The 121,896-nt window shown below is 38.2% G+C and overlaps 4 protein-coding genes across 4 annotated transcripts in view; 2 read left to right on the top strand and 2 right to left on the bottom strand.

Moving 5' to 3' along the window:
- rrp36 (ribosomal RNA processing 36) overlaps positions 1–6,717 on the top strand; it is a 9,043-nt gene extending 2,326 nt beyond the window's left edge. The window contains exons 3-8 of the mRNA XM_051693101.1: positions 2,376–2,514; positions 2,701–2,767; positions 2,897–3,001; positions 3,091–3,165; positions 4,880–4,997; positions 5,533–6,717. Coding sequence (XP_051549061.1) covers positions 2,376–2,514; positions 2,701–2,767; positions 2,897–3,001; positions 3,091–3,165; positions 4,880–4,997; positions 5,533–5,675 — 647 coding nt within the window. The 3' untranslated portion in view covers positions 5,676–6,717. The remainder of the gene's footprint in view (positions 1–2,375; positions 2,515–2,700; positions 2,768–2,896; positions 3,002–3,090; positions 3,166–4,879; positions 4,998–5,532) is intronic.
- Positions 6,718–24,963: 18,246 nt separating this feature from the next.
- On the bottom strand, positions 24,964–26,703 carry LOC127437933 (transmembrane protein 121-like). The gene has a single exon (XM_051693102.1). The coding sequence runs from the start codon at positions 26,099–26,101 to the stop codon at positions 25,115–25,117; it is 987 nt and encodes a 328-aa protein (XP_051549062.1). The 5' UTR covers positions 26,102–26,703; the 3' UTR covers positions 24,964–25,114.
- A 23,404-nt stretch (positions 26,704–50,107) lies between these two features.
- On the bottom strand, positions 50,108–54,587 carry LOC127437938 (ribonuclease P protein subunit p21-like). The gene is made up of 5 exons (XM_051693110.1): positions 54,374–54,587; positions 54,188–54,288; positions 53,953–54,035; positions 50,669–50,803; positions 50,108–50,462 (listed from the first exon to the last, which is right to left on the bottom strand). The coding sequence occupies exons 1-5, from the start codon at positions 54,428–54,430 to the stop codon at positions 50,341–50,343; spliced, it is 498 nt and encodes a 165-aa protein (XP_051549070.1). The 5' UTR covers positions 54,431–54,587; the 3' UTR covers positions 50,108–50,340.
- Positions 54,588–56,745: 2,158 nt separating this feature from the next.
- Positions 56,746–121,299, top strand: LOC127437927 (glypican-5-like). Its single transcript, XM_051693095.1, has 9 exons — positions 56,746–57,108; positions 58,736–58,897; positions 68,367–69,076; positions 73,547–73,725; positions 74,183–74,242; positions 75,729–75,851; positions 90,355–90,475; positions 100,976–101,114; positions 119,305–121,299. The coding sequence occupies exons 1-9, from the start codon at positions 56,937–56,939 to the stop codon at positions 119,475–119,477; spliced, it is 1,839 nt and encodes a 612-aa protein (XP_051549055.1). The 5' UTR covers positions 56,746–56,936; the 3' UTR covers positions 119,478–121,299.
- The last annotated feature ends 597 nt before the right edge of the window (positions 121,300–121,896 follow it).

Genomic DNA, 121,896 nt, shown 5'->3' on the forward strand with positions numbered 1-121,896 from the left:
ACCTAATAAAGTGGCCGGTGATTGTATATATATAAAACAAATTAAGTTTAATTTGCTGAAGTTTAAAATCTTTAAACTATTATTTTCTCTGGCTGCTGATCAGTCTGTATCGCGCACATGCTTGGTTTCGCTTTAAAAACTGGTTCAGGTGACAGCGAGTAAGTGTTTTCAGGTGATGTGCTTTTTCTCCCATACCTGGCCTGCCACTTGCGGGTGAAGTCTCCATTTTCTGCAAAGTAAATCCGCTCCCGTGTTTATTATGCCTGCCAACATGTGTTGTGCATAATGAATAAGCATGCGAGTGTGTACCTCATGGACATTTATATTTGCCAGTTTTAGCCACAGGAATTGGGGAAAAACATTAGTGAAATATCAGGAAGTAAAACAAAAAAGATACTGCATTAATTGCCTAATTTTTTTTAAACACGTTAAACAGTCAACTATTAATCGCAGAAATTAGCGCGTTAAATTTTCCAGCCCTAATTCTCAATAAGAGTTTTAAAAGTCTTCTAAAGCTAGTTCTGTTTGAAGAACTAACAGAAATTTAAGTTATTAATTAAAATTCTTTAAAAAAAATCATACAGGTTTTTAACCACATAATGGTTGTCGGGAAGTTTTGGAAATGCAATTTTTTTTAAGCTATTTTTTATTTTTATTTTTGCAGTTCCACTTTGTGACGTTAGTGGAGCAGAAATTATACATTTTGGGCCTTATTCGTGAAACACCAGCAGAAAGATTTTTTGTGTAAATCATTTGTAAAGCCATTCTAAAAATTCTCAGATTCATGAATGTTTTCGTATTTTTAAAATGTTAGTTGATAGGAACGAAATTTACACCTGCTCCCGACCACGTGTAAATCATGCGTAAGACATCCGAACATGTTGTTTTCTTTCAGGAAAACTGATATGACTACATTTTGATAAAAGTACAATTAAATAAGAAATTAAAAATTAATTAATAATTAAGTTAGTGAAATTAACCTTAAAAATTATCAAATTATAAAAAAAAAGAAAAGCTTAATTTTCTTTTTTCTTCCGATATTTTGGATAGGCAGATTAATTAGCCGATATTTGGCCATTTTGAGTTAATCAACATCGACCGATTAACAGATCTTATGGCAGCTTTGTCAATACATTTTATGTTTTGAAATATTTCTTTATGAATTTTTAGTAATTGTTTGTGTAAAATATATGTCCATCTAAATTAGGGCTGCAACTAACGATTATTAGACTATTTGGTGATTATTACAACGATTAATCATTCGCTCTTAACCGATTATTCAGCTTGTGTCCTGACTTAAGGTTGTATTAAATGTGCATACTAACAATAAAGATGACAAAATCATCTTTTAAAAATACCTCTAAATGACATTCACTGAATTAAAGGGAATTTTTTTTATATTAAGTTTAATTCAGTAAAGAAATTCACTGCAAAAAAATCATATCAAGTGTTTGTCTTGTTTTCCATTTAAAATTGTCTAAAAGCAACATATAAGACTTGCTTTAAGAGAAGTGTGTTTTGTATATGTGTATTTTTTCACTTGGTTATACTTCAAAACATATTTAACTAAAATTGCCAATTTTCTTCACGATAAAAAATGCACAGTGACATATATTATGATTCAATATCATTATATAATCTAGCTGCATTAAGCGTGCGTGCTCGAAGGATGAGCGTCCCTGCGACAGAGTGTGCCTTAGCCGGGTGCAATTTCAATCTTTCCCCCTTAGATCGGGACATTTCGCGCAACTCATAGAAGAGGCGCTGACCACACAGAGAAATGCCAGTTTCGGAGTTTGTAGTTATTTACATGATCTGCTTCCGTATTATTTTAACTTTAATAAAGCTATAACACATTAAATATAACTGCATTTAAGATGCAACGTCGGGATGTTTCCTTTAAAGATGCTCGACACTCAACTTTTGCTCCAGCTCCACTTATTTCACAACGAGAGTGCTTCTGTATTTACTTATTTTGTATTATTCCCTTACTTTGCGATCTACGTCACCTGAAGCTGTTTGGAAAGTTTAGAGTGCATCTGGATTGTGAGCTGTTTTTTCTTCCTCACCTCAATTAGGCACGAGCTGCAGTGCTGCTGAATTTCATATGATCTCATGTTACGTTAAATGAGATCAAACGACTATTCGACAACGAACATTTTTGTCTACAATTTTTTTATTGTCGACGTTGTCAATAACATCGACTAATAGTTTCAGCCCTAATCTAAATTCACCAATAATCTTTTTTGGCATGATTACATAAGATATCAATGTCGGCCACCCTGTTCGCTAGATATCGGCATCGGCCATAAAAAATTAAATAAAAACATATGGTGCGACCACTAATTTCCACTCATGTCTTTGTGTTTGTACAGAATTATCAACAATGTCATTTGAGGAAATAATGATGTTACAGAATAAATTTGGAACTAAAGCATACAATAAAATTGCGTATGGTGCCAAAAGACAGCAGCAGCAGAAAAATGAGCCAATGAAACGACTGAACAAACACAAGTAAGTTAACTTGCTTTAAACTGAAACTATGGTTTTATTGCTTGACACCTGTCACTCAGTCACCTTTGATCATTGTTTGTTGTGATGCATTTTACTAATGTGAAATATGATCAATGAGTTGTTTTGTCTAGCAGTATTTGTTTATTAAGTCTATTATTTGTCTAATCTGTGTTTGTTTTGTCTCAGACCTCAGGAGATTTCTGCAAAGAAACATGTGCCTTTCCTCAGAAAAGTGATTCCCGTCAAGAAAAGGGTAAGTTAATGTTTGTTTTCCAAATACAACATGTTTGGGGCTGGTTTCATCAAAGCCTCAAATGCATTTAAACATTCTCAGCATTGGATCTTGTGGGAAAACTTGAGACTTGATATTTTTGCTCTGCAGATTTCAAGGGACCCTCGATTCGATGATCTCTCTGGAGAATACAAGCCTGAAATATTTAACCAGACATACAAATTCATTAATAACCTCCGAGAAAAGGAAACACAGGTATTTGGAAACTCATAAAGTGTGTCGAATATATTGATTCCTCATTGCTTTCATTAAATACATTTTATGTCCATTGTTATTCATTTTAGATAGTGAGGAAAAAGCTCAAGAAAGCTAAATCGGAGAGTAAGAAGGAAGAAATGAAAGCCCTGCTTAAGAGACTGGTATGTAAATGTAATGTTTTTTTTTTTTAAACTTTAAGCTTTGTTAGCTTAAAAGTGAATTGGTGGATCACATTACAAACTTTGATTTGAGCAAAAAGTGTTTGAAAATCAGACAAAAAGACAAACACACAAGACTGTGTACTTAATGTAAATGAGGGAATGAACTATCATCCCATTAATCATTGTGAATGATCTAATTGAATTAAGAGCGATGGAAAAATATAAAACTATTGATTTAGAGTTGTTGATTACAAGTATAGAACCAGTATGTTTTAATTTTATTGCATAACATTCAGATATTTACAAATATATAAGTAGTTTAAGAGTGTTGGGAAATTGCGTTGTTTAAAGTGCGTCACGGTCGCTGTAGAGCTCTTTTGCTGCGATTTTTATTTATTTTTTATTTATTTTATTTTTTTTCTTCTCGCGATTCTCTTATTGGTGGATTTTCTTCCCCTCAGTATCATAAGTGTAGTACGTCACCAGAAGTTCTGCTATTTAACACTGTTTGGTGGTAGACTGGTGGCTTCAACAGAAGAATAAACTGTACCATCCATTAAAAACCTCTTGGTAGGTTTGTCCTTTACCTCCTGAGACCCGAGCATGACTGCATTTTCCATTTCCCTTTTCGATTTGTAACTAGTAGCACCTAATAAACATGCAAAATGCAAAAACATGCAAAAAAAACAACAACAAAAAAACAATTCTAGACCATATAGTTTTCTTAAATAAATTGGGACTAAGTTGTGAAATTTTAAATGATACCAAGCTATAGAAAGTCAGATTTTTTTATTTATTAACAAATTGCTTATTATTTTTCCAGGAGTGTTGGTTATTCACGTTATAGACATTACCAGATGTTGTTAAATGTTATCAGAAATGAGCAAAAATTCAAAGTATGGGCAGCATCATCCAATCACTGCCAACCATGTTAAAATAAAATTGTACATTATAAATTCTGAATCTATGTACTGATTACCATTGTCCCATGTCTGCCAACCATGATGAGTGGTTCAGATATCATCTGCAGCCTGAAACTGAACTTATGCTCTGATTTTAGGAGTAAATTGACTTGCATAGAGAGCTATATGATGCTCCCTTGCTCCCTATTTAGTGAATGACTCAACCTCCAGTGTGCTAAAGTACACAATAGTGTACATTGTGTTTAGCAGCTTGGCGTTTCACGCTAAATCGCTCAAATACTTAAAATGGCATATCAGATGAAACTAGACACACTAAAATTTTCACTCAAACAGTTTTCAATATAAAAACTTAATTCGGTTTTTTTACCAGTTGTAGTTTTGTTGCCATTTCTCCTAAAGACAAACTCTGCTGTGATCGGCACCATGTTGTTCTGTCACATGACTCGGTGCGTCAAAAGTTTAACCCTTTACTGAGAGCACAGATTCTTCTGAACTGAGATCAGTTGGTTTCAATTCATTTAAATTATGCATTGTGTATAGCGAAGTCAAAATACAATGCCCATGCATGTGTACGCAGGATCGCATGAGGTTAAATATTTATTAGTTATTGTTAAAAAAATAGTTCGCCTGTGGAAGAAATGAATGAGATTTTTACTACCAGAACCAGTTGTGCTCTGTTGGTTATGTCAATGTTAAAGTGTCCTATACAGCTCTGATATTGTCCTTTATACTTCTGCTTATGCTCTCATGTATATCTAATTATTTTTATTTTTTTGTGTGTGTACTAACAGGAGAACCAGCAAAGAGCTCGTCAAAGGCAAGAGCAGGAAAGAGAGAAGGAACTTCAGTTCAAGAGGAAACAGAGAGAGCTGGCTGGCCAGGGACACAAACCCTTCTACCTGAAAAAATGTAAATTTAGCCATCTTTTCGTTCTGCCTATTCATCTGTTCATCTTGTTTTTGTATCCCCTTGTTTCGTTGTATTTATAGTTTATAAAGAAGCAGTGTCAGAAATGACTTTTTCCATTAAAGGGCAATTTTTACCCCTGTATTTTATTTGATATGCTATGGACAATGGTTATTATTCAGAAATATCTCATGTTGAATTAATATATTGTTTAATAATCAGAATCAAGTATTCTAGAGAAGGTTAATAAGAAATATATCAGATGTTGCAAATAAAACATTGCAATTGTTTTGCATTTTTTTGCCACTTTTGGTGGCACTTTTTCCCCTACTGTTAATTTCTGACCCTGTGTAGAAGTTATTGAATCGTTTGGAGAAGATTCATAGGTGGCTTTAAGGCAAAGTTTCTGACTTTGAGTCTGTTTACGTCAGTGCTCGTAATGTTGCGACATTTAACAAACATTTTTCATATGGTAGTTTATCTACTTGTTCAGTATACTTTAATGTGATTTATTTTGTTTTAATAAACCTCTTTGCAGCTGATAAGAAGAAGCTGGAACTCGCGGATAAATACAGCGAGTTGAAAAAGAGCGGAAAACTGGAGAACTTCTTGAGTAAGAAGAGGAAACGTAACACCACCAAGGACCGCAAAAAGCTGCCCAATCAGCACAAGGCACGCTGAATACAGACCAATCACAGCTCATCTGCTGCACTTTGTGTGGTTTGTTATCTTAGTGTGATGATGATGCAGAAGCATGTCTGCTAAATATAAGAAGTCATTTTTACCGGAGGACTATGGTATGCCAAAAGAGGGATTTCAGTTTTACAGTTTTAAAATTTCAGTTGCACAGAACTGGATAAAGATTTATTTTGTGAACAAATTTTACGTTTTGGATGTTTTACCTTAATAGCCACAGCAACTCAAGTCATTTTTCCATTCTTTGTTGTTTAATTAAAATGTGATATAAAATGTGTTTAATATTTTGGGATTTTTCTTTAGATAAAATCAAATCGCTGGTCAGACAGCAGTGGATTCATTTATTCTTTTACACTTTTCCAGTTTTACCACTAGATGGAGCTAATAACTCTTTAAAAACATTTTGCACAAATCTAAATTCAAACCCATGGAACTTAATATGCAGAAAAATCTGAACTACCACTGAATGACGTTGATCCATTTTGCGACCTCAAGGGCACTAGACATAAACCCATTTCATACACAGACATCTGTCTGCTGGATGAGTCAACTCTTATTCTCATCTACCCTCTCAAAATCCCAAAATATTTTTTCATTTCGTCTAGATCATGACCCATTTAAACATGGTCTGTATAGGCCGACATTTTTTGAAGTTTTGCACTCCGTTGTATCATGAAATTGCCTTGATAATTAAAGGCATGGTTCTCCCAAAAATAATAATAAAATAATTATTTGCATCAGTTTGATATATTAAACCCCCTTTTTCAGTTTTATTCCTGGATTTACCCACTTTATTTATAGTAAACCTTGCTGTCTTGGCACAAACACCCCTCGATGGAAAAGGCCTCAATTAATCATTTAATGACATTCTTGTGTAAAGGATGGGACAAGCGCTGTTATAAATCTTCCTAACCTGATGTTCCTCGTGCAACTAGAGTCCATCACTTCCCCTACGGGAGTGGAATTAATGCTTCATGCTAATTTAAAGAAGGGCTTTTTTTTTTTTTTTTTAATAAACAGGGCACTCCAACTGAGTCTTTGTACACGTTTCATGTTTGGTACCACACTTGCTGAATACAGAATGATAGCCTTTGTTAACCTCAGGTTTTATGTTGGAGTCATTCCCCTGCAGTTAATCCCTCTCTTTGGGTCACCCAAGGCTTTTGCAATTCTTGGGTCTGAAATCTATAGCAAACAATCCCTTCTCTTTTATCCTGAATCTGCCCTGTTAAGATGTGGTTGTATTTTTCAGGATCAGTGACTCTAAAGCTTTGGCTAAAAGGAAAATTGTAACATTTGTCATACTCTACAGTATATGGCCATTGAGACAGGTGTGATTGATGCAGTGGAGAGGAGATGGCATCAGGGAATTATTAACCGCAAAGACTATTGCAATCATCATTTTCAATGAGCGCTAGTTTGAGTTGGCTATTGGTTAGCCTTCATGATGCACAGAAAAGTAATCCCAAGGCAATCTCACCATTTAAGTGAGATTTTTTTTGCAATTCGGTTAGATTTTTAATGCATTCGCTATCAAGAACTAACAATGAACAATGATTTTTAACATCATATATTAATTTTGGTTAATGTTCACTTATCAGAATACTATTGTTCATTGTTTGCAATGCATTTACATACATATAAAAAATTTCGGTTAATTTATTGGTATATATAGAAATTAACGAACAAATATTAACAAATGCCGTAAATGTATTGCTCTTTGTTAATTCTTGTTAACTATTGCATTAACCAATGTCAGGTTCTTGTAGTGAAGTGATTTCTAAAGCTTTGCGAATCAGTTCAGCCGGATCTTTAACATTTGTTTTTTTTTTAAATTGTCATAAATTTTATTTTTTATTTTATAGCTGATGATTTTATTGATGGGCATTAATCAATATCGATAATTGATAAAGGCTGGAGTACACTTTTACCAAGTTTTATCTGTGTGCTGTTCCGTGTCACGCAAGGTTGAGCGCTCAAGGCTCAAGTTTACTTCGTTTTTCTGCTTGCCGTTCTGTCTCGGACAAATATACTCTTTTGACCGCAAACTGCTTTGTGATACTCTAAGCACAATCAACGTCAGGCACATGCGCCACCAATGCTCAAAGCCACGTACTGTGCTGATGACAAAATCTATGGCACTTTGAGACATACCGGCACATGAAGAAACGGAAGTATACTTTGGTCTTCAGCCGCTCAAAGTATACTCTGTTGACCACGAGCCCATACAGATGCGTTTGAACTCATGCACATTATGACTGCTTTAAAATACTCTTTTAGCACAGTCAATGGCAGGTGCATGAGCTGACAACATACAAAGACATAGAAGTCTGTGTGGGTGCCTCGTGCCACCCCACAAGATGTCGCCCATGCCTAAATCCACTACTGCGTTATAGGCATTAATCAATATCGATAATTGATAAATTGAGTACACTTCATTTTGTCTACGTGCCATTCTGTATCACGCATGCTTTAGCGCTCAAGGCTAAAGTTTACTTCGGTTTTCCGTGTGCTGTTGGGTCTCACACACTGTCAAGCACTCAGCCTTTCAAAGTATACTCTTTTGACCGCAAACTGCTTTGAGATACTCTTAACACAGTCAATGTCAGACGCACGTGCCACTGACGCGCAAAAGTGTGTACTGTACACCTGTATGCCGTCTCAAACTCACATGGCCTAGGGGGTATTTACACTTGGCAACTTCATGCGTTTTTGCTGATCGGATTGCTATCTATTGCTGTGTTTGTTTTCTTAATTTTCTATGCTGCAATAGTGGGATTTATGTATATATTATTATGTATATATTATTATGTAAAACTATGGGATTCCCCCAATGTACGACCGCATATACGCGAACATGAGGGACAGTCAGTATTTTACAGTGGTGTGTATAAATGGGTATAGTTTATAGTAAACGTGCTTTTACCACTGTACTCCACGAAATGTTTAATTCTTTCTGCTCTGTTGACTTGTTGTTGGGCTCCATTCTATGACGTTAGTTATCCGGTCTGTTCACACACGTGCACTCCTCAAAAACCTGTAAAAACACTGCTTATGAATTTACATGGCCACATTAGGCCGCATTCTCCAGGAGAAACCTAGGTGTCTTAAACCGCTTTCTCTTAATTCCTTAAATGGCGTAGGGAAATCAGTGTTCTCGTTTACATGACATTTCAGAATGCCGCTTTATGCAAAAACCCTGGAATAAACCGTTTTCTTAAGTGCATGTAAATGTGGTCACTGACAATAAGTGCTGCTGAATTGCATGGACATATCTGAACTAAGAGAAGCCCGAAGCGGAAAAGTACACAGTGCGCAAACCCACACAGATACCCACGCAGGGCAAAGTCACTTGGAATCAAGTAATAAATCACATCTTTTAAATTCACTGCCCCGATTTTACCATAATCACAGAACAGAACACTATTTTATTTGCATGTACCATGGGAATTCAAGATCTGATTTATATCTGTTTGGCAGAGACACGTTGATGTGGCAAAGTGTAAATAGAACGTGCTTATTCAGGCCACGACCACACTAAAACTTTTTAGTTTCAAAACGCATCTTTTTCTTTACGTTTTGGCCTTTCGTCCGCACTGAGACTTTTTTTACAGCAAATATTGAGCTTTTCGAAAATGCTGTCCCAAGTGGATACATTTGAAAACGCTGTATTCGCATTGTACCATGGATGGGGAAGATGGAGGTATCTTAAAACAATGACATATTTGTTTTCATGTGACGCAGTCATGTGATCCATTTAACCCAAAACAGTCAAGATGGCAGCCCACAATGTAGCGGCGTTATTGTTCCTGTAATTCAATTTGAGAGCTTTATTAAAGATAAAAGGTACTTTGTTCAACCTTCACAGTGCATTCCTTCATAGGCAATGCAATGTTTACTTGGAATTTCTGTCCGGCGATGAAACACAAGGACAGTTGCGTTTCAGACCGTACATGGAACGGTGAATTTTCACATATGCAGTAAGGGGATTTAAGCATTTTCATAGGTTTTAGTGTGGACAAGCAACTTGAAAAATGCTTGAAAACAGCAGTGTGTATGGAGAGCATTACAAAAACACCATTTTTAAATGTATCCGGATTAATGTGAACATAGCTTCAATCAGATATCAATTCGATCAGTACAATCGCATGAAGTGAACAAATATAAATACCCCCTTTCTTCTGCGGGAAAAAACAAAGATATTTTGATGGCGATATGAGCTGTTTATATCCATTAAATGCAAGTCAATGGGGTCCAAACTTTCAAGTTCAAAATAGGCCATAAAGGCAGCATAGAGGTAATCTATACGACTCAAATGGTGTAATCCATAACTTCTGAAGTCATAAAATCAGTTTCTTGTGAGAAACAAACCAAAATGTAAGTCTTTTTTCACTATAAATCTTAACATCACGGTGTCCTTGGCGATGATAATTTGAAGCTCAATTACACTTCCTTGCACTTGACATACACCAATCAGCCACAACATTAAAACCACCTGCCTAATATTGTGTAGGTCCCCCTCGTGCCGCCAAAACAGTGCCAACCCGCATCTCAGAATAACATTCTGAGATGCTATTCTTCACACCACAATTGTACAGAGCGGTTATCTGAGTTACCGTAGACTTTGTCAGTTCGAAACAATCTGGCCATTTTCTGTTGACCTCTCTCATCAACAAGGCATTTCCGTCCACAGAACTGCCGCTCACTGGATGTCTTTTGTTTTTGGCACAATTCTGAGTAAATTCTAGAGACTGTTGTGTATGAAAATCCCAGGAGATCAGCAGTTACAGAAATACTCAAACCAGCCCATCTGGCACCAACAATCATCCATGGGATTATCTAATCAGCCAATCGTGTGGCAGCTGTGCAGTGCATAATATCATGCAGATACAGATCAGGAGCTTCAGTTAATGTTCACATCAACCATCAGAATGGGGGGAAAAATGTGATCTCAGTGGTTTGGACCTTGGCATGATTCTTGGTACCAGATGGGCTGGTTTGAGTATTTCTCCTTGGATTTTCACACTCAACTGTCTCTAGAATTTACTCAGAATGGCAAAAACTAAAAAGAATCCAGTGAGCGACAGTTCTATCAGGAAGACTCGCAGACTTGAGTAAAGATTTAGATGACATTTACAGTTGAAGTAAGAAGTTTACATACACTGTTAACTGTGCCTTTAAGCAGCTTGGAAAATTCCAGAAAATGATGTCAAGTCTTTAGACAATTAGCCAATTAGCTTCTGATAGGAGGTGTACTGAATTGGAGGTGTACCTGTGGATGTATTTTAAAGCCTACCTTCAAACTCGGTGCCTCTATGCTTGACATTGTGGGAAAATCAAAAGAAATCGACAAAGACCTCAGAAAAAATTGTGGATCTTCACAAGTCTGTTTCATCCTTGGGAGCAATTTCCAAATGCCTGAAGGTACCATGTTCATCTGTAAAAACAATAGTACGCAAGTATAAACACCATGGGACCACGCAGCCATCATACAGCTCAGGAAGGAGATGCATTCTGTCTCCTAGAGATGAATGTAGTTTGGTGCGAAAAGTGCAAATCAATCCCAGAACAACAGCAAAGGACCTTGTGAAGATGCTGGAGGAAACAGGTAGACAAGTATCTATATCCACAGTAAAACAAGTCACATATATCGACATAACCTGAAAGGCTGCTCAGCAAGGAAGAAGCCACTGCTCCAAAACTGCCATAAAAAAGCCAGACTACAGTTTGCAAGTGCACATGGGGGCAAAGATCTTACTTTTTGGAGAAATGTCCTTTGGTCTGATGAAACAAAACAATTTAACTGTTTGGCCATAATGACCATTGTTATGTTTGGAGGAAAAAGGGTGAGGCTTGCAAGCCGAAGAACACTATCCCAACCATGAAGCATGGGGGTGGAAGCATCATGTTGTAGGGGTTCTTTGATGCAGGAGGTATTGGTGCACTTCACAAAATAGATGGTATCATGAGGAAGGAAAATGATGTGGATATATTGAAGCAACATCTCAAGACATCAGCCAGGAAGTTAAAGCTCGGTCGCAAATGGGTTTTCCAAATGGACAATGACCCCAAGCATACCTGCAAAGTTGTGGCAAAATGGCTTAAGTACAACAAATTCAAGGTATTGGAATGGCCATCACAAAGCCGTGACCTCAATCCAATTTTGTGGGCAGAACTGAAAAAGTGTGTGCGAGCAAGGAGGCCTAAAAACCAGACTCAGTTACACCAGTTCTGTCTGAAGGAATGGGACAAAATTCCAGCAACTTATTGTGAGAAGTTTGTGGAAGGCTACCCAAAACATTTGACCCAAGTTAAACAATTTAAAGGCAATGCTACCAAATACTAATAAAGTGTATGTAAACTTCTGACCCACTGGGAATGTGATGAAAGAAATAAAAGCTGAAATAAATCATTCTCTCTACTATTATTCTGACATTTCACATTCTTAAAATAAAGTAGTGATCCTAACTGACCTAAGACAGGGAAAGTTTTCTACGATTAAATGTCAGGATTTGTGAAAAAGTGAGTTTAAATGTATTTGACTAAGGTGTATATTAACTTCTGACTTCAGCTGTATTTGAATATACGAATATGAAACAGGAATGTAATGTCTCTCTTTGGCGAAGTTGTACTCGGAACCATCAGATCCTGCCGTAGACTGGAGGCAGGGGCGAGGAGTCTACCCCCAAACAGGTCGAGACTCAGCTGGTGGCTGTGGGGTGGTGGAGGTTGCCGTGTTAGCACACTGAAACAGCACTGTGATAGATTGTGAGCAGACTTATAAAGCGATGGCTTACATGAGATTGGCTAGGAGTTACCTAGCTAATGGTGTGATGATGTACAGCTGCTAGTCTTCCTGTTAGAGCTATGCTGCACTTACATTTCTGTGGACAGAAATGCCTTGTTGATGAGAGAGGTCAACAGAGAATGGCCAGACTGGTCTACAGTAACTCAGATAAGTTACAATTGTGGTGAAAAGAATAGCATCTCAGAATGCTATTCTGAGATGTGGGTTGGTGCTGTTTTGGCGGCACAAGGGGGACCTACACAATATTAGGCAGGTGGTTTTAATGTTGTGGCTGATCGGTGTATGTGCAGAGCATGTGTAACTTTGCACATGTCAAGTGCAAGGAGCTTCAAATCATGATCGTATCTAGGAGACTCTCCACTTTTCTTCACTTAAATTACACAGTTATAAGTGATAGTCCCCCTGGATCAACCCCAAGGGCTTAATGTTGTTAGTTCATGGATTGACCCTTCCAGGATTAAAACCTACACCCTTTTTGTTACCAGCCTAGATCAAACACTTCATCAAATAGACAATCATGTTAAAACCTTAAGAATCACAAGAGTGCCAGAGAGTCCTCTAGAATTGCATTTTCTCCATTTTTAAGCTCTCCTCTGCAAGACTTAAGAAAACGTGTCTCGCCTTGCCAAAATCTAACAATCCATTTCAGGGTGGCCTGCTGGGAAATCTACTGCTAAATGAGGAGGGAGCTGTCTGCCTTACAGTCGCTGACTGTGTGACAGCTCTCTGATGTCCCCTGATACATAAAGACAGTCCTGTCCATAATGACGTTAGCTGACTGAGTGCTGAGAACTAAACTGCCATTTGAATTGAATTACAGCACCGCGCCGTTTCTATCTACCGTCAGATTATCCATCTGATGTGTCGAACCTGACCATGGACTGGAACGTGGATTTTCAAGATGCTGCACCCAAGTTTCACGTGTCTGCTCTCCAAGGCTGGGGATTTGTTTATGACCATGGATGTACAGATTTTACAAATGAGGTGGCAAAAGAGAATCAAGGACAAATTTAGGGATTGAACACGGTGCAGATGCGATTAATATAGTGCACCCTGTGTAGTGCAACTTGATTTTCCAAGCCTGTCTTTTGCAGAACACAAAAGGAGATGTTAGGAATAATATTGGGGACTAATAGCCTCAGTCAACATTCACTTACATTGCATCTTTTTGTCATACAATGAAAGTGAAAGGTGACTGATACTAAACATTCTGCCTAACAACTTTTGTATTCCACAGAAGAAGAAAAAATTGCATACGGGTTTTAAATAAATTACGTCAGAATTTCCATTTTTGTGTGAACTGTAACTGAATCAGTAACTGGGGATTTAGGCTCAGAGGTATGACAACACAAAAGAAAGTGTATAGGTTGCCATATAGGATGAGTAGAAAAGTTATTTCATACTGAAACACTTTAATGTTAAATTGCATTTGCTTTAATTAGCCAAATGCCATTTTTAATGGTCACTCAAAAGTCTATATTTGCATAGCATTTCTTTTGCTTAGACCATGCAACACAACACTAAGAATGGTTCCAGCAATTCAAGCTGGAGACCAAACTAACCTCACAAAGAAAGCACATAATTTAGGATAGCACATAAAAGCTTATTGAAACTTGAACCAAAATTGTTTTATGTTATTGTCAGGTTTTAAAATGTTCTCTGACATTTGTTTGATTAACACAATCAAAGGTGTGAAATTGAATTTAATAGTTCCAGCGTTTAAACAAACAAGTGTTTCCTGGTGTTCTTTGGGATATGACACATATTAATTTCCTCCATCAGTCAAACCACATGGAAAGTCATGGCAATGTTGGCATATTATGTGAATATTCAGATAAGATGACCAGATTTCTGAAATGAAAAACAGACACATTTCTAGTTCAGTGGTAAATATGTCATTGAAATTTCACGTTACTTATCTATGAATTAAAAAAAGGGGACAATTCGGATGTTATGTATTTTGACCGCATGGTGACTGTAGTAATGTGAACTATGGTATATCATACTCTGTTGAATATGTCTCAGTGAAATTCTGATATGGAGGTAAAGTTGATCATTTTTAATTGTCTTCTGTTACATATGAGTTCATTCTTTTCTACACTGTATACAGTAGATGACACTGTGGCATAAAAAATAACTAAACAAACATATAAACAATGATTGAATATAGAAACTGTTGCAGCTGACTCCACAGTACAGGGATACCTGCCCATGGTCACACTCTTTACATCACTCTTCTTACTCTCTTCTAAAATTCTCCTTTTTTCCTTCACCTTTACCTGGCAATTTCCTAAAAGTAAGATGGTAGGCTGCTAACTTGCTCGCTGGCAAACTGACAGAGGAATTTCAAAAGAAATGATCTCACTTGACTACCATTTCCCTCAGTATTACAACTGAAATCATATGAAACACTTACACTATGTATTATATTAGGGCCTGAAATTCATTTCTGAAGGGCTGATTGCACCCCCCCCCCCCCCCCCCCAGATGCCTCATATCGTTGGGGATTTGTCCACTTTGTAGTCATGATGACACACAGATATTCAATTACACTATTTCACCTAACTGTTTCTATCAGTTATCTCATATGGTATATCCTATGGACCTGTTTTTCTTAATTATACCTTTTATTTTGATCAACTCTTATGCATTATGATGCTTCTTTTCGTTCACTTGTTTCCCAGCAAAGCGCAATGTAATCTATGCTGTAATGTGCTGATTTAGTTATTGTTGTTCTTTGCAGATACTTTATTATACATTTAATTTATTTTTCCATATTATTAATGTCGTATTCTTATTTTAAATGCATTAATTTTATATAATACATAACAATATAACTTCTTTATAACATAGCTAAAATGTGCCTCACCTCCAAGCTGATAAGGATGATGATGATTCTTTTCAATTGCGCATGCTCCCTTGTCCATTTCTTAATGGCAAAACTGACGCGAACAAGTAATCAGTAAAGGAAGACGAATTACTTATAGCTGCTATAGCGAGCAGCGCCCTCTGTTGGTCAAAATAAACAGCACACGATTAACATTGTTGCCGGTAGGCTTCAATAGCGGCTTTCTTGTCATGTATTTTCACTTTGCGGACTGTTTTGAACATGCAGTAAAAACGGGTACAGACCAAAATATAACTCCTTTTTCACTGTACATCTTGCCATTGCAGTCTCTAGGCACAGTCATGATTTCAAGCTCGATTACACTTCCTTGCGCTTGGCGCATGCGCAAAGGATATGGATTAAAATTGTATTATACTTTTATGCTTTATTTGCTTTCTAGAATTTCAAAGTTTTGGACCTTATTCACTTGCATTGAATGGACCTACAGATCTGAGATATTCTTCTCAAAATCTTTGTTTGTGTTCTGCAGAAGAAAGAAAGAACATACATATCTGTGATGGTATGAGGGTGAGTAAATGATGAGAGAATTTTCATTTTTTTGGTTGAACTATCCCTTAAAGAGCCTAAGTTATTGTACACAGCCTGATCTCATGAAATTTACGTGACAACGGCAACATTTTAGCAAAGCAAAATTATGTGCTTCATTACATGTTTGGCTGCAGTTTCCCAGTGAAATGTCCAGCAGAGGGTGCCAAAAGTGAGAGAAATTGTGTTGTAATCCGACAAGGTTTTTAAGGTGAATATTAGATGGATGTTTTAATGAGTAAAATGTACCTCCCTAACTTAAAACTTTAACCTACGTAAACCTAACCAATAGTGTTCAAAAAGATAAATGACAGGTGAACAAAACAGACATCCTTACCCTAAACAAACACTTAAGCCTAACCGATAGTGTTTTAAAAGCAAATTTGACTTGAAAAGCACATTTACTGAAGCAACACATCATTTAGTGTCCCTTCTACTTCACTTTCACTCCAAGCATCCTTGGTTGGGTTTGAGGCTCGGTCTCTGAGTCCAAAGTCCACTACTCTATCAGGTGAGCTACCTTGGAAGCAAATTATATTGGAATAAATGTGTAAATGTACAGTGGTGTGAAAAAGTGTTTGCCCCCCCTCCTGATTTCTTATTTTTTTGCATGTTTGTCACACTTAAATGTTTCAGATCATCAAACAAGTTTAAATATTAGTCAAAGATAACACAAGTAAACACAAAATGCAGTTTTTAAATGAAGGTTGTTATTATTAAGGGAAAACAAAATCCAAACCTACATGGCCCTGTGTGAAAAAGTGATTGCCCCCTAAACCTAATAACTGGTTGGGCCACCCTTAGCAGCAACAACTGCAATCAAGCGTTTGCGATAACTTGCAATGAGTCTTTTACAGCGCTGTGGAGGAATTTTGGCCAACTCATCTTTGCAGAATTGTTGTAATTCAGCCACATTGGAGGGTTTTCGAGCATGAACTGGCTTTTTAGGGTCATGCCACAGCATCTCAATAGGATTCAGGTCAGGACTTTGACTAGGCCACTCCAAAGTCTTCATTTTGTTTTTCTTCAGCCATTCAGAGGTGGACTTGCTGGTGTGTTTTGGATCATTGTCCTGATGCAGAACCCAAGTTCGCTTCAGCTTGAGGTCACGAACAGATGGCCAGACATTCTCCTTCAGGATTTTTTGGTAGACAGCAGAGTTCATGGTTCCATTTATCACAGCAAGTCTTCCAGGTCCTGAAGCAGCAAAAAAGCCCCAGACCATCACACTACCACCACCATATTTTACTGTTGGTATGATGTTCTTTTTCTGAAATGCGGTGTTACTTTTACGCTAGATGTAATGGGACACACACCTTCCAAAAAGTTCAACTTTTGTCTCGTCAGTCCACAGAGTATTTTCCCAAAAGTCTTGGGGATCATCAAGTTGTTTTCTGGCAAAAATGAGACAAGCCTTAATGTTCTTTTTGCTCAGCAGTGGTTTTCGTCTTGGAACTCTGCCATGCAGGCCATTTTTGCCCAGTCTCTTTCTTATGGTGGAGTCATGAACACTGACCTTAACTGAGGCAAGTGAGGCCTGCAGTTCTTTGGATGTTGTTGTGGGGTCTTTTGTGACCTCTTGGATGAGTCGTCGCTGCGCTCTTGGGGTAATTTTGGTCGGCCAGCCACTCCTGGGAAGGTTCACCACTGTTAAATTTTTTTCGCCATTTGTGTATAATGGCTCTCACTGTGGTTCTCTGGAGTCCCAAAGCTTTAGAAATGGCTTTATAACCTTTTCCAGGCTGTTAGATCTCAATTAATTTCTTTCTCATTTGTTCCTGAATTTCTTTGGATCTCGGCATGATGTCTAGCTTTTGAAGATCTTCTGGTCTACTTCACTTTGTCAGGCAGGTCCTATTTAAGTGATTTCTTGATTGAGAACAGGTGTGGCAGTAATCAGGCCTGGGTGTGGCTAGAGAAACTGAACTCAGGTGTGATAAACCACAGTTAAGTTATGTTTTAACAGGTGGGGCAAACACTTTTTCACACAGGGCCATGTAGGTTTGGATTTTGTTTTCCCTTAATAATAACAACTTTCATTTAAAAACTGCATTTTGTGTTTACTTGTGTTATCTTTGACTAATATTTAAACTTGTTTGATGATCTGAAACATTTAAGTGTGACAAACATGCAAAAAAATAAGAAATCAGGAAGGGGGCAAACACTTTTTCACACCACTGTAGGTGGTCTGTAATACAAGTGTTAAAATGTATAGTTTTTCAAATGATGCATTAGAGTAAAAGTGTTTGAGTGTGTGAGTAACAGAGCGAAAAATACGTGTTAATAAAGTCATAATGAGCCATTGTAGTCGTGATTTGTGTGAAAGTGAATCAAATGCACAGTTGTTGTAGCGCCTCTAGTGTTAATTACACCAGGAAACTCCAGCAAAATGTAGAAAGTGGCAAGTTAAACTCGCTTTGTAAAATTTAGCTATAGGAATGTTCATTCTATGAGACTAGGTTGCTTTTTGTTGTAATTAACATTTTGCAACGAATGGTGCCGAAAGAAATTAACTTTCGGCTATTTTTGGCTATTGGGACCTGGAATGTTTTTAGATTAAAAATGACATAAGCATAACACAAAAAATGATATAACAAACATGCAGTTTGTAGAACCTGAAAAGTACTGACAGTACTGAGAGCTGATTTTTGTAAAAGCATTGACTATAATGGTGTCTGTCTGCTTATATAAACAAATGTTAAAGAAAAGATCTCACACAATAAATCATACTTGTTTTATTTGGATCAGGCAGTGATTAATCAGGGTTTAATGTGACAGAAATGTGTAAAACAAATCTCATGCACAAAGACAAAGAATGAGGTTTAAAGACTTCTCAAGAGAACTAGTTCTGACAAAAACAACTCTGCAACAGACTTCTGACTTTATTTCCCCCTCAGCTGCTCTGAAACTGGATTTCTCACATCTTATCTAGGATTGAAAAGACGACAAAATCTTTGCTCACAGGTTGTTGAATAGAATGATTTTAATTGAAAGTATCACACCATTATGGAAAGTTTATTCCGCCTTTTGTGCCAAGAAGAAAGTAATTATTTCTCTAAAACAGCCTTTTGAATATACACTCAAAAGAGTGAAATGAATTTTTAGGGTTTAACGTTCAAAGATAGATTGCTTTGTATCTTCACTTTAATGCAAGAATTTTATAGCCTGCATAAAACATACCAAGTAGTTATTTAATTATGGGATGTGTATGAATCTTGAAAATTAAGATGCTTAAATATATTCAAAATTACTTTTAATAATGAAAGGACAAAGCCAAAAACTGATTGAGCAAACATATTCATGTGTCATAATTACAATTTAAGGGCAGCTAAAACATACTGATGAAAAATTGTGGAATAAATGGCCTTAGTACAGGGAAAAATGCTGTCACTGACAAATGGGATTATATTGCAAAAATTGCTGGAGGTCAATGCCAAAATGGTATCATGACATCACTCAGTTAACCTGCTACCAACCTTATACTAACATAATTTTCACAAATGTAATGCACACTTAAGAATAATTATCTTGCAATCTATATGGTAACAATACTAGATGGCTACTTGTTTAGGCTTCATTTCTAATGAAAAATGAGATATAGAAAGTTAGAAGTAAAATGACTGGTCATTAATCGCAGCATCTGGTACAGTCTTTGAAGTCTTTGAATATAGACAATGCCCTCATTAAGTATAATTTATTGTTGACTCTGCCTTAGGACTTCTTTAGATTTCTTTTTTGAGCATGAGATATCAATAGTATCACATGAGGCACATGTTGCCATAGGAACCCCCTCAGGTATGAGGTAGTTATCACAACTGTGTCTCATTGTTGAGATGGTGATGCCTCTTTAACATCCAACAAATAGTTTCTTTGGTTACAGTGTAAGATACCACATACTTTATACATGTCATTTACGTCAAATAAGCTGATTGTTTCTCATCTTTTCCTTGATAAGACCCCCCTCAAACATAGAATAGTTTAAAATGATGTAGGCTACACTCACATGACTCTAGTCATATAAGCCATAGCAACCCAATCCCATCAACAAGTCGTAACCTAATAATAGTACGAGATGGTGAAATCGTACGAGTTGGCTCGTACAGAATATATGACTTTTACTTCCATAGAGAAACATTAACAAACCAAGGAATGATGTTATTTGGATTTTTCCTAACCCAAATCTGAACCTTACCATACAGTCTAACCCCTTACCAGAACCCTTAACCTAACCATGATTTTATTGCATAAAAAAATATGGAATGAGAAACCGAATTTGTACACAGACGTTACCTTTCTTAAAATAAAGTGTTGGATAGGAGGCTATCAAAAATGTGATGCTTGTATTGTATCCATTTGAAATTCTGTTCAGTTAGTCTCTATGGAAATAAAAGCCATACCTTTTTGCACCACGATCCAAGTTGTACGATATCTTACAATTTCACCATCTCGTACTAATTATTGTTAAGGGTCATGAGTATATTTTCTACTTGCAGAAAAATATACTTTTTTCTACATATGGTGCTGAGAGCACACTCATGAACGCTGCCACTTTGGGATCACATGACGTGCGGAATATAAAATAAAAACGAAACATATTCTACGCAAGTACGTGAACGCAAATATGGCCATCACATTGACAATGCACAGTCCGGTTGAACATTATTAATGTGTGTTCTTGTGATACCGTGGCGGGAATAATCCTGAGAACTCAAGGTGGCGATAGAGTTACCCTCAAAAGTGTGGGCCATTTAAATGTATATGTTATTATTTAGGTAAGTTGCTATAAATATATTAAATTTAACTTACTTGCTCAACAGTATTCTCTTCAAACCATTGCTCCGGCATGACTGTTGTTGAGATGAAAAAAAAATATATCTCACAGTAGAAGTGGACAGTTTACACTAATCTTGCTATAGCTCCCCTTGTGGCAACGTTGAGTATGCAACACATAGTTGTGTTGAGTTATGAATTGCGGTCTGACACATTTCAGAACGTGACGACACTTTGCGTTGCAAGATGCGTCTGCATCTGTATTTGCGTAGAGTTTGTTTCAGCCCTTACTCGCTTTATTTCAATAATCCAAAGAAATTGAATGCTTTCACTTGTGGAGCAAATTAATCATGGCTGACTGTTAATAGCGGCAAGAACAGTAACCGAGAACTTCTGTTTTTCACAAAATGCTGCATCTGCTCAGCTAGGTGTCTGCGCAACAAACGGTTTGAGATCATACTTGTTTTTTTTTTTGTTTTTTTTTTTTTGTGCAGTTCCATATTAACCAGCTTTCTATATAAATCACCATGACAACAAGGAATTTTGCTGGAATAAATCTCAGTCAAGAATAGCTGATGAAAAAACTGTTCCAATTAAACTAATGTTTATGTTATTACCAAATAAAGATTCTGAGCCAAGTTTGTCTAAATGAACCAGAGTAACAGATTGGTGGTATCCTTGAGTAAGCTGGCAGTCTAGATAACACATTGTGTTTCAGTCTTGTTTGGAGGTCTGGCACTGAGGTGGCACAGAGCTTAGCTGAAATACATTGTTAGTCTAATTGAAGTGGAGACAAGAGGAGCTGAGACCCCTGTTGTTTCTGTGCTGGGAACACAAATACATATCCATATAATTCAAGAATCTAACTGCAGGGCCAACAGATAATGATGTGTCCAATTAAACACAGCTGAGACAGTTGTGTTCTGACAGCAGAAGCAATGTGTAGAAATGCCATGTTCTTTCAAATGTAGTTTAATTGCCACACACTGCTTCTGTCAACAGGTGCCAAACGCTCTGAATCATAACGGGGGAAGCGTTTTAAAGCTTTTCTATGCTTCCATGTTGGATTCTGCTTGAATTCTCATCAGCCTGGTAAATAAACCTTACACTGTGTTTCAAATCTAGATAAATCCTGGTTACGGTTCTTTCGAAATAGAAGTAAACAGAAGTAAAAGTGAAGTGAATTCGGCAGTTGGTTGAAAGTTTTGCAGCAGAAATCGGTCTGTGCTTACCAAAATTTGAGTCACTGCCTCCAGTGGCTGGGGCTGGAAGTGTTGTTGAATGTATGGGCATTTCCAGGTGAAATGTTCACAGAGTCAGGCACCAAAAGCCGGTTGTAATGCGAGTTGTTTTTAGTTGTAAATGATGTAATACGTTAAACAGGAATGCATATTGTATTAAACATACACATCTAATGGGACCATATTTGATTTGAGAGCTGGAGAAAAGGAAAACTTTCCAGTCTGTTCTTCACAGAAAGCTATTGTATGGCTTCAACAGACTTTGAATATAGTGCCATATAGACTCAATTTTTTGTACTTCCATGGCATTTGGTACACAGTAATGCATAAATATGTGCATATCCAGAATAACCAGAGAGAGCAATATATTTTATGCTGTCCTCTATTTCTGATTTGACTTTCATGGCTCCCACAGGATGCATTTATCAGCAGTGGTTTAGTAGTTAGCATCACTAGAGCACTGCCGGCAGCCACCCCATGTCTTTACAGACCTTTTTTTTTTTTTTTTACCCCACATTAGGACTGACTGACAAATAATCCCTAGCTGCATGAGTGGCCTCCATTTTCTTGGCAAATAGTAGCATGCTAATACCACCCTCTGTCCAAAACAACAACTCACAATTTTGTTCCTGTAATTGGACTATTATTGCCACGGTGTGAGGGCTGTATTTTTGAGCCTGATTCTCAGGCAGTAGGACCTAGTGGTTATTTTAGAGGTTTTTCAATGGTCAGTCAACAACAATTGCTTGTAGAGCAATTTAGCCAAGGCTACTCTAAAATATCTGCTTAACTCACATAAGAAAAGCAGCCAGACTTATGAAAACACCCAGAGGTTTGGAGTGGCCGACTGGCGGCTAATAATCTGAGAATTGGAAACAAAACTTTGTGAACTTTGTGTTTGATTTTGACAACTATATTCAAATGAGCTGTCTCCATTCAAGATCTGTTGAAGAAAGAGACAAGTTGTCTTTTATATTCATGTCACACCAATGAGATAATGAGAAGTTCATTACAGACTTCAGAGTCTTAACATTCAAAGAATGATCAGACAGAATAACACAATCGGGATTTGTGCCATGCTTTGGGGAAGTCTTTGCTTTAATACTTTTCTTAAAAATGTGAGTATTTGAAAGAGTATATTTTATTCCATATTCCATATTTTCATTCATTTAATCAGATTTTAGCTTTTTTATTTTTTATTTTATTATTATAATTTTTTTTTTATCAGTTTATATGATGTCATGAAATTGCATGTATAGTAAAAATACAAGCTGTCACTGTTTGAAGTTTCATACACATTTTAACTAAATATTCACGAGGTTGGAACCTAATAATGAAAATATAATTTCACACCTAACAATTAAGTGCTACTATTTCAAAACTTTACTATGTAAAAAAAAAAACTTTTTCCAATGTTTACAGTGTTTGTTAAAGTTAAAATATTTCATAATATGTGATTGCCCCTTTTAATGAATATCGACTGTGAGTTTTCACTGATATGCTTAACAAGCACTAAAATGGTACTTGTAATGGTGAGAGTGACACAGTCACACAGTTGTTGTTTTTTTTACCACATCTGTGCATGTATGTTTAGAATAAATGTTTTTTTTTTTTTACTTTTAGATCAACAACTGACTGCAAGTAGGCTAACTAAAAGGGTATTAAAAAACATTATTCAATGAAAATGGATTGTGTGAATCTCATCTTCGTTTTACACAGAATGATTCAAACCAAATTTTTACTTGCCTAATGTGTATTGACTTAGATGTACACATATTAATTGGACAAGTTTTAAAATTCTAATTTTGCAACACATTTTCTTCCCAACAGGTGTTCAATAGGCGCTTTACACTGGTCTGTAGCCGGGCTGTAAAACGGAGAAAGTTGTGAAAATAGTCGGTGAAAAGGTTTAACCAAAATCAGAGTTGACCTTGTTAAATGCAGTGTAAATGTATCGCATATTACCACAGCTCAACTAAAGCGATGACGACACCGTAACATCTCCGGACCCACTGCAGCAATATAAGTGAAATTTCCTTTCGAGTGCATGCTTATGTGATGCAAGCAACATGCAATGAAAGGATTTTGATCAAAATCAGTCAACTCGGCCATCTCGGGCAAAATAGTCTATGTCTTGGTGCTAAAGTTCTTTTTCACCACTACACAACAAAATAACTGGTGAGTGAAATCTGAACATTTACTAGCCAGTGGCTAATAACTAACATTTTTTGTCACATAGCGCAAAATTTGTTTGCATATGTGAGGTATTTACTTGGAATGTAGAGGGCTGAAATGATGACAACGTTGTAGAAAAATCATGATTTTTACCATTTCTGAAGAAAATGTGAGTGGTGCTTGCCCGTAAAAAACATGCTGCCAAGTCATTATTATTCTCTGCTCCCTAAATATATGGGCACCCTTTTTAATTTAAGTATATATCATTTTTTTACACCCATTTTTTTGTCCAAATGTCAAGAAATCTATTAGCACACCTCTTCTCAATAGGCTTTATGATACAATTTGTGGTATCATTTATGTTGCTAGTTATGCACCGAAGCTTAATACTTAGAGTTAGATGTTTTGAAAAATAACCCCAGCCCTAAGTATGAGCAGTAGTGATACTAATGCTTACCTCAGCAAACATCACTAATGTGTAAGAAAAATAAAAAATAAAGATCAGCAAGAAAGAGAGATAAAAAACTGAGATGAACATAAACATAATGTTTTAATATCAAAATATAATTCTCATAAAATATGAGTCTCATAAAATATCAAAGCAACGAATATATGAGGCATAATTCCAAGTATAAAACATTCACTTTTTAATGAGTTGAGGAAATTAATGTTTTTTCTGCCTATGTCAAACACCACCATAATTACAAAAAAAATAAAAAATGAAATAAATACAGGACATAATGATATAACACATTGCTTAACACCTACGGCAAAAATAGGTGATTTATTCACAGCTGTCTACGACTGTACAATCATAGGGTCATTGAGTTCTTTCAAGTGTGAATTTATTGACGGCATTTAACAATTAATGATATTTAATTAGCTTTGAGTCGACTACTTTTGAACACATATTAGGACACGTAACTCAAAGCAATTTAAGCTGTACGGTAACTACATTTCTTTAGTGCACATCCAAGTCTTCCAATTCTGCCTTTTGTCATGTTTCCTCAAGTTCGGTTTCTTCTGGAAGTGTCGTGAGATCTTGTATGACCACCTGCGGAGTTGGCATGGTAACAGACAAGGGCATTGCCAGTGGTACTGCACCTCTAGAACTGTGTGGTACTGCATCCCTCTGTAGTTCTGGTGCGAGAGCAGGCGCTGGCCCCTCCTGCAGGTGCCTCCGGTACTGCACGAAGCTGCACGTCTTCATGACAATGGCGATGACGTTCTTACCCATGAGTATACCAGACACTCGAACATCCCTATAAAACACCATATTCCCTCCGCGTATAAAAATCGTAATAACGTTGATAGCAACCAAACTCAGTATGGGATAAAGCAACATCTTGTGTGGCACAATATTGACACCTTGCATGCTAATTTCACTCAACGAAACACACGGCAGTATCAGAAGTAGAATGTAGCAGTAGAAAAAAGTAAGGCCTTCCACCCATAGGGGAAGCCATTTCCTTTGAGGCTCCCACAAACTGGCCTGAATGTCCAAAATGTCCAGTAGATCCACCACAACCCAGAATAGTCGACTTCTAAGCTCCTCCCTCTTCTTGATTGGCCGAACATATTCCATATGGTCAATGGCTGCTAGCGTAACATAAAGTCCCGGTATGAAAATGGAGAGTAGCACCGTCAGACCCTTGCAGGTAAGTGCATCAACATTGTCGCCTTCCGCCTTGTAGTTTTGGTAGACGAAGTAGACCTTGATCTCCAATACAAAGACATAGAAGAACCAAAGGATCATGGCATAGCCACGCTTCGCAGTTCGTACCTCGGAACCCACCCAGACTGCTATGTACCTCAGGACAATGAGGAAGCAAATGTCCCCGACCATCACCATGATGCAGATGCCCACCTTCCGCGGACCTTGATTCTGCTCCACCAGGTAGGTGTCCAGTAGAGCCATGCTACTCATGATGAGCACACACGAAAGGCAAACGTGTGGCTTGTTAGAAGGGGGAGGTGGGACCATACTGATTAGCAGGGACAAGGTAAGAAAGATGGAAGGTGCAGTGGAATATTCGATCAAGCTGGGCAGGTTTGTGCCAAGGATTTGGCAGAGATTGGAGACCAAAAAAGCTGTTAGAGAATGCCTTTCTAATTCTAAATTGTTCTTTCTAGATAGCGTGACCCCACAGGTATAACACTAAATTTGTCACCCTAGGGTAGCAGATAATGATGCAACATTTAGTGTGTTATCTATTTAATTCTGTTAAATTTACAGTAAAAAAAGTCAAACTTGATATTAACCTTCTATAAGTTATTGTTAATCACCATACAAATGGCAGAAGAGCACATGATGACATGAAGTTCACTCACACAAACACTAAACACCATCAGGGTAACACATGTGAAATTAAAATTATGCAGTAAACATTAACTAAACTACACCAAATATAAAACAGAACACCCCAATATACGTAACTGATATTAAAAATAAGAAGAAACATAACTGTTCCCATTAAATATAATGAAATATGATGGGTCATGCAGGGAATTGTGGGAACGCCTGATTATTGTTTTTTACTGTAATTTTAACAATAATTTACTGTAAAAAGTACATGTACTCGCTTGTTAAACATCATTTAAAATTTTTACCATAATTATACAGGAAATCATACTTTTTACATCTAAAAAATTTAATTTTTACAACATTTTATTGTAAAAACTACTGTATTGTCTTTTAACATATTAACATATAATAAAAAATTACTGTATATTTTACAGTTAATATTCGTTAATCAATTAACGTTTTATTTTTTGTAGCATTTTTCCAGTCTTTTACCATTAAAATTACAGACATTTTTTTACAGTGTAGGCAACCTATGCATATTGATCACAGCTGCTTCATTTTTCATTAATCGTTAATTGCATCTTTCACAGCCAGAGTCTTGAATATTTCAGATCCCACAGTCTGTAAGCAGAACCATCGGCTGGTATTTTCTACATAGAAGCCTCACGGCATAAAAAAACAGAGAAGGAAGATGGAATAAACCACATATTCTCCAGCAGAGTGGGTTAGAAATGACTGGCTGTATTAAATTTCTCATTTGATGCCAGGAGTGAAATTGCAGGTCCCAGCACTATTCCTCAGAGTGGTAGAGACAAAACTACAAATGGCATGGCTCTCCTATGAGGTCTGTCATTCCAAATCGAAGACATCAGATTGCGTTGTGACTGAATTCCTTATAAAGTATTTGGTTTGCGTTTTGTTACTATTATTTACTGAAAAATTGCTGCAAAAATGTCTTGAATGCCCCAAGTCTTAAACCCAATCCAGTCCTTAGAAGGCCCCCTAAGAATAAACGAAAGGAACATGGATTAAAATGGTACATATTTGGGGGAAAATGGGAGAACTCTTTAGAAGTAATTTTAGTAAGTTTATGCAGAAGAAAATGACCTCTTTTCCGAAGGATTAGAAGCTCCGCACTCCTCCACAGTAGCACATAAACCAAGTAACAGTCTGCAGCATCTTTTGAATAAAATCACTTTCCTCTCATCTTGTCCTTAGTATCGACATATAAGAAGTCAATAAGTTCCCACTTCCCCTCACCTCCAAAATCTTCACAGCAATAATCTTGGCTGGGGACAACCCTCTGGTCTTTCTCGTTTCATCCTGGTTTCCTCATTCATTCGTAAACTCCAGAGCAATGTGCTGTGCACAGCCTATGGCTCCTCAACATAGTCTGGTCAGATTGTACCCTCCTCCTGCTGTTTTTCTCTCACTCCTCCCTCTCTCTGCTCCTCTCCACTTAGATGCAGTCAAGCGTTGGGTGTCAAAGTAGGACGCTCAGCAACAGCTACAGATAAAGAGCTTGTCAAGCTTGCATCTGATCAGCTCTGCGCCGTCACAACTTATTGTCATCTGCTATTCGGTTCCTCAGAACTTTTGCTTTGAGTCAGAAGAAAACTTTAACTGAAACAAGGATGAAGGGGAGTATACCACTGGGGTACCGCAACGTTGAGAAGGACAAAGATGGTAATGTCTAGATGGTAACCCTCTTTCTGTGGTAACACCTCGCGAGATTCACATGCGACATTTATATACTGTGCTTATTTGGAGCAATTCTGACATTTGTGGGGGTGATGCAAGTTTATGTCTGTTTGATTGTTTGTTTGTTTAGCACCATGACAATAAAAACAATACAGGAATACACAACAAAAGAGAAATATGTGCAGGAGAGATCTAAAACCAAATTGGGCTTATTGGAATACCTCTCCTTGTTAAAAACAAAATCTGGAATGTTAGAATATTTATAGATAAAAATGTATAATACAAGTTTTTTTTAATATTATATATAGTTTAACTAGGCAGATGGTACAAGGTTTAGAAAAGGTGGCTAGCCTTCCCTTTATTTTCCCAAATAAAAAAAAGATGATAATTCAATGTTTCTATACAAAATTATACTTAAAATGGAGCATGTTGCTTTGCAGGTGATGCACTCTTTCACAAACATCTCAGCAACATATGTGTGCGTACTTGTTAGGTTTTCCACAGTGAAGAGGAAACAGTGCGAGCTAGTGCAAGTATCTGGGAAGGAATGAAAACGAAAAAAAAAAAAAAAAAAAAAAAATATATATATATATATATATATATATATATATATATATATATTTTTTTTTTTTAAATGTTTGGTTCTAGGGCTTAGGGCACAGCTTTCATTTATGAACTGATGAGGAAAGAACAAAGGATTCTGATACAGAGAGATTTGAGAGTGAAATCAGAGAAACAGAGATCATTTACATAGTTTCCGTAGGGGCTGTACACATCCCACGAATGCAGTTCTTTTTAACTGATACAGCCTCTAAAAACATGGTGCTCATTTTTGAAATGCTGAAAAACTGTGAGACGTGGCACAATGGTCAAATACGTGCATCTAGCGCATGTTTACAAAGAAAAAAATGTAAAAACAGTGCAGACGGATGCAAAAATGCGTTTCGAAGTTAACGCCCACCTTTTGCATAAGATGCTTTACATTACCTTTGAGGCCATCTATATGCTAGTGTACTCATAATAGTTAACTTAAAACTTTTAGCAAATTTACATGCTTACTCATCCAGGAAAATGGACCAAACATTGGGAATTTGCAAGAGAATTGCGTTTGTCAAACCACACACATGCTGGGTATGTCTATGATTTTATGAATGGCAAGACACAAATCTTCAGATTAAATTTCCATGATGATCGATAACGCATTGAAAATGCATAGAGCCTTTGTCGTTAATTATGAATCCTCTTATAAATGCCCTCCCATCTTAGATTACCCACAGTGTTAGACAGTCATGAATATTTGACAAGAATCCAGACCATTAGTTCTAACAATGAGATTGGTCTCAGGGCAATCTCGCGCCTTTGTTAATTGGATGTGTTTGATCACTTTCCCAGCCCCCTTCTGAAAAGCGTATGGCATCAATCTAAATGTGCCACTGAGAGGAGTTACAGTATGATGAATCGTCTGATGGATGTTAGTTTGTACCGTCAATGTGTCAAAAAGCACATCCATCCACAAAGTCATCCGACAGTGATTCAGATGAGCACATGGCCATAAATGACCATTAATAAATGATTCAACAGATAGTGATGGTAAGGAATTGTACACTGGTAAAGCAGCATAGTTGGGTGCAAAGAAATCCGGAGTTTCTATATAATTATTGACTCTTATAAGGCACTAAGTAAACAATGGCCATATTTAGAATAGAATGCTAGTATCCTGCTTACTACATACGTGGTTTTATATATGCTATTTTTACCATGTAAAACAGTAAGCCATATGTAATGATTCATTTTAAACTGTAGTATGCTACAAAGTAGCTCATGCATCCTGCATGCTGCATATATGGGCAGTGGTGGCTCAGTGGTTAAGGCTCTGGGTTACTGATCAGAAAGTCAGGGGTTCCAGCCCCAGCACCACCAAGATGCCACTGTTAGGCCCTTGAGCAAGGCCCTTGACCCTATCTGCTCCAGGGGTGCTGTAACATGGCTGACCCTGCACTCTGACCCCAGCTTGGCTGGGATATGTGAAAAAAAAAAGAATTTCACTGTATATGTGCAAATGTGTGATAAATAAATAAAATTATAATTAATTATAATTACTACTGCAAAAAATAGTACAAGTGGTATGGTACTATGCCATTCTGAAAATACCAAATGTAGCTGGGTGTTTCTCTAACTGTGGACTTCTAGAAAGTAAAGTCTTACCATACCAAAAATTTAAAATGTTTCTAAGTCAGTTCTGTGACCATACAACAAAAAGGAAAAAAGTTGTTTTTAATAAAAATCAGATTTGAAGTCACATCCTAAAGCGGCCTCTCTTATATAAAATCAAATCAACTGCGTCCAAGCTTTTCATTTCGAAAACACATTTGACTCAATTAATGAAGCACTTGAACACAAACTCAGCAAGGAGTACAAAATTACCCTTTGCTTAACTTAAGCGATTACAAGTCCCGAACTTCTGCAAAATTTACTGAACCCCATATCGTCAGAGTAGAGCAATGAAACATACACTTTATGTCTCTTAATTAAATCTTCTAGCTGTAAATGTAAGTGACACTCAGCTTGTTCCATGTAGTGAAGAGAGAGGCATAATTCCATTACTGCACTATACTGGGAGATGCAAACTAGAAGCATCTGCAATCGTTCTCGATCAAAGAAGCAATAAACTGTGAAAGCAATATAACAAGTCTTCCAAGCTCAGCAACATGCATTATACATGGGACCGGAATGCTTTAGATGAAATACAGAAATCTGTCTTCTGCTGATGTGTTAATGTAAGCTGTGTAAATCTCTCAATGAGTCTGCTTACCGTGAGTCACTAGCAAATGCATGTTTCACATGAGGACTTTAAACTCTTAATAAGAAGTGGTACCGCATTTAGTATACAGTCCACACCTACAACGCCTGGGCTATTCTTCCTACTATGCAGTACAGAAATCACTATGTCTATATACTGTATACTGTATATAATAGATCAAATATTCTTACAATTTTTAACAATGGAAAACTAGAGTTGGGGTACTCGAGTTCGGACTCAAGTCCGAGTCACGAGTCCAATTCTTGGATGCATTTTTACTTAGACTTGACTCGGACTCGAGCCTTTAGGACTTTGGATTTTTTTCCAAGTCCAGCCGAGTCCATGGCATTGGTGATGCAATGACAAACAAACAAGCAAACAAATAACGTAACATAGGGTGACCATACATCCTCTTTTTCCCGGAAATGACCTCTTTTTCAGACCTGAAAAAACATCCGGACAGGATTTTAAAATTGCCTCTAAATGTCCAAGCTTTGGCTTTGTCTTCATAATGATGTGCTCCCTACAGTTAGTACTATCATACATTCTGCGTATTTGATCCTGCACATCAGTTTTCACACGTATATGTCCTTACGCGTGATTATTCTGGCTGAGAGCAGCAGTGCGCACTCTTTCAAAGTACTTTCTCTCTCGTCCGTGTGCCCTTGCTGTATGTGTGTGCGGTAAAGAGATCGCCATTTGCCAGACGTGCTCTGCCGCTCTCATCCAGAAATATCAATAATGTATGTACACTTTTGAAAGTACGTTGCCCAACTCTGCAAATTATTAATAGAACAAATGATTTAGCAGACTCACGTTACTACGCAATGCAATTTCTAACTGAAAATGTTGACTATATCAAGACAAAATCAAATATGCTATGTATTAGGGACATTTAAACTAATATGATGGATGAAATAGACCATGGAAATTGTACAACTCAGTCCATTACATGTTTGTAGTGCAACTTCTGTGTGTTACCTGTAAAGCTGGCACTTGCGTTTCAATGGCAAAAAAGTCAGAAAATACAACGAAGAACACAAGTGAGGGGAGAATTCTCAATTCACCTATTATCCATACTAAATATAATGTGAAAAGAACAACATGTCAGCTCAAGGAGAGTTTGTCATAAAAAAATGTATCTTAACTTTAGGGAAGTAGGCTACACCTGGACACAGCAGGAGGACTGAAAAGTGTGAAGTGTAATAGAATAAAAATACATTTCTAATGGTATCTGATCTTTTCTGTTTTTATTTTCTGTTTAATTTTATAGGCATTATTAAATGTTTTAATATTACCATTTATTAAATGTATTAAACACATTAAATGTATTTAATAAATTACATTACATGTATTTCACCCATAATTTTAGATAAAACTAAACTAAATTGAATGGACAAATTGAAAATGAAGTAGAAATTTAAACCTAAATAAAAATGTGAAATAATAATAACTAAATAACTTTAATAAATAATAACTTTCACTTTCTTTAGTCTATGTTTGAGTGGATGGGAAAAAGCAACAAATAACTGAAATGTCAACAGAATGCAATAAGAATTGTGTTGAAGGACATTTTTGTGTTCATACACCTAAAGCATTTGCTTTCATTCTGAAACCACTTTGAAGTTTGTTCAGCAGGATACTAATCATAAAATATATTTATGAAATGCAACATTTTTTGTTACATTTATATTGACAAACTGTTTCTCTTAGTTGTGAAGTTTAAAATAAGCTTAAAATATTGATGTTGAGTTTACGGTTTCAATTTTAATTCAGATTCTTGAACAGATTCATTTGGACTCGACTCGGACTCTGCCTGTTATGGACTCGGTCTTGAGTCCGACTCGGCCCCTTTTGGACTCGGACTCGATTGTTTAAAGACTCGGACTTGACTAAGGTGGACTCGAACCCAACACTATGCACACATATTAGTTTTCTTTTATTGCAATATCACAGTTAAAGGAATATTCAGAGTTCAATAGAAGTTAAGCTCAATCAACAGCATTTGTGACATAATGTTGATTACCACAAAAATAATTTAGACTTGTCCCTCCTTCTTTAAAAAAGCAAAAAATCTGGGTTACAGTGAGGCACTTGGAATGGAAGTGAATTGGGCCAATCCGTAAATGTTAAAATACTTTTTCAAAAGTAGAACTACAAGACGTAAACAATATGCATGTTAACATGATTTTAGTGATAAAATCTTATACAAACCTTTTCTGTGTAAAATGATAGCCAATTTTACACTTTGTGGCCATGGCAACATAACGGTGTAAACCCTAAAACCCTAATATGATGTAATATACTATTACAGCTCAAACAATACACAAGTTTTAACAGAAGAAGTCATTTAAGTGCTTTTAGATATATTTTATTTTATAAAATGATAATCAGCATTATACCACAAATGCTGTCGATTGAGCTTAACTTGTAATGAACCCGGAAAATTCCTTTAAGTGAACATGGATTAAAATTTTAATAGTTTCTCTTTGGTTTGAGCAGATGTTTACCATTTTTGCCATGCCCCCGGGAACTATGCATTTACTTCTAAAATTAAAGATGGCAATTTATAAAAATAAGTGTAAGAACGTGCAGGTAAACGCGCTCATTGTCATTGTTGGACTAAACCAACAATTTGTTTTTTAAAATGTCATAAAAACGCTTTTATTTGAATCAAGTCACACCAATCCGATTTTCATTTGGGAAAAAGTTGTTTCTGCTAAAAGTAATTGTTTTTTCCCTTTATGCACAGAGGGAGCACTTATTTTCTTCAATGTTTTTTTCCCCGAAATCCGTGTGTAAGAGAGATTGTGCTCCGAGTGTTCATTTTTAGCAGTGACCTACTTCTCTGTGACCGTGAAGAATTGTCCCCGGGCATAAGACCTGTTCCTTGCACCTCTCACCCTCTGTCTTTCCGCTTTACTGTTTTTCTCCTTCCCTCCTTCCACGTGGCTTGATTTTTGCCCAAATCCACAGACATATTCACCAGCTGCTTGTTAAAGCAAAACATTCTACAAGGCAAAAAATGTGTAAAAGGGATAGTATTGTATGACTTTCTTTTGTCTGGAAAACAATTCTGAAAAGAATTTTCATTTTTGGGTGAACAAAGTTAAGCAACATGGTGCAAAAGACTTATGTACATGAGTTAAAAATAATCCATTATGTAAACATGCGACCCTAATGCATAACCCCTTTATGCATTTGTTTCTGCATTATTTAACATATATAACTTGATTTTATGTGTATGTTTATGCTGTGTAGGAGTTTGAGGTCTCTCGTTTTTTTGCCTGGGCAACTGCTGCTGGAGACTGCAGATTTTGTCGCCCTCAGGCAAATTGACTTTCATTTGAAACGGTTCACTCATGGTGTCAGCATACTGTACCTCTCCCCGATAATAACTCACAAACACATTCTGTAAGATTTATGGGTAGCGACTGCAAGTAAACATGTTAGTTCCACTCGTAATATTTTTTGCATATTTATGGAGACATTGTTAGTTTATATTTTTTAACAGATCCATTTGCTGATGAGCATCAAAAACCACCTGAATATCAAGGGGGAATTTATTAAGAACGAATTGGGCCCACCAATAACGTTTTTCATTTGCGCACGTTGCTTTTATTATGCTTTTATTTTGCATGTTGTTTTTACACACAATCAACAAAGCAATTGCATTTATGAATTGGCTCTTCAAAATGCTGAAGGTGCACTTGACTACAACAGAGCGCTTTTAAAATAACTTATAAACCTTTAAAGACTGACCTACCGCAAGCTCTGGGCTTGTTAAACGATGGTATGTGCTTCTGCTGAAGCCATCATTCCACGTTAGTTCACTTTCATTTTCAAATTGTGTTTAATAGCGGAATTCCTTGTGAAGAACTACACTACCCATGATCCTGAGGGGGAAGATTTACCAATCAGAGAATCGTTGCAAACAAACCACTGCAAAAGAATGCTGCAGCAGGGGGCTTGGGTAGCTCAGCGAGTAAAGACACTGACTACCACTCCTGGAGTACGCAAGCTTGAATCCCAGGGCGTGCTGAGTGACTCCAGCCAGGTCTCCTAAGCAGCCAAATTGGCCCGGTTACTAGGGAGGGTAGAGTCACATGGGGTAACCTCCTCATGGTCGCTATAATGTGGTTCACTCTCAGTGGGGCACGTGGTGAGTTGTGCGTGGATGCCGCGGTGGATGGTGTGAAGCCTCCACTCACGCTATGTCTCCACGGTAACGCGCTCAACAAGTGATAAGATTGGTTTGACGGTCTCAGACATGGAGGCAACTGAGATTCGTCCTCTGCCACCCAGATTGAGGCGAGTCACTATGCCACCACAAGGACCTAGAGTGCATTGGGCATTCCAAATTGGGGTGAAAAAGGTGAGAAAATCACCAAAACAAAACAAACAAAAAAACTCTGCAGCGACTGCCCACTCCCATGACACACTACGAATGACGCAATCGAGTAAGTATATCTGAATATTTTGCAATAGACTTTAAATATATAGAGTCTATACTTATAATCAACAACTTTATATCTAAAGATTTTATTTGATTACATCATTCACAATTTTATACAGTATGTGATTGTAGTTCATTCCCTCATTAAAGATGCTAAGTACACAGACTTGTACCTTTGTCTTTTAGTCCAAAATACTTTTTTCTTCAAAACAAAGTTTGTAATGATGTGATTCACCTCAGAGCTGTTTGGTTTGGCTCATAGCTTAAAACTCTTTTATGAAGTACTTTACGAAATCCCTATGGAAAAAATGAACAGGAAAAATACTTCTGGAAACAAGATGGCTGAAAAAGTTGCACGACTTTTCCGTCATTTAATCATCATCATTTGATGAATTACTGCTACCATGATTACTAGAAAATATAAACAAACATCCTTTTGAATGAAATTCTGTTTATATTAAGTGAAATGTTAATTATCCTAGGCAAACAACGCCGAGTTTTGTGAATAAAACACAATCAAGCCAAATTAACATAGAAAGGTGTCAGGTTTGCACTGATAAGAATGACAATTACTTTATTTAAATATTTAGAGCGATATCAGCACCTGGTTAAACTGGATTATGGGCGATTAGTGAGAAAGGCCTTTTTTATTTTTTAAATAACATGCGCAAAACTTGCGCAACTGTATAGTGAATTTGTCCATGAATATCACACTGTAGATAGAATATTACACTACTACCTAACAAATTAAGCAATATGGCAAGCCACCCTAAAATTTGCATTAATAGCATAAACACAACCTCAGAATTCCAGCAGAAATATCAGTGTTTAATGATATGAATATTTCTGCACAATTAAAAGTAAAGCAATCACGTGGGTGTTTAGAACCATCACATCACAGGCAGTTTATTTTTAATGAGCCTACTTGATTAATCGCAGTAAGATTCTTTAGTAAGGCTGCTTCTGACCCACAAAAGTAATTCCAACCCCCATCTTTTCCTGAGTTTTATGGTGCTCGTATTAAAAAGTCATGAGAAGACGTGCTAAAAATGCATTCGGCCGCATCAAATTAGCCCAATTAATGCTGGAAGTTTAGGAGCATGCACATATCCAAGTATGTATTGAGACATTCTGCTTTGCTTGTGTTCTCCCTTCCTCTGGACCCTGATCTCATTCGCTGTTCTGAACCATCCAGTGCAGTCTACATGTTAGTATTTGGGAACATCAACCCTTGGGCAAAAAAAAGTATTTCAATCTGCTGTCGAATACTTCCATGAGCGTGACATCATTGTTCATGACATATTTTTTTTATTAAATCGTGCTTACCCAGCAGAACAGAAAACTTTGAAAGGCTTTGATCAATATTTCCTGTCTTTTTCGTCTTCCACTGACATTTTGATAGACAGGGTAAGCTACAATGTTTTGCTCAGTATCATGTGTTATTCAGCTATGATCTGCTGTGTTGCAGGCAGCACAGGAAATGTGATTTGAAAGTTGACATCAAAAATGTATAATGATCAGTGTTGGGGAGTGCAAATAAAAGTAGAAATGCTTACAACTTAAATGAACAGTTCACCCAAAAATATATATTCTGTAATAATTAGCTCACCCTCAAGTCATTCCAAACCCGTATAACTTTTTTCTTTTGCAGAACGCGAAAGGAGATTTTTTTATTGAATATCGCAGTCCGTCTTTTCAATAATGGCAATGGACTCACTTTAAAATTTAAAAAGAGTATTATAAATGTAGCCTATGGGACCTGTGTGTCATATTCCAAGTCTTCTGAAAGCATACAATATGTTTTATTGTGAAACAACCAGAAATGTAAGTAATATTTCAGTGTAAATATTGACTTTGTTGCGTGTTCATGAGTGCTATGAGAGAAGCTTGTTCATTGTGGCTTGCGTGTTCACATGAGACCTTGGCGTTATTTAGCACTAAAAACAATGCAAGTTCTTGCATAATTCGAAATTATATAATCGGATTGTATATATTTACCATTGCGCATTCACAAGCACTATGTGAGAAGAGCGTTCACAGTGGCTTGCATGTTCATGCGAGAACTTGCGTTGTTTAGCACTAAAAACAATTAAAGTTCTTGCAGAATTATAAATGATATCATCGTATGGTACAGTATATATTTACCGTTGCACATTCACAGGCGCTATGAAAGAAGCTCGTTCACAGTGGCTGGCATGTTCACGCAAGAACTTGCGTTGTTTAGCGTTAAAAGCAATGCACATACTCGCATAATTATAAATTATATCACCGTATGGTATATATTTACCGTTGCACGTTCATAAGTGCTATAAGAGAAGAATGTTCACAATGGCTCACAAGTTCTCATGTAATTAAAAATGTTATCATCTGATGGTTTATATTAAAAAATGTATTGCCCCCTTAAGCCGCTTTAATTAAGTTAGCTACTTTTTGTTAGTAGCTTGTGGTGAAGCAAACAACTTTTAAAATGAGTACCTTGACTGTAGTTAAGCAACTGTAAATTATAAGTAGCTTTTAGCTTGGCAACCTACATTTTTGAAGTAGCCTGAACCAACAACAGAATCTGTCAATGGAATCAAAAACAAAAAACAATTCCATACAGAAATATGATATATGGCACTATATGCAAAACACATATATGCTCATATATGGTTTTCACAGATATAAAAAAGTCATAGACACTTGTGCATTTATGTAACACATTTCAAGATACTAAAAATGGCAGTTTTCATACAAGTAACATATATGTTCCCAAATATAAGTGGAATTTATATGTTCATATTTGGCCATATTTCATATTTCTGTATATTCTAGATACAATAGTTTTTATTTATTCTCCAGTAGTAATCAATTCAAACTAAGTCTCATAACAGTTTAAACACATTTCTAAGTGGTATGTTTGTAAAACGGTGTAATATGTGAAAATATACAATATATCTAAAACTTAATAAACAAATTACATGTATGGGGGGGTACTTATATCATTAATCACATATATGTAATCATTGGTTAAATTTGCTCTATATGTATCTGGCACACTATACAAACTCTTTTTTTCCCCGTACTCTGACTTCAAAGCTTAGTGGGGGCAATCACCCACACATTTGCATATATTTGCATACCCGAAGAAGCACGTTAATTTGAGGCAGCTGTTGGCACAAGTGGGTCAAATTAAGGAGAGGAAGGAGTTTAGGACCTGCTGCGATAGACTAATGAATGTCAGTCCCCCTGTTGAGGGACAAGAGATCACTTTGGTCAAAATGTTTTAGAATTTTTGGCCAAAATTTAGTCACAGCTCGTAGAAGTGCTGTAAGTAACAGGCACTTTTTATGAATAGGCCATACTTTGGTGGACTGTTATAAAACAGTTCATATTTATATAATGTAAAATAATAAAATATAAAACAAAATAATGTGGACAATTTCTACAGTATGGCAGGAAGACAAGTAAAAAATTTCATAAAATGTTCAAAATTTTTGCACAAATTGTAGTTTTGACTGCATTTGGCTCAACCATTCATCCCTGTTAGCGAAGCTATTGTTAGAAAAAACGCTCAAACAAATATTTTCCGTTAATATATGGGAAATTTACGTTTATCAATAACTTCTAACCAACATTTGGTTCCAAACCAGCCTTAATTTAGGCTAAATTTCAACCCTGTTTTTCAAATCTATTCTGCTGTTTATTTATTTATTTTAATTTTACGAATTTTGTTTATTAAATTATGAAGTTTATTTAATGGTTATTGCTAGAAACTGACAAAATGACACAAATCAATGTTCCAAATTTTGGTTGCAAACCCCACATAAAATAAAAGTAAAATAAAACAGCTCATATTTATATCAAGTAAAATAATATAATATAAAATAAAATCATTTAGATACTTTCTACAGTATGGCAGGAAGACAAGTAAATAATGTTATAAAAGTTTCAAAATTTTTGCACAAATTGTAGTTTTGACTGCATTTGGTTCAAGCATTCAAACCTGTTACTGAATCTTTTGTTAGAAAAGCGCTCAAACAAATATTTTTCATAAATATATGGGAAATGTAAGTTTATCAATAACTTCTAACCAACATTTTAGTTTCAAACCAGCCTTAATTTAGGCTAAATTTCAACCCTGCTTTTCAAACCCTTTTTGCAGCCTGCTTACCTATTCTGATATTTTTTTTATTATTATTATTTTAATAATTTTATATATACATATACAGTGTACAGTATCAGAAGCGCCAGCTTTATAAATTATTTATATCATTTGGATACAAATAATTTCTAAAACATGAATTTCTCCCTTTTTTATACTATTTGTAGTAATGTTGACTGCATTCATCAAGCTTAACCATTTAACAAAGTAAGAAAAATTATCAAATAATATTATTCATATTGATCAAATAATATTATTCAATTGGATTTTAGGCCTTGTTTTGTACACAATGTGTCCCAACAAATGACAAAATTATATTTTGTGGTCGTTATTAAACAGACAAAGAAAATAGTACTCCATAAACACGTCTAGAACAGCTTGCTCTTCTTTTTATTGTGCCTCATAAACTAAAAATTCTTTAAAACGGCTGTGTAGTCCATCTCGTAAAAAAGCCATAATTACGCTTATGAAAATTGCAGTTTTCCTGCAAACCCTTCCTTACTGTCCAGTGCCCATCTTTAGGCAATATAAATGATTTTCCTCACTTCTATATTTAAAGGGTATTAAACATAAAGAGATTAGCGTCTGATGCTGTCGCATCTGCCGTTTCTCCAATACATTCTTGCCACATTTTCCTATCTCATTTTTCTTGTGACTAATACAGCTTGCCTAAGAGTGCTTATGGATAATCACAGTTGGCAGCCTCGGCCGTGTAGTAGCTAATCTTTTTTAGCTCTTCTCTTGTTCTTGTTCATTTTGTAGGAGTGCTGTGTATCCAAACCACAGTCAATAAGCCGGCCGATGGTGCTATACATTTGCAGGCATTTTTTATTAGGTCTGGTGAAGCTTGGGTGAGTCGTTTTATAATTTATCAAGTAAAATCATCAAAATGTTTATGGACCATTGACATTTGGCACAATACGCAAACACCCAAAAAATTATGCAGAATGCCATTTACAGTGTGATTCCTAAACATTTAAACTGTTTAGTGAATTTGGCCCAAGAAATTTGGCCGGCATGCATGATCGGCGTTTCAATGGGAACACTGATTGTTCCCGGGGGAACGCTGATCATGCCACTGATTAGCGTGCCGAGCAACACCTCTCCCCTATTCACTCCTAGATTGTTGCTTGATGTTGAGTACTGACCTCACTCTCTCTGTCTAGTTGGTCCTGTCTCATGTATCTGTTGGTTGCCCGCATGTCGGGTGTGTGGTTGCCTTCCAGTATTGCTGCATGTCAGCTGGTCTTCCACGGAGGATACCTTGTCTCTATTCGTGTGTCGGGTGTTAAGTTTGTTTATCTCTGCTGGGCGTTGTTCTGCATCTCACTAAGCTTCAATTGAGGATTCTATGAATCTGTTCATGACTTCCACAACGCACACACTCATCCTACAAACACTCTCCACATGGATTGCCTCTTGCGCAACTACGATGCGCACGCCACTGGAGATCGCTTCCCGCTGCTGCAGCCGGTGTCAGGATTTTCTACATTCCCCAACCCAGTGATTGCTCATTATTACTGTTAATAAATCCTTTGAATTGTTCCTCTGCTCTTGGGTCTGTTTGTCTCACTATCATTCGTTCAGAACAATCTAGACAAGTATGGACCCAGCAGAGGAATCCATTCTTCGCTCTGCACTCTCTCAGCAGGGAGTTTTGCTGGGACATCAGCAGGATCAAATCGCTGCCTCAAACCGGGCTTTGAAGACGATGGCTTTGCAGCTTGCCAAGCTCACCTCCTTTGTTCAGCAGCTCTGCTTATCTCCTGATGCTGGCCCATCTCAGGAAGCTTCCTTACCAGCCCCGGCAGTTCCTCTGGCTTCCGGACGCTTTGAAGCCTGCATTCCCCCTTCAGCCCCGTATTCAGGTGAGGCTGAATCCTGCAGCGCATTCCTTTCGCAATGTTCTGTATCCTTCACATTACAGCCCTCCACTTTCACTTCAGATACGATGAAGGTGACCTGTGTTATTACGCTCCTCACCAGAAGGGCTGGCGAATGGGGCACTGCCATGTGGGACAACAGACATTCATGCTGCGCTTCCTAACATTCCTTTACTACCAAGCTCCACAGAGTGTTTGATTGCTTAGCTCAAGGTCGGGAGGCGGCGAGGGTTTTATCTGGACTGTCTCAAGAAGATCAACGAGTATCAGATTATGCAATTGAATTTCACACACTAGCTGCTTCTTGTGAGTGGAATGACCACGCTATGTGGGTTCGATTTCTGCATGGTCTTTCCGCCAACATTCTTGACGAAATTTATTCTTTGGATTTGCCTCCGCGCTTTGATGACTTGATGGATTGGGCTATCCGAGTCGATCAACGCCTGACCCTACGCCGTCGCCACCGTCGACGCCACTTTCCACCTACCTTGGCGGCTGATCCTTCTACCCGTTCTGCCTCTCCAGCCAACTCTCCAGTATCACGGCCCAACAGTGAGCCTATGCAAGTCGCTAGAACTTAAATCTCACGCAGGGACAAACAGCGACGTCTCTTTAATGGACTGTGTTTTTACTGTGCTGTTTCTGATCATCTCTCTGCTTCCTGTCCGGTAAAAGACATCGCTCCTCAGTAGGAGAGGGGTTACTGGTGAGCGCAACACCTTTGGACAAAACCCCTGGACTTCGGACATTTCTCACAGCTGCCTGTCAGACGGTTTCCGCCTTGGTTGATTCCGGAGCTGATGGGAACTTTATGGATTTCGAATTGGCTTCTAAGTGGTGACTTCCTATGGTCCAGCTGGAAAGACCCATCACTGCCCACTTCCTAAGTGGCACGCCGCTGTCCGTCATCACTCAATCCACAAAGCCGGTCACCTTCGTCTCTGGGAATCATTTGGAGCAGTTGTCCTTCTACCTTATCCAATCTCCATCGGCACCGGTAGTGTTGGGGCATCCTTGGTTGGTAACGCACAACCCACACAACTCTGCTGTTTCCCCTGTCCAGTCTTGTGTTTCGTTGCAACATAAACCGGCGGACTTATCCGGAGTACCGTTGACATACCATGACTTGAAGGCGGTGTTCAGCCGATCCAGTGCTGTGACCCTTCCTCCTCATCGCCCGTACGACTGTGTGATTGAACTGCTTCCTGGCACTTCTCCGCCTCGGGGACAGCTATATTCGCTCTTGGCTCCCAAGAGGGAGGCCATGAACAGGTATATCAGTGATTCTATGGCAGCCAGTTTCATTCGCCCTTCACTGTCACCAGCACGGGCAGGGTTCTTCATGGAGAAAAAGGATGGCTCACTTAGACCCTATATAGATTATCGGGGGCTGAATGACATCACGGTGAACAATCGCTATTCTTTGCCATTGATGTCCTCAGCCATCGAACTCTTGCAGGGAGCGTCCGTCTTTACGAAGTTGGACTTATGCAACACTTATCACCTTGTCCAGATTAGGAAGGGGGATGTGTGGAAGATGGCTTTTAACACCCATAGGGGCACTTTGAATATTTGGTTATGCTTTTCAGATTGGTCAGCGCCCCTGCTGTCTTCCAGGGGCTCGTGAATGACATGCTTAGAGGCATGGTCGATCATTTTGTGTATGTCTATCTTGATGATATTCTGATCTTCTCCCAGAATATCCAGGACCATCTGCAGCACGTCAGGCAGGTGCTTCAGCAAATGTTAGAAAATCGGCTGTTTGTCAAGGTGGAGAAGTGCGCTTTTCATGCACAGTCTGTTCCATTCCTGGGGTCCATCGTTTTGTCCGAGGGAGCACGCATGGACCCGACTAAGGTTAAAGCCATCTCCGATTGGCCAACCCCAGATTCTCGCAAGGCATTGCAGAGGTTCCTGGGGTTCGCTAATTTTTATCTGAGGTTTATAAGGAACTACAGTCAGCTCGTCTCACCTCTAATGGACCTCACCTCCACACACACTGACATTTGTTGGTCCTCACGAGCTCTGGCCATGTTTTCTTTTTTCTCTCTCTCTCTCTCCTTTTCTCCACAATTTGGAATGCCCAATTCTCAATGCGCTCTAAGTCCTCATGGTGGTGTAGTGACTCGCCTCAATCCGGGTGGTGGAGGACAAATCAAATTTTCCTCCAGCCATCATTAGCGCAGGACATACATTGATTCGTAGCCGCTTGCCCCATTTGTGTGACTAATAAGATGTCCTGTGAACCCCCAGCTGGGCTCCTCCAACCGCTGCCTGTCCCTTCGAGACCCTGGTCGCACATAGCCATGGATTTCATAAGTAGTCTCCCCCCCTCCCATGTAGCTCAACATGGCTACAGTCGTTTTGACTGTAGTGGACCAGTTCTCGAAGGCAGCTCATTTTATTCCGCTCCCCAAATTACCTTCAGCGTGGGAGACAGCAGTAGCAGTCATTAACCATGTCTTCCACATCCATGGCCTCTCGGTCGATGTGGTTTCTGACAGAGGCCCCCAATTTGTGTCATGTTTTTGGGCAGAATTCTGTCGACAGCTGGGGGCCACAGTGAGTTTGTCCTCTGGGTTTCATCCTCAGACTAATGGGCAAGCTGAGCGGGCAAATCAGGAGCTGGAAAAGGCCCTGCACTGTGTGGCCTCCCGTAATCAGTCTTCTTGGAGCGATCATTTAGTCTGGGTCGAGTACGCCGACAACTCCTTGCAGTTGTCATCTACGGGGTTATCACCCTTCCAGTGCAGTCTCAGTTATCAGCCCCTTTTGTTCCCTGCACAAGAATCCGACATACAAGTTCCATCCACCCACGCCTTTATGCAGAGTTGCCGATGCACCTGGAAAGCCACTAGAGAAGGCCTGATATGGACTGCCGCTCGCTCCAAAATCAAACCTGTTTTACGTTCAGAATTACACCCCGCCACACCCATCCCACCTCCTCTGCGTCTTGTTGATGGCTCTCCGGTATACACAGTCAGGAGACTGATCAGTGTCAGGCGGAGGGTTAGAGGATTCCAAAACCTGGTTGACTGGGAGGGTTATGGACCAGAGGAGAGATGCTGGGTCCCGGCTCAGGACATCCTGGACCACACCCTCATAGGTCAGTTTCATCTCTGGCAAGGTAATTCTGCCAGGGACACCAGGAGGTACTAACCTTACTCCCTCTGCCTAGTTGGTCCTGTCTCATGTATCTGTTGGTTGTCCGCGTGTCGGTTGTGTGTGGTTGCCTTCCAGTATTGCTGCGTGTCAGCTGGTCTTCCACGGAGGATACCTCATCTCTGCCCACTTGTCGGGAGTGAAGTTCACTCATCTCTGCTGGTCGTTGTTCTGCATCTCACAAAGCTTCAACGGAGGATTCTACAAATCTGTTCCTGACTTCCACAATGCACACACTCATCCTACAAACACATTTTTGATGGATTGCCTCTTGCACGACTATGATGTGCACGCCACTGGAGATCGCGTTCCGCTGCTGCAGCCGGTGCCAGGATTTTCTACATTTCCCAACCCAGTGACTGCTCATTATTACTGTTAATAAATCCTTTGAACTGTTCCTCTGCTCTTGGGTCTGTTTGTCTCACTATCGTTCATTGCAAATACACTTGTTTATTTATTTATTTTCAGACATGGACTGTGATAACCCCATGTTTTTGACACGTGGTATTTTTTAAAGTACCTTGGAGTACCATGATAGTATCATGAAATATGAACATGATCAATCATTCAGTACCATGGCATTACCCTGGTAACGTGGTGCATGGTGCGAAGGCGCGATGAGAAAGTGTGAGTGCAGGGCGATCGACTGTGTACCGCGAATACTACAAGGTCCTTGAATAACGTATAACATGCAAGAAAGGGCAGCTGGTGGAGTTTCTGTTGCCCCCTAGGGTATGATGGTGCCCCCTAGGGAGCTGGTGCTCTACTTAGACTGTGTAATATACATATAGGGAGTGGTGGTACTGTGGTAGCCTAATGGTATTTTTCTGAAAGTGATGGCTTATTAGTTTCAACAAAACCAAACCGGCTTTGGCTGAACCAGACAGCTCCTTCAGTTTATGTCAATATTTTATAAAAGACTAATTTAATGTCTATCACTGAAAGCAACCACTCCCATTATAATTAATAAATCTGTGTAAACTGCAGGTGCACGATGACAGAAATGTTGTAGCAGTTGAGTATTATTCGTTTGATGAACTTTGCCAAAAGCGAGTGAAATTATGTTGTAATCAGACTATGTTTTTAAGGTGAATGTTAGGTGGATGTTTTAATGAGTAAAATGTACCACCCTAACCTAAAACTTGAACCTAAACCTAACCAATAGTATGGAGAAGGCAAATGCGACAGGAAATGCAGATTTTCTGAAGCAACCACATAATATCGTGTTGCTTCCACGACATTTTTGGCTCACGTGTTTGACTGGTCTCGAAGCTCGGCCCTCCGAGTCCAAAGTCCAACACTCTATCAGGTGTGCTATGTGCAAGCTAATCACATTGGAATAAAGTCCAGAATATACTTCGGTCAGACCTGAACACTGGGCATCCGCGTACAGGACGTGTGATGCAAATCTCATCATCAGCAGAGAGCACGAGCATTAAAAGCACGCAGTCCGGTTTTCAATGCACAGAATGCGTATGCACCTGGAGTTATTTGTACTAATTAGTGGGTCCACAAGGTGGCAACACTTACATTTTGAGCTGTTGCTGTCACAAAGAAGCACTAGAAGAAGATAATCGTCGCTAAACATCAGGAGACGAAGGTAAAAACAACAACATTGGATGTGCAAGTGTAGAGCACGTGTGTGAGGAGGTCTGGAGATACCTGCATTTGTATAACTCAAGTCTGAAGGAATATAAAGACATCATTATTGGTCTAAACTCCTGAAGAGAAAGTCTGGTGTCTCGTAGCACGCATGCGCCAACCACCTGTGTATGTGCGCGCAGTTATATGGAGTATACTTTGACAGGCTCGCGTTCGAATGTACACAGACACTGAGCATTCATGTCAAAATAGAAGTATACCTAGGGCATAAGTGCATAAATCTAGGTGGGTCTGTAATATAAGCCTTAAAATGTATCTTTTTTAAAACGATGTGTTATAGTAAAAGTGTTTCGATATCATAACGTAGCAGTGTGTGAGTAATAGTGTGAAAAATACATGTTTATAAAGTCATAATCAGCCATTGTAGATGTGATTTGTGTGAAAGTGAATAAAACGCACAGTTGTTGTTGTGCCTCTGCAGTTTCCTGGTGAAATTAACCAGTGAAATGTAGAACGCGGCACTTAAAAGCAAGTTTGCAATAATGTGGTTATTATAACGTTTATTCTATGAGACCAGGTTAGACTCTCACAATCCTGCGGTTAGACGGTTTGTGGAAAGAATAAAAATGGACGTCTGATGGTTGAAAGAATAAATTAATTTCTAAATTTAAATTTAATTATGTCTTTCAACTTCTGATTCCATTTTTTTATTTTAGGTAGCAAGGTAGCTTTTCTTCATGTTTCATGCATGAGGCCCAATGAGTCCTTCTGAGGAAGTACTAGTTACTAAATTTGGAAGTTCGCAAGATTTGTGGCATTGAATCTTTGAAAAATAATCATGAGTTTTGTTAACAGCACATATTAGCAATTAAATTGAATGTCCTATCGAGCACAAAATATCTGTCTCTGGACGGACAGAAAGTTTGACCGCAAAGTCGCGTTTTTCCTCCAAATGGTTGTCTGTAGAACCGTACATGTAGACCGCACACTTTGATAACTTTGTTGCAATGCAGTATATTATTGTGTTTGCAGTGATTTCAGATTAACTCATCTTTTTATGACACAGAAAAGCAAAATATTACTTATTTTACAAAACAACCCCTTCATGCCTAACTGGGTAGTTCTTAGCCAGAATAAACTGCAATATGGAGACATCCTACTAGTAAAAATGGAGGTAAACGGATGGATGAAAGTAAACCTGATATTTGTGGACTAATATTTTGTGGTCCGATCTTCCTTCCTTTCCTCAAATTTCATACACTGCCAAAAACAATATCAAGAAAAGAGCTATTGGGCATGCAAAATATTTCTGACAATGCAGAAGTGGTTTTGTTCTCTCACATGGAACAGGGCAGACTAAAATTCAACTACAGAAATGTCATAGCACTGAGGAATAGCGGGCATGGTATAGGTAATTTCATGGGGAACATTTTTCACAGCATATCAAAAATTCATGCATCAACAGTATATATTGGCAATATGCACCCTGCAGAGCCTACAGTGACTTCCTACTGGTTTTGATATAAATACACCAGTTACAGTATTTGCAGTGAACACAGTATCTCTAGGGTCACACAAAAGCCTGCATATCAAAGCATTCTGCAGTATACATTTTGTTTAAGGTGTTTATTAATATTAGCCTAGCATTAATACATTTCCCCTTTGGGATTAGTGAAAATACTTTGTAAAACAGATTTTAAAATCGGATTGGATGAGCTATGCAAAGTCAATATGGAAGCAATAAGGATTCTATACTAATGTGCCAAGTTGCTACAAACCACCACCCCTTGGGTAAATCTAACGAAAATGCATACAGGTCATATATTTAACCCCAAAATCAAAAGTTAAAAAAATAAAAATAAAAAAAATTTGAAATTTTACATATTGTTACATATTACATATTTAAAAACATTTATTTATTCATTTTACATATTTTTCTACTTATTTTTATAGTATATTTATTTTAAAATCTTTGCTACTTTGTAATTTTTACATTTTACTGTATATTTTATGCATTTTTAAGGTAATATTTAACTTTCCATTCAATGTGTTATTTTTTCTGTTATATTAAAAAAAACTGAATAAATAATAAAAGCATAAAATCAAATAAAGATAAATAAATAAAATGCATAAATTTAATTCGAGGAAGTGGAATGGGGTTTACTGTATTACATTAAAACATTACTGTAATATATATATATTTTTTAAGTCAGTTACTACTATAAATTACATAGACTTTACAATTTAAATAAGATATCATTATGTATTATACAAATGTGTTTATTTTTAACCTATGTTAATTGGGGGGGGGGGTAGATCATATGTAGCTTACTTTAATTCGGGGATATGGGATGAGTTTTAATGTACTAGATTAAAACATTGTTTTAATAACGTTATTTCTTTTGTCAGCATAAATTATAGTCAGTACAACAAATACTACTATGAACAAATACTCTACAATTTCAATTAAATATGATTATTTATTTATTTTTATATTTCTGTCTTAACCTATGTTATTGTTATTTTATAAAAACGTATAATAGTACATTAATAATTAAAGTAAATAAAAATAAAAAGAGAAAACAACAAGTATATTTTGCTTTCTTTGGGTTTTACTGTATTAAAGTAAAACATTGATTTTAGACATATTACAGACAGTACAACAAACACGTCTATGATGTATAAATACTTAATTTAAATAAGATACCATTATTTATTCATTTATTTTTTACAAAACAGTAATGGGAATTTTGAGCAAAAATCTTGAAGGTCCTAAAATAGGCTTCATTTTCTTAAAACAAAATTATATATATATATATATATATATTCTTTCTTTCTTGACAAGTGATTTGAAATTCAACCCCTTAATCTTGGTAAATAACTGTAATGCACACCATATCTGTTTACCAATCATCCCAAAGTCAAAATAAATTAGCATCTGCAGTTGTTGCTTCTTTCTCCAATACAGTATATCAATAAATGCACTGGGCTCATGTAGTCCTGTACTTCTACCTTCACCTCTAGGAAATATCCATTTAGCACAAATTCCTACTACAGAAATTTAAATTTCTAATGTACTCCCACCGACATTATGCGATGCAAACTGAATTAAATCCTGTCTTCCTTTGCATCTCATTCTGGGCTTCAGGGCAATTGATTCAGTTTAAATTTAAGGAAGTGGGAGGGGATCTTTGACTTAAATGAGGCCTCTAGATACTTCCTGTGTTTGCCATATTGACAGCCCATAGATGCATATCCCTGGGACCACAGTGTTGTAATGTGCTTAAACAAGATCCATATCCCATCCAATTAACAACTTCAGCTCTGGGTGAATTACACACATTACACATACACGTGCAAATGTCTTAATATCACTTATAAATTATTGCCAAGGTACATATCATAAATATGCAAATGCATTGAGCACACAAGATTTTATGTGTGAAACGCACCACAAGTTGTACAGTGGTGGTGCATGCTAATTTGAATAATTCATGAAACTGCATTGATATGCAGAGAGACTTTTAGTTATCACAAACATCAAATGTAAGAATATCAAAACCTTTACGCCCACCATATAGGGAAGCATTTACTGAATAACCCCTCAATTAAAGACACAATATTAATTGATCACCACTTAATTCATTGAAATAAAAAATTAGCACTCAAAATCCTACACAGATCGCTTCTGGAAAAACTTTACTAAAGTTACTGAATAAGGCAAAATTTCCAAATGATAGTTTGGATAATGTGTAATTTAGCAACAGATCAATTAATATGGCTGGCACTGGGATCCCGACACGTTTCGTTTTGCCTCGGGTGATAAAAGCGAAAGGCCTCTTCAAAGCCATGAGTTCAAACTTAATAAAACATGCATAAATGTACAGTCTTTAAAATAATAAAAGTCATCATCAATGTAAAACAACCACTCACTGTATGACTGTTTTAGCAGTGACTAAAATAAATATCACTTTATTGCAATTCAAAACACCTACTCAAATCATGTACAGAGTAAAACAATATTTCACAAAATTTCAGGCAAATAAAAATGGGAGTTGAATTAAACAACAAAGGCTTTTAAATGGTTAAATTGTCCATGTTAAAGTGTTGAATATCTCTCTCTGTAACAACAAATAAATGTGCATGAAAGAGGAACCGCAACCAATGGCCTCAGTTTTCACAAGTCTGATTTTTCTGATCTGAAGACAAAGTCTTCTGTGATGTGGGAGCTGGACCACTTGAAATATCAGATTTCTTCTTTTGGATTGTGGATTTAGATGAAGGACCAGCATCTGTAAACATCAGAATCAAGACATATAAACAATAGTTTCATTATAGCTAGAGTGGACAACTGCATCAACAGTGTAAATTATAATAAAAGTAAAAAAGAAAATTCAAAGTGGTTTGAAACCCAACAAATGTTACTGACAGCTGAGGTTTATTGGGAAAAAAAATTTACATGAGAGTTTATAGATAAATATTTTGCATTGATCTGTACCAGGTGGAGTTTGGTTTTCTAGTTGAGCCTCTGGTTGGTCCACCCACAGTTTATGCTTTGGGTTGTTTGGGAACCGTTTGGTCAGTCCACAACTTAAACATCTCACAATGGTCCTACGTTGTGGCCTGGGTCCCCCTTAAATATATGGTTTAATATATAATATACTGGGATGGATGGATGGATAGATAGACAGATCAGATAGACAGATAAGAAAGATATGTGGATAGATAGATTAGATATATATAGATAGATAGATAGGCAGATAGACATGTGGACAGACGGATAGAGCAAAAACATTATGACCACCTGCATAATATGCTATTTGTCCTCCGTGTACTGCCAAAATAGCATCGAACCGCCGAGGCATGAACTCTACAAGACCCCTGAAGTTGTCCTGTAGTATCTGGCACCAAGACATTAGCAGCAGTTCCTTCAAGTCCTGTAAGTTGCAAGGTGGAGCCACCATGGATCGGACTTGTTGGTCCAGCACATCTCACAGATGCTCAATCGGATAGAGATCTGGTGAATCTGGAGGCCAGGGCAACACCTTGAACTCTTCATCATGTTCCTCAAACCATTCCCAAACAATATGTGCAGTGTGGCAGGGCGCATTATCTTGCTGAAAGAGGCCACTGCCATCAGGGAATACCATTGCCATGAAGGGGTGTACCTGGTCTGCAATGATGTTTAGGTGGACAGGGGTCATCATGGGCACTCTGACTGGTCTGTGGCTACGTAGCCACATACGCTTCAGGGTGCGATGCACTGTGTGCTGTAACACATTCCTCCAGTAACCATCATTAAAATGTTCTGTGACTTGTGCACCAGTAGACCTTCTGTCAGTTCAGACCAGATGGGATAGCCTTCGTTGCCCTAGTGCATCGATGTGCCTTGGGCGCCCAACACCCTGTCGTCGGTTTGTGGTTTGTCCCTCCTCGGACCACTGTCGGTAGGTATTCACCACTGCTGACCGGTAGCACTCCACAAGCCTTGCTGTTTCAGAGATGCTTTGATCCAGTCATCTGGCCATAACACTTTGGCCCTTGTCAAAGTCGATCAGGTCTTTACTCCTGCCCATTTCCCCTGCATTCAACACGTTGACTATGAGAACTGATTGTTCACTAAAGAACTAATCTACCCAGACCTTATAATGTGGCCTTGTTAGGAGATGATCAACGTTATTCGATTCACCTGTGAGTGGTCATAATGTTTAGGCTCATCTTGTATTAGACAGACAGACAGATAGATGTGGATAGATAGATATATAAATATATTAGATAGATATATTCATAGACAGACAGATATACAGTTGAATTCAGGTTTACATACACCTTAGCCAAATACATTTAAACCCAGTTTTTCACAATTCCTGACATTTAATAGTAGAAAACATTCCCTGTCTTAGGTCAGTTAGGATCACTATTTTAAGAATGTAAAATATCAGAATAATAGTAGAGAGAATGATTTCATCTTTTCTTTCTTTCATCACATTCCCAGTGGGTCAGAAGTTTACATACACTTTGTTAGTATTTGGTAGCATTGCCTTTAAATTGTTTAACTTGGGTCAAACTTCCACAAGCTTTTGGAAGAATTTTGGCCCATTCCTCCTGACAGAACTGGTGTAACTGAGTCAGGTTTGTAGGCCTCCTTGCTCGCACACGCTTTTTCATTTCTGCCCACAAATTCTCTAGCGGACTGAGGTCAGGACTTTTTGATGGCCACTCCAATACCTTGACTTTGTTGTCCTTAAGCCATTTTACCACAACTTTGGAGGTATGCTTTGGGTCATTGCCCATTTGGAAGACCCATTTGTGACAGAGCTTTAACTTCCTGGCTGATGTCTTGAGATGTTGCTTCAATATATCCACATAATTTTCCTTACTCATGATGCCACCTATTTTGTGAAGTGCACCAGTCCCTCCTGCAGCAAAGCACCCCCACAACATGATGCTGCCACCCCCATGCTTCACAGTTGGGATGGTGTTCTTCAGCTTGCAAGCCTCACCCATTTTCCTCCAAACATAACGATGGTCATTATGGCCAAAACAAAACTGATTTGTTTCATCAGTCCAGAGGACATAAAGGTCTTTGTCCCCATGTGCACTTGCAAACTGTAGTCTGGCTTTTTACGGCAGTTTTGGAGCAGTGGCTTCTACCTTGCTGAGCAGCTTTTCAGGTTATGCCGATATAGGACTCATTTTACTGTGGATATAGATACTTGTCTACCTGTTTCCTCCAGCATCTTCACAAGGTCCTTTGCTGTTGTTCTGGAAATTATTTGCACTTTTCACACCAAACTACGTTAATCTCTAGGAGACAGAATGCGTGTCCTTCCTGAGCAGTATGATGGCTGCGTGATCCCATGGTTTTTATACTTGCGTACTATTGTTTGTACAGATGAAACTACAGGCATTTGGAAATTGCTCCCAAGGATGAACCAGACTTGTGGAGGTCCCCAATATCTTTTCTGAGGTCTTGGCTGACTTCTTTTTATTTACCCATGATGTCAGGCAAAGAGGCACTGAGTTTGAAGGTAGGTCTTAAAATACATCCACAAGTACACCTCCAATTGACTCCAATTAGCCTATCAGAAGCTAATTGGCTAATTGTCTAAAGGCATGACATCATTTTCTGGAATTTTCCAAGCTGCTTAAAGGCACAGTTAACTTAGTGTATGTAAACTTAGGACCCACTGGAATTGTGATATAGTCAATTTAAAGTGAAACAATCTGTCTGTAAACAATTGCTGGAAAAATTACTCATGTCAAGCACAAAGCAGATGTCCTAAACGACTTGCCAAAACTATAGTTTGCTAATATTAAATCTGTGGAGTGGTTAAAAAATGAGTTTTAATGACTAAGTGTATGTAAACTTCTGACTTTAACTGTAGCTAAACAGACAGACAGATATATTAGATAGATATATAGATAGACAGACAGATATGTGGACAGACAGACAGCCAGACAGACATGTGGAGAGACAGACAGACAGATAGATATATTAGACAGACAGATAGACAGACAGATATGTGGACAGACAGAGATAGATATATTAGATAGACAGACAAGCAGACAGACAGATAGGCAGATAGACATGTGGAGAGATAGACAGATGATATTATATATATATATATATATATATATATATATATATATATATATATATATATATATATTATTACACAGACATGTGGAAAGACAGACAGACAGAGAGACAATAGATAGACAGATAGACAGCCATGTGGACAGACAGACAGACAAACAAACACTAGACTAGAATCTCACTTTTTTGTCGAACACTTGATGTGACACCTGGTACCAACAAAGTGCAACATTTCTTGCAAATGGTTCTTTTCACTGAATGATCTCTGTAGAGAGAAACAATCATGTTTTAATGAAGCACAAATGTGTGTGTAATAAAACAATCCTAACCATAATTACAACAATCACTTATCGTCATAACAACTAATGACAAACTGATTTACCTGAGAATGACACAAAAAAAAGTGAAAGCACTCACTGTCGGAGCACCAGTCGTTTAGAGATGGTCTTTTGAGTGAAGCAGTAAAATCTGGCCAGTTCAATATTTTCTGGATTTTGGGCCAAAACACAATGAGCCGCCTGAGATCCATGCAAACATCATGAGAAGTTTTGAGGATATTAAAATGAATGGATCTGACACGAAAACACATATCCCCAGACTTACTTGATAGAGGAAGTTCAAGCGTTGAAATGCTTCTTTATCTTTTACATTCCCCGCCATGTGTCTTTATGAAAGCTTTGGGTGTCTGGTTTTGACACCCAGTCTTAAAACAAAAATATTAACGATGCTGTAAAACTACCAATATGAAACTCAAGCGACAAAAACGTGTTTGCTTGTTTTTATCCTCTTCCTCTCAGCAGCGGGTTAAATCACTATATCTGCCGCATCCCGCCTTCTAGTGGAACAGCGGTGTAATGAGAGAAATAATAGCCTACTTCAGATATTCGTAGCTGCAAATAAATTTTCAAATGTAAATAGTCTAAAAATGACCGTATTGCGTCTCAAAGTGACGAGAAGAGGTTTGTTTTAGTAGTCTAGAAATAATAATTCGTTCAGACTATTTGTTTTTGTTGGCTTGCTGTTTGTGGCTGCTGTATAACTGTATTATAAATTACAGCATTTTTCAGCATTTTTCAATACAAGTTCAACTTGTATTCAAGAGTAAAGTGAATTTAAATTCGTTTCAGACTTCTGTTTCCTTGTTCACCAAAAAGATTTGTTCACTGATTGGTTCAGTCACTATTTCCGCAAGATGGCGTCTTTCATATTGTGAGTGATTCATTGAATCATTGATTCGTTAGTCAGAAACGATCGACCGAAACGCGATAATGATTCATTCACTAAGAAGATACTTTCAAAAACACTGATTCGTTCATGTATGAAAAAACAATGTTTATTTACACTCGCGTCAAGTCAAAAGATTGGACAAAATAACAGGAATATGACGAACAGCACAGAAAATTCGGAATTTATGTGCATCATCGTAAATAACGAACCGCGTCCACAGTGTGTTATGTCCTCGTGAGGTGATTTAAAACCTGTGAAACTAATTACACACTTTCAAACCAAACACCCGACATTATGCCGTTAAAAGTCATGGTTGACAAACCAAACATTAACAGTGACCAAAGCCATATTTTACATGTTTTTAAAACGTCTGTCTGTCTGTCTATCTAATATATCTGCCTAAAAACACATGTCTGTCCACATCTATGTCTGTCTGCCTGTCTGTCAGTCAGTCTGTATGTCTGTCCATATGTCTGCCTGTCTGTCTATCTAATATATTTGTCTGTCTGTCTAATATATCTATCCATCTATCTGTCTGTCTGTCCACATGTCTTTCTGTCTATCTATCTAATATATCTGTCTGTCTGTCCATATGTCTGTCTGTCCACATGTCTGTCCATATGTCTTGCCTGTCTGTCTATCTAATATATCTATTTGTCTGTCTGTCTGTCTAATATATCTATCAATCCATCTGTCTGTCTGTCCACATGTCTGTCTGTCTATCTAATATATCTGTCTGTCTGTCCATATATCTGTCTGTCTATCTATCTATCTATCTATCTATCTATCTATCTATAATGTCTGTCTGTCCATATGTCTGTCTGTCCACATATCTGTCTGTCTATCTATCTAAAATGTCTGTCTGTCTGTCCATATATCTGTCTGTCTGTCAACATATCTGCCTATCTGTCAACATGTCTATCTATCTAATATGTCTGTCTGTCTGTCCACATGTCTGCCTGTCTGTCTGTCTATCTATCTAATATATCTATTTGTCTGTCTGTCTAATATATCCATCCATCTGTCTGTCCACATGTCTGTCTGTACATATATCTGTCTGTCTGTCTGTCTGTCAACATATCTGCCTGTCTGTCAACATGTCTATCAATCTAATATGTCTGTCTGTCCACATGTCTGCCTGTCTGTCTATCTAATATATCTATTTGTCTGTCTGTCTAATATATCCATCCATCTGTCTGTCCACATGTCTGTCTGTCTATATATCTGTCTGTCTGTCCATATGTCTGCCTGTCTGTCTATCTAATATATCTATTTATCTGTCTGTCTAATATATCCATCCATCTGTCTGTCCACATGTCTGTCTGTCTATATATCTGTCTGTCTGTCCATATGTCTGCCTGTCTGTCTATCTAATATATCTATTTATCTGTCTGTCTAATATATCCATCCATCTGTCTGTCCACATGTCTGTCTGTCTATATATCTAATATATCTGTCTGTCTGTCCATATGTCTGCCTATCTAATATATCTGTCTGTCTGTCCATATGTCTGCCTATCTAATATATCTGTTTGTTTGTCTGTCTGTCTAATATATCTATCTATCCATTTGTCAGTCTGTCCACATGTCTGTCTGTCTATCTAATCTATCTATCTATCTATCTATCTTGGAAACATGAGCAGATAAAGTTTTGTTCCTGTGTATCTTGGGCTAAGGGAAGGGGTGTAACTGGAGTAGGCATTCAAAACTGGAAGCCAGCAGTCTCTCTCTCTCTCTCACAGTGGACACGCTCTCACAGGGTCCTTTCTCACCTCTCTAAACCAGTCTGTCAAATCACGGCAGCATGTGAAACCCCCTGCAAAACTTTTTTTCAGGATACTTCAATAACCGGCTTTTAAATGTGCATCTCTTCTGGATGATATTTTGTACTCTTTCCAATACTTTGGCTGACAGGGCTTTATATGGACTGAAATGGTGCAATGCTCCATAGGACAGTGCCGCGTATATTTTGGATGTGTTGGATACTGCTTTTCTGTCTGTTAATATGCGGTGTTGAGTGTGCCCGTGCACAGAGCTGTCATGAAGTTAAAACTGCTTTCCAGCTGCGCCAAGTTGGTCCATTGAAATGGGTTCCAGAGACAGCAGAAACAGGTTTGTTCACATGGGCTTATTAGGCTATTATCATTATCATATTGTTCACATTCTGACAACAACTTTGAATACTTGCAATATTTCCAAAGATCTTTTTATTCAGCCATTTGATTAAAAATTAAAAGTTTGTAGTTTAAAGTGCAACTTAACTCCACTTACATCCCTATAAACAAATAATAAATACAGTAAATAAAATTACAAATTTCTATCAAACTGAATTGATTAATCTATAAATGGTGTAAATATAATCAATTATCAGTGTAAGACTGGTCATATAAGGCAGGGTGAATGAGCAGATATAATCTGTCTTGATCTATGTAACGTATCTCACACACTTTTGCCCACGTCTGCTCTCTTTTACATGCACCTTATCTTCTTACCTACATTAACTTATGAAGGTGCATCAGAATTAATGTGAAATATTTCTTTGAAATTAATGCAGAGTATGAACTTAAATCAATTCATAAGTTTTAAGCAGCTACAGTTGATTTTGCTTTAATTGAACTAATTTTATACTTGCAAAGTTAAGCATATTTAAAATCAATTTAAAATCTAATTAAAGTCTAATTTAAACTTTATAAATAAATCTTAAATCTTGCTTTTGCCAGGAATATGTACTGTATATATATAGAGAGACAGAGAGAGAGTAGTAATAGCGATGTATATGATGTATAGATGTTATGAAAAGTGTATGTTTTATATTATGTAACTGGTCATTTCTTTTAAGATTTTCACCGTTTTCAGTCCCCTTTTTGCATTTCACTTTCACTGTATTTGTCTTTCAATGTGACAAATACATTTTTCTAAGTACAAATATTCCATATAATTAGTTATGTATATGATTAAAAAAAAAAAAAACCTCAATGTGTAATAATTATGCAAGAATTCGAAAAATTTTAAAATAGTTTAAGTATGTCATACTGCTGTTGTCGCTTGACCTGTCAAGTAACCAATAACATGGTGATCTTGAATGTGTACTTATTTATGCAAACTGTAATCTAAAATGTAACTGAAAAAGTTGTCTAACCACAAGTCATTTTGATGACAGGCCATACATCAGAAATGTCAATGCCGTTGATTTATTGTATCACCATATATGTTGACTGTCAAATGCCTTTCATGTTCTACATTTAGCATGAAATAAAAAAGACATTTCTGAATATAAACCAGCTCAAAAATGTTTGGAATATGTTTGAAATTGTAACAAAATGTTGCTGGGCATAAGCAGTTTGTCTCAAATTGTTATTTACGGAAAGGTTAGACAGGAAAGCATAACACAACTAAGTTTTATTATTAGTTTTTAAAGACATAGCGCACTCAAATTTCCCCTCAATCTGCAACCCCTCCAATGTTCAAGCCAAATCTATGCACTTGGGTGAGAGAGGTCAGGAGTATCGCTGTGATTACAATTAGCTGTTCTAATGCACCGCTTATGGGGTGCCATCAGTGTAAGACTGGTCATATAAGGCAGGGTGAATGAGCAGATATAATCTGTCTTGATCTATGTAACGTATCTCACACACTTTTGCCCACGTCTGCTCTCTTTTACATGCACCTTATCTTCTTACCTACATTAACTTATGAAGGTGCATCAGCTTGTAATAAATAACATGTTATCCCTCCATAGATGCAGATCTACTCATCTGCAAGCACCAGGGTCCCACCTGCTGCACTCGCAAGATGGAAGAGAGCTACTATGCAGCCGCCAAGAGAGACACACTCCAAGACATTTTCTCCTATAGCTTAGAACTCAAATTTCTCATCCTGGGCCATGCCTCTTCCCTCCAGGGTATGTATGCGGTATCAAGTGAAGCTTATTGGGAAGGCTGTCTTGGTCAAATAAACACTGGGCCATGTGATTTTTGCATTTGTACAGGTGCTAGAGATCACGGGGTCGAGTCCTTGCAACAGCAGGTGGTTGACTGGATGATACCACTTTGTATACATGTATGGGAGGCTCTTACAGTTGTGTTGGTGCCCTTATTTCTCTAGTTAGTAGTGTTTGCTAAGGCAAGCATTACTATTACCATTGCTACTACTATTTGCTCGCCTTCACAATTAAAAATTGTTAAATGCAAAAACAAATTTAACCCATTTGCATGTGTGTGATAAGTGTCATTTCTGTGTACAAGGAGCTTTGCAACACAGAACATGTACAATGACTCTGATTTCTGGGTGCTTTTTTTATTGCCAACTCTGGAGCGCTTGAACTTTAGCAGGTTGCAATGGACGTGTTGACAGGGTAGCGTACTAGTTGCACATCGCCATGCGCGAATTTCCAAAACTTAGTAATTTACTGTATATTCATGAGGAAAGTGATACATGCTTGGACTATTCAGTAATATTCATCAGGAAGGCGCTACGTGACTGCTTAGAGTATCTATAGCCCAACCCTAACTCTTCCTCTAAACCTTATCCTAACAAATCAGGTATCACTTTACTCATTACAAAAATGAGCTAACCAGAAATGTTCTATTTCTGGGCAGGTCCAAAACATGTGATAGATGGTAGCTGGGGTCTGTTTGCACCTGTCACATACAGGACTTAGATTTGGAAACATTCTTGCAAGTTTAGCTTTAGAAAAATGCAGCTGGTGTAGCACTTTAAACTGTATTAAGGCATGCCTTGAGCATATGGAGGAGGAATGAACATTTGAAAGAGCTATGCTCCACTCTTCATTTGAATTCCTAAATCCTGTTCCCACTGCTCTTTAATATGGGATACAGAGGGATTACACCTACTCATAATCGCTAGATAAATCTTTGAGATTGAATTGCTCAAAACTAGCAAAAGTGTTGTCACTAAATACATTTTCAACACATCATATTCCCCTGTCATACCAAATTTGAAAGCCTTTTCTAGTAAAGATGGTTGAAAAAGGTTATTTTTAACTATAGGTGATTGAATTGAAATATTTGGAATACCCAAGCATTTCCTAAACTGTTTCACAATACGTAATGACTGATTTAAAATTACAGTACCAGGAATACTATTAATTAGAAATGGCAAAGATGAGCAGAGCAAAGCAGGCAATGAATGCGGATTACTTGTTATTTTTTTCAATATGAAGCCATTCTGGAGTTACGCCTTTCCAGTAAAGGGAAATAGCATTGAAATTCGCAGCCCAATAATATGAACGTAAATTTGGAAGGACAAGCCACCTACATCCTATGGTCTCTCCATAAATTCTTTCCTTATTCGAGCCGATTTATTATTCCATATAAAGGAAGAAATCATCTGTTTAAATATCTTAAAAAATGATTGCGGTATAAACACAGGTATGGCTTGAAACAGATATAACAATTTGGGTACAATATTCATATTTACAGAATTTACTCTTCCAATAAGAGATAGTGGTAAAATAGACCGTTGTTTAATATTCTTTTGGCACTGTTCTAATAGAGGGGTAAAATTGACTTTGAATAAACTGTAATAAGATTTAGTGACTTTAATGCCCAAGTATGTAAACGATTTGACTGATCATTTAAATGGCAAGTTGAGATCAACTTCAGCATTCCTAGTGATAGGGAAATACCCACTTTTGCTAAGATTGAGTTTATACTCAGAAATTTCCCCAAATTCAGAAAGAACATTAAGGACTTCAGGTACTGTTGTAATGGGGTTAGAAACATAAAACAATAAATCATCAGCATACAGCGTGATCTGTACCTTGTATTTTATTGTTACATTTAAGAGCAATTGAAAGCAGTTTTATAGCTAGAACAAAGAGTAGTGGACTTAATGGATCTCCCTGTTTGGTCCCTCTGTGGATAGGAAAATAATCAGATGATATATGATTGGTATAAACTGAGGCAGTTGGATTAACATATATAAGCTTGACAAGTTTAACAGAATTATGTCCAAAGCCAAACTTACTAAGTGTATAAAAAAGATACTGCCACTCTACTCTATCGAAAGCCTTTTCGGCATCAAGTGATTACTGTCTCCGGGGATGGAGTGTCAGACTGTGTATAGATTAATTAGACAACCTTCTCAAGTTGAAATAAGACTGTCTGCCCTGGATAAATCCAGTCTGATCATCTGAGGTTATTTGAGGAAGAATTTTTTCGAGGCGAAGAGCTATGTCTTTGGAGACCACTTTACCATTACAGTTTGTCAAACTGATTGGTCTACATGGTGAACAGTCAAGTGGATCCTTATTTTTCTTTAATAATAATGTAATAGATGCTTGGCGGAGTGTAGGTGGGAGAACATTATTTTCTAATGCTTCTGTATAAACTAAAAGTAAAAGAGGGGCTAATTTATCTTTGAACTCACTTGGAACCCATCTGGACCAGGGGCTTTACCACTCTGAAGAGACCTAATTGCAGTGTCAATACCATCCAATGTGATATCTTGTTCTAATTCTTTCTTAGAGTTGAAGTCAATTGTTGGAATGCTCAGATCCGAGAAAAAAGCATCAAAATAATTAACATCTACTATTGAATCTAATGAATATAATTTAGAATAAAACTCTCTGAATTGGTTATTTATAGTTTGATTATCATCTGTTAAAGAACCATTTTGATGGAGTTGTTGTGCTAACAATTTGGATGGTTTATCCCCCTCTTCATAAAATCTGCAACGGGACTACTGCTTGAGTAGTAGTTAAGAGATCAAATTCAGTTTGTAAACCCACTATTTCTTTCATCAGGTTAGGGGTTGGAGAAACTGCTATACGTCTATCTAAACTATTAAATTTAGAAGATATGTCCTCAATCCTCATATATGCATTGCGAGAAATAACCTATCCTCTAAGATACGCATTAAGCGTCTCCCAAAGAGTTGAGGCTGCGATGCCCTCAGTCCTGTTTGTAGCCAAAAATATATCTATTTCTTCTGCAATAAACTGCACAAAGTTAGAGTCAACAAGCAAGAGTGAGTCTAGCCACCATGCCCGTTTTGTCTTCTGTTTTGGAAGTGTTATGTTGATACCTACAGGGGCATGGCCAGAAATCACAACTGGATTATTATGTTATTATGCTCAATAAATAAGGATCCACAAGAAAAAAATCTATTCTAGAAAATATTTGTGTACATTAGGAAAAAAAAAAGAATACTCTTTTTTTTGTTTGTTTGTTTTTTTGTGGGATTTTAAAATCTCCATGGGTCCATAAATTTATTTAATCCATAAATGCTTGAAATGTTTGCACCCATTTTTTTGGATTCTGAAGTGGTCTTTATTGCAAAGATGAGTTTCTTGTAAGAATGCTATGCCTACCCCAAGGTGCTGTAGTTGGGAAAGTACCCTTTTCCTTTTAATCACATGGTTTAGACCTTTTACATTCCAGATTATTATGTTCACATTGCTATTACCTGGGATTACTTGCGAATTACCATGTGACATTACCATAACTTTCAATATAAAAGTGACTGCCCATTTGAAGTGATAAAGAGCACAAAGTGATGCACAAAAACAATTAAAAAAAAGATAACACCCCTGAAACAGCATTTAACAACCAATGAACAGGACGCATATTATCCAAAAAATGACAAAATGACATAAATCCCCTGTGATGCATGTACTGTACATACACTGTTGGACAGTATACAAATAAAAAAATACTAGTGAGAGTGTAAAAATGTTTTATCAAGACTACTTTAGAAGTTTACTGTAAGGTTGACTGATATATCGGTTTTACCGATTAAACGTTGCAAATAGTTGCTTTTTGGAACAATCGGTTATCGGCAAAAATCTATGGCGATAGTTGCCAATAGTTGGTTTTCCCCATCCGTGTTCCTCTGTGGCCGGCACAATTTTTATTTGATAATAAAGTAATCTAAATTGAAGCAAGGGCATGCAAAAAAAAAAAAAAAAAAAAAAAATGCTTTTCCACCACTTTAGTTATCGGTATCGGCAAAATCCACTAGCGGTCGACCTCCAGTTATTGTGCTAAAAGAGTTTAAGAAACACCCACATACAAATCCCTTCAAGTTGCCTTTGATTAGGGTGTTTGCCAGATTTAGAAACGTATTGAGATTTTTCATTACTTTATCTAAGCGATCAGACTTATTTTCATCTGGTGGATGATAAATGGGCAGAAAAAATCTCATAGCTTTTATAGCAGAGACCTGGGTCATATCTAGAGATCAGAATATCACTTGCGTGGTGGGATTTTTTTACTTGGGCCAACAAGCAACCACCTAGCAACGCCCCAGAACACCCTAACAACAACCAATGCTATGCCTTGTAAACCAAACCACCAGAACACCTTATCAACTGCATAGCAATGTTCTTCCAACCAACCTGAACACTTTAGCATTGTGGTAAGGACTGCATGGCCAAGAACCACTCACATGTTCTTCAGAAAATGTAGAAATCTAGTCTCTCTTTGGCTTGTTCCATTATTTGGGATTATATTATTAGCTGTGTCCCTTATTTATGTCACAAGAATGCCAACCCAAGATACTGGGGTGCAGCCTGCATGACTCCGACAAGGAGTTGTACACCGTGACTGTTATTTCGAGATTTAAAAAAAAAAAATTTTGTCTGCTGTTTTTCATACTCACAAAATGATCCTTTATCTGACTGCGCTTTCCTTTGAAACAGTACATGTGCCTCTTATGGGTTGATTGGCACTTGAGGATTAGGAGAAGTCCTTTTAGAATCAGTGTTTGAATAAAACAAAGAGAACCAATCAGATTCTCTCACACAACACACAGGCTCTGTGCATGTCATTATCTCACTCCAGTGTGTTTTATGTTTAACATATGAACTTGTTAAACCATGTTAGCTTTAAATATACAACATTAAAACCCTCGTCCAACCAAATATTTAAGTTCCCCCAATATGTCCGCCCGAACTTCTCAAAAAACATTTCAGGTTCACAGGAAAAGGGCACTGTCACAGTTCTCTCTGTCTTTTCTGCCAGCTGAGTGAATATTTAACGAGTTTAAAGCAAACCAAGAGAGAAATGTTGAAATGCCTTGGGTATCCTTGGCGATCCATCTCAGTGAACCTCAATGTATTGCTCTATAATGAGAGCTTCTGAAAAGATCAGTTGTCTTTTTCGGCTACTTTCCACATGGTTGTAGCTGGTGTCCTGTTTAAAAGACAGAAGGTTCGTAAAGTGTTTTTCATTCCCATGTGAAAGTGGATTTTTATGCAGACAGCTTTAGTTGATATCCCTGTGTGTTTAAGGGTAAAGTAATAATTCAAAAAAATAAAAAAAAACCTTGTTGACTCTATTTAGAATGTGTCTGTTAAAGGGTTTGTTCACCTTGAATGAAAAATTCTATCATTATTTACTTGTTCCTAACCAATATGAAAAAGTCATACAGGTTTGTAATAACATTAGTTTAAAAAAAAAAAGAAAAATACATTTTTGGGTGAACTATCCCTTTAAATATTTTTGTGTCAGTATCATTACTTCCATTGTATTTGTTCATACCAGGCTTTGTTTAGTCTGAGATTTCTCATCCCTTCTTACCAGAGCAATTTCACTTCAAAGCAAACCCAACATATGTTATTCACATACTCGCTATCCAACAAAGCTCAACTATCATCATTAACCTAAAAGGTACTAAAAATACTGTGTGCTACCTCACCTTCTCTTGATCTAAATTCAGTCCTGGATTTTATACAACATGTGAGCGATGGTTTTCTGACACAGTTCTGCTTTAAAGAACGTCCCAGACCAAATCCAACAGGCACTGATCATTGTAGAGTTAATAGAGTGATCTGAGGCACAGTCATCCATGTTAACCCTTCAATCCTGCTGTCACAGAGGTTAGTTGTGGTGACTCCCAGACAACCTTGATCTGCGTGACCTCACATGCCTGCATGGCCCAGACCCATATGAGAAAAGGGCCTGTTATCCGATCCAGATGTAACCCCCAGCAATTTTACCCAATAGTGAGGTGTTTGGGTGTAGTTGCCTGGATACACTGTAGAAAGAATTTTTAGACATTTAGTGGTTTAAATTTTTAAAAATATATATATAATTTGCATAAATAGCTCATTTAAAATGGCTGATGAACTGAAAAGGCCACCTCAGAATAACAACTTAAATTTTGGTCTGTTCCTCAATACTATGGTATGGCTTGGAATAAACTTGGAATATAATTTAAAAGTCATATGGGCTTATTTTATGGTAGTTCTATTCTATTTTATTAATATTCTCTGGTCACTATATGCTTTTTGTTGTATTAACAAAAGCAACAATAAAAATATATCCTTTTGTGTTCCACAGAAGAAAGTAATATAGGGATTAAAATTATATAAGTGTGAGTAAATGATGACGGGATATTCAAGTTTGTGCAAACTATAGTAATTTGGGGAAGTCCAATGATTTTCCAATTAGTTCACATTTGCAGCCAGTACAACTTTCCAGTGACTCACTCATATATCTCAGAGTGTCATTCTACATCCAATACTTTAATATGTTCTCCACTAGGTAGCACCACCCACCTGACATGCTTCCTAAACACATTCATCTGAGCCCCCCACCTCAGTTATGTGGTTTTGGGTTTAAAATGTAGTTGGAATTACGGGGTGGCTTGAATGCCATTGGAAGATCAGTGAAAGTAGGAATGCTAACTTTGTTTGCAAGACCAGTGATGCTGCAATTCAGAAACCCTGCTGGTTTTCTTGCAGAACCTTCAAGGCTTGTTACAGATAGACTCTTTCCTGTTGAAAAATCCCCTGACTGGTCTTATCTGGTCTCCCAGCCTGGTCAGGCTCGTCAGTTTGCTGGTTTTGGGCACTTACCAATGGTCAGGATCAAACTGGCTGAGGACCAGCTTGGCTAAGCTGGGAGACAATCTTAAACCAGCCAAGACCATTTTCAATAAGGTAAAACCAGCTGAGGACCAGACTAAGATGAGAGACCAGCTTAAAACAGCAAAGACCACCTTAAACCAGCAAAAACAAGCTGAGGACCAGCTTGGTTAAGCTAGGAGACCATCTTATACCAGCTTGGACCAGCTTGGCTAAGCTGGGAGACCATTTTAAACCAGCCAAGACCATCTTCAATAAGGTAAAACCAGCTGGGGACCAGAATAAGATGGGAGATCATCTTAAACCAGCTAAGACCATCTTAAACCAGCTAAAGACTGCCTTGGCCTCTTAAAGAAGATAAAACCAGCTGAAGGTTGGCTTGGCTAAGATGGGAGACCAGTTAAACCAGGTACTATTATATTGGCTAAGATGGAAAACCAGCTGAAACCAGCAAAGAGCATCTTAGAGAAGCTAAAACCAGCTGAGGATTGGCTTGTCTAAGCTAGAAGACCAACTTGAACCAGCAAAGACCATATCAAACCAGTTGAAACCAACTGAGAACCGGGTTGGCTAAGCTAGGAGACCAGCTTAAACCATCTATTGCAATCTTGGCTAAGATGGGAATCCAGCTGAAAACAGCAAAGACCATCTTAAAGAAGCTAAAACCAGCTGAGGATTGGCTTGGCTGAGATGGGAAACCAGCATGAACCAGCAAAGACCATATCAAAACAGTTAAAACCAGCTGAGGACAGGGTTGGCTAAGCTAGGAGACCAGCTTAAACCATCTTTGACAATCTTGGCTAAAATGGGAAACCAGCTGAAACCAGCTAAATCCATCTTAAAGAAGCTAAAACCAGCTGAAGTTTGGCTTGGTTAAGCTAGGAGACCCGCTTGAACCAGCAAAGACCATATCAAACAAGTTAGAACCATCTTAGGACCAGACTAAGTTGGGAGACCAGCTTAAACCAGCTATAACCATATTAAGCTAGCTAAAACCAGCTGAGGTTGGCTAAGATGGGAGACCATGTTAAATGATCTAAAACCAGTTTATGCCAGCTAAAACCATCTGAGGAAACCATCTTAAACCAGCAAAGACCATCTTAAACCAGCTAGAACCAGACTCAGGTCCAGCTTGACTAAGCTGGGAGACCAGCTTAAATCAGCTAAGACCAAAATAAACTAGCCAAGACCAGCAAACAAACAGGTGTTCTTTTGTCCTTCCATCAGTAAAGAGCAATCATGTTTGGCTTCTTAGCATGCTAATCATTCATTCAGAAACAAGACAGAGCTTTGGTTGTTATGAATAAGATGACACTAAAACAAACTGCACTTAGAAGGGTTTTACCTGCTGACTACCTAAATACTGTCTGTCATGTCACACAAAAGTTAATATGCCATTGTTAATAATGTGTATGGTACTATTCTCAACTTCCATTTGCAACACCAAAGCATAGGTTATAAGATAGTCGCATGTGTCACGTCTCTCCAAACTAACCTTCAACCCAACAGCGCCAGCCCAGAAAATCCATGGATTAAACGTTGTCAGCTCCCATTAGCCCATTGGAAAAAGAGATTAGATGTGTACGAAAGAGTCGTAAGCAATGTGAAACCAGGCCGAGGTATACAGAGACTGGCTGGTATGTTTGACCCTTCCGTAAATGTCAAACAAAATTACCACAATTGTTGCTCCTCTCATGTTACAAATGTTTATACGTATGTATAAACAAAATGGCTGCTCATGGATGCAAGCACATGGTATCTTTTTATGGACCCCACTAGCTTGCGTTTAGGGCCATTCATTCTGTGGGTAAAGTTTGTACAGTTGCAGAAACTTTCAGTTACTGTGTTTAGTTTCAACGTCTAAAAGAAAAAATTATTAAGTCTGCAAATGCATTAACTGGAGTGAAGAAGACACTGTTTTATTTGTTTTTGCTTTTGTACATTTCAGGTGTCTTAAAACAACAAAAGCAGACTTACTGTATATGCCGACATTTTCAGAGATGGACATGTTAGGGGCTGCTCACAACGAACACATTGTTGCGTTCCGTCTGTGCAGTTTTTCAATAGTATTCTATGTAAAGGTGCTAGAGATGTTTATAAACGTTGCTCCACGTCTCGCTATTATTTCAGCGTCTTTCACGTGAGCATCGCATTTTTTAATACAGCATGTGAAGTTAAAAAAATGCATCATTTAGAACCTTTTAAAATGCATCTTGAGACATCTGCGTTCTGGTCCATTTGTAAAGAACATGTTCTGTCTTCACAACTTTGCAAAGATCTGACTGATTCGTTTTCATTCTGACTAAATGTGTTTAAATGACATTTAATTAAAAAAAATATTGTTCTAGTCTGACTGAAATCAAACTTTTAAAGTGCATGTAAATGTACTGAGTGTGAAACATGTAACAAGATAAAAAAGGTTTATGTTCTTCCAGGGTTAAGAATTACCCTGGTTTAACAATTTCAAGTGAAAAGCCCAATTGAATTTTTTTAGTTGTTGTTCAGTCTTGCATTTATATTTGTATTCCTCTTCCCACAGATACCTTCCAGTCCCTACTCTCCTTTACTTTAAATCAGACATATTCCCTCTTCGACAGCACCTACCAGCCAATCTCCCAGGATGCGAGACCTATAGTGTCTACCCTATTCTCTGAGCTTGGCTTCTACCTCCGTGGCGACGCCAACATCTCTGTGGAACGCTCTGTCGATATTTTCTTTGACAAACTCTTCCCGTTGGTCTATCAAAACCTGGTCAATCCTGGCTTGGGTTCCCCTGTATCTATCTGGTCTGCCGAAGGAAGCGAGTGCTTGCGTGCTACTCGGCACGACATCAACCCCTTCGGCTCTCATCCACAAGCCCTTTTCCAGGAGCTGTCTAGGGCACTATCTACAGGCCGTGCCCTCAGTTGGGCACTGGTGGTGGGCGGGGAGGTGCTCAACACCACCGAGATGATGGTGTTGGCGCACCAATGTGGACGTGCACTGGTGCGGATGCATTTTTGCCCACATTGCCGTGGGTTGACGCTGATCCGACCATGTAGAGGACTGTGTCTCAACGTAATGCGGGGTTGCCTAGCAGGTCTTGCTGAGTTAGATGGACCTTGGCAACGCTATGTAGCATTTCTGGAGGGGCTTAGCAGGACGCAAGCAGGAGGTTACGAGCTAGAGCTGGCGCTTCTACACATCCGGGAGAGGATAAATGATGCCATCATTACAGCACAACTACAGGGGCCACATCTCAGTGCTGTGGTGAGTCATGCTACGCTCTGATTCATAGAACAAATTTATTTTTATAGGCTATAGGAGGTGTAACGTGCTGGGCTGGCATGCATGCAATTGCAGCAACTTGCCTAGTGACTGGTGCATTTTTCATGGCCAATCAAAGGCTATGCAGTTGCAAAGGTGTGGCATTGTTTCAGTCGTGTCTAGAAGGGAAACATCAAGCTGGGAAAGTCTTATGAGAGTCACATTTGCTTTTACTAAGGCTAGAATAAGGGTTAGGCATAGGGTTAGGGTTGGGGTTAGGGGTAGGTGTAGGGTTTCTGTGGGACTCCAAATACAGTCTCCTTTCATTATTTATTTTTATTTTTATTTTTATTTTTTTATTTTTTTATGTTCTGATTAAAAGTATGAAAAAAGGAAATTGCTTTATCGATTTGGAGTTATACAACAGTTATTTATGGTATACACAACAGTCATTTTATGGTATGTCCTTAAATCTTAAAATCACCCAAATATATGTTGTTCCAAACCCGCATGACTTTCTTCCATGGATCACAAAATATATTTTTTAGAATGTTAGTCTCAGTCACCATTCATTTTCATTGCATCTTTTTCTGTACAATGTAAGTGAATGGTGTCACATCTTTTGTCATACAGGTTCGAAACATGAGTGAGTAAATTATGACAGAATTTTTGGGTAATTATAATTTTTATAGTAAAGCTCTTATCCTTTAAAAGATCGACCTGCTCTCAATGCCATTATGAAACCCTGCAATTATTACATCTGCAGAGGTTTTATTATTAGCACAGTGATTAGAAGCGTGATTATGTGGTAATATGACAAGTAGTGTGAAAAATCTGTCAGTAATGACAGCATGACTATGGCTGTCTGTAAATGAATACCAAACCATCCACCCTGTGGCTATTCATACCATCAACGCCAGAGTCTGTGTGCATGCCTCAGGACGGCTGTCTGCCAGTCTCTATCACTCAAATGTTTCACTGGAAATGTGGCTGTAAGATCCACACAGGTCAGGGCTTTCATGTCAGCATGGCTTTCCACCCATCAAGACATGGTGCTGACAGTTAGGTCAAGTTTAAGAGGCATTCCCACAAACCTGTCTGAAAGAGTGTAAACTTGCCATCCATAATGGGAGATATTACTTAAAGGAATAAAATACCTATAAAATGAAATTTCTGTAATTTACTCACCCTCGTGAAGGTGTAAATTCTGGTGGTAACAAACCTCAGTACTAAAGGGGGCAACAGAGTTTCCTTCCAATGTCTGTGCTAGCTATAAACATTTTGACTTCAACTAACTTGCTCTGCAAAATTCTCTTGAAACTGTTGCTTTGACAAGACAGTAGTAGACCTGAAAAAGAAAACTGACCATAAAAGAGGACAGCTTACACTAATGCTCGTAATAGTGCCCTTTGTGGCAACACAGTGAATGTAACACGTACATGGGTTGTGCTATGAATTACATTCATTTCAGAATGCAAAAAACATGAAGTTGAGCTTGTGTAGCTAAGCTTTGCGTTTATGTATTTGCGTAGAACATGCTTTGGGCTTTAGGTGTACGCTTTATTGGTTGATTGGCTACTAAAGGAAATCAGTTTGTTTAACATACTTGCTAACTGTAATAGACAGAGCAGAATATTTCATGTTATTTTCAGAAGACCGCATACGCTAATACCAGCTATAGTGGCCATTGTGGCAACACTGAGAATGTAACGCACAATTACGTTGTGTTATTTATTACTTTCAGACACATTTCAGTACATTCAAGTACATCTTGTTTAGCTAAGTTTTGCATTCACGTATTTGTGTAGAAATATGTTTCGGGCTTAAGACGCATGCATTATTGGTTAATGCACTACAAATGGGAACCAATTCACTATTATGTACTTGCTGATAATAGAAAATAAACTAATAATAAACTAACTTACTCAGCAAGATTCTCTTCAAACTGTTGCTTTGTCAGTACAGTTGTTGACCTGACAATAAAAAACTGACTGTAGAAGAAGACAGTTTACCTTAATGTCTGCTATAGCGCCACTTGTGGCGACACTGAGAATGTAATGAGCATTTGCGTCATTTGTTTTGAATTGTGTTCAGACACATTTCAGAGCCGCAAAAAAAAACATTTGAAGTTGAGCTTGTGTAGTTAATCTTTGCGTTCACATATTTGCGTAGAAAAATTTTGGGGCTTTAGATGTATGCTTTATTAGTTGATTAGCTACAAAAGGGAATCAGATTGTTTATCGTACGTGCTAGTTGTACTGCCATACTTCGAATAAACAGTGCAGAATATATAATTAAATTTCAGAAGACTATAGTGTCCTTTATGACAACGCTTATGATGACAGTTTACCTTGATGTTGCTATAGCGGCCCTTATGGCAACACTGAGAAAGCAACGTGTCCTTGCGTTGGGTTATGAATTCCATTCAAACACATTTCAGAATGCAAAAAAAAAAAAAAACATTTTTTTTTTTTTGAGATTGTGTAGCTAAGCTTTGCGTTCACATATTTGCGTAGAGTATGTTTCAGGTCTTAGACATACGCTTTATTGGTTGATGCACTATAAACGGGAACCGAATCACTGTCATTTTAATGCTAATTGTAATGCTATTCTTGGATTAGACAGTGCAGAATATCTCATGACATCTTATTCATTGTTTATAAGATGTCTATTTGTGGCACCCAACATTGGCATGGACATGGGGGACTATGGGGCCTCATGCTGCATCTGGTCTGACACTATCTTGGTGCTTCTTGAGTTGTTTGGGTGTTGTCTGGACCCAATCAGCCTGATGTCCTGCATGCAAATTCACCTCTGGACAAAGACGGCTCCCGTGAACCGGACAGCCCCTTCCCTATATGCAATGCAGCTAACGAGGGGCCAGAGCAGGGGAATGAGAAAGTTCTACTAATTCTTAGATAAACAAGGCTCTGTAGAAGATAAATACAAATACAAACACGTTTACACACTCTCACATAGACAGCTCTCTCAGCTCATTTAATCCTTATTCGGTATTATAATTTGCGCAAAATAGTGGAAAATGTGATTTTTTTTTTTTGTTTTTTGGTAAAACTATATGATTCAAGATTCATGAACTAACAATGAACAATGATTTTTTTTTATATATATAGAGAGAGAGAGAGAGAGAGAATTTATTAATCTGGGTTAATATTAATTTATCAAAATACAACTGTTCATTGTTTGTTCATGTTAGTTCATATTGTATTAACTAATAGTAAAAATTTGTATTCCTATTAAAGGAATAGTTCACCCTCAAGCCCAGATGTGTATGACTTTCTTTCTTCTGCTGAACACAAATGAAGATTTTTAGAAGAATATTTCAGCTCTGTAGGACCATACAATGCAAGTGAATTGGTACCAAAATTTTGAAGCTCCAAAATGCACATAAAGGCGGCATAAAAGTAATCCATAAGACTCCAGTGGTTCAATCTATATCTTCAGAAGTGATATGATAGGTGTGGGTAAGAAACAGATCAATATTTAAGTAATTGTTTAATAATAATTCTCCTCCCTGCCCAGTAGGTGGTGATATTCACAAAGAATGTGAATCGCCAAAAGCAAAAGAAGAAGAATGTCAAAGTGAATGTAGAGATTTTTAGTAAAAAAGGACTTAAATATTGATCTGTTTCTCACCCACATTTTTTACATTAAAAGTTCTGGCCAACATTCACTTGCATTGTATGGACCTACAGAGCGGAAATATTCTTCTAAAAATCTTTGTTTGTGTTCAGCAGAAGAAAGAAAATCATACACATCTGGGATGGCATGAGGGTGAGTAAATGATGAGAGAATTTACATTTTGGGGTGAATTATCCCTTTAAAGCACAATTAAAATCAAGGACAGTTGACCAGTGTGCTGATTAAAAAATATAAAGTACATAATATAAAAATAGCTATTTAAAACAAAATGCATTAAACATCATAATATAAATAAGGTTGATTATAAGCTAGAGAAAAGATTTGAAATTGTGTACTGAATTACAAGAGTCTAGACTAAATAAAGCCATGAATCACCCTTTCAAAATCCTTGAAAGAGAGAAAAGCCTTGACTTTAGCCAAAACCCGTAATTGGAATCTCAACTTAATATGCAGAGACAACTGTAAGTAAACCATATGCAGGTGGGTATTCCCAAAAAGTGTAAACTTTTGGCTCTGTGGTGTTATCAAAACATTGTTCTGTTTGAGAGGCCCGTCCAGCCCGACACAGCTACATTGACTCAACAAGTGGCTTGAGTTTGGGGTGGGACTATCTGTTTGACTGACATGGAAATTACACACTTCAGCTTTAAAAATAAAATTGTAAATATTACTTGAGGTTATTGTACTGTTTAGCAGTGGCCACCAGATGGAGCAATAATATTGCTGTGTACTATTAGTTCCCTTCTGTGGACTTCCTTTTCAGTGCAAACCACAAATAAGGATCTATATGCCTTCTCTTTCTCTTTCTTTCAGGTGGGTAAAGTTTGTGGTTCTTTGACTGAGTCGGTTTCCTCCACTCCAATCATTTCCACCTTAAGGAGTCCGGGTCATTTAGTGAACCAAACTGTAGAACTCCAAACCTCAGTCACGTCATCCAGTCCTACAACACTTGATACAGGCAACCTACGTGAGCACATTACACTCAAAAGAAGGTTAGAAAATTACATGTATCCACCGCATATTTAAAGAGGTAGTTCACCCAAAAATGAAAATTCTGTCTGTAAATTCAACATGAGGGTAATTTATTTACCCAGATGTTGTTCCAAACCTGTATCACTTTCTTCTTTGGAACACAAAAGGAGACATTAGGCGGAATGTTACAGCCGTAGTCACCATTCACTTTCATTGTATGGAATGTATTAGGTTTATTTTGGGGTGAATTATCCCTTTATTTGAGCCTTTAAGAATGAAAGTTCTTAGCCATGAGCCCGAAATCTGAAATGTATCTACAAAAAGTTGGCTTGATTGTTTCAGATGTAAACATTGCTTCAGATTATATACAGTATTATGTACTAAAAAAGTGTCATGTTTCACATAATAACCTCCCTGTTGTCTTTCTTTCATCATTTGTCTTTTTCTCTCTTCTCTGCATCTGTTTGACAACCCCAGGTCTTTGCCTCTGAAGCCATCCAAAAATGGCAAACATAGAAGCCTGAAAAATATTTCAAAGTAAGTGTTTATTGGTGGATACCTAAAATTGAAAGGCATAGTTCACCCAAAAATTCTGTCATAATTTACTCACCGTATGACTTTCTGTCTTCAATGGAACACAAAAAGAGGTGTAAGGCAGAACAACAGTCTCAGTCACCATTCCCTTTCAGTATATGGGAAAAATAGCAATGAAAGTGGATGGCGACTGAGGCTGCCGTTCCTTAACATTCTGCCTTTTGTTTTACACAGAAGAAAGAAAGTCATACGAGTTTGGAACAACATGTCCATAACATTTGGAACAACATTGGAACAACGTAAGTAAATGATGACAGAATTTTCGAACTATACTTTTAATGGTGAAATCCAGTTTTAGTAGAGTTTTTAATTAATTTTATTTACTATTAATCAATTAATTGCAACTAATAGGCTTCTTTAGTCAGTACATCAACATATTTGAATAAGAACAATAAATATTGTTAACTTTTACAAAAAAGTCCATATAAGTGTTAAATTAAAGGAATATTCCGGGTTCATAAAAGTTAAGCTCAATCAAACACCATTTGTGGCATAATGTTGATTACCACAAAAGATCATTTTGACTTGTTCCTCCTTAAAAAAAAAAGCAAAAATCTAGGTTACAGTGAAGCATGTACAATGAAAGTGAATGGGGCCAATTTTTGGAGGGTTTTATGACAGAAATGTGAAGCTTATATTTTTTAAAAAGCACTTATATTAATTCTTGTGTTAAAACTCATGTATTATTTGAGCTATTAAGTTGTTTAAATTGTCTTTTTTTGCAGGCATTTTAGGGTTTGTTGACATTACATAGTCATGGCAATGAAGTTGTAAAATTGTCTAAAACTTTACACAGAAAAAGTTAGTAAGCAATTTTATCACACTAAAATCATGTTAACATGCATATTATTTATGTCTTGTGGCTATACTTCTGAAACAGTGAGTATTTTAACGTTTACCGATTAGCCCCATTCACTTCCATTGTAAGTGCCTCAGTGGAACCCAGATTATTATTATTATTATTGATTTAATTTTTTAAGAAAAGGAGGAAAATTTTGTTTTGTGGTAAATAACATTATGACACAAATGCTGTCGACTGAGCTTACCCTGTATTGAACCTTTAATGATGCTACCAGGTTATGCTGTTTCAGCAATTTCCAAACTGTACCTGTAAGTTTTTTTTATTTTTTTTTATTTTTTTTTTTATGATCTCTAATTATTTTGCCATAATAACATTGACTGTCAGCCTGAGAATGTTCCAGCAATTAAATCACATGCCAAATGAACAAGAACAAACACTGTCGGCATTAATAACTGTCACAAACAAGTATGGGAGATCAATCCAGCTTTTGCATCTATCAGTGTTTGGGCATGTTTGTTTAAAATACTGTGAACTTTTATTCACGGATGTCTGAACAGGTTGTACTGTATAATTAAGCCTGGTTTGATGTCTTTTGATGACTTCCTGAATAGCCTGTGCTTCCTACAGGGAGTTTATGGGCTACATCCAGCGGTACAAAACATTCTTCTCCAACCTGCCAGAGATGCTGTGCGATGGAGAAGTGGTGATGGATGAAAACACCTGCTGGAGCGGAGAAGACGTGGTTGAGAGGTTGGTGTCTCAACTCATGTTATCTCATGGATCATTGGTTAAATTCTATGGTGGTGCAATGCTGCCACGTACTTATTATTTTTTCTCTCAGTTATGTTGTGAAAACAACATCTTTTCTCGTAATAACGAGATAGTTATGTCATAAAACAACATCTTTTCTCATAATAACAAGATAGTTGTGTCATAAAACAACATCTTTTCTCATAATAACAAGTCAGTTGTGTCATAAAACAACATCTTTTCTCTTAATAACAAGATTTCCCTGTCTGTCACTCACTCGACCTTGTGTCGATGTAGTGACACTAGGAGTTTGATCTTGAGAGCCCTAATCACCTTTCCTTAAAATAGAAAAGGCCAATGAGAATTGGCGAGTGGAATTTGAATGCCACACTCCGCCCCCGGACATACGGGTATAAAAGGAGATGGCGTGCACCACTCATTCAGATTTTTTCTTTGGAGTTGAATGCATGCTTGTGTCCGTCCTCTCACCTTTCGCTTACGTTGTCTGGATTTTACAGCGCATATCAGCGGTCACCCTCGTTTGGTCAAGTGTTGTGCTTCCCCTGGGCGCTTCGGCGGCTGAGTCCGCGGGTGCTAAAAGAGTATATTCAAAAGAGTATATTTCCTTCTAAAAGAGCCCGCGCAAACGCTTGCACTACTGGATTTGGCCGTTATCTCTCCCCTCCGGACAGCCATGAAATCTGTCTCGAGTGCTTGGGGTGCCAGCACGCTGAGGCAGCTTTCGTGGAAGGGACGAACTTTGCGGTCGTGGCTCACTTCCTTCTTCATGAAGCAAGGAGCCAACCCCCTCCGTCCTGGGATGATGCTCAGCCGGCCGGGTCGGCAAGCACCGCAGGCGATCTGGATGTGGATATGGGAGTGTTTCGCCGGCTCAACCCCCGTGGACCTCCCACCCCCCTCGTTCTATCTGGAACGCCTCAGGGCGGATTTAATGTGTCATTCGCGGCTCGCGATGAGGCTGAGCTTTCGGTCGCAGCATCGGAGGGTGGGCTTCAGCTATCGGAAGCGGACGAATCTTCTGAGCTCCCGCCCATGGGGGGTAGAGCACAGGATGAGGTGGACACTGGGATGGCAGCCGTGCTTGCCCGGGTGACTGCAAACATCGGGCTGAAGTGGAACCCTCCACCCTACCCTGAGTGTTCGTGGCTGGATGATTGGTTTCTGGGCTCGGAGCGCGACTCACGGCCGCACCCCGCCCCGGTTCCTTTCTTCCTGGAAGTGCACGAGGAGCTAACGAAGTTGTGGAAGGCACCTTTTTCTGATGTGAGGAGACTCGCACCTCATTTGAAGGTGGTAGACAGACCACTCCATCGCCCAGTGGAAGGCCAGAGGGAGAATCCTTGGTTCCCTTTTTTGTTGAGTTCACCACACGCCTGAAGGGTGTCAGTATGCCCGACCCTCGAAGGCAAACCGAAGGAACGGTCTGTGATGAGGCAGGATCAAGACATGAAAGTACGCATCTTTCAGGTATACCACCGCGAACCAATCTCAGTGCCGGACGCACGATAGAATGTGCTTCTGCATTCAGTGCCCGCAGGTCCAAGATCGGTCACAACCCGCCGCCTTTCTTGGGCACGATGAAGTAGGGGCTGTAGAAGCCACTCTTCATCTCAGCTGGAGGGACAGGCTCTATCGCATCCTTCTGCAGAAGGACCGTGACTTCCGCACGTAGGGCAGTGGTGCCCTCGCCACCTACCGAGATGAAACTGACGCCGCTGAACCTGGGTGGGTGCCTGGCGAACTGAATCATGTAGCCAAGTCAGATCGTCCTGAGCAGCCATCGCGACAGTTTGGAGAGCGTTAACCATGCCTCCAAACTCCGGGCGAGGGGCACCAAGGGGACGACTGCTGCTGATGTACCCGCGGAATGGGCGCGGCGGGGCGGGAAGTGCTACGTCGGGGGGACTCGTGTCCCGATCTTGCTGTACAGGGAGAGACATTGAAGCACTTACCTTGCTCCGCGTACCTAACGTAGGACTGGTCAGCGATGGGGGAGGAGGCTGAGCATCCTCGTAGCCTGCCGCAACCGCCTGCGCGTGGGTGTGTGTGTGTCGCGGCTGGGTGCGCAGAGGCGGGAAACCCACACCTGCAACGCACTGTGCGCTGTGAGGTTACTGTGGAAACAGTGTGTGTGTGTGTGTGTTTTTATTTTTTATTATTATTTTAGGCGAGTGCCATCCACGGTTACGGTCTTGGGTTGTTTGAAGTTTCTTTCTCCTTTTCTCTCTCCTCTTGTCCTTTAATGACTGTAATGCCAAACTTTAATCAACATCAAATGAAAACGGATTGGAAAAGTGTGGCCACTGCTGACTCACTGTCAGCTATCATCAACCGATACAATCTCGTTCTCAGTGTGGCGTCCATGATTAATTTGCCCTCTCCAGCAATACTTCAACTCTCACTGCGTTTTTTGTGTTTTCTTTTCCTCTGCGGTCTTGGGCTGACCCTGCCCTCCTTTACAGTTCTATTACATTATGTGTTTCCAATGAGGACTCGCCCTTGTGCTCAAAGAGTCGCAATAAAACTCTTTTAGGTCTTTAAGAGTGCAGCTTAAGACTGAATATGCTATTTTCTTGCTGATCTTAAACCAGCCTAAAGTGTTTCCTGGTCTTAGCTGGTTTAAGATGGTTCCCCTGCTAAAAAAAAAAAAAAAAAGAAGAAGAAGAAAAGAAAATGAAAAAGAAAAACACAGCCTAAGGTGGTTTGCTGGTCATAGCTGGTCTCCCATCCTGGTGAGGCTGGTCTGTTGGTTGGTTTTAGAGCTATACCAGCTAAGATCTGCAAATAAAGAAATTTAATTTGTTTTTTCTTTTTTTAGTTTGGTTTGATTTGTTTGCTTTTTTTTTGCCTTGTTCTGTTTTTGCTTTGTTCTATTTTCATTTCTTCCTTTTTTCTTCTTCTTTTTTTCCATGCTGGGAGACATTCTAAGACCAGCAAACCAGCATAGGTTGGATTAAGTTTTGTTTTACTTTGCTTTACTTTGCTTTGCTTTGTCTTGCTTTGTTTTATTTTTATTTTATTTATTTTTTTATTATTCTTTTTTTCTTTGCTTTGTTTTTTGCTTTGTACAGCATGGTAAGCTAGTTTGTAGTTTACAAAACCCCTGTAAAACCATTTAACTAGACCAGTCTGACCAGTGGAAACCAGCTTAGTGGCCAGTTAAGACCAGCAAACCAACTTAGACTGGTTTAAGCTATTTATTTTCCCCAACAGGGTTTGTGTAGCTAAAACATCATCTTGGCTCAGGGCTAAAAAGTCTACCTTTGACAAATCAGAGATACAAATTACATAGTTTATTTATCTGTTTATCATTTAAATTTGAACCTGGGCACATTAAATTCTAATTCTGTGTAGCATATTCAATTGAACTTCACTGTAAGTAGAGGATGCACTGTAATAAGGCTAATACTAAGACACTGTGGCTGGGTGCTCAAAACATATTGAGCTGCCTAGCTACACAGCATTTTTGGGCTTTATTGGTGGGCTAAAAATGCTATGTAGGCAGCTCACTAGATTATAACACAGCCTACAAATGCTACATGATACATGAATATTTGCAGTATTTATAGTGTCTGTTTGACCTGAAAAGCTGTAACAGATAAGGTAAAGTGTAACTGAATACAGGATATCCAGTGCTTGTATTACAACTTATTATTCAAGTCCTCTGTAATTCCAAACAGCTGCTTTAATTTGCTTTAAATCGGGACTGCTTTGTGCAGTTCAAAGCTGACTAGATATATTACAGCTGTCCTACATAAGCATGGGCCCTTCCCTACATCATAGACCACAGACAATAAATAGGATGGAAAACTAGCAACCAAAAAGTCTCTTGTAACTGGTTATTACACACATGAGAAGGCACACATCTGAATTCACGTAAAATAGGATAGCATCAAAGTGCAATCTGAAACACATTTTTTAATTTGTTTTTTTTTGTGTATTTTAAACATTTCTGTAGAATAAAATTACCAGAAATATTCAAGGCAAATATAGTGGTATACTAAATATAGTGACAAGGTTCTTTAACCCTCTGAAGGAGGAAGCGGGAGCCGGGTGAACAATCCAACGTGAGTCTTTTTATTTTCAGCACTCTTTCAGTGTAACACACAAATGAATGGCTTTTTAGCCCACCCAGAATCACACGTAGTCAGTATTGTGCATCTCTCTCTCTCTCCCCTCCGGCAGTCTGGACACCTTTTTTATCCCTCTCCAGCTCTCACTGAAACACAGAATAGCTGTTAGAGATAATTTACCACAGGTGTCAATCCTTACCGTTCTTCCTCTCCCGGCCTTGCTCTCCACAGACGTCGCTCGGCCATGCCCACATCACCACATACCCCCATCGCCCGACTCAGGCCGGGGAGCCATCCAGTCTGTGATTTACCCCCCCCCCCCCACCTCCATTTCTAGAGAAGAAATCCGCCACAGCCATCTGCGCACCCGGCCTGTGGACCACCTCAAACTTGAAAGGCTGGAGAGCCAGATACCAATGGGTGATCTGCGCATTGGCATCCTTCATGTGATGGAGCCATTGGAGCGGGGCGTGGTCCGAACAGAGGGCGAAGACCCTCCCAAGCAGGTAGTACCGGAGGGTGAGGAACGTCCATTTGATGGCCAGGCACTCATTCTCTATCATGCTGTACTTCGTCTCTCACACCGAGAGCTTCCGAATAATGTACAGCATGGGATGCTCCTCCCCCTCCACTACCTGGGATACAAACCTACGATAATAGCCAGCCAGCCCCAGGAACTGTCTCACCTCCTTTTTGGTCTTAGGTCTTGGGCAGGCTAAAATCGCTGTGGTTTTATCAATTTGGGGCCACACCTGCCCATGACCCAAATGGAATTCCATATACCGTATTCACCCGCCCAATTGTGCACTTCTTTGTGTTTGCCATGAGTCTCGCTCATCTCAACGAACTCAGGACAGCCCTTAGATGCTGCTGGTGCCACTGCCAATCATTCCTGTAAATAATTATATAATTCAGATAGGCAGAGGCGTATGCAGCGTGTGGTCTTAGGATTTGATCCATGAGCCACTGAAACGTAGCCCGAGCCCCGAACAAACTGAACGGAAGCATCATAAATTGGTGTAATCCGAATGGTGTGGAAAATACCGTCTTTTCACGGGACATGGGAGTTAAGTGCCAAATTAAAGCGAGCCATGCCTAACCGATCAAGCAGTTCATCAATCTGAGGCATTGGGTATGCATCAAATTTAGACACTGCGTTGAATTTTCTATAATCCACACAGAACCGGACCGAGCCATCACTCTTTGGAACCAGCACCACCCTTCTGGCCCAGTCACTGTGGGATTCTTCTATTACCCCCATATCTAGCATGGCCTTTAATTCTTCCCAAACCACTACTTTTTTGTGCTCTGGTAATTGGTAGGGATGACTACATACCACTACCCCTGGAGAAATTTCAATATGGTTCTCTATGAGATTCGTACAAAGAGGCGAGGACATGTCTGAGAATTCTCCATGCAACCTGACTTGTGATGCTGAGAGGTGGTCTCCACAAGTGGAGTGACTCGATCGATGGCTTTTAAGTTCACCTCGGGTCCGAGCTCCTCCCTTTCCGGAACCACTGTCGCCAAAGTCACGGAGACCACCTATCTCCATGGTTTTAGGAGATGGAGGTGGTAAATCTGACGTGCTCCGCCTCTATCCATTCGTCTAACCTCATAATCGATTTGACTGGCTGTGTGACCTCAAAGGGCCCTTGCCACTTGGTGAGTAATTGAGAGCTCGATGTGGGGAGTAATACAAGAACTTTATCTCCCGATGTAAATTCCCGTAGCTGAGTACCCCTATTATGCAACCGGCTTTGACGTCCTTGAGCCTGGAGCAAATTCTCCTGTGTTAATTGCCCCCATGTGTAGAGTTTTGCTCTCAGGACAAGAACGTATTGAATTTCGTTTTTGCTGTTTGAAGGTCGAGTCGAGCCGCACGGTCGAGGCCCGTACAATAATTCAGATGGGGAGAACCCTGTCGAGGCTTGTGGAACTTCTCAGACTGCAAATAATAGGGGCTCGAGCCACTTGTACAATTTCGAGCGTCTTCGTGCACAAACTTACGAATCATATTCTTTAGTGTCTGATTAAATCGTTTGACCAAGCCGTCCGTTTGGGGGTGGTAAATGCTAGTCCAAATCAATTTAATCCCCAATAATTCATACAGTTCATGTAGTGTACGTGACATAAACATCATGCCCTGATCAGTAAGGATTTATTTCGGAATCTCCACTCGGGAGGTTATTCTGAAGAGTGCCTCCACAACACTACATGATGAGATGTTGCGCAGAGGCACTACTTCCGGATATGGTGTTGCATAGTCCACAAGAACCAACACAAAGCGATGCCCGTGTGCCGTCTGCTCTAATGGCCTGATGAGGTCCATTCCCATTCTTTTGAAGGGGATCTTGATCAATGGAAGGGGCCAGTGGATTCACCAGCTGACATTCACGGCATGCCGCACACCACCTGCGAACATCCTGTGAATGTCCGGCCAATAGGAATGGGCCATTAGACAGGACCCATCCACACACATTCCTCTTAATAAGGTAGTAAATGCCAGCCAATTCGTTCCCAAGATGAGTGGATGGGTGAGGCGGGAATTAACCGCAGCCTTGACACTATGTTTTTGTCCCCAAAATTGAATAGTTACTGTCACTACAGAGTAACTTTGGATATCCCCATGCACACACCTTACCTTCACCCACCGGCTTGTATTCAAAGCCTCGGATTGAACCAAACTTTGGTGAATGGAGGTTTGATTACAACCTGAATCCACCAAGGCTTGATATATACCCCCCTTAATACTCACAGGTATCCTGCTTGATCCTGTGGTGCATTGGGTACCCGGACCAATGTCTCAATGTCTGTGGGAGAGAGCAGAGAGGGTTAGGGGAAAGTGGTGAGATGAATGGCCCACAGGACCAGGGAACCGGTTTTGAGTTAGGAATGCCCTGTTTCCGGGGAACAGGATGAGGGGAGGGAGAGCGAGAGGGGGAGGGAAGAGAGAGAAGGAGAGAGAGAGAGAGAGAAGAAGGGGGCTCGCTGGACCCCAAATACGCCACTATATGGTCCTCAGCCAGCTGGACCGCCCCATCCAGTGACGCCGGTCAGTGGCATTGGACATATTCCGCTGTCCCTTTCGGTAACCGAGCCATGAACTGTTCCAATACCACCAGATCGAGTACCTTCTCGGCGCCATGAACTTCAGCCAGCAGCCACCTTCGGCAAGTGTCACGGAGCTGTCGAGCGAATGCGAACGGGTGACCGAACTTGCCGAGCGTCAGCGAGCAGAAGTGTTGCTGTTGTTTCTCTGGGCTTTGGCAGACCCCTTGCAAGATGGCTTTCTTCAGACCTTCGTACACCAGGAGGTTAGATGCAGGTAGTTGGTTGGCCACAAGTTGGGCTTCCCCGTACAACAGCAGCACGAGGGGGAACACCCACTAAGCGCTGGGCCAGTTCCATGCTCCAGCCGTCTGCTTGAAGAGCTCAAGGAATGCCTCCGGGTCATCTTGAGGTCACATCTTCATCTGCGTGACATGCAGTACAACCGTAGGCGGTTCTGGGGTCATGGCTGAAGACCCCTCATGGGTCCTCCGCTTGAGCCTGAAAGAGCGCCTGGAATCCTGCTCCTGTTCCAAACGCAGCTCAAGCAGAGACTGATGTTGGGCTTGGTGGATGCTGGTGGATACTTCGGCAAGTGGTGAGGACTCCATGACGGCATTTTCTTCCTCCTAATCCTGTATTTCGGCACCACTGTGACAGGTTCTTAGCTCTCTTGTAAAGGAGGAAGCAGGAGCCGGATAAACAATCCACGTGAGTCTTTAGTTCTACATACTTTTCATCACTGTTTGCTTTTCAGCACAACATACGCACACACACAGCTTTGTGGGTCTCTCTCCCTCTCCTCCGGCGGACTGGACTGCTCTTTTATATCCCTCTCAGCTCTCACTGCAAACACAAACAGCAGTTAGAGATAATTTCCCACAGGTGTCAATCCTTACCGTTCTTCCTCTTGTGACCTTGCTCTCCACAGACTTCGCTCGGCCATGCCCCCATCACCACATTTTTATTTTCGTTTTTCTTTTTCTTCAAATATATATTTTTGGCCTTTTTGTGTATTTTATAATCAAAATATATTTAAATAATTTTCCAAAATATGTCTAAAATATATTTTAAAACATATAATATAAAACCGTATAATAGAATATTTGTCAGATACTAAAGCAACTTAGTGTTTTCAAGCTATGCATTTTATTAGTATGATTTATCCCTGGGAATTGAGCCCATAATCTTTTGTGTTGCTAATTTTGCCCATGAACGGATATTGCTTGCCCATTAGGTGCAGAGTTTCATAACCTTCTCAGCAAACGAATGAGCTTATCCAATATAGCAGATGAATTTAATTGGAGCTCTGTTCCTTACCAGGGGATGTGTGTGAGAGTGTGTGTGTGTGTGTGTGTGTGTGTGGTTTCCATGGGAAAATCAGCAGTGTCTTGTCAAAGGGGAACTCTAAACTCTTTGGTCTTGAGCTGGGTAAATATTTTTCTCCTACATTTTTTTTCTTTTTTTTTTTTTTTCTCGGGTTTGGATTTATTTGGCCATTAATTATTGTGAGAAATGTGTGTGAAAGCAGTGACAAGCCCACCACACTGAACTGTAAGACCCCTGTTCTCTCTGGTGTATTCGTTTAAAGAGCCTGACACATACTTTGTAGCTTATTTGAAACAGTTTGACAATGTCTTAATCAAAATACTTTATAAGGTGGCTTGTTTGTTGTGGTGTTTCTTTACTTATGTGTAAGCCTATTCTGTTGCAGCTGACAGCCATGAAAGCTAAAATTTTGGAACAGTCAGATCAGTGTAGAATGTTAGTTAGTTTGTTAGTTAGTTAAGCTATAAATTGGTTTGTTTGTTCATTAGTTAGTTTGTTAATTTGTTCATTTATTCATTATTTAGTTTGTTTGTTAGTTAGCTTGTTCCTTTGTTAGTTAGTTAGTAATTTTGTTATTTCGTAAGTTGGTTCATTAGTTTGTTAGTTTATTAGTTAGTTTGTTAGTTTATTCATGTATTCATGAATTAGTTTGTTAGTTATTTAGTTTGTTAGTTAGTTAGGTTGTTCGTTTGTTAGTTAGTAGGTTTGTTAGATTGTTCGTTCATTCATTCAGTAGTTAGTTTGTTAGTTTTTTAGTTTGTTCATTTGTTAGTTATTTAGCTAATTCCTTAGTTTGTTTGTTTGTTTGTTAGTATGTTTGCTTATTCATTCATTTGTTTGCAGTTATATAGTTAGTTAGTTAGTTAGTTAATTCATTCATTAGTTAGTTTGTTATTTACTATAGTTAGTTTGTTTGTTAGTTATTTAGTATGTTAGTTGGTTAATTTGTTAGTGTTTTAGTTAGTTCCTTAGTTTGTTTGTTTGTTAGTTAGTTTGTTTCTTTATTCAGTAGTTAGTTTGTATGTCGTTTATTAGTTTGTTTGTTCGTAAGTTTGTTCATTCATTCATTCATTCGTTAGTTTGTTAGTTATTTAGTTATTCAGTAAGTTAGTAAGTTGGTTAGTAATTAAGTTGGTTTGTTAGTTTGTTTGTTCATTCATTAGTTAGTTTGTTAATTTATTCATTAGTTAGTTAGTTAGTCAGCTTGGTTGTTTGTTTCCTAATAACTTAATAAGTTTATTAGTTCGTAAATTGTTTCGTTAGTTAGTTAGCTTGTTCGTTGGTTAGTTTGTTCATACATTCATTTGTTCATTTGTTAGTTATTTAGCTAGGTCCTTAGTTTGTTTCTTCGTTAGTATGTTTGTTTATTCATTAATTAGTTTGTGGTTAATTAGTTAGCTCGTTACTTCACTCATTACTTAGTTCGTTAGTTTTTTTTTTTTTTTTTGCTAGTTATTTAGTATGTTACTTTGATCATTTGTTAGGTATTTAGTTAGTTCCTTAGTTTGTTTATTTGTTTGTTTGTTAATTTATTCATTAGTTAGTTAGTTAGTTAGTTTGTTTGTTCATTTGTTCGTCCGTTCATTTGTCCTTTCGTTCATTTATTACTTAATTAGTTTATATGTTCGGTTGTTCATTCATTTTTATTAGTTATTTAGTATGTCAGCTTGTTCATTTGTTAACTATTCAGTTACGTCTTTGGTTTATTCATTTATTTGTTTGTTTGTTTATTAATTACAGAAGTTAGTTCGTAGGTAGTTTGATAATTAGTTTGTTAGTTCGTTAGTTGTTTTGTTTGTTACTTAATTAGTTAGATTATTTGTTAGTTAGGATGCTGTGTTCTTGTCACTTGACCTCACTATGTTAGACGTTTATGTCAGAGAGTGGCGTCTAGTTATTTTAGAAATAAAGATGCTTGTTGAATTTTTTATGTTGTTGTGTACAAATGTCTTAACATTTATCAGTCTGATCAAATAATGAATCAAGAAAGAGTTCAATATCAATTCCACTTCACTCTCGTAATAGAAGTTGAAGTCAGGTGCACAGACTCTGTTACATGTCTTTACAGTGCTTAGTATATGGGAAATTTTTGTTTGTTTTGCGCCTCATAAATTCAAGCAACAGCCCTGAGGAAACAATATTTTACACTTTTTACCAAACATAGTAGGTCATCCAGGTATTCCATGCATAAAGAAAATGTACATGCTGTGCACAGCATGCATACTGCAGTCTTTAAAAATAGCATACCCTCTTGCGGTTAGCATTGTCTAGCTCAGGATCAGCATGATTTTTAGATGCTGTGTTAGGTTAAAAAGAACGGCAACTTTTACGTGACTCGAGACACCTGCGTTCATTTCTATTTATTGCGCTGCATCTAGTTTTTTTTTTTCCGCGCAAGAACGCATTTAGTTTGAAAGGCCCCTTAATCCCCATTCATTTTCATAGTATCAACAAAAAGGATAGCATCAGCATTTTTTTTTTTCTCTTGTGTTCCACTGAAGAAAGAAAGTCATATGGGTTTGAAACAACGTAATGTTGAGTAAATGACAACAGAATTTTTTCATTTTTGCGTAAAGTAGTCCTTTAAGGTGGACTATACGGTTATTAAAGCATATTGAGCAGATTGCTCCCTCTTTAGTTATGCGCATCTGGATAAAACCATTGGCTTCCCAAAGAAAGAATGAGCCAGTAAAATGACAGTATCCACAGATAGCTCATTCTTTATTTAAATAAGCCAAATAAGGCACCACTTGCAAATATTGAATACTCACATATCTCTACCATACCTGCCATCTTTGCTATGTGACCAGCTGAGCTGCCAAAATACATTTACATATGGCAGCCAAAAAGCACAAACCAACAAATAAATAAGTCCAGTGCATATCGGTTCCTGACAAAGTGCTCCCATCTTGCAAAATGAGCTGTGTATTCTGATGCTGTACGGATGCAGAATGCAGAATGAAGGTGTCTGGGGTCATTATTTATTCACTCAGATTAACTGTGGTGAAAACAGCGGGCGATTTCTCTCACAAGCATTCATTTATTGATGCACAGGCACACAGTTATGTTATTCTGCTCCCCTGCCGAGCTTTATATTCCCCACCCCCCCATTGCTCACCCTTTGATCCGTCTGTCTGTCTGTCTGTCTCAAGGACATCAACTGGAAATATCTTCTGCATGATAACTTATCAATTTCATAGACAAATGGCTTTGAACAATTGTGTGTTTTATGTTTTATCATGATATGGAAATTTGTAACAAAGAAAGAAAGGTTGCTCCTTTTTTACTGTATGATTTATAATTAGTGGTCTTGCTTAGTTAAGCATCACTACAGAGCACAACAGTCTGGTCCTGGAAGTTAAAATCCCATTGATTTTTTTCCATAGGGGAATTTATTATTAACGATAACTTTAAGAATTACTGTGAGCTCCGAGGTTGTTTATCAATTGTATATTATTCTGTTGAAGGCATTAGTCCCTGTTTTTCAACGTAAATTTTTTTAAATCATGTTTAATAGTAGAATTCTTATTGAACAACTACATCACCCATGATCCTGAAGGGAAACGAGCATCCAATCAGAGAATTGCGGCTAACAAAGTGCAGCAAAAGAGCTCTGCAGCGAACGCCCACTTCCATGGCGCATTGCGAATGACGCAATTGTGTCGGCCTCCCTACACTCTCAAACTACTTCTATGTTTGTTTATATCTGTATTTTTTGCAGTGGATTTAAAATATATTGATTCTATACTTATAATCAATTTTAAATCAATCGTTTTATATTACTCCATTGTTTTTAATTCAATTACATCATTTGCAATGCTTCATGGGATTGTAGTTCATTCCCTCATTAAAGACGTTAAGTAAACAGTCTTTGTCTTTTTGTCAGATTTTCAAAAAATGTTTTGCGTCAAAACAAGGTTTGTAATGTTGTGATTCACCTCAGAGCTGGTTGGTTTTGTTTATGGCTTAGAACGCTTTTATAAAGTTATTTACAAAATCCCAATAGAAATAAATAAATGGGAAAAATACTTCTGTAACCAAGATGGCTGAAAAAGTGGGTGGGCAATGTTGCGCTCTATTGCTATTGCTGATAGATAGGGTAAGGGTTCTTCAAAACCCCTAACCCTAAGTAATAAATTAGTGCATAACTCTTTCTACTTAGCAACATGTTAATTTTTTTAAATGACTGTTTATTATTTGCTCGATAAGTTATTGTCAGTTTACATATATACAATGATATTTCAAGTAAAAATGCTTATTTGTTTCAATATTCTTCTTTTAACATTTGTATTAATGACACTGAACATGGATTATGGCACTTTGTTATATTACTAAGTGTTATTTAATGATGGTAAACAATATAGAAATAATAGTAAAAAAACATTTCATCCAACCCAGCCATCTGATCATGTCTGTATTTAAAGCTCACTCTCTATGCTTAATCAAAGTCTTAACCTATCTGACTTGCCTGTGCTTGACCCATTGATCTCAAAGGCTGATGCTTATGGCACTCTGAATGTCGCCATGGTGACCAATATTGAGACTAGATAATAAGATCAGATAACACAAATATTAAGACTACATTTTTAGATTTTCTCAAGAAAATATAAGTGGTGCTTGTTCATGCAAAATTGACAATTTCTATGCTAGGACATTGTGGGTGGTTGCCAGGGCATTGCTATGTGGTTGCTAAGGTGGTTGCTTACTGGCCCAAGTCATACCAGCCAACTACAAAGACTTTATGATATATTTGTCCCTAGAAATGGCTTGACCCCCTATTTAAATGTAAGTCTACAGGATTTATTTACTAATTTTATCATCCACAAATCATCTGATTTTTTGACCACACAGAAAAAAGCACAGACATCTCCTTTGCTGTTCCATGGAAGAAAGAAAGTTTTGCATCCCTCTTCACTGTCTTTCAATTGTTTTTCTATTAGGGATGTGCACAAGTAATCGACTAATCAAGTACTCGTTCTGCACTAGCTAGTCAACTATTAAAAACACTACTCGAACATCGCACATTTATTTTCCTTTGCGCATTTGACTGCCGTGGACCACGTTGAATTATCCTGTACTTTCCCTCTGGATCTCTCCCCAAATCTTGCAGTTGCAACTGACTCCACTGAGGGGCGCTATGGATGTGTGTTGTCGAGGTGTTGGATGAGAGAAGGAGGCATAATGACGTCTTTGTGTGTTTTCAAGCAAAGTCAAATGTGGCAATACTCATAGTATTTGCATTCTTATTGAATTCTATTATATTGGTATTTGGTTCTTGTTGGAGTCATGCATACCCACGGACAAGGATCTGTTTTTATGGTGGAAAGGAACTGTGAAGCGGCACAAGAAACTCGGATGCTTATCAGCTTCCATTTAAAAGCTTGCATTACTTGTTTTTTTTTTTTTTTGTTTGTTTTTTTTTTGTGTGGATTAGAATACTTGACTACAGAGTTACTCGAAAATGGCCATCTCTATTTTGTATATATATATGCACTAGATGGACGTCAGTTGACAGTTGCGCAGAGTCTTGCATAAATGCCGTATTTGTAGACATTGTGTCAAATTTCAACTTTTCAAAACATGTCTTGAGACAGCTATGTTCTGTTCAGTTTGTTGCACTGTGACTAGACTCCTTTTGGTGCAAGAAAGTTTACTCATACAAAGTGTCCTGAAAAAGCAGGAGATGTGTTAGAATATATTGTCTGTGTTTCACCAGCTTGGCCTTTTCTGAACGCCCTCTTATCACCTTCTTGACCAACATCTGTAATAAAGGGCGCAGGGTCAATACCTAGATTTGCAGCACAGTTGTGTCTTCAGGCTTCTCTGCGGGTTTCGTAATGAATCATTTATGTGAGTAAAAGGCTGTCTGAGCATCTGATCAATCGCTGGACCTGTTTCTGATAGACGAGATTTGAGCATTCTTTGCATATTTAGGCATTGGAAAAGATTAAATTAGGAGATCATTATCAGCCCAAAGAGAGCTCGATTTCCGTAATAGTAACTTATCTTTTGTTCTGTTTCCACTGCAGCTATACAGGCCACGTGGTGGGGAATGGACTGCAAGCCCAGAGACATAATCCAGAGATAAAAGTCAAAATTGCTGATCCAGTTCTGGTAGTAGTGAAGAAAAGGCTAGAGCACTTTAACCAGGTAGGTCCATCAAAATCTCAGTTTGGAACATCAGTAATGCAACATATCTGATCCATCCTGTATGATAACAATGAACTGCACATTTGACTCAAAAGATATTTGTTTGGATGTATAGTTCTAGTGTGGTCCAGAATTGGATGTACAGCATATAGAAATTTGATGTTGTTTTTTAATTTGTTACAATCACAATTTAACAGTTAGCCCCCTCTACATTAATTAATTGGAATTTGAATTAAATTGGCCACGACCCACAAGAAGGTGAATTGAAATATGAATTGGAATAAGACAAGGAATTTACTGACTGCAATACAAAGGAAATGTTTCACGACAAAACAGAATTACATCATTAATAAATTAAAGACTAATTATACATTATATTCCATGATAAATTTTTCGCAAAACATTAGACATATTTCTCTGAACTAAGTCAAATTAATTAGGTGGCATTAGTCTGTGCTGTTTTCTAATTGGTTTTCTATGTAAACATGATGGACATCTTTGAACGCTGCATGGCGTGTTGATGTTTCTTCAATATTTCAAGTTAAAATAAACATACAGCACCACAACAATCACGTTGTTCGCAGATAACGCTTTAAAAATGAATATTGACATCAACATTTGGGGTAAATTAGAGTATTCTGGGAAGTTAAGAGTTCTTTCATGGTTATTTGTTATGAACATGGGAGCAGATTCTAACATTCTAGGCATTATTTACTTTTATCTCATCCGTTTTTGTCAAGTGCATCAATTTAATAAATTCACTGATACATTGAGAATTTATTACCTCTTATAATAATTAAATCAACATCAATTTGATGCCAAACTATGTGTAACTAGGACCATAATAGAATATTAAGAACTATAGCAGAAAACAAAATAATTCATTGAGAGGGCACATTTTGCCCCCACATTCTGAATTTTTGGGGCATTTTTGGTGGCATTTCTGCCTCAAGCCCACCTTCATTTCTGACCCTGGTTCCAGTATAAAAGAATACAAAAATACACTGACTGCATTTACTGTACATGCCTTTTTACTGTACATGCATCTTTTTTATAATGTTGCATCTTGTTTGCTACCTAAATTCAAATGTAAGAATATGAAAGGCATTCTAAACTCAGTTCTGAATGGCACACAACCCTTCTATTCAGATATTCTCTAACCCTAAGCTCAACAAAATCTGAATGTTTGCTTTGTGAGCCAAGAAGAAGACATTAAGAACCACAAGAAATGCATAATTTCAAGTTTGCCCACCAAACAAAAATAGTCTAGGCCTACTAAAAGGGGTCCGCCGAGCCAGCGCACATGATGAGAGTGGTGAGGCAGTATCATTAGTCCTGGGTTTGCTCTGTGATCAGTCTTCAGCAACATCAGACCAATCATCCCCAATGGTGCATTGAAGACCTCCTTGGCATGATGACAAAGTCAGTCGCTGCTGCAGCTGCATTTGGGAGGGGATGGAGGGCAGTTCAGTTGGCCCTCTGGAAGCCATTTTGTAATGTCTTTCATTGCTCCATTAAAGCCAGACTGTCTGTTTCCACATTATGTACTAAACCTGACCCAACCCTGGCTTAAAGCACTGCCGAGTTTGTATGGAGAACTTGCGTCATTGGCAGGCAACAAGTTGGGAAAGTACAGTAGAGTTGTGTCAGGGGTTGAGAAGTCCACGGTGAGGCTCAGCTAAAGTTCTCACACAATTTTTCACTGACCAGTAACCTGTTAATTTTTAGGAGCCAACTAGAATTTAATTCACCAATCCTAAAGTAAAATTTGAACAACTAAATGGTACAGAAATTTTTCGGTACCCTGATATTGACCTCGTTCTGCCAAATTACTGACAAGCTCCTATCAGATATGTTTGCATCAGTTCAAATGTGTTTACCTTTTCCTGTGGCATTACTAGTGCATTGTGCAAGCAGCTTTAGAGACACGGGTTCTTGTCCAATGGAAACCAGGAAGTAATTGCATTCACATAATCAATGATGAACGCAATTCAGGGGTTGCGTTTTCCCACAAAAATTTTATTTTTACTCCATTGACGGTTAGATTTAGGGTTGGGGTTAGGGTTAGGGGATAGAGTTAATAAAATCTGCATTCCTGTTGACTGTTTTACATCATTTATCACTAGGCTTGGCATCGATACCATTTTTTACATATCGATAATCTGAAGATTTTCTTGAAGATTATCGATATATTTCGGGATTTTTTTCAGATATAAATTGGTCTGTTCGTTGCACAGTTGTCTTTGTCTTTTCAAACATATTTCTCAACACAACTTTGGAAAAGTGTGAGTGGCAAGATTAATGAAGTGGGTGCATTCTAAAATGGCGCGTTCTAAAATTCGAAAATTATTTTCTACGAAGGAACATACACACACACTGCGGGCTCACCGTCTCCGGAGGCTGTTAAAAATTCTGTAGTGCCATGGAGCTCAACTTGCATAGTTTCACATTAAATTTGACCCAAATTATTATGAAAGGACATAGATTATTTACTCCTGTCATTATTTACTCCTGGATGAAATATTGTGTATAAGTATCTTTCAGTCTACACAATGTATTTTCAGTTACAAGTATATAGTTTTGTGGTTTGTCAGCTTGAATGAAAGTCCTCTTCAATGCTACATACAGAGAAATTGCAAAATAAATGATTAACCATTTCTAATCATTCAGTTTGCAGTTACACCAGTTTCATACACTAACCTGCAAACTCATCAATGTCACTTTGTTCATTCTTGAAGAAGTACAAAAACCTTTGTAACTTTGGACTGCCATCAGCTCATATTGTGTGTGTGATCTGTCTCTTGTCCATGCCGCAACCACTTCTAATTTAAATGTCGGCTGATGTTAATATATCGATGCCTCAAAAATGTATAGAAAATAATATGCCGAGCAATAACCGATATATCGATGTTTTATGACATCACGGTTTACCACTTAAAATTCAACTCGATTTTGGCGACACTCTGTGGACATTTCACTGAGACTTACTTATGCCCATATGTTTAACGACAAATCCAGCTTCGACCACTGGGGGCAGTGATTCTTATTTCGGTAAGCACAGACCAATATCAGCTGAAGAACTTTCAACCTACTGTCGCCGAATTCACAGTGAGATCAGTCTGCACAACCATATAGAAAATATTTTAAGCAAATATCTACATTGGGAACCTGATTATAATGGTGTACAGATCCATTTCAGAATTCTTTGTTTCTGATGTATATTAAGTGTCCTGAAAAGGTAGGACATGCGTTAGACACTGAACAGTACAGAAAGAGTGACAAAGGATATTATGACATTGTACCTGATGTCTTAAGTTACACAAATGTCCTCAGAGCTGTATTTGAACTTTAACATAATGAGCTCTGATGCCTTTTAAAGTAAAAACCAGAGATGTGGGGCTTTATGATAAATCTTAAACAGAGAATGAAAAGACATACAAAATATTTAAGCAAATAAAAGAGTGATTAGCTGGCCCATACAAAATCTGTGCCCGAAGAACTCAGTAGAAACTCATCATTCAGCTTACAAAGAATGTAGTACACCATTTAACATATTTTACCATGTTTGCAGGAAAAACATCGCACAGAATTCCATAGATTGTCCAAAAAAAATGCAAAAAAGGCACTATTTTTACATATCGCAAAAACTTCCTGGTGAAATGAACACTAGAGGCGCTATAACAATGACTTGTATTCTCTTTCACACAGATCACTGGAAAAACGGCAGATTATCTGTTCATAAATACTTACTGTTTGCCCTGTTCCTCACGCAATGCTATCTTATGACATCAAAACACTTTTATTATAGTGCATGGCTTGTAAGGTGATACATTTTAACGTTTGCATTACATAACCAACAACATATTCAAGCTTGTTCAAGTGCGATTAAATTGCGTGGTAGCTCAACTGGTAACTTGCACTTCCGATGCAAAGGACCGGTGTACGAGTCCTGAATAGTACACGACTTGACGCGTGAGCCGAAAGTGTCATGGAAGCACCACAAAATGACATGGTTGCTTCATCATTTGCATTTTTCATCTCACATTTGCTTTTATATGACACTATCGATTAGGTTTAGGTTTCAGGTTTGGGGTTGGGAGGTCGGTTTTTTTGATTTAAAAATCTATTGAGCATTAACCTTAAAGGTGCAATATGTAAAATATTTACTTTACTAAAGCATAAAATTATCATAATATGTTATCAGAGATTTAGGAAACATGCTAAGTTGAAACACTGGCTTCTCCGAAAACAATGCTACAGCCAGTATATTCTACTTTGAAATGTCCATTCCAGGCCGGAATTTCTGTTTGTGTTTTGGCCTGTGTGATCCCGCCCACTGCCCATTTCTCAATAGTATTTCGACACCCCAGGTTGCTAGATTTAAAACAAGTTAGAGGGCAAACACAGCGCGCTGCAGCCATGGAAGCCAGCAATACATTTAGCTAAGACAAAAGAACGACAAAAGAACAAATGACTTGGACAAGAAGACTCGAGAGGTGAACTAATCATTTCTGTTTCCTGTACAGCGCCAGTGCGGTTTTCACCTAACAAACGAACGGAGGTTGCGCAATGCGCATGCTCGGCCAACACAAAATTAATGAATCACTTTCTGAGATTACTCGTTCTTCTGAGTCACATAAAAGATACGTTCAAAATGAATCGTTCATGAACGACCCATCACTAGTACCCATTTTAAATGCTTGATGTCAGTGTTACATATTGCTCCTTTAAAAGGCTCATCTGTTTGGATAACAATATAATTCGCTTTTAGCACCACACCACCACAGTGGACTTTTCACCTTGGAACTGCCGTGTGTAAGGAACCACGTAATATAATTTCACAAAAATGTCAAAACGAAAGTCAGCAGATTCTGTCTGGGCCTTGGGATGAGCAAAAGACATTCCAAGCACAGCTTGATTCAATGTGTATTAATAGTTTTCGATAAAACAATATTGCAGCACTATGCCCCAAGAGTGAGTCATCTTGCCCTATGGGGAAGATTTACACCTTTCAAGGATGAGTTTACATCAGAGGTCCTTATTGTTAGTTTTTTTTTTCTAAATCTTCTGTGCATCCTTTAGCTTTAAGTTTACAGTGTGATGTAATACTCTTTTGCATAAAGATAAGTTATTTATGAGCCCTATGAGCAAAAACGGCGAATGAAGAAAACCGTGGGCTCAACTTATGAGCCAAGATGTGTCACGAAGCGATTCTAATGAGTATGAATGCTTTCATAACCTGCTATCTAATGTATACATATATCACGCAAACTCATATGCATACGTATAACACATGCAAGTGGTTGTGCATGTCATATTTCAATGCAAAGTCCAGGTTGTTTAGTAATTGTTAAATTGATAATTCACCCAAAAACAAAAATTCTGTCATTATTTATTCACTGTATGACTTCTGAAGTCATATGTGCTACTTTTATGGACTACTTTGTATTTTGAAGACTTATACAGTGTTCTGTCATCCTGTTTGAAGCTTAACAAAGATATTCACTAGGAGTTGTTGTTTTGTCAGAGCCTTTTGTTTACCATGGTAAAAAAAAAAAAAAAAAAAAACAGCATATGGGTTTGAAAAGACATGAGGGTAAATATTCACAGAATTTTCATTCTTTAGGTAAATTATTCCTTTAAAAGGCAGCAAGGCAGCGAATGCTCTGTTTTATTGCAAGGCAGTTTGTTTGTATGCAAAATGTGGATGAATGATGCATCTGTCTAACTGACCCCTGCCAAACTTGCCTCTGTATTGCTTTCCTTTGATCATTAGAGTCATCTCGGTCAAGTTGATTAGGTTATGGCACTGGATGAGGCTTGTTGTCAAGGAGATGCAGTTAGACAACAAAGACCCCCCTCAACCAAATTATCTTATTGATCCAAATACATGAATAGTGTCCTAAAGCTCTTGCGCTCGCACATCTGAGCCCTGCCACAGGTGTAAGGGAATTTGTTTTCCAATTGGCTTGCATTTGTGGAAAATATTTAAGCAGAAAAGCAATCACAGGCCAAGCTTTTTGAGATAAGATAGATGCTGTTTCAGACACTATGTTTGATCTACCACATAGAGATTTTAGTATGTGGCAAATTTTGCAGAGCAGTTGATTGCGTAAAGAGTGTATGTTCTTTTCACTGCAAATAATACAATAAAAAAATCAATATATAAATATTAATATAAAATAGAAATAAATATAAAACAACTATAAAAAATATTACAGTAAAAAAAAAAAATATATATATATATATATATATATATATATATATATATATATATATATATATATATATATTATTATTATTATTAATAAAAATAAATACATATTTAAAAAACAATAAAAACAATAAAAAATTAAATTTTATGTGAACAGTTTTTATGATACAGTATCTGCTGGAAAATTTTTAACTGCTTTACACTGCTTTAAAGTCAACATGAAATCGAAATTTATCCCATTTACTTTCTCACGTAATATTCATTTCATTTCATTGTGTACAGTTCATCAGTGCACAACATTCCAAAGAAAAACAATAACATGTTCTTCAAGTTTTGAGACTTGAAGAACAGTGTCACTGTCATGTTCATGAAACCAGTTTGAGACGACTTTTGCCTTGTTACATGGTTCATTATCATGTTGGATGTAGCCATTAGAAGATGGGTAAATTGTGGCCATGAAGGGATGAACATGGTCAACAAAAATACTCAAATAGGCTGTGATATTCAAGCAATGATTGATTGGTATTAATGGGCTCAAAGTGTGCCAAGAAAACATTCCACACACCATTACATCACCACCAACAGCCTGGACTTGTCATGGTCCTGTCACTCTGTCAGTCTGGGTTTTTGTCTGACAGGACCGTGGCATCATTGTCCCATGTGTTTCGTTGTCTGTCTTTATGTGAGCGCACGGTTTTGGTTGCATTCCCTGCCATGTGCTCTTCGGTCTGTCTTGTTTCATGTTTCTGGATCCTTACTTCCTGTCTGGTTCAGGTTCGGTCTGTGTCGGGATCCGGACACTCATGCTTCATGTCTGTCTGTTAAGGATGTGTGGGCATCGTGCTTGTGTCATCTTGGCAGCATGCCCTCACGTCAATAGTTTATGTCTGTCTCTTGCGAACACGGGTGCGCCTCGCATCGTGCTCGCATTGTGCTGCGCACCCGGGTCGCGAGCTGTCTTCATGTTGTGCTGAGGTTCGGTCACTTCAGTCTAAGGTGTCGGGTGTGTGTGTGGCCGAACTCTCGCACAGGTGTCCTGTCTTGTTTTTGTTGCCTGTTGCGTGCATCGTGTGGTGTTTGCCTCGTGATGTACACTCAGGTTTCGTTTAGTGTGAGAATGCCTGGCATCACTTATTTTGGAGTTGCTACACATTCTCTCATCTTGTTTGTCAGTTGGCATGGATATATATTGCCTTATTGTCTTGGCGATGTGCGCTCATGCCATTCGGGTGTTTTGTTGTCTTGTGAGAGCACGTTGGTTTGTTTTGTTTTTGTATCGCCATGTGTCTCTCTGTCTTACGTCATATCCCGCCTCCTTGTTTGCCCATTATTAGTTTATTTGTTACACCTGCCCTGCATTAACCTGTTTGATTTCCTTCCCTATTTTAGTCTCCCCGTGTGTGCTGTCCAGTGCCAGTTCGTCTTGTGTATTCGATCTGTCTCATCCAGTCGGTCTTGTCTGTGGTCAGTCCCTGTTGGTTGGTTCGTGTTTATGTTTATTCCCTATCCTTACCCAGTCCGGTCGGTCCTGCAACCAGTTTCCCCTGCCAACAGCCTGGATTGCCTTTTTCCTCTTCGGGATTGTTTATGTGCTTTTCCCCTCGTGGGAGTTTGTTTATATTTGCTTTTATTTTCTGTACAAATAAATTCCTGTTTTTTGTGAACTCTGTGCTTGGGTCCAGAGCCTCTCTCATTCCCTACATCCTGACAGAACTGTTGACACAAGGCAGGTTGGGCCCATGGATTCATGCTGTGGGCGCCAAATTCTAACCCAACCATCTGTGTGCCTCAGCAGAAATCAAGATTAATCACACCAGGCTAAGTTTTTCCAGTCTTCAACTGTCCAGTTTTGGTGAGCATGTGCCCACTGCCTGACAGAAGTGGCTGACTGAAGTGGAACCTGATGTAGTCTTCTGCTGTTGTAGCCGATCCGCCTCAAGGTTCGATGTGTTGTGCATTCTGAGATGATATTCTGCTCACTAAAATTGTAAAGAGTGGTTATCTGAGTTACTATAGCCTTTCGTCAGCTTGAACCATTCTGGCCATTCTCCGTTGATCTCTCTCATCAACAAGGCGTTGCCGTCCACAGTACTGCCACTGGATGTTTTTTATTTTTGGCACCATTCTGAGAAAACTCTAGAGACTGTTGTGCGTTAAAATCCCAGGAGATCAGCAGTTACAGAAATATTCAAACCAGCCCGTCTGGCACCAACAATCATGCCACGGTCCAAATCACTGAGATCACATTTTGTCCCCATTCTGATGGTTGATGTGAACATTAACTGAAGCTCCTGACCCATATCTGCATGATTTTATGCATTGCACTGCTGCCACACAATTGGCTGATTAGATAATTGCATGAATAAGTAGATGTACAGGTGTTCCCAATAAGTGAGTGTATGACTTTAATATTGATAATATTGACTCAGTGTGTTTATGAGCACTATGACTCAGCAAAGAGGATGAGAGGTCCTTTAATTGTTTCTTCTCTTATCACAAACAGAACAATTAAAATGTAATGTGTAGCTAAATTGAATAATGAAGCAGGCAGGGGAAAAAATTTATAATAAGTATGTCCCTGTTATTTTATCTTAATAGAGAGGAGGGGTGACTGCTCTAGCTAAGAGGACAATCTGTTCCAGCTGTGTTGCCATGGCTTTTGCCTGATGTGTGGCATAATATAATTGTCAATGTGGAATTCAGTCTGTGCTTGAATGTAGTGCAACACAACAAAAGAAATCTGGCCATCAGTTTAATACTGTGTACTTACGAGCTGCGACATGATAAATCGATCGTGACAAATGTCATTCTCGGGTCTTTAGTGACCTGGCACGTACTGTATATTTATTACAAATTGATCTATAAAGTGCCCAGACAGTGTTCAATTTTCAAAACATTTTCAAGACAATAATAAAATAATAGAATAGAATATATTATGATATATTTTAATGTTTTACTTTTCATAGAGATGATGCAACAAATCATTACTTCCACACTGAAATTTCATGAGACGCAACTGGCTGTCAAACACATATTGAGCTAAATACAGTATAACACATAAGCTATACATACAGTATGTATTTTCTCAGGCACTTTTTGAGTCTAAATAGATGCACAACTTACATAATTTCAGGGGTACACCCAAATGACAATAGTCATATCATACTGTTCATGTGTTACACTTGCTATAGTTTACTTCCACGTTGCTTTTTCATCAATAGCAATGCCAGATGTAATTAAGTCAGTCGCTGACAGATCAGCGCCACCTTGAGTTAGAAAATGATTTTTTGTTCTTGCCAGCTGCGATCGCGAAAAACATCAGTTGTTTGGTTTCTATTTTTGTTGCGTCATGCTCTGTAGTCCTGCCCATTGTGAAATCTCACTGGTCCAGAATTCTGTCCACATACAGTAGCTGTATATTAAACATCAAATATGTTCTAGTTGGCTGTGATTGTGTGGCGTAGTGCAGCATTTTTGCTTTTTAGTGTGGACAGACAAATTCCTTTAAAAGCATCAAGCTTTTTTTTTTAACTGACTGCGAGTTTGCGACAAACAACAGTAAATATTTTATTTTTGCTTGTTTTTTCATTTTTGTAATGACGCACTGGGTAGTTTCCGGCCTTAATCACCAGGCAGCTGTGTAGACAGCTTTGTTGATTTTTCTGTATTAATGTAAATTAGAAAGCTATACTGAATCTGAAAATAGAAACACTATGAAGCCAGAAAAATAACCCAGTTAAGATGTTTTGAATTATGCACTTGTACAATCCCTGAGCTGTTTCACCATTCTGAAATGTCCCGCAACTGCACATGTTTAATATTCTCTCGCTGAGAAAATGGAATTTGCACTTGAGCGAGTTTAGTGTCCTGGAATACTGTGCTCATGAGCCCTGACGTCATGCCTGGAAGCCTTTGTTGAAACACGTGGGGCTATTTGGATGTAATGGGTGATCTCTACTCACTCACTTGCTTCAGAGGGACTAATTTCAATAAAATTTCCCTCCAAGTACAGCTTGTGAATTTGAGAGCAAAGATGCAGTAGTCGTTACAGTGCACTAACTGCAGTCTCAGTCAGATTGTGAATAAAGACTAGTTTGTTTGGTCATAATTTAGAAAGAATGATGAAGATGGAGTAATATAGCAATACTATTTTACTTTGTACAATTTAACTTTGTAATATCTTTAATCAAAGCTGAAGTGTGTCATCATAAATAAAAATGTGTTTCTGATGTCAAAGCGCTCTTCTGCCTCAGCAGACAGGTGCTGAGATTTATGTTGCATTGCAGGAGCTGTGGGGTGAGACGGGTGTGTCAACAGATGGCCACGAAGAAGCTGAGATGGGCAGCGGCAACACAGCAGAAGGCAGTGGCGAGTGCGACGATGAAGATGGCTGTCAAGGATCAGGATACCGCGAAGGCGAAACAGGTGAGTTTGCTCCTATTCGCCCTCTGTGTCAGCCGCTCAAAGCGAACTCTATCTCTGCATTTACTTGATATAGAGCTCCCAGGAGACATTGTTCCCATGCTACTTAGAAACCATTTCTTTATATTGTTTTAGGAGGTCAGTCTCTTCCCGATATGTACAGTGTCGACATGGCCTTTTAGACTGATATTGTTCGTTGGAATGATCTATACTAGTTCTTTTGTATATAAATATCCAGCGCCTTATTTAAATCAGTAAATCATTTTATGTGACTTGCGACTTTGCTTTGTCCTTGTTCAAACATTGCTAACCAAACATTATGTTACTTGATACTTTTAATCACTTGCTCCATTTTATGCAATATTTAAGTTATATTACACAAGCAAGAATGTTTTTGTGTTTTTATGGATATTTTTACTCTGTTAATGAGTCAACATTCACTTTGATTGTATGGTAAAAAGATGCAATGAAAGTAAATGGTGATTGAGGCTAACTTTCTTCTTAAAATCTCCTTTTTCAGTAAGTAAGGAGGTAAGGAAGGAAGGAAGGAAGGAAGGAAAGGAAAGGAAGAAAGGAGGGAAGGAAGGGAAAGTAAGGAAGAAAGAAAGAAAGGAAGGAAGGAAGGAAGGGAAAGAAAGGAAGGAAGGAGGGAAGGAAGGAAGGGAAAGGAAGGAGGGAGGGAGGGAAAGAAGGTAGGAAGGAAGGAAGGAAGGAAGCGAAAGAAATGAAGGAAGGAAGGAGGGAAGGAAGGAAGGGAAAGGAAGGAGGGAGGGAGAAAAAGAAAGTGGGAAGAAAGCAAGGAAGGAAGAGGAAGGAGGGAAGAAAGGAAGGAAGAAAGAAAGGAAGAAAGGAAGAAAGGAAGGAAGGAAGGAAGGAAGGGAAAGGAAGGAGGGAAGGAGGGAGGGAAGGAAGGAAGGAGGGAAGGAAGGAAGGAAGGAAGGAAGGAAGAAGGGAAGAAAGGAAGGAAAGGAAAGGAAAGGAAGAAAGGAGGGAAGGGAAAGTAAGGAAAAAAGAAAGAAAGGAAGGAAGGAAGGAAGGAATGAAGGGAAAGAAAGGAAGGAAGGAGGGAAGGAAGGGAAAGTAAGGAAGAAAGAAAGAAAGGAAGGAAGGAAGGAAGGAAGGAAGGAAGGGAAAGAAAGGAAGGAAGGAGGGAAGGAAGGAAGGGAAAGGAAGGAGGGAGGGAGGGAAAGAAGGTAGGAAGGAAGGAAGGAAGGAAGGGAAAGAAATGAAGGAAGGAAGGAGGGAAGGAAGGAAGGGAAAGGAAGGAGGGAGGGAGAAAAAGAAAGTGGGAAGAAAGGAAGGAAGGAAGGAAGGAAGAGGAAGAAAGGAGGGAAGAAAGGAAGGAAGAAAGAAAGAAAGAAAGAAAGGAAGAAAGAAAGGAAGGAAGGAAGGGAAAGGAAGGAGGGAAGGAGGGAGGGAAGGAAGGAAGGAAGGAGGGAAGGAAGGAAGGAAGGAAGGAAGGAAGGAAGGAAGGAAGGAAGGAAGGAAGGAAAGGAAAGGAAAGGAAGAAAGGAGGGAAGGGAAAGTAAGGAAGGAGGGAAGGAAGGAAGGAAGGAAGGAAAGGAAAGAAAGGAAGGAAGGAAGGAAGGAAGGGAAAGGAAGGAGGGAGGGAGGGAAAGAAAGAAGGAAGGAAGGAGGGAAGGAAGAAAGAAAGAAAGAAAGGAAGGAAGGAAGGAGGGAAGGAAGGAAGGGAAAGGAAGGAGGGAGGGAAGGAGGGAAGGAAGGAAGTAAGGAAGGAAGGAAAGGAAAGGAAAGGAAAGGAAGGAGGGAAGGAAGGAGGGAAGGAGGGAAGGAAGGAAGGAAGGAAAGGAAAGGAAGGAAGGAAGGAAAGGAAAGGAAAGGAAAGGAAAGGAAAGGAAGGAAGGAGGGAAGGAAGGAAGGAAAGGAAAGGAAAGGAAAGGAAGGGAAAGGAAGGAAAGGAAGGAAGGAGGGAAGGAAGGAAGGAAGGGAAAGGAAGGAGGGATGGAGGGAAAGAAGGTAGGAAGAAAGGAAGGAGGGAAGGAAGGAAGAGGACGGAAGGAAGGAAAGGAAAGGAAGAAAGGAAGTAAGGAAGAAAGAAAGAAAGGAAGAAAGGAAGGAAGGGAAAGGAAGGAAGGAAGGAAGGAAGGAGAGAAGGAAGGAAGGAAGGAAGGAGGGAGGGAAGGAACGAAGGAAGGAAGGAATGAAAGGAAAGGAAGAAAGGAGGGAAGGAAGGGAAAGGAAGAAAGAAAGGAAGAAAAGAAGGAAGGAAGGGAAAGAAAGGAAGGAAGGAAGGGAAAGGAAGGAGAAAGGGAGGAAGGGAAAGAAAGAAGGAAGAAAGGAAGGAGGGAAGGAAGGAAGGAAGGAAGGAAGGGAAAGGAACAACATCTTTCGTGGAAAAATATTTTTCATAGATCTTTCTCCACTCTGACTTGCAAGCTGGATGTACACAGGAGTTGAACAATACAATGGATTCACCTACAAATAGGATTTGGTGTAGCGGGATATTGCGCCATATTTCAAGGAAAGCCCTGAAGTTTGAAGTCCAGGCTTGGTGCTGCTTGTACGAGGTCATGCATCTTTGTCCATTGGTTTCGATACAGGCAATTTTCACCTAGATATTTTACTTTAAAAATTCCCATTTTGTTTTTGTTGAGACTGGTAAAAAAAAAAAAAAAAGTTGATTCGGTTGACCTCTTTGCAAATATTTGGCATAGAATTTGTAGCCATTATTTTCAAGACTGTTCTCCTTGACACTTGTTGTACATGTACAATTTGGGAGCCAACTACTTGTGACTTTATTTTGCTTTTACAATAAAACAACTAACAGGGTTGTTGCTTTTTAGCATCTTGCCTAATAGAGCACAACAGTGCCGACACACTTTTTTAGCTGTGTTTTTACCATTCATTTTTTTTTTTTTCAATGGAATTTCATCAAATCCTTAATAAAAGAGTTCTAAGCCATGAAGCAAACCAACCAGCTTCGTGGTGAATCACAACATTACAAACTTTGATTTGAAGCAAAAAAGTATTTAAAAATAAGACAAAAAGACAAAGGTACAAGACTGTGTACTTATCGTCTTTAATAAGCATTTCCGAAGGAAATACAGTCCCCATAACCATTGTGAATGGCGTAAGCCAATTAAAAGTGGTGGAAATATATGAAACTATCGACTTTAAGTTGTTATTATAAGAATAGAAACAATATATTTTAAGTTTATTGCAAAATATTCCAATATATATAAAGGTTTGAGAGTGTAGGAAGACCGCCTTTGTTGAGTCATCTGCAGTTCTCTGATTGGTGGATTTTTCTCTTCAGGATTCATGGGTAGTGTAGTTCATCAGGAATTGTGCTTTTAAACATGGTTTTTAAAAAATGTGGACTGATGGCTTCAACATTTACATACATATACAACAGCATATACAGTACCATCGATTAACAACCTCAGAGCTCACGGTAGGTCTGGCTTTAAAGGTTTAAAAGGCTACGTGTTTGCAGCTGCGTTTGTTGTTGTAATTTGGTTTAACTCCTTTTTTGAAATGGTGATTACATTATTTTCTCTATTTTGTCTGCACAACTTAGGTGTTTGAATAATATTTTAAAAGAACAATTACTATCTCTTGCTTTACCATTCTCTACAGTTTTTGAAAATGGCACTGAGCCGCCACCAAACAAATAATAAAAAAAAAAAAAGTGTGAATCCCTTAATCTTTAATCTTCTTTCAATTTCAAGCAAAAACGAAGAAGCTGTCTGAAAAGTGTCTTTCTCCTGACACCATTACCCACAGTTTTTCAGTAAGAGCTGTCATGGTGCAGTCAAATTGACAAAAGTTCTTGTACAGTTCTTCTTTTACCCTTGACAAGTTGGCTCACTTTTTCAATAGCAATTTTTAATCTATTATTCTTTTCCCAATACCCAATAGTCATCCAAAATTAATTCCTGCTATGGCCATTTTAAACCCTCCAAATCTCTTTGACTTTATGAAAAAATTAATTGCTGAATGACAGACAGTTTCATCCAGGGTCACAGAGGTACAGTTCCCCCCGCAGCACAACAGTGCTGGTGATAATTAATCAATTATTCATTTTGCAGGAAGCGGTTCATAAATGGAGACCAGAGCATTATGATAGCCACCTCTCTCTCTATCTCTCTCTCTCTCTATCTCTCTCTCTCTCTCTCTCTCTCTCTCTCTCTCTCTCTCTCTCTCTCTCTCATCTAGCTCTTCATGCTCTGTGTCTCTCATCAATGATGCTGAGATAAGCACTGAGATAAGACGTGTAATTTGCATTGTTTGTTTTCATCAAATCTACCTCGTTGTTATTAGGCATGACTGCGGCACACACACAAATTGACACTGTGGCTGACTGGTCATTTCTCTACAACAATAAGGATTATAACTTTAAACATAAAAACATATATTATTGTAAATATAAAGTATATAGAGAAAAAAATGATTTCAATGTGAATTTTTCTTAATTAAAAAAACAATTGATATTCTAGCACATTTTGAGTCAGAAAAAATATTTTTTATTTTTTTTCGTTAACACTTTACAATAAGGTTCCATTTATTAACATTAGTTAATGCATTAGGTATCATGAACTAACAATGAACAATATATTTGTACAGAATGTATTAACCTTTATTAATGTTAGTTAATAAAAATACAATTGTTCATTGTTAGTCCATGTTCGTTCATAGTGCATTAACTTTTTATTTAACTTTTTATTTAAGAATGTATTACTAACATTTATTGTAAAGTTTTTACAATTTTTTTACAACTTTTTTCTTTTAATGTTACGTTTTCTTTTTCATTTAAACAAATGTACAAATACCAATTTATTATATTATATTATATTATATTGTTGAGTGACATGTTGCTAACCATAACCCAAATAAATATAAACGAATGCAAACTAGTGCTAAAATGAAATACAAGGGACATTATTGATTTTTTTAGTGATCTGATTAATTTAATGATTTTATAGTTTTTTAATTATTTCGTTATGGATTGAAAGATTTATTAAAATATGTATTTTAATTATTTAATTTAGAGTAATTTTATATATTAAATTATATTATATTATATTATATTATATTATACAACCATAATTTAACCCAATGGAAGCTATGAATTCTTATACATACTTTTACTTGAAAATAATGTAAAACGATCAAAGACTCTCATGAATCATTCTTGCAGTTTTGTTAGCCATCTAGATAACATTACCTTTGTGACATTTAAATCAGCAGAATTTGCAACAATAATGTTCAATATACACAAAAGTAAAATTTTAATTTTCCAAGGCAAAAAGTACATGCATGATCAACGAATGTAAGATTTCTATGGCCAAATAGGGTAAGTAACAGTTTTGTTAACTGGCCCGAAACCATCTCAAACATCTCAAAGAATAGCCATCAGGCCATTCTTATTGGTGCTTTGGTAGTCTCAGATCAATGGAGATCCAAGCCATGGTCTCTTTTAGGGTGTGGCTCGATCTTCCAATGTGGGACATGAATATTGATTTTATTTTTTTGCATGCTTCTCCTCTGAGAGCCTCATAAAATTGCACATTGATCTTTTCTTGCATAACCCCAGAGAATCAGACCTGAGACGGGTACGTTCACTGTATGTGTCAATAATGCTAATACAGTTCGGTGAAAATGGAAACTGAAGCTTTCTTGCTGTCGAGCTTAAAATCGAGGCCTATTTTCTTGACTGTTTTTTTTAGTTTATCTTATGGTTTTAAGTTTAGCTATTTTTTCTCTTTTATTCATTCTTTTCTTTTTGTCCCTGTTTTGTCCTTTCTTGTCCGTCATTGGACCTCTGACTCTGCAGAGCACGAGGGGGATGTGGTATTTCAAATGTAACTCTATCTAGTTGTTTATGGAACCAGAGTCTGATAAGCACTTGCTGAGTCTGTATCCTCCAGCCAAATGAAATGTGTGTGTGTCTGTGCGTGTGTGTTTCTGTTTGTGTGCCCACATCTGCAGTGTATGAGTTCATAGTTTGGACTACCTGCTTGTCAATGCATGGAAAAAATGGGCCGTAAAAGTCTTGCCAACTCAGGTGGTGTAGCCTAGTGGAGCTTGGTATCGGCACTGATTTCCTGATTTGGTTTCATTCTGATGCACAAGCTCTTGATTTGATTCAATTTGATCTGATTCATTTAAATTTGATTAGCCTAGAAGGGCTTAGAAATCAGCACTGGTTTCCTGATTCGATTCTACTTTGATTCACCAGCTCTTGATTTATATCCATTTAATTTTTTTCAGATTCAGATTAAAAAGGCTAATCAATGATTTCCTGATTCAGTTCCATCCAGATTCGCAAGTTCTCGTTTTGGATTCTGATAAGATTCAGTTTGGATTCAGATTCAACTCAATTTGATCAAATTCAATTCAGTTTGATTAGCCTAGCCCTATGATGGTCTGGCCACCTGTCCAGGGTGTTTCCCTGCCTTTGGCCCGAGACAGCTGGGATATGCTCCAGCACTACCCGTGACCCTACCTAGGACAAACGGCTATAGAAGATGGATGGATGGATGGATGGATTTGCCTAGTAGACCTTGGCATGGGCACTGATATCATGATTCTTTTCCATTCAGATTTACAAGCTCTCAATATGATTCCATTTGATTCTTTTTGTATTTTGATAAGATTTTATTTGGATTCAGATTCACTTCAATTTGATCAGACTCCGTTAAATTTGATTAGCCTAGTAAGGCTTTGAAATCAGCACTGATTTCCTGATTCGATTCCATTCAGATTGACAAGCTCTTGATTTGATTCTATTTGATTTGGATTCAGATTCAGATTCAGCTTAATTTGATCTGATTCATTTCAGTTTGATTAGCCTTGTAGGTCTTGGAAATCAAAACTTATTTCCTTATTCGATTCCATTCAGATTCACAAGCTCTCGATATGATTCAAATTCAATTCATTTTAGATTCTGATATGATTTGTTTTGGATTCAGATTCAATTCAGTTTGATCAGTTTCACTTCAATTTGATTAGCCTAGTAGGGCTTTGAAATCAGCACTGATTTCCTGATTCAATTCCATTCAGATTCACAAGCTCTCTACTTTATTGCAATCATTTAGTATTCTGATATGATTAGATCTAGATTCAGATTCAAATTAATTTGGTAAGGTACAATCCAATATGATTAACCTAGAAGGGCTTAGAAATCAGCACTGGTTTCCTGATTTGATTCTACTCTTATTCACAGGCTCATGATTTGTATCCATTTTATTTGTTTCAGATTCAGATTAAATTCAGTTTAATTAGCCTAGTAAGGCTCTGAAAATCAATGATTTCCTGATTCAGTTCCATCTAGATTCGCAAGCTCTCATTTTGAATTCTGATAAGATTAAATTTGGATTCAGATTCACCTCAATTTGATCAAATTCAATTCAGTTTGATTAGCTTAGCCCTGTGATGGTCTGGCCACCTATCCAGGGTGTTTCCCTGCCTTCAGCCCAAGACAGATGGAATATGATGGATGGATGGATGGATGGATTAGCCTAGTAGGGCTTGGCATGGGCACTGATATCATGATTCGTTTCCATTCAAATTCACAAGCTCTCACTTTGATTTAATTTGATTTGTTTCAGATTCTGAGTCAATTAAGCCACTCTTTCACCATCAGGCAGAACAGTTCTGAGAACGGTAAGGAACGGTTCCAGTAGCATTTCCACTTGAGCACAGTTCGGCACAGCACGATTACAAACCGTTCTCTGCCCGGATTCAGATTCCAGTGCTCAACTGTGCTGGTGGAATAGCTTTGGTACGTGGCGACTCACAATTGTCAATTTGCCAATGCTAAGGTAACTCATTTGTTTCTAGGTAGCTGGCAAAGTTCACTATGGTGAGGTTAATAAAATGTAATAAAAATTGTGAATGTTTGGTGTATATTCATGATTTTATGATGATGGTTTAACTAGTAGGCTATTGTACATAATGTTTCTACACGTTTTTTCATCAGGGAGGCCCAATGGAGGAAAAGTGGCTTTAGATTTGGATTCAGATTCCATCTGATTTGATTCCAATTTGACATGTACAATGTTCACATGCCTGTTTCAGTTATTACGTAATTGCCTAATCGCAACATCTGATCGCAAGTGCATAACATGTATTGTGACTGCAGTGGAATCAGAGTTCATTTTTATTTTCACATTCGTGCATTTCCACATATTTTGTCTGTTACAGGTTAACATATAAACGATTGAATAGTCAGGGAATTTAGAGCGACAGTCCTGTAAAACTTAGGCTGTTAACCAAAAAGTTGTACGTTTCAATGATGCCAAGTGTGATAAAAACATTTCACCATTGTGCCCTTGCGTAAGATACTTAACCCTGGGTTGCTCCAATGGTACTGTCCTTGTATTAAGTGAACAGTACAGTAAGTCTCTTAACAGTTAAGCCAGCACTGTTTGTGTGGACATAAAGACTCTATTCTCTTGTATCAAAGCCATAATAAAGGTCTCTGATTGTCTTGGCAACTGTACTGTCCTCCATTCTCTCTGCCAGCTTGGGTTGGGTTTTAATTCTTTGATTAATTAAGAAACATCCATACCCGTGATATTGAATCGCTGTTGTTGAGAGTGAAAGAAGGCTTGTTACTCAATTTGCCATTTCCAGCTTAAGATATCAATTAATGTTGTTAATGTGTGAGGATAAATTACAAAAGAGAGTGTGTGCTTTCTGCTGTAGCCTGGATCAGTGTTTCATATATGTGGGTGTACTTTTGGCTGTGATGTGTGGGTCTGCTGGCGTACCCGTCTCGGGGGATTCGTGGGTTGGGTAATGAAGGACTTATTAGCGATTCAACAAGGATTGCGAGATACCTTTACACCCCCCAACCTCAAGCTTCTGATGAAGGTCAAACAATGCCTTTGTTTGTATCTGGACATGAGTGTGTGCATGTGAACCGAATTTTTTTTGCATTGCAAAAATGGAATAATTAAAAACACCACCTGTAATACAATACAAAACTGTCTCTGGAAAATTGCTTAGAAAAAAAAAAAAACTGATTATTTATTTTCAAAAGCATTGACTGTTGTTTGTATGGCACATACCAGTGGTTGCACTCATGTTACCGCATTTGCATTCAAGTGTGTCTGGCTTTGTATTTATAAGATTTTTTCCCAGAATCAGTCATTGGTGCAGGCATGTTCTGACAACTTGGTAAACTCTGATTAAGGTGACCTCATCTACTGTGAATGTGCCGTCTAATGTTTGTCAGCACCTGCTTTCCCCTTTTTTAGTATGTCCATTTTTATAAGCTGTCAAAGGTAAGCATCACCCTGTAAATTTACATGCACAGTTAAAATCGAGCTACAAGTTTTTGCATAGTCTTCAACTGGCTGTCCAAGTATACATGACACAATGCGTAATCAAATATTTGACGAAAGGACATCAAATACATTGGGTTTAATACATGTTGCGTGTTTCCTCAACATGTATTTGCAGAGGCCAAATGTGGTACGATTAACATGTATACATGCTGGATTAAGCCGAGCTTCAATTGCATTTTCGAGGTCTGTTAGTCCAACTTTGCAACAATCAGACTGGTACAATTTCAGCCAGACTAAAGCATTTAAATTACATTTTAAAGAGACAAATTATTGTTTTAGTTTGACTGAAATCAAACTATTATTGTGCATGTGAACTTTTTAAATTTTATAAATGTTTGTATTTGAAAATATTTTTTATAGTTTGTATTTCTATAAATCTAATCTATGGCAAAATTATGTTATAGCCTAATGGTAGTGTAATAATAATAGATACATATCTTTTATTGCACCGTAATAAAAGTTGGCACATTTATAACTTGTCTGCTGTTTTGAAGCAAAATAGTACTGCAGTCATAGAGGTTTCCATAATACATTATCAGTGATTACAGGTTTCAACAAAAACAAGCAGCTCTAATGTGAAATTTATTCACATATTAAACTACATTACTGAAGAAGCAAGTCGGGGGAGTCCCGAACACTCTTTGGTATCTGAACATCTAATTTTTTTGGCATTCTTTCGCATTAATTGTAAAGGAAGCAGATGCCATTTGAATTTCTTGAGTGTTGCTGCATAAACTTGGTGTGCGTCTCATTTGTAAGGTTGGCATTGGAGATTGCATTTCAACACCTGCTTTTCTTACCTCTGGTAATAAAAAATAAAAAAAACGAAATGAATGAATGGACATGCAGTATTTTGTCTTTGGTAACATGAAGAGAATTAGCAACTGCCAACTACCACACATCATTACACATGTTGGGGGTGGATAAACTAACAGTAGCACCCTGTCTGCTCTTAGACGTTATGTCTATTATGAGAATGTCTTCTAAAAACTGCATGCAGCAATATTAATGACTATCTCACCTGGTGTGTCAACGGGAGAATGAAAGTCATGGTTTCATAAAATGATGACAGACTTTTCATTTTTGCGTGAACTATTCATTTACGATGAACTAAGATGACTTATGCCAATGTTGCAAAATGTGGTAAGTAACATAAGCAATACACAAGACATAAATCCAAAAGGTTGGCTCCTCAAATGGAAATCAAGTTGGGTACATTTAAATATAGGTCTAGTAGATTCTTCATTGTTGTTTGTGAATTAGGCTGTATCTAAGATGTTGAAACTAGGCGAAAGAGAGCCCATCTTCACTGTCAAGATAATATATTCAGCTGGCTGTGTTCTGTAAGGCGTTGCGCGTACCATCCACTCCGCCGGTCTCCGCCATCTAGTTTCAGATCTCTGGAGTTTCCCATGTGATCTGTGGTGGCTTGTCCCTGCAACAATGAGCGATTCAAGGGAAGGTGTGAAATGCAATCATTCTTGCAGTCATTTGTGGTTATGCTTCACCTGCATGTTTGATAGACAGTGTAAACATGGTTTTATGGAGGTGTAATTATGTTTGCCTTTGTCTTAAGAATGAGTGCCCACATGTCAAAGCAATTATGGCTTTCAGTACATGTTGTATGTTGTTGCATGTTGCCATTAAACAACTCTGAGTGTAGAGTGTATTAATCACTTTTTAAAACAACTTTCTAATCAAAATTTTAAACATGAGATTTTTATTTGTCCAGAATGTTATAGGCCATCTGGTAAAACTCGAAAGCAATTAGACTTGTTAGACCGAACACATTTTTGCATCCATCTGCATGTCAGGTGTATTTTGTTGATTCATGTCTTTTATTTTGAAAAGTTTAGTTCCTGTTCCCTTGTCATGTGATTTCTGTTTTCCCTCCATGTTCATGTGTCATGTTTTCATTGGTTTATTGTTTAATTATCTTGTTAATCAGTTCTGTTTGTTCATTGGTTTATGTTCTCCCATGTCTTGTATTTAAGCCCTCATGTTTTCATTGTCTAGTTGTCAAGTACTGAATGTGATGGTATGTGTTTGGTACGCTGTAGTCAAGTCAAGTCAAGTCAAGTCCAGTCAAGTCAAGTCAAGTCAAGTCCATGTTTTGTAGTCAGGGTTATTGGTTCTCACTTTGGAAATAAACTGCACTTGGGTTCTTCTTCACGTCATCTTCGTCATTGTCATCATTGTCAGCAGCCACCACGTTACAGAATACTTGACCAACCATGAACCCAGCAGTTTTACTTCTGCGCCTACGTCAGGGGAATCGTCCCCTGGAGGACTATGTTGAGGACTTTTGCGGTCTAGCCAGCCAGGTGGACTTTAATGAGGTTGCCCTCAAAGACTGTTTTAGATTTGGACTGAATGAGTCCATTTCTTTTTTGATGCCTGGCGGTCGCAGTTCCCTCAGCCTGGCTCAATATATCGACCTCGCCCTACGGTTCATTGGTTCCCCGTTCACTGTGGGGGAGGCAGCCGCCGAGCCAGAGTTCCACGTCATGGCGGCCGCCGAGCCAGAGTTCCTCCGTCCCTCCGGCTCCTCCTTGGTCTGTCGGTCACCTGGCTCCGCTTTGGCTCTCCGGTCCTCTGGCTGCGCCTCGTCCCTCCGATCTGTCAGCTTCACCGGGGACCTCCTTCCCTACGGCTCCACCTTGGTCCTCAGTCCCACCGGCTCCACCTCAGTCTTCCGATCCCTCAGCTCCGCCTTGCTCCTCCGAGCCTCCAGCACCGCCTTGGTCCTCCCTGCCATCGGCTCCACCCTGGCCCTTCGAGTCTTCGGCTACTCTCCGGGCACCAAGTTCCATGGCTCCACCCCTCGAGCCTCTCACAGCTCTGCCTTCCATGGCTCCGCCCCTCGAGCCTCTCATGGCTCCACCCCCCACGGACTTTGCCTTGGTCCCATGCCCCTCGCCCTTTCTCGCCATGCCACGCCCCACACCTCAAGACACACCCCCGCCCCCCCAGCTCCCTACAGAACTTTGAATTTATGTCATGTTTTACGTGTTTTGTTTATGTGTTGGGGTGTCAGGAGCCACCCCTTAGTGGGGGGGATATGTCAGGTGTATTTTGTTGATTCATGTCTTTTATTTTGAAAAGTTTAGTTCCTGTTCCCTTGTCATGTGATTTCTGTTTTCCCTCCATGTTCATGTGTCATGTTTTCATTGGTTTGTTTAATTATCTTTTTATCAGTTCTGTTTGTTCATTGGTTTATGTTCTCCCATGTCTTGTATTTAAGCCCTCATGTTTTCATTGTCTAGTTGTCAAGTATTGAATGTGATGGTATGTGTTTGGTACGCTGTAGTCAAGTCTAGTCTAGTCCATGTTCATGTTTTGTTTTGTAGTCAGGGTTATTGGATCTCACTTTGGAAATAAACTGCACTTGGGTTCTTCATTGTCATCATTGTCAGCAGCCAACATCGTTACACTGCACTGTTTTTCATTTATTTTTCTATGTAAATATGCACAAGATGGATGTCTTTAACCGTTGTGCAGTGTCTCACACAGGAGATCGGAATTTTTTAGATGCCATTTCAAGTTAAAAGAACTTAGCATTTTAACAACATATCTTGAGACTGCGTTCTGTTATATTCGTTGGGCTGCGTCTAGATTTTTTAACACAAGAAAGTGTTCGGTCTGAACGGCCCCGTAGTCTGCCAAAACCAGATTTTTTAGTATCTGCAAAAAGTCTGGTCACTTTTGCAGCTTAATCTGCTTGAAAACTTCTACTTGGAATGGAAGAGACCATTTGAAAAACATTGGGAAGCAACCAATCACAGTTTGTGGTTTTAAAAAACCTATTTGGTTATGGGTTTAAAAAAAATAAACTTAAAATAAAGAGGTGCTGTAAGCAATTTTAGCCAATCTAGAATTTCCACAAGTAGAGCCGTTGGATTAGCCACACCCCTTTTTCCAAAACGCTGCACTCCAAAGATAACATATGTGCTTTATTAAGACCGTCACGAGCAGAAACGGTTGTCAAAAACAACAGCAGCAAAAAAGCACCTTAAAGTGAAAATTTTTATAAGCAACATGGCATAAATATGGCATTATGCCTCAATAATTCGCTGCAACTGCAATATTATGAGAACACGCAAAATGATTGACAGACAGAAAGCGTCATTGTCTGCGGCCAATGGACATATTTTTGTTGTCTGTTTACAGAGTCTAGAGCTGTCACAGAGACCGGTGAGATATCTCAGGACACTTATTTTATTAATATCTTTCAGGGAGAAGTAAAAACATTTTTAAACCGTTCCATGAAAAAATAGCTTTCAGCACCTTAAAGGTGCACTATAGATTTCTGGGCTCTCTATCAACATCTGTGGTTGAAACATAAAATTGCAAGGTACTTTGTAACATTGTTTTGTTTTGGCAAAGAATTCCTACATGGGGTATTTCCAAAAATAATGCAGTCTGAGCAAGTAAGTAGCATATCTGCTGCCAGAGCTTCTTTTTTTGTTTACAGACATGATGTAAACACGCGAGGATGAATGACGGAAGCCTGAAAATTTTCATCAAATCGAACCCGACAGCTCTGAATGTTAATAATTACTGTAGGCATACCATAGTGACGCAGGTAAGGCAAGAACTGGTTCAGAAATGTGAAGTTGTTCATTTCTAACGAAAAATAAAACGAGGAATCTGCCGTAGTGTTCCTTTTAATTCAAACAGTAAACAAGTAAATTTTTTGCATTTTTTCTCATAGTTCTTTCTTGTTTTATGCATAAACCTCACAAATGTAGTTATATTTCTCTGAATACAAGACTTTCCATTAAAAATATCTAAACATTCTTAAACATAAAAAAAAAAAAATTATGATTTACACATTTCAATTTCATATCAAATTTCCATCAAATAGAATTGTATAATCTTTAACAAATTTAAATTAACAAAATGTAAAAATAAAAACAAAATTATATAATTTTAATTTAGTTAAAGATTACTCATTTCAGTTTGATGGAAATTTGCTATGAAACTGAAATACGTAAATCTAAAAAAAAAATAATAATTGTTTTGAGTATGTTTAAGAATGTTTAGATACTTTTACGGAAAAGTAAGACACAAATACTTATTTTTTTTAACCATATTACAATGCAGTCGTTGCAATACTAATATTATGTGTAGAATTATTTCACTATTCTAAAACAGCTAAGTCAATTTTTATAACAATAGATCTTCATTATGAAAAACACCATAGCAGCCTGCCAATACTGTTTGCAGAGGTAAACTAAAAGAAAAATGCAAAATAAATCTGCACCAACACCCACTGACATGAATTTGAGCTATACATTAAAATCCCCCCAACACTCTTACATTCAGCATCAGCAAAAATTCTCAATTTCAGAGTTTAGTGTGATATTATACACCATATGTGACTGTACAGTTTCCACAGAAGCCATTTCACACACACATGATCTCAGCATAATTTCTACACATCTCTCCTGTCAATACCAACCAGCCCTATGGGCATTCACTCTCTAGTCTGATACAAATTGGATACATTTACCGTTTCTATTGGCATCAACAGATCACCTCCTAGTTAGTGCAGATAAATGAACCCTTTGTGTATTGTGCACATGGTGTATTTTGTACATTGCAGGTTGATTTTCATAGGAAAGAGGCGTGTCGGTTGTTTTGTCTCGCCACAATCCTTTGTTGTGTCTGGATCGAATGGGTTGCAAAATTAGGCAAACGGAAGCCTCGAAAAACATCAAGCTGCCCAGAGAAAAAATGTACTCTGTATTTTTGCTCTTTCATAGCTCAGGAGACTTGATGGCATTTTTTTTTTTTTTTTTAAGTATTCATCTTCTAAGTGTCAACTTTGAGTCTCAATTTAATCTCATTGCTTTCTAGGAGAAAGAACTGATATATTAAAGAGACCTCCTTTGTGATTGCTCATTCATATGGATGTGAATGTGTTTTTGTGCCCGCATGCGCAGGCTTTCACACTTCTCGACACATTAAGTTGTTCATTCATATCCACATGGACACATTGTGACACATTTATGTGCTGAATTCCATCTGTTGGTTTCTGTTTGTGAGCGCACGCCGACGCTCTGCTCTTAGCCTGTGTTGATGTATGGCCCTGTTCATCTGCTGTGCAATGCACATATGTTCAACCGGGATATAAAACCACCATTATTGTGTGCATGTGTATATGTTTATGTCGGATATGCTCCTCTCTTTTCAAAGTATTGTTTTGTGCATCTCTAAATGACTTTTATCCTTGTGTGATTGCACACAGAAACTGCAACAACTGTAATGACATCTTGCATCGCATACTGGAGCCAGAAGTAAATTTTTGTGCTTTTTATTGTGATATTTGAAGCAAAGAAATTCCGAAAACCATGTCCTAATTAGGAGTGATGCAAAAAGTAATTTTCTGTCAACACTGAAAACATACATCCTGAACAAAAAGACAAAATTGCAGCCAATAAGAACATATTTAATGTTTAATGAGATATGAGGAGTGGGATATCGGACACATGAGATTTCTCTGTGGGTGGGGCTACCTAGCGCATAACGATAGAAATGGGATCGACTGACAAAATGTTTTGTCGTACATTGCTTGTTGCGGTCAGGGCATGGTTTTACATGCATAACTTAAGGATGGGAATCTTACTATATATATATATATATATATATATATATATATATATACACTATATTGCCAAAAGTATTCGCTCACCCATCCAAATAATTGAATTCAGGTGTTCCAATCACTTCCATGGCCACAGGTGTATAAAATGAAGCACCTAGGCATGCAGACTGCTTCTACAAACATTTGTGAAAGAATGGGCCGCTCTCAGGAGCTCAGTGAATTCCAGCCTGGTACTGTGATAGGATGCCACCTGTGCAACAAGTCCAGTCGTGAAATTTCCTCGCTACTAAATATTCCACAGTCAACTGTATTATAACAAAGTGGAAGCGATTGGGAATGACAGCAACTCAGCCACGAAGTGGTAGGCCACGTAAAATGACAGAGCGTGGTCAGCGGATGCTGAGGCGCATAGTGCGCAGAGGTCGCCAACTTTCTGCAGAGTCAATCACTACAGACCTCCAAAGTTCATGTGGCCTTCAGATTAGCTCAAGAACAGTGCATAGAGAGCTTCATGGAATGGGTTTCCATGGCCGAGCAGCTGCATCCAAGCCATACATCACCAAGTGCAATGCAAAGCGTCGGATGCAGTGGTGTAAAGCACGCCGCCACTGGACACTAGAGCAGTGGAGACACGTTCTCTGGAGTGACGAATCACGCTTCTCCATATGGCAATCTGATGGATGAGTCTGGGTTTGGTGGTTGCCAGGAGAACGGTACTTGTCTGACTGCATTGTGCCAACTGTGAAGTTTGGTGGAGGAGGGATTATGGTGTGGGGTTGTTTTTCAGGAGCTGGGCTTGGCCCCTTAGTTCCAGTGAAAGGAACTCTGAATGCTTCAGCATACCAAGAGATTTTGGACAATTCCATGCTCCCAACTTTGTGGGAACAGTTTGGGGATATCCCCTTCCTGTTCCAACATGACTGCACACCAGTGCACAAAGCAGGGTCCATAAAGACATGGATGAGCGAGTTTGGTGTGGAAGAACTTGACTGGCCTGCACAGAGTCCTGACCTCAACCCGATAGAGCACCTTTGGGATAAATTAGAGCGAAGACTGTGAGCCAGGCCTTCTCGTCCAACATCATTGTCTGACCTCACAAATGCGTTTCTGGAAGAATGGTCAAAAATTCCCATAAATACACTCCTAAACCTTGTGGAAAGCCTTCCCAGAAGAGTTGAAGCTGTTATAGCTGCAAAGGGTGGGCCAACGTCATATTAAACCCTATAGATTAAGAATGGGATGTCACTTAAGTTCATATGCGTCTAAAGGCAGGTGAGCGAATACTTTTGGCAATATAGTGTATATATATTTGAATTTCTCCCCTTTTTCGCCCCAATTTGGAATGCCCAATGCGCTCTAAGTCCTCGTGGTGGCGTAGTGACTCACCTCAATCCGGGTGACGGAGGACGAATCTCAGTTGCCTCCATGTCTGAGACCGTCAATCCACGCATCTTATCATGTGGCTTGTTGAGTGCATTACCGTGGAAACATAGCGCGTGTAGAGGCTTCACACTATTCTCCGCAGTATCCACACACAACTTACCACGCGACCACGAGGAGGTTACCCCATGTGACTCTACCCTCCCTAGCAACTGGGCCAATTTGGTTGCTTAGGAGACCTGGCTGGAGTCACTCAGCACACCCTGGATTCGAACTCACGACTCCAGGGGTGGTAGTCAGCGTCTTTACTCGCTGAGCTACCCAGGCCCCCTATGAATCTTTTAAAAATCTTTGTTTGTGTTCTGCTGAAGAAAGAAAGTCATACACATCTGGGATGGCATGAGGGTGAGTAAATGATGAGAGAAACATTTTTGGGTGAACTTTCCCTTTAAGAAGTCTTTTCAGGAATGTAGTTCCTATTCTATGCTACTATTTGCTATTACAATTATTTTTTCCTCGTCGAAGCTTATGTTATGCATTAATTTTCATGGTAACTAAATAATAAAATCATAAATTTTAAAGAATTCATATTTTTATGTGAGGATCGATTTTCTCAATACAACGTCAGTATCGGAAGTATCGATACTTTAGGATCAATCCGCCAACCTCTAGCAGATGTTCAAGAACCTTTAATGGAACAAAACATTGTGAAAATTCAGTATTATTTAAGAAATGTAACTGATTTTGAACAAGAACCAATTCTTAATACTTAACCCTAATTATTACACCCAAATGAAGAGTTTGCATTTTATTAATGGTGATAATTGCAAGTAATTCTCATACTTTTTTTGTTTAATTTCTCTTTCTCTCTCCCTCCTCCCTGCAGTGGACGTTCAGAAGAAAATCCGAATACCATGGCGTGCTATAACCCCAATCAACCCCAGAGCCAAACTAGGAGTGAATGTCAAAGGAGCCGCCTGCAACCTGACCATCTTACCCATCCTGGTCCTCCCTCTCTTATCCATAATACTCCTTCTCCTGTCACCCGAAGCCATCTGATGCTCACAGTCCAGAGCAAAGAACAGGACTAACATGAGCAGAAAAGACTCAAGTTTCAAGCATGCATTTGCACTAGTTCCCTTAGAAGTGTGCACATTCGTCTCATGCTGTGCTTCGTCTCAGCTGCTCTCCTCAAATGCTCAGTATGTTCTTAAGTCAGCCCCAAAGGATGTGACCATTTTTCGTTATATTTACACTGGCTTGTTTGCTCTGTCCTGTTGTAAAGGGTTTTACAGTATATAGCTACTAAGTAGTGTACTCGAAAGAAGACACAAGTTTGTCTGAGAATACTTAGAATACTCGACATCCACTGTCACTTGTTGATGGTTTACTGTAATATTATATTGTCCCTCTATTTCAAATATTCTCATTTTCAACTCTTTTTTTCAGCAGTCTTGGTTCTGCAATTATTTTCCCTATTCATTATTTCCATAGGAATTTCAGAAAATCTTCAAATAAAGAGTTCTTTAACCAACCAGCTCTGTGAACGCGGCCAATCTGTAAACGATAAAATATTCACTATTTCAAAAGTATAGCCACAAGTTGTAAACAGTATACGTGTTAACATGATTTTAGTGTAATAAGTTAACTTAGTTGCCTACTATGTAGTCAACAAACCCTAAAACCCAAAACAACTTTTAACAACTTTACAGCTCAAATAATACACGAGTTTTAACAGAAGAATTAATGTAAGTGCTTTTATAAAATTATAAGCTTCACATTTCTGTCTTTAACTCTCCAAAATATGGCCCCATTCACTTCCATTGTAAGTGTCTCACTGTAACCTCGATTTTTGCTTTTTATAAAGAAAAGGAGGGACGAGTCAAAATAATTTTTTTGTGATAATCAACATTATGCCACAAATGCTGTTGACTGAGCTCAACTTGTATTGAACCCAGAATATTCCTTTAAAGTATTAATTTTACATTAATCACTTTAAAACATACAATACCATATATTTTATTGCAGTTATTACGAAATTATCTATAAACAAATATATATATGTAAGTTGTTTAAGAGTGTAAGGAGACTGAATCAATTAATTTTGTTATTTTAATTTAATTTTTTTGCTGCCGCTGCTTTCCGTTTCCATGGAGATTCCTCTGATTGGTTAATCTCACTTCAGGATTATGGGTAGTGTAGTACTTCAAAGAATTCATTAAAATGATGTTGAAATCACACGGATTTGTGGTTATCAAAGAGACTCAGTGCTCATGGTAAGTCTGTCTTGAAAGTTGTATACATTATTGCTAAAAAAAAATATTTGTGAAGAAAATTAATCAGATTTTTACTTCTGAAACCCTACTTTTGTGTTCTATTATGCTCGTCTGGTTCAGGACATTTTGAAATTACACATATTCCATCCTGAAATCATTGTCACCCTCCAAGAGAAGGTATTGGGAAGGCCACCCATGTTTTTTGATGTGTGTACTATTGTATGAGTGAATTATATTCAAGAAAGAAAATGTAGTCTTCCTTTTATCGATCTACCTGTTTGTGCAATGCAAGGACTTTTAAAAAGTCAAAATCTACATTAACATATTTATACTGAAATTTATGTATACAAAGTGTGTACAATATATGGTATTGTTGGGTTGTGCATGTAACCATTTTAAAGAATGCAAATAGCTTTTGATTAACTCATAGTATATTAAAACTTTATTTTTAGCTATATGTACAAAGTTTCATACTGTTGACTTTTAACGCTTCTCCAAGATTGCAACATTTTTCATGTTTCGACCGTTCGCCATGACATCACAACACAATGACACTTTTCCATGTAACTCTGACAGCACCATGAATCATTTATTAATTTAAATGCTTGCACACATACGATCAATAAAATTATATAACATTTTCAAAGTAGCCACGTCTTTTTTGCTCTCTCTCCTCTCTTTGTTTTATTTCTCAGTCGCTCTTTGCAATGTACATTTTAGTTCCCATTTCAGCTCCTTTCCCGTATCAACAATAACCTTTAACCTCTTCAACTATGCTGACCCGCCAGAGGGTCCAAAAGGGGGCGCTATGTCACGAATAAAGTTTATGCTTAAAATATTCAAGTCTCTGAATATATAAGTCAGGCATATGTGATATAATTTTAAATCTTAGAATCTGAACTTTTTAGACAAACCCATCACTTCTGCATTTATGTTACATAAAATAACGTAATAAGCCCTGAAAACATTTGTGTTGCAAATCAGCGCCACCTAGAGGTCATGTGGTAGAAATATTAATATGAATTAAAAAGTTGTTAAAATAGCAAATAAATATACAAATCATATATCACTTGAAAGCTCTCATTCTCGGGAGTGTGACTGTACAGTTTATTTTGTTACCCTAATACCACAGTTCGAAAGGTTTTCAAAATAATCACAAAGTGAAATATGAAATCTGAAAGACAAAAATACAAACGTCTCTT

This window comes from Myxocyprinus asiaticus, chromosome 49 (genome assembly GCF_019703515.2).
Source record: "Myxocyprinus asiaticus isolate MX2 ecotype Aquarium Trade chromosome 49, UBuf_Myxa_2, whole genome shotgun sequence".
Lineage (NCBI taxonomy): Eukaryota > Metazoa > Chordata > Actinopteri > Cypriniformes > Catostomidae > Myxocyprinus > Myxocyprinus asiaticus.

Coding starts and splice junctions, on each gene's coding strand:
- LOC127437933 (XM_051693102.1), bottom strand. CDS start 26,101: ATGGTCCCACCTCCCCCTTCTAACAAGCCACACGTTTGCCTTTCGTGT.
- LOC127437938 (XM_051693110.1), bottom strand. CDS start 54,430: ATGGCGGGGAATGTAAAAGATAAAGAAGCATTTCAACGCTTGAACTTC. Junction 54,036..54,187: donor AAACGACTGGTGCTCCGACA/GTGAGTGCTTTC, acceptor TTCTCTCTACAG/AGATCATTCAGTGAAAAGAA. Junction 50,463..50,668: donor AGAAAACCAAACTCCACCTG/GTACAGATCAAT, acceptor TGATGTTTACAG/ATGCTGGTCCTTCATCTAAA.
- LOC127437927 (XM_051693095.1), top strand. CDS start 56,937: ATGCTCCATAGGACAGTGCCGCGTATATTTTGGATGTGTTGGATACTG. Junction 74,243..75,728: donor AGCCTGAAAAATATTTCAAA/GTAAGTGTTTAT, acceptor TGCTTCCTACAG/GGAGTTTATGGGCTACATCC. Junction 90,476..100,975: donor GGCTAGAGCACTTTAACCAG/GTAGGTCCATCA, acceptor GTTGCATTGCAG/GAGCTGTGGGGTGAGACGGG.